The sequence below is a fragment of the Rhinoderma darwinii genome, assembly GCF_050947455.1.
Source record: "Rhinoderma darwinii isolate aRhiDar2 chromosome 3 unlocalized genomic scaffold, aRhiDar2.hap1 SUPER_3_unloc_11, whole genome shotgun sequence".
NCBI classification, from domain to species: Eukaryota; Metazoa; Chordata; class Amphibia; order Anura; family Rhinodermatidae; genus Rhinoderma; species Rhinoderma darwinii.
In genome coordinates this window covers 465,209-609,387 of record NW_027461736.1, presented here as the reverse complement: position 1 = coordinate 609,387, position 144,179 = coordinate 465,209, and the positions used below count along the sequence as shown (strand labels likewise).

Sequence of the window (144,179 nt, the reverse complement as noted above, 5' to 3'; positions counted from 1 at the left end):
ACAGCCATGTGACGCTCATCCAGACACAAGCCGCCCGCACCAAATCTGCTGCATCACCGGCCCAGTTACCAGGCTTCTCTCGGCCTCGCCTGCTCCACCTGCCTGACACTTACGTCCCTCTAACCCGCACTCACCCCGGTGGTCACTTCCCGGGTCATCCAGTCCATCTCCACAGGGTCTCCACCGGTCAGAGCCGCAGCTCCAGGACTCATCATCTTCACCGCCGCCATGATTCTCAGTTCTGCCGGGAGAGAGGGGAGGAGCCGGCGAGAAACAACGCGGGACTTCCGGAGCACCAATATGGCGGACAAAGACCCGCGCTAACAGATGACGTAAGAGAACGGCGGACAATAGGAGTGTAGAAAAAGGACCGCAAAGTGCGCAACAGTCCCACTAAAGGGTGTACAAAGATGTCCGATACGACGTCAGCGATCGTATTAGGAAATATTAGTGTAGTAACATGGCAGAAACGGAAGTAGTATTCTGTGTGTAAGGGAATGGGAGTACAATGATGGTGAAAATAACTATATTAAACATACTCAAATATGACCACTACTAATAACAGCGATTAATAATGATGATTATAATATACTATAACTACTTATCGTTAGTATTATATCTACAGTCCCAGTAATGGGTGTACAAAGATGGCCGGATACGACGTCCGTGAATGTATTAGGAAATATGAGTGTAGTAACATGGCAGCAACGGAAGTAGTTTTCTTTGTGTAAGGTAATAAGAGTACAAAGATGGCGGAATGTTCCTGGAAAATAACCATAATATAAAACATAATAAAATATTTTTACACTAGTACAGCAACTAATAATGACAGCCATTAATAATAATAATAATGATGATGATAATAATAATCATAATAATAACATAATTACAATTTGTTAGTATGATCACTACAGCAACATGTATTTAGTCTACCATCAAATAAATCAGCAAGTCTGATAATTCGGCACTACTGTAATATAGTGTAGTATTAATATTGACCACTAGATGTCAATACAACAGACTGTAGTCTAGACTGTCTCATTTTACAGCCTGCTGTGGAACTGATCGTTATGGTTTCATTACCAGTATTAGGCAGCGGGTTTATGCCCGTCGCACACGAGTGAGTGCCATTCGGGCTGTTTTTCACAGCATCCGAGTGGCACCCGATAGTTTTCACGGACCCATTCTCTTTAGCAGGTGAATGGGGTCAGTGAAAACGGACCTGACTTTCCCGATCTGTGGAAAGATAGGACATGGCCTGGGGCGGCACACACGGTCGTGTGCATTAGGCCTCATGCAAACTTCTGTTGGCCGTCATACGGCCGTTAATGACGGATCCGTGAAACACAGACCACACACGGATGGCTTCCGTGTTCAGGCCACTGTTTCACGGACTAAATCAATGAAAAGGCCGAGACTCTTCCGTCAAAACGGACAGGAGTAGGTCCTGTCCTATATTTTACGGAACGGCAACACGGTTCCGTTGAAGCAATGGCCCCATTGAAATGAAGGTGTCAGGGTGCTATCCGTTAAAAAAACGGATAGCACCCTGCCGAAAATAACTGAAGTGGGCACGAGGCCTTAGACGTAAAGGGTTATGTTTTTTGTTTTTTTTCGAGAGCTTACATACATTGTATAACCTCAGGATAGGCCATTATTGTGTGAAGAGTGGCGGTCCTACACCCAGGACCACCACTGGTCAGCAGAAGTATGAGTCCGCAGCACTTCCTTGCAGTACTGACACATACCTCCCAACTTTCATGTATTACAAAGAGGGCAATATTTGTTTGTCTTTGAAGCCACGCCCCTAATCCCATCCAATCCCCACCCATACATTCCCGATTCAGCCCCCACAGTATCATGCTCCCATAGTGCCTTCCACACAGTATAATGCCCTGTAGCTGCCACCACACAGTATAATGCCCTCTAGCTGCCACCATACAGTATAATGCCCTCTAGCTGCCCCCACACAGTATAATGCCCCATAGCTGCCACCATACAGTATAATGCCCTGTAGCTGCCACCATACATTATAATGCCCTCTAGCTGCCACCATACAGTATAATGCCCTGTAGCTGCCCCCACACAGTATAATGCCCCATAGCTGCCCCCACACAGTATAATGCCCCATAGCTGCCCCCACACAGTATAATGTCCTCTAGCTGCCTCCACACAGTATAATGCCCTGTAGCTGCCACCATACAGTATAATGTCCTCTAGCTGCCTCCACACAGTATAATGCCCTGTAGCTGCCACCATACAGTATACTGACCCATAGCTGCCCCCACACAGTATAATGCCCTCTAGCTGCCTCCACACAGTATAATGCCCTGTAGCTGCCACCATACAGTATAATGTCCTCTAGCTGCCTCCACACAGTATAATGCCCTGTAGCTGCCACCATACAGTATACTGACCCATAGCTGCCCCCACACAGTATAATGCCCTGTAGTTGCCACCGTACAGTATAATGCCCTGTAGCTGCCCCCACACAGTATAATGTCCTCTAGCTGCCCCCACACAGTATAATGCCCTCTAGCTGCCACCATACAGTATAATGCCCTGTAGTTGCCACCATACAGTATAATGTCCTCTAGCTGCCTCCACAGTATAATGCCCTGTAGCTGCCACCATACAGTATACTGACCCATAGCTGCCCCCACACAGTATAATGCCCTCTAGCTGCCCCCACACAGTATAATGCCCTGTAGTTGCCACCATACAGTATAATGCTCTGTAGCTGCCCCCACACAGTATAATGTCCTCTAGCTGCCCCCACACAGTATAATGCCCTCTAGCTGCCACCATACAGTATAATGCCCTCTAGCTGCCCCCATACAGTATAATGCCCTCTAGCTGCCACCATACAGTATAATGCCCTGTAGCTGCCACCATACATTATAATGCCCTCTAGCTGCCACCATACAGTATAATGCCCTCTAGCTGCCCCCACACAGTATAATGCCCCATAGCTGCCCCCACACAGTATAATGCCCCGTAGCTGCCCCCACACAGTATAATGTCCTCTAGCTGCCCCCACACAGTATAATGCCCTGTAGCTGCCACCATACAGTATACTGACCCATAGCTGCCCCCACACAGTATAATGCCCTGTAGTTGCCATCATACAGTATAATGCCCTGTAGCTGCCCCCACACAGTATAATGTCCTCTAGCTGCCTCCACACAGTATAATGCCCTGTAGCTGCCACCATACAGTATACTGACCCATAGCTGCCCCCACACAGTATAATGCCCTCTAGCTGCCCCCACACAGTATAATGCCCTGTAGTTGCCACCATACAGTATAATGCTCTGTAGCTGCCCCCACACAGTATAATGTCCTCTAGCTGCCCCCACACAGTATAATGCCCTCTAGCTGCCACCATACAGTATAATGCCCTCTAGCTGCCCCCATACAGTATAATGCCCTCTAGCTGCCACCATACAGTATAATGCCCTGTAGCTGCCACCATACATTATAATGCCCTCTAGCTGCCACCATACAGTATAATGCCCTCTAGCTGCCCCCACACAGTATAATGCCCCATAGCTGCCCCCACACAGTATAATGCCCCGTAGCTGCCCCCACACAGTATAATGTCCTCTAGCTGCCTCCACACAGTATAATGCCCTGTAGCTGCCACCATACAGTATACTGACCCATAGCTGCCCCCACACAGTATAATGCCCTGTAGTTGCCATCATACAGTATAATGCCCTGTAGCTGCCCCCACACAGTATAATGTCCTCTAGCTGCCCCCACACAGTATAATGCCCTCTAGCTGCCACCATACAGTATAATGCCCTGTAGTTGCCACCACACAGTATAATGCCCCATAGCTGCCTCCACACAGTATAATGCCCTGTAGCTGCCACCATACAGTATACTGACCCATAGCTGCCCCCACACAGTATAATGCCCTCTAGCTGCCCCCACACAGTATAATGCCCTGTAGTTGCCACCATACAGTATAATGCCCTGTAGCTGCCCCCACACAGTATAATGTCCTCTAGCTGCCCCCACACAGTATAATGCCCTCTAGCTGCCACCATACAGTATAATGCCCTGTAGTTGCCACCACACAGTATAATGCCCCATAGCTGCCCCCACACAGTATAATGTCCTCTAGCTGCCTCAACACAGTATACTGACCCATAGCTGCTCCCACACAGTATAATGCCCTCTAGCTGCCCCCACACAGTATAATGCCCTGTAGTTGCCACCATACAGTATAATGCCCTCTAGCTGCCCCCACACAGTATAATGTCCTCTAGCTGCCCCCACACAGTATAATGCCCTCTAGCTGCCCCCACACAGTATAATGCCCTCTAGCTGCCACCATACAGTATAATGCCCTCTAGCTGCCCCCACACAGTATAATGCCAAATAGCTGCCCCCACACAGTATAATGCGAAATAGCTGGCCCACACAGTATAATGCCCTCTAGCTGCCACCATACAGTATAATGCCCCATAGATGCACCCTTACAGTATAATCCCCACACATATTCTCCCATGCAGTATAATCACCAAATTCCCCCACACAGTATAATGCCCCATAGCTGCCTCCACACAGTATAATGCCAAATAGCTGGCCCATACAGTATAATGCCCTCTAGCTGCCACCATACAGTATAATGCCCTCTAGCTGCCACCATACAGTATAATGCCCTGTAGCTGCCACCATACAGTATAATGCCCTGTAGCTGCCACCACACAGTATAATGCCCTCTAGCTGCCACCATACAGTATAATGCCCTCTAGCTGCCACCATACATTATAATGCCCTCTAGCTGCCACCATACAGTATAATGCCCTCTAGCTGCCACCATACATTATAATGCCCTCTAGCTGCCACCGTACAGTATAATGCCCTCTAGCTGCCCCCACACAGTATAATGCCAAATAGCTGCCCCCACACAGTATAATGCGAAATAGCTGGCCCACACAGTATAATGCCCTCTAGCTGCCACCATACAGTATAATGCCCCATAGATGCACCCTTACAGTATAATGCCCACACATATTCTCCCATGCAGTATAATGAACAAATTCCCCCATACAGTATAATGCCCCCATACAGTATAATGCCCCCTTAGCTGCCCCTAGTGCCAGTGCCCTTGTAGATAGTGACACAGTGCCCATGTAGATAGTGCCCCTGTATAGTGCCTCAGTGTCCATGTAGATAGTGCCACACCCCCTTGATGAGAGCGCATCCTCTTCAGTAACGGGATGGCGGGTCTATCCTTCGGCCGGAGTTATTTTGTTCCTCGCTCATTTTTATAGGGATCCCGATTGACCCCAGCCGTCGTATGATAACTCCACCCACAGCTGGTTGACAACCAACGTGACCATCACTACAACTCCCAGCATCTGCCTAGCTAGCGGAGAAGTGAACATTTGTGGGCGGTCACCTTCTCCTGAATATTACAGAACCATTCACTTCACTGAGGAGTGACCCCCATGTACCGCCACTTCCCTATTTACAGTCGGCACTGGTAAGTTCTTGGGATCGGTGGTGGTCCCAGTGGACGGACTCGTAATGACTTCATTTATACTTCCTCCATGACCCCCTCCCCCATTATCCTAAAGTGGTTCTTACTTGATGCCTGATCTGCCCATCTAACTCCTGACATCTTGGCACCATTGTTATGCGCTCCTGCAACAGACTGGAGCCATGCCACCCATGTAACCGCCTGTAGCATCTAATCAGGATCTGACTGTAAATTTAGCTTTTGCCCAGAGTTAGCCCCCTTTACAGCACCCCAAAGTCTCACTTTACAGTCGCCATCCAGGAACCATTGCCCAGAAATATCTCCAGTTCATAATCATGACAATGCCCATCAGGAACTATACAAGCCTGGCACCATAACTGCTGGCGGAAGGACTGAGAAATTGTGGCTATAAAAATTTGGACATAAAGTGGAGATTTGGGTCCTCGGTGACACCCGCAGAGTTACTCTCTGATGAGACAACCCCTTTGAGAAAGCAGCTGATCGCCACGGGTCCCTGGCACCTCCGGCAAACAGCGGGGGAAGCCAGGCAGGAAATGTAGTCGAATGAACGACTCGAGTCCACCAAAACAGGAACCACTGTCCCGATGTCCTATTAGGGAATATGGACGCCATAGAGGGGGGTCACCAGTCAGTCATAGCCGTGCCTGATCTGGGGGAGGTAGGATTGCCATGGCTATAAGGGACTACCCCACCCAAGACAAGAGCTGATGCTGACCAGCCATGTCCACCCGCACTGGGTAATATCAAACCACTCCCCCTGACTGTCATGTGATCTCAAGAGTCATATGTCAATCATAGGAAGCAGAAGTCTCCTCCCACAACCATCTTCTGAGGAAATGATGATGACCGACATAAAATTCTTCATTTTATTAACTTACAGGCAAAGTCAAATGAAAAATACATCCGTCTAGTGATCTGATCATCGCATTGAAGACATGAGGGGATTTTACAGTTCTTCCTGGAAAAGTCCTGGAAGGAGTTGTTCGTTAGCAACCAATAGGGTTGCAGCTTTTATTCTCCAACCTCAACTACAGTCAGAACTATGTGTGAGATGTCTGCCAGACATAGTAGGGTGGCACCTATTGGGTGACATGAAGACAACGATATGAAGCGCAGTATAGATGATGTTTTTCCAGGTTTATGGGAAGCTCTGTGGCTTAGTGTTGGGTGTGGGTCTATTTTGGCACGTTTTTTTGTCTTTATTCACAGTATAAGGAACATTTCTATAAGTCTCTAAAATGTCTCAGAAAATGTCTTAGAAGGTCCAGACTACATGGATAGAAGGTCCAGACTACATGGATAGAAGGTCCAGACTACATGGATAGAAGGTCCAGACTACATGGATAGAAGGTCCAGATTACATGAATAGAAGGTCCAGACTACATGGATAGAAGGTCCAGACTACATGGAGAGAAGGTCCAGGCTACATGGATAGAAGGTCCAGACTACATGGATAGAAGGTCCAGACTACATGGATGGATAGAAGGTCCAGGCTACATGGATAGAAGGTCCAGGCTAAATGGATAGAAGGTCCAGGCTACATGGATAGAAGGTCCAGACTACATGGATGGATAGAAGGTCCAGGCTACATGGATAGAAGTTCCAGATTACATGTATAGAAGGTCCAGGCTTCATGGTGATTTCTGGGATATAGCTGGACTAGGATCATACAATGAAAGTCACATGGGATTTGGGCCACGCAAATTTTTCCCCCAATTCACTTCTATTGGAGTTTGATGGACATGTGACTGTCATGCTATATAAATATTGTAGTCATATGCACCTTTTACGTGACCCGTTGTTACCCCTACATTGAGCCTACAAGCTTTGTATGACGGAAGTCACCATGTAGCCTGGGCCGAAGGTTCTCGGCTCCATTGCGTGTAAATTTCCTAGTAGCTGTAGTATCAACGGGCTCAAACAGGATTATAGCAGGTCCTTCTAAATGCCATAAAAAGTTTTGTTAGGACCACACCAGATGTCTCTATTGCCTCAACCTCCTCTCCGTATACCTATGAGATCTGATAACTTTCTACAGTTCTCCATCTTGAAGGTGTCTGCCTTCTCTCTTAATCTCTGGTCTCCATAAATCCGGGCAAGGTTGGCCAAGTCGGACCTCTGCTGTTTCTCTTTCCAACAACCGGCTTGGACTTGTTCGGCGTATTCCTTCTCCACTGCCCTCTCCAGCTCCACCAGTGTTTGACCTCGATAACGATTCTGGAAGTTCTGGCCGACAAAATACGGGACTCCCCGGCTGCTGGTTTCCCGAGGGATCGTTAGGCCAGAAGAAGGTTTAGAATGGAGACAGTACGGTGGAGTGGTGGCAGTCATCTGAGCCACCACTGATACCACCACCAGGATCAGGACTGGTAGGACCTGGATGAAGGCAGAATAAGCTGATTTCTGTGGAACACCTTCTTCTTCCTCCTCCTGTCTTCTAGGCCGTTTTATATTATGTTTCTCCATTTCTTCACGCCATCTTGACTTTTTGGGTTCTTGACCCTTCTTCTCCCACCACTTTGGACTTGTCCGTCCAGCATCTTGCTTCCTTTCTTGTTGAGTTTTGGGTCTTCCCGACTCTCGTTTCGCTTCTTTCTGCCCCTTTGATTGACCGCCCTCTGGTTTCTGCTCTTGGCCTTGTCTCCTTCCTTCGTGAGTGGCCTCCTCTTTCCATTTCCATTCTTGACCATTACTTTGTCTCATACTCTCTCTCTGCTGCCCCCTTGGCCTGTCTTGCACATCATCCTCTGCTGACCACCTCTGCCATCTCCCGTCTTCATCTCTTCTGGTTGATCTTGGTGGCTCACGTGGACGACCATTAAAAGCATAAGCAGCTCGGGAAGAAAAGTAACCCCTGAAAAATAGATCAAAGATCTCGTCTGTTGTCAGGTCCGGGTCAGAAGGAGCTTGCTCTCGGCCTTGTGAGTCATCATATGATTTTCTCTTAGTTGGATCACTGAGAACTGCAAAAGCTTTCCCAATAACCTAAAAAAAAAAGCACAAAAGACATTGGTATAAATGGAAGCCAGAAATATAAAAACAATCAAGACCAGCGGCTAACACACTGTTATGGGGACATCTGTGGATGATACATTGTTATGGGGACATCTGTGGATGATACTGTTATGAGACATCTGTGGATGATACACTGTTATGGGGACATCTGTGGATGATACACTGTTATGGGGACATCTGTGGATGATGCACTGTTATGGGGACATCTGTGGATGATATACTGTTATGGGGACATCTGTGGATGAAACACTGTTATGGGGTCATCTGTGGATGATATACTGTTATGGGGACATCTGTGGATGAAGCACTGTTATGGGGTCATCTGTGGATGATACACTGTTATGGGAACATCTGTGGATGATACACTGTTATGGGGACATCTGTGGATGACACTGTTATGAGGACACCTGTGGATGATAGACTGTTATGGGGACATCTGTGGATGACACTGCTATGAGACATCTGTGGAGGATACACTGTTATGGGACATCTGTGGATGATACACTGTTATGGGGACACCTGTGGATGATAGACTGTTATGGGGACATCTGTGGATGACACTGTTATGAGACATCTGTGGAGGATACACTGTTATGGAGACATCTGTGGATGATACACTGTTATGGGGACATCTGTGGATGACACTGTTATGAGACATCTGTGTAGGATACACTGTTATGGGGACATCTGTGGGTGATACACTGTTATGAGGACATCTGTGGGTGATACACTGTTATGAGGACATCTGTGGATGATACACTGTTATGGGGACATCTGTGGATGATACACTGTTATGAGGACATCTGTGGTGATACACTGTTATGGGGATCTGTGGAGGATACACTGTTATGGGGACATCTGTGGTGATACACTGTTATGGAGACATCTGTGGTGATACACTGTTATGGAGACATCTGTGGATGATACACTGTTATGGGGACATCTGTGGATGACACTGCTATGGGGACATATGTGGAAGATACACTGTTATGGGGACATCTGTGGATGATTCACTCTTATGAGGGCATCTGTGGATGATACACTTATGAGGACATGTGTGGATGATACACTTATGAGGACATGTGTGGGTGATACACTTATGAGGACATGTGTGGGTGATACACTTATGAGGACATGTGTGGATGATACACTTATGAGGACATGTGTGGATGATACACTGTTATGAGGACATCTGTGGATGATACACGGTTATGAGAGCATCTTTGGATGTCACGGTTATGGGGACATATGTGGATGATACACTGGTATGGGGACATCTGTGGGTGATACACTGGTATGGGGACATCTGTGGGTGATACACTGTTATGGGGACATATGTGGAAGATACACTCTTATGAGGACATCTGTGGATGATTCACTCTTATGGGAGCATCTTCGGATGTCACTCTTATGGGGACATCTGTGGGTGATACACTGCTATGAGGACATCTGTGGATGACACTGTTATGGGGACATCTGTGGATGACACTATTATGGGGACATCTGTGGATGATACACTGTTATGGGGACATCTGCAGATGATACACTGTTATGGGGATATCTGTGGATGATGCACTGTTATGGGGATATATGTGGATGATACACTGTTATGGGGATATATGTGGATGATACACTGTTATGGGGACATCTGCAGATGATACACTGTTATGGGGATATCTGTGGATGATACACTGTTATGGGGACATCTGTGGATGATACACTGTTATGAGGAGATCTGTGGATGATACACTGTTATGGGGATATATGTGGATAATACACTGGTATGGGGACATCTGTGGATGACACTGTTATGGGGATTTCTGTGGATGATACACTGTTATGGGGATATATGTGGATGATACACTGTTATGGGGACATCTGTGGATGATACACTGTTATGGGGATATATGTGGATGATACACTGTTATGGGGATATCTGTGAATGATACACTGTTATGGGGATATATGTGGATGATACACTGTTATGGGGATTTCTGTGGATGATACACTGTTATGGGGATATATGTGGATGATACACTGGTATGGGGACATCTGTGGATGATACACTGTTATGAGGACATCTGTGGGTGATACACTGTTATGAGGACATCTGTGGGTGATACACTGTTATGGGGATATATGTGGATGATACACTGGTATGGGGACATCTGTGGATGATACACTGTTATGGGGATTTCTGTGGATGATACACTGTTATGGGGATATATGTGGATGATACACTGGTATGGGGACATCTGTGGATGATACACTGTTATGGGGATTTCTGTGGATGATACACTGTTATGGGGATATATGTGGATGATACACTGGTATGGGGACATCTGTGGATGACATTGTTATGGGGACATCTTTGGCAGATCCGGATCTATTGAGTGGTTTATTTGTTATACTGTATCTGTTTTTGGGAACGCTGGGTGTAAACTATTATGGTGTGGTTCTTATTCAACTTTTCTAGACTTCAGAAGGGCAGATCTTGTCATTATACTGCAAATGTGAACAATACATTTTCCACTACAAAGCAGATTTGTTATTCAGAGGCCCTGATAAGCTGTGAGATATCCTCGTAAATGATTTTATTCCGACCTTATTGGGTATCGCCACCCAGAAATTAGGACTAGGAGGCCGGTAATATAATAATAATAATACAACAACAATAATAATAATATAACAATAATAATAATAATACAACAAAAACAACAATAATAATAATAATAATAATAATAATACAACAAAAACAAAATAATAATATAATAATAATACAACAATAATAATATAATAATAATAGTAATATTAATAATAATAGTAATAATAATAATAATAATAATAATAAAACAACAAAAACAACAACAACAACAACAATAATAATAATAATAATAATAATATAATAAAATAATAATAATAATAATACAACAAAAACAACAACAATAATAATAATATAATAAAATAATGATAATATAATAATAATAATAATAATAATAATAATAATAATAAATGTATTTTTCCCCTCACCCACCAGGGATGCTTACATGAACCCCTTTCCTGACAAAAACTACCAGCTCTGCTTGCATTAACTCTTTCATTGCCCTAGACCACCAGGGATTCTTGCATTATCGCCTTTCCTGTCCTAGACCTCCAGCTTTGTTTGCATTACTCTTTTCACTTCCAGTAGCAGAACTATTACTATAGCAGCCATATCGGGTGGTATGGGGCTTGCGGCATAACATTTATGTGTAGGGCGTCAAGGGTTCCCTAATGCCCGGTGGCGTCACTGATATCAGGCATCCAGGGCCCTTGGTGACTGACATTCAATTGTATCTGTATCCTTAGGACACATATACAATTCAATACTATGGTGGAGCAGGGAGATAGATCCCTGCTCTGCCATTCACTCGGCTACAGGCCACGTTGGGCCTGCAGTCTATAAGACGCTGGGACAGGATCCCTGTGCAGGCTGGCGCGATTACGTCACTGGATCACGCCTAGGCAAGGGTCCTGTCTCGGCATCTCATAGGCTGCTAAGGAGGCTGTGGAGCTGCTTCGTTCATTGCAGCAATAGGGCTAGGAGAATACAATGTTTTTTTATTGGTTTGGGGGCACTATCTTCAAGAAGGGGTGGATGTCACAATCTACAAAAGGGGGCTGTGTGTGGCAGCATCTACAAGGGGGGGTGTGGCACTATCTACTATAGCAGGCTGTGTGGCGCTATCTACAAGGAGAGGCTGTGTGGCACTATCTACAAGGAGAGGTTGTGTGGCACTATCTACAAGGAGAGGTTGTGTGGTGTTATCTATAAGGGGGCTGTGTGTGGCAGTATCTACAAGGGGGGGGTGTAGCAGTATCTACAAGGGGGGTGTGTGGCACTATCTACTATAGCAGGCTGCGTGGCACTATCTACAAGGAGAGGCTGTGTGAAGACTATCTACAAAGGGGGTGTGTGGCAGTATCTACTATAGCAGGCTGTGTGGCACTATCTACAAGGAGAGGCTGTGTGGCACTATCTACAAGGGGGGTGTGTGGCAGTATCTACTATAGCAGGCTGTGTGGCACTATCTACAAGGAGAGGGTGTGTGGCACTATCTACAAGGGGTGTGTGTGGCAGTATCTACTATAGGGGGCTGTGTGTGGGGCACTATCTAAAAGGAGGGGCTGTGTGGCACTATCTACAAGAGGGGGCGGTGGGTGGCACTATCTACAAGAGGAGATGGTGTGTGCCACTATCTACAAGAGGGGGCAGTGTGGCACTATCTACAAGGGGGATGTGTGGCACTATCTACAAGGGGGATGTGTGGCACTATCTACAAGGGAGTGTGTGGACATTTTTACAAGGGGGCTGTGTGTGGCACTATCTACAAGGGTGCGGTGTGTGGCACTATCTACAAGGAGGGGCTGTGTGGCACTATCTACAAGGGGGTGTGTGGACATTTTTACAAGGAGGTTGTGTGGCACTATCTACAAGGGGGGCTGTGTGACACTATCTACAAGGGGAGCTGTGTGGCACTATCTACAAGGGGGGATGTGTGGCACTATCTACAAGGGGAGCTGTGTGGCACTATCTATAAGGGGGGATGTGTGGCACTATCTACCAATGGGGGGCAAGCCACGCTAGGCCTGCAGTATATAAGATGCTGGGACAGGATCCCTGCGCAGGCCGGCATGATTACGTTACTGGATCACGCCTACACAAAGGTCCCGTCTCTGCATCTCATAGGCTGCTGAGGAGGCTGTGGAGCAGCTATGTTCATTACGGGAACGGGGCTAGGAGAGTACAATGTTTTTTTAATTGTTTGGGGGCACTATCTTCAAGAAGGGGTGGGTGGCACAATCTGCAAAAGGGGACTGTGTGTCTGGCACTATCTACAAGGAGGGGCTGTGTGGCACTATCTACAAGGAGAGGCTGTGTGGCACTATCTACAAGGATGGTCTGTGTGGCACTATCAACAAGGGGGGTATGTGGCACTATCTACAAGGGGGCTCTGTGTGGCACTATCTACAAGAGGGGCTGTGTGGCACTATCTTCAAGGGGGGTGCTATGGGGCCCAGTCTTTCCTAGTCACGCCCCTGCCACCGGGGATACTAGCATTAATCCCTTTCCTGCCATGGACCACTAGGGATGTTGGTATTAACCCTTCCACTACCCTAGACCCCAGGGATATTAGATAGTAAAAATAATTTTTGGTGGTAAAGGTAGCAACCCGGCTGGAGCAGTTTTGAAAAATCTCCATTTCTTCCTAAATTTTAATTTACCTGGTACCTCGTTGCTGACACAGGTGGAGTTTGTCTGATGATGACAGGAGGTGACACAGAACCATGTTGTCAGACCACCATCCCCCATTCTAATTCTTAAAAAATCTTAACTTACAGCGGGGTCCAGTAATGTGCTAGGACTGGGTGACAACCAACATGGCCGTCATTACAGCTCCCCAGTTATCACCCAGCTTTCTCACATCCCTGAACCTCAAAGCTTCCTAGTGATTTAGCGAAAGCTGATTGCCATTGAGGAGTGTGGGACAGGTGGGTGACAACCCTTGTAGGAGTTTTAATGGCGGCCATATTGGTTGTCACCCAGCTTTCCCATAATCCAAAATAACTAAGAAACAGCTGGATAGGATTTTTGTATTTTCACATAACACACAGCAAACACCACCCGCTACCCTTCACATTGGCTCACCATCCCCGTTCACCTTGAAGGCCTCTGTAGCCCCCGGGGAGCTGTTCTTGTCCGGGTGGTATCTCAGCGCCAGTTTCCGGTACGCCTTCCGGATCACCTCCGTGTTGGCGTCCTTTCTAACTCCAAGGACTTGGTAGTAATCCTCTTGGTTTTCAAAGCCTTGCATCACCCTTTCCTCTTCTTCATCTTCATCATCATCATCATCATCCTCATCGTCATCATAATCTCCTTCATCGTCTTCTTCTTCTTCTTGCCACTCTGGCCTGCTGCAGTTCCCGCAACCAGCATGGTGGTTTTGGTGGGCCCAGAAGTCACGTTGCTCATAGTGACCATGCGTTTGTTCACAGGGGCCTTCTTCGGCTTCAAAATAACCTCCTCGTATGGCCTGTATGAGCCCGGCAGCCGTGCGCGTTGGGTAGAGACCTTGGGCTTGATATAGGTAATTCAGAGCATCCCCCGTTCTTCCGCACTGGAGTCGCACCCGTGCGATCTTTATGAGCATCTCGGCTCTTTGCCGCTCCATCTCAACCGGCGTTGTGTCCGAATATTACTAAAAAAGTCCAAGTATCATGCAAAAAAACTGGCAACAATTTTTGCAAACTCCGAAGAACTAACCAAAATTTTGTAAAAAATAAATGTATTTTTATCAAATTCTCTTAAGAGGTTTTTCTGTAATCTAGTAGCCCTAATAATAATAACAAATAAATAAATTCAAATCAATAAATTATACTAAAAAGAAATCTAAAATGTTTTTCCAATTCAGGTTTTTCTTTTTAAAATCTTAAATCATTAAGACAAAAATTCTCACAAGAATTTTCGCAAATTCTCAGGCTCTCCAACACGAGTCCCTGTCAATATATCTTCTCCTTCTATTCTCCAGTGTTCCGCGATGATAACTTTTTTTCAAAAAATCCTGTTCAAAATTCCTAAAAATTTCAGAAATTAAAAAAATTTAAATTCTGAAAAAAAGGTCATAAAAGGCAGAATTTTCTTTTTAGTAAATTAACTAAGGCATTTTCCTGCACATATAGAACGCGAAGGTGGCACGGTCGGCGTGAGTGAACACAGCGCTGTCTTGAAGGTAACGATCGTTTGTAGACGGAGGTGTTACGGTTTCTTCGCAGCCTGTCATCGACACCCATCAAGGGATCCAGGGTGTCAGCAGCTGCTCATGAATATGGATGCGACTCCGGCATTCCCGCTCATCGGGATGGTAGCGTCCTGTGCAGTGCGGATTCCTCTGTGTTCTCTCGGCTGGGAATTCCTGGCCAGATTGTGTAATAATACAATATTGCAGATGTCAGGATCCTGGGCGTCCAGCATCCGGAGGAGGAGATGATTATACCGCAGGGGTTATATCGCTCTCGTCACCTGCACGGTGCTGCTGTAGAAATGACAGTAATCCTACGATCCCCCTCCTGTATGGATTAATTAGCCGGAGCCCGGGAGCAAGGCATCGTATGTCGCTGGCCTCCTTTCACATCCCATCCCCCATCTGTCCTATAAAAAGCCTTGGAGAGAGGCTTCACACAGCTCACATACTACAGACAGCAGCAGCTGATCCGCAGCAACCCACGCTGCTTCCTTCCTAGTCCAGGGGATGATGGGTAATGTAGTTCTCACAGTAGCTGAGCATTATTTATTTATGTATTACACTCCACACTCCCAATTTATGGAATATTAAATAATATATAAAAATATGAATTACAGTCTATAAAGACAAGATATACGGAATGTGGCAAACTAATAATAATTATAATAATAGTAATAATAATAATAATAACTAATAATAATAATAATAATAATAATAATAATATAATAATAATAATATAATAATAATAATAACTATAATAATAATAATAATAATATAATAATAATAATAATAATAATATAATAACTATAATAATAATAATAATTATAATAATAGTAATAATAATACTAACAACTATAATAATAATAATAATACTAATAATATAATAATAATATAATAATAATAATAATAATATAATAACTATAATAATAATAATAATACTAATAATATAATAATAATAATATAATAATAATAATAATATAATAATAATAATAATAATATAACAATATAACAATTGTGATAATGATAATAATAATAATAATAATAATAATAATAGTAATAATAATAATAATAATAGTGATGATAATAATAATAAATAATAATAATAATAAATAATAATAACAATAATGATAATAATAATAGTGATAATAATAATAATAATAATAATAATAATAATGTGCCTGTCATACTGCCCATATAATACCAATAGTGTCCAGATTATAGTGCCAGTCACAGTATCCACACAATATTGCAATGAAGACCCCCATATAACAGTCCGGTCATAATAACCATATAACAGGTCATTAGAATTTTTTGAATCTTACTGAAAATCGTAGGAATTTGGGGCAATTTGATCCTAAATGCCCAAAATTGGAGAGATTTCAGTCTTTTCAGACGCATCTGTTGATGTTTAGCTCGTGACGTTAAGGGCACAGCAGGGGCTTTCATAGGACACCGGCCGCAAGCTCTTTTGGGGACAATTGTGCCTGGCACAATTGTGGCATCTTAGGAAGAAATACGTATGGGGGCATCTGAAACTGAGGCGCTTATGGAATCATCCTTGGCAGGCACACAGTTCTGAGTGCATATGTGGGTGGTCCTGTTATGGGGCACTGTAGCGATCACTGTTATGGGGGCACTGTAGCTGTCACTGTTATGGGGGCACTGTAGCTGTCACTTTTATGGGGCATTGTAGCTGTCACTTTTATGGGGCACTGTAGCTGTCATTTTTTTGGGGCACTGTAGATGTCACTGTTATGTGGCACTGTAGCTGTCACTGTTATGGGGCACTGTAGCGTCACTGTTATGGGGCACTGTAGCTGTCACTGTTATGGGGCATTGTAGCTGTCACTTTTATGGGGCACTGTAGCTGTCACTGTTATGGGGCACTGTAGCTGTCACTGTTATGGGGCACTGTAGCTGTCACTTTTATGTGGCACTGTTGCTGACACTGTTATGGGGCACTGTAGCTGTCATTTTTATGGGGCACTGTAGATGTCACTGTTATGTGGCTCTGTAGCTGTCACTTTTATGGGGCACTGTAGCTGTCACTTTTACGGGGCACTGTAGCTGTCACTGTTATGGGGCATTGTAGCTGTCACTTTTATGTGGCACTGTAGCTGTCACTGTTATGGGAGACTGTAGCTGTCACTTTTATGGGACACTAGCTGTCACTGTTATGGGACACTGTAGCTGTCACTTTTACGGGGCACTCTAGCGGTCACTGTTATGGGGCATTGTAGCTGTCACTTTTATGGGGCACTGTAGCTGTCACTGTTATGGGGCACTGTAGCTGTCACTGTTATGGGGCACTGTAGCTGTCACTTTTATGTGGCACTGTTGCTGACACTGTTATGGGGCACTGTAGCTGTCATTTTTATGGGGCACTGTAGATGTCACTGTTATGTGGCTCTGTAGCTGTCACTTTTATGGGGCACTGTAGCTGTCACTTTTACGGGGCACTGTAGCTGTCACTGTTATGGGGCACTGTAGCTGTCACTTTTATGTGGCACTGTAGCTGTCACTGTTATGGGAGACTGTAGCTGTCACTTTTATGGGACACTAGCTGTCACTGTTATGGGACACTGTAGCTGTCACTTTTACGGGGCACTGTAGCTGTCACTGTTATGGGGCATTGTAGCTGTCACTTTTATGTGGCACTGTAGCTGTCACTTTTATGTGGCACTGTAGCTGTCACTGTTATGGGGCACTGTAGCTGTCACTGTTATGGGGCACTGTAGCTGTCACTGTTATGGGGCACTGTAGCTGAAACTTTTATGGGGCACTGTAGATGTCCTGTTATGTGGCACTGTAGCTCTCACTGTTATGGGGCATTATCGCTGTCACTTTTATGTGGCACTGCAGCTGTTATGGGGCACTGTAGCTGTCACTTTTATGGGTCACTGTAGCTGTCACTTTTATGGGGCACTGTAGCTGTCACTGTTATGGGGCATTGTAGCTGTCACTTTTATGTGGCACTATAGCTGTCACTGTTATGGGGCACTGTAGCTGTCACTTTTATGTGGCACTGTAGCTGTCACTTTTATGTGGCACTGTAGCTGTCACTGTTATGGGGCACTGTAGCTGTAATGACGGGGTAGGGAGACAGACAGGTGAGCCCTAATCTACCCGCCACTCAGTCCCTGCCTACTTGCAACGACCCGTCCTAGGCGACGGGGTACAACTGAGCGACGGTCCCTACGCTCAGTAAGTGCACGACAGACAAACAGACAAGGATACACAGAAGCTAGGGAAACGGGGCAGCTGCCCACGGAGACACCGTGAGCAATGAGAGTAGTGAACGAGCCGAGTCAAACCAGGAGTGCACGAGGTACAAAACGCAGAGCAGGAGAGTGGTCAGTAAGCCAAGGTCAATAACAAGCAGAGGATCAGTAGTTCAAGCAGCAGCAGCAGCAGAGCCAGGAAACAAGCAAAGCAGAATCACAGGCAAAGGAGGAACAGGAAAGGCAGGTATAATTAGACAGAGGGTGGGAGCTAGCTCCGTCTGGCCAGGCTGTGATAGGCTCTCCCATTCCTAAGCCTGCCATCCTGAGTGGTGGAAGATGGAGTCAGTCTCACAGACATAGGAGCAAGTGCAGACTGATTACCTATGGGCGATGACTAGGAAGCTGTGTCTGGCAGATCCTTTACAGTAGCTGACACTTTTATGTGGCACTATAGCTGTCACTTTTATGTGGCACTGTTGCTTTCACTGTTATGGGGCACTGTAGCTGTCATTTTTATGGGGCACTGTAGCTGTCAATGTTATGTGGCACTGTAGCTGTCACTTTTATGGGACACTGTAGCTGTCACTGTTATGTGGCACTGTAGCTGTCACTTTTATGTGGCATTATAGCTGTCACTATTATGGGGCATTGTAGCTGTCACTGTTATGGGGCATTGTAGCTGACACTTTTATGGGGCACTGTAGCTGTCACTGTTATGTGGCATTGTAGATCTCACTGTTATGGGGCATTATCACTGTCACTTTTATGTGGCACTGTAGCTGTCACTGTTATGGGGCACTGTAGCTGTCACTGTTATGGGGCACTGTAGCTGTCACTTTTATGGGGCACTGTAGCTGTCACTGTTATGTGGCACTGTAGCTGTCACTGTTATGGGGCACTGTAGCTGTTACTGTTATGGGGAATTGTAGCTGTCACTTTTATGTGGCTCTGTAGCTGTCACTGTTATGGGGCACTGTAGCTGACACTTTTATGGGGCACTGTAGCGGTCACTGTTATGTGGCACTGTAGCTCTCACTGTAATGGAGCATTATCACTGTCACTTTTATGTGGCACTGTAGCTGTCACTGTTATGGGGCACTGTAGCTGTCACTTTTATGGGGCACTGTAGCTGTCACTTTTATGGGGCACTGTAGCTGTCACTGTTATGGGGCATTGTAGCTGTCACTTTTATGTGGCACTGTAGCTGTCACTGTTATGGGGCACTGTAGCTGTCACTGTAATGGGGCACTGTAGCTGTCACTGTTATGTGGCACTGTTGCTCTCACTGTTATGGGGCATTATCGCTGTCACTTTTATGTGGCACTGTAGCTGTCACTGTTATGGGGCACTGTAGCTGTCACTTTTATGGGGCACTGTAGCTGTCACTTTTATGGGGCACTCTAGCGGTCACTGTTATGGGGCACTGTAGCTGTCACTGTTATGGGGCACTGTAGCTGACACTTCTATGGGGAACTGTAGCTGTCACTGTTATGTGGCACTGTAGCTCTCACTGTTATGGGGCATTATCACTGTCACTTTTATGTGCCACTGTAGCTGTCACTTTTATGGGGCACTGTAGCTGTTACTGTTATGGGGCATTGTAGCTGTCACTGTTATGTGGCACTGTAGCTCTCACTGTTATGGGGCATTATCGCTGTCACTTTTATGTGGCACTGTAGCTGTCACTTTTATGGGGCACTGTAGCTGTTACTGCTATGGGGCACTGTAGCTGTCACTTTTATGGGGCATTGTAGCTGTCACTGTTATAGGGCGCTGTAGCGATCACTGTTATGGGGCGCTGTAGCGATCACTTTTATGGGGCACTGTAGCTGTCACTTTTATGGGGCACTGTAGCTGTTATTGTTATGGGGCATTGTAGCTGTCACTTTTATGTGGCACTGTAGCTGTCACTGTTATAGGGCGCTGTAGCGATCACTGTTATGGGGCGCTGTAGCGATCACTTTTATGGGGCACTGTAGCGGTCACTGTTATGGGCCACTGTAGCGGTCACTGTTACGGGGCACTGTAGCTGTCACTGTTTTGGGGCACTGTAGCCTTCACTGTTATGGGGCACTGTAGCCCTCACTGTTATGGGGCACTGTAGCGATCACGGTTATGGGGAACTTTAGCTGTCACTGTTATGGGGCACTGTAGTGGACACTGTTATGGGGCACTGTAGTGGACACTGTTATGGGGCACTGTAGCTGTCACTGTTATGGGGCACTGTAGCTGTCACTGTTATGGGGCACTGTAGCTGTCACTGTTATGGGGCACTGTAGCTGTCACTTTTATGGGCACTGTAGCTGTCACTGTTATGGGGTGCTTTGTCTGTCACAGTTATGGAAGCAATGTAACTGTTATCAGAGGCAATGTGGCTATTATTGTTATGTGAGGCACTGTAACTGTCATTATTATGGGGACACTGCAACTGTCACTGTTTTGGAAGAACTGTGACTGTCACTGGTATTGGGACACTGTGATTGTCACTGTTAAGGACACTGACTGTCATTATCCGGACACTGTGATTGTCACTGCTATGGGGACACTGTACTGTCATTGTTATCGGGACACTGTAGGTGGCACTGTGATGGGGACAATGTGACTTGCAATTTTGTGAGGACACTATGGCTGCCACTGTTATAAGGACACTGTGTGCTCCCATAGTCCTGTCAGCTACCAAAAGTGCCCCGTAATAGGCTCCCATAAAGATGTTACCTACAGACAGTACGCCATATCATTATTAGTCAGACAGTGCCCCTATAACATTGTCAGCCATAAACAGTGCCACCATATTAATGTTAGCCATTGACAGTGCCGCCAGAACATTACCAGACACAAAACCCCCATAACAATGCCAGTTGCAGGCAGTACCCACATAACATTTTTAATAAGGTGGTTAGCCTTAGAGAGCGCACCCAAAATATTACTATTTACAGTCCTCTATAACATTTATCAGCCACAGTGCCCACTTAACATTATCAACCGTGACGCCATAATGTAGTTAGCCACAAGATTAACCTCCTTAACATTGCCAGCCATAGTGCCACCATAACATTGTCAGACACACACTGCACCCCATAATATTGCCAGATACATACTAATAATATTGCCAGGCATGGTGCCTTATATCATAGCCAGCAACGTTTCCCCCATAACTTGACACCCACTAGTAATACCCCAACAGCAGACAATATAGCAGATAGTGGAGCTCTGTCCAGTCAATGCGGACTGTGACACTAAGGGGGGGGGGGGGGTCTTCTGTTGTCACCGATAATAAGCACCCACTGAGTCTTCACTTTTGGGGGTGCTTTATCCCCACACGTTCCTGTGTTGTAAATGACATCCCCGTTTCCGGGCGTTCTATTAGAATCGGAAGCATTACATTTTTGTGCCCTTATAATGGAGACTGATTGGCAGTTGCCTGAACTTCTCTGGATGATCCAGTTTCACACTGTCAGTGCTTCCTGGAACGTCCTGGCCGCCCGAGACTCCGATAATGCTGCCTGGATAAGCCCTGGTTATAAATAGCGGGTAAACAGGGCGAGCACAGAACAGGACGCGACTGCTGAATGCTGCGCTTCTGATGTGTCATGTGATCCGCGGGGCTCATGATATAGCAAACCAGACCCAGGAAACTGCATACAATATGGCTGCCGGGGGACAACAACTGTGGGGGATGGGGAGGGTTACGCTGACTCAGAGTCCCGGCTGTGCATTATACTGTAAGGTATGTATATAGTGCTGACATAGTCCACAGCGTCACTCACATCCGTCCCACTACATTGGTACATTGTAGCAAACCATCAGCTGCATGAGCAGGACTAGGTCAGGATTAGATTTTCAGCCTCTGGATGTTAACAAGAATGTTTCCATTCACATACTGCATGCAGAGATCTTGAAATGTTGAGGAACTAAATCACAAGGTCTATTAGAAGTAGCAAAGGGTTTTATTATTCAATGAGTAAGCTTTATTTATATAAATTGGACAACACGTGACTTGGATAAGTAGAGTCGAGTGCTCCATAAAACTTCCTTACCCTTTTAGGAATAAACACACCACACCAGATTGGATTTTAATGGCCACAGCAGCCGTTTATTAATACAAATTTTATGAAAATAAAATTTTATAACCAAACATTAAATAACACAGAATTCCCCAAAATTGGAATTCTTCCGAAATACTCATAACAAACCCTTAACAGGGTCAATATAAATAACATCAATAACATGACCAGGGGAAGCCCTTGAGGTTACCGCCAATTAGAAAAAATAGCCATCTGCCACCACCACTTGCTTTTACCTCCAGCCGTAACCCGGCTCGAAGGCACCGCTCACTCCTGCAGATGGCTTTGCCCATAAAGCGCTTCAAAGGGGTAACACCCTAAGAAGCCTTCCACATATTTTGGGGGACGCATACCCCTGATGCGACCCCCCCACCAGTTTTACTGACCAACCTCAAGGACTCCCCCCGCCACTGCGACATGGGCCTTGACCACCTCAAGCCCATGAGCTCCTCCACACCAACACCCCTCTTTCAATCCCGTCTGCCAGGGCCAAACACCACAAATCCATCCCCACCTCATTCAAGTGCACCCCATCCTATCTCCAGTAACACCCCACACCCGATTCCAGGTCCCTGTGCCTGACCACCACACCTCCATTTTTTGCCACAAATGCCGACACCACCCTATTGACCTTTATCCTGGCCTTATTCAGCCTCTCCACGGATCAGGCCAAACGCCAGGTCCTTCTGGGCACAATATCCGACCAAACTATAAGAAGTCTCGGGTGTAATGCCCATAAGCACAACAAATCGTGCTTAATGTCCCTCACTAAATCCCGAAAAGGGCGAACACCTAAATCGTTCCCCCCAACATGCAACACTAATATCTCAGGAACCCTATCTAGCTGTGTGTACACCTGAAATTCCTGCAACACCCTAGACCAAACCATCCCTCGAAAACCTAACCAATGCAGCACAGCATCATCCCACGGAATCCTCAGTTGGCGTCCATCCGGGCGAACGTCCGCCCTCAGTGTGCCCCAATACACAAAGGAATGCCCCAAGATCCAAACCAGACACGGGCGTGAACCTGTAAAAGAAAACACATACCACTTACCAACACCAATCACACTCCATCAAACACAGGCAGAACGTACCCAAGCCATCTTTTAACAGACTTAGGGCAGATTCAGACGAACGTTGCGTTTTTGCGCGCGCAAACAACGCGGCGTTTTGCGCGCGCAAAAACCATTTGACAGCTGCGTGTGTCATCCGTGTATGATGCGCGGCTGCGTGATTTTCGCGCAGCCGCCATCATAGAGATGAGGCTAGTCGACGCCCGTCACTGTCCAAGGTGCTGAAAGAGCTAACTGATCAGCAGTAACTCTTTCAGCACCCTCGACAGTGAATGCCGAACACAATATACAGCAACCTGTTAAAAAAAAAAAGAAAAAGTTTGTACTTACCGAGAACTTCCCTCCCGGCCGTTGCCTTGGTGACGTGTCCTTGGTGACGCGTCCTTGGTGACGCGCCTCTCTTGACATCGGGCCCCACCTCCCTGGATGACGCGGCAGTCCATGTGACCGCTGCAGCCTGTGCTTGGCCTGTGATTGGCTGGAGCTGTCACTTGGACTGAATTGTCATCCCGGGAGGTCAGACTGGAGGAAGAAGCCGGGAGTTATCGGTAAGTCAGAACTTCGTTTTTTTTTTACAGGTTCATGTATATTGGGATCGGAAGTCACTGTCCATGGTGCTGAAACAGTTTAACTCTTTCAGCACCCTGGACAGTGACTATCTCCTGACGTCGCGTACCGGAAATTTCTTTGCCGGGTTCGGCCAAAACGAGTTCGGCCGAACCCGGTGAAGTTCGGTTCGGTTGTCCGGGTTCGCTCATCTAAAAAGACACTCCGTTTGGATGTTTGGAAACAGAAAAGCACGTGGTGCTTTTCTGTTTACATTCATCCTTTTGACAGCTGGTGCGCTGTTTCAGTCGGTTGGCACGGAAGTGCTTCCGTGCGACCTGCGTGTTTTTCACGCACCCATTGACTTCAATGGGTGCGTGATGCGCGAAATACGCGGAGATATTGAACATGTCGCGTTTTTTGCGCAGCTGACAAACGCTGCGCAAAAAGCACGGACTGTCTGTACTGCCCCATAGACTTGTATTGGTCTGTGTGTGGCGCATGAAAACCACGTGGCCCGCACGGACCGAATACACGTTCGTGTGAATCCCCCCTTACAGCAATTGAGGCCGCACGTAAGAGCGGAAACGGTTAGACTCCCATCTCTCAATACGCCTAACCCCCGCCTCATCCAACCCCCAATGCGAAAAGAATGGGAAGAGTAATCCGTCGCCCGTATCCCACTTGCCAGTAGACAGCGCTTGAACACCGCACCAAACTGGAACCTAGATAAAAAAGACCCATCCTCATGTCGCAATAATGGAACCCCCGTTACCCCCACCTGTATCCCCAAGGCGGAAACGCAAAGTACCGGACACATCACCGAACCCTCAGTCGCAAACAACACTACCCGCCTCCCCCTGCCTGTCGGGTCAGTTTTAGACCTGCGCAGCACGATCCCCACCCTATCCGCAAACAGCTCCACATCATCCTGACATATGCCTCCCGCACGCGACACACTCGGCGCCACCAATTCACCCAATCTGAAAGCCCCAAAAAAAAGCTAACGAAAAAGCCAAGCGAAACAATCGAGCTTCGAAACCCGAAGTACACACCCCCTCCACCGACGTACCCAACAAACAAAGAATCCGGAACTAAACTGGCCGCCGCCTGTCAACCGACGCTCTCCCCCTTCGAATCCCTTTCAACGCTTGCACCGCTAGAAATTCTTTAGTCACATCCGAGACCCCATTCAACTTCAGGCCGAAAGCCACCGCAGATACAAACTTGTTCACTTTCGCCACTGACACACCTGATTCATACGCGTCCCCCAGCCAATACAACAGAGCCACCAATCTGTCCCGATCAGACCGGACGTCACCTAGTGCTCCCAACCAATGCTCCCATTGAGCCCAGCCAGCCCGATATGCTGCCCACGTAGAACTTGCCAAAGATCGCTCAATCAATGCTTCTGCTGCAGAGAGACCAAATCCCATAGATGATCCGGGCACACCTTGCCGATCCGATCTGCTGCCGGCGCCAGCTGACGAAAACGATCCCACTGCGAGCGAGAAAGGGCATCAGCAACACAATTGTCCACCCCCGGCACATGCACCGCCACCACCCAAGCATTCAATGACAAACAAACTAGCACTAAATGCCGCAACAGTTGAACCACCGGAGGAGACGACGGCGAGATATTATTAATAGCCAAAACCACCCCCATATTATCGCAGTGGAAACGGATCTTCTTGTCCCTGAGCCTATCCCCCCAAATGGTCACAGCGACCACGATAGGAAATAGCTCGAGCAGGGCCAAGTTTTTTGTCAGACCGTGCTCCACCCAGCTATCAGGCCACCCCCAAGCACACCACTGGCCCCCACAATAGGCCCCAAAATTACCCCGTCCCGCGGCGTCCGTAAACAAATCCAAGTCCACGGAATCAAGAGCCCCCGCCATCCAAAGAGACCGACAGTTGTATTGCCCCAAAAACCGATGCCATACTAACAAATCAGCCCGATGCTCACCGCTCAACCTCACAAAATGATGCGGGGCCACCACCCCCGCAGTTGCAGCCACCAACCGCCTACTAAAAACCCTGCCCATGGGCAATATCCGTCACGCGAAGTTCAACTTCCCCAAAACAGACTGCAAACTGCGTAACGTAACCTTCTTAAGCCGAGACAACGCCTGAACCTCCGCCCGCAGAGCCGTCAATTTGTCCTCCGGGAGCCTGCATTCCATCAACACTGAGTCAATTTCAATGCCCAAAAAACGAATAACCGCGACCGGCCCCTCCGTTTTTTCCGGAGCCAAAGGGACACCAAACTCTCGCATGACGCCCTGCAAAGCATACAAAACATTAGCGCACACCCCCGAACCACCCGGGCCAACGCACAGAAAATCATCCAGGTAATGAATGACAGATCTTACACCTGCGACTTCCCGAACTACCCACTCTAAAAAAGAACTGAAAGCCTAAAAATAGGCGCAAGACAGGGAGCAACCCATAGGCAAAAAGCGATCCACAAAAAATTCCCCTTCCCAAAAACAGCCCAACAACCGTTGACTCTTGGGATGAACCGGCAATAGCCGAAAAGCTGCCTCAATGTCTGTTTTAGCTAACAAGGCACCTTCACCTGCCTCCCGAACCAAAACTACCGCCTTATCAAACGACGCGTACACAACTGAACACAACTCCGGATCAATCCCATCGTTCACTGAAGCCCCCCGGGGAAAAGAAAGATGATGTATTAAGCGAAACTTCTTCGGCTCACGCTTAGGCACCACACCCAACGGGGAGACAACAAGATCCAGCACTGGTGGTTCCACAAAAGGTCCCGCCATGCGGCCCAAAGTTACCTCCTTACGCAGCTTATCCGACACCACCCCAGAGTGTTGATAAGCAGACCGAAGATTCCAACGAGTGACGGAACAACATAAGGGGGGGGGGGGGAGAAATCACAAAACCCACACTAAAACCATCCGCAAGCAACTGCGCCCCAGCCCTATCCGGATACCTACTTAGAAAGGGGCCATCTTTTCTAACTTCACCGGCGTCATCCCCTTGACCAGCTGTACCCCCTGTTCCACTTCCCTTTTTTCCTTTTCGCACACATTTTGACGCGCCATGCGACGACCCGCTGCAATGGGAACACACGTGTTTAAACTTGCATGTTGCCCCAAATTTACATTGGCCGTCGTTGAACTGCCAGCAAAACCCGAGCTTAGAACTAGCCCCTTGACTGGACTGGCCAACCTGCCCTGCAGACCCCCCGCTCCCTGGAAAGGATTGTCCCGTCTTAACTGGAGCCGTCACCCTTAACCACAACGCAATGTCTTTTTGATCCCATCTAATGCTGGGCCGCACCGCCTTCCTCTGCCGAAATTGCTCATCATACCGCAGCCAAGCCACCCCGCCGTACACCCGATGCGCCTCACCGATGGCATCCATATAGCAAAAAAGAGCAGAACAATGCTCCGGAACCTTCTCCCCCACGACGCTAGCCAATATCGCAAAAGCTTGCAACCAGTTCACAAACGTTTGCGGAACGAGCCGATATCGCCGCCGTTCCTCCTCCTCTTTCTTACTCTCATCCCTTTTTCCTTTATCCAAATAAAATTTTGCCAAAGGAAGAAGAGAAAATATCTCCACATACTCATCCTTCCATATATGCTCGCGCACCTCCTGTTTCAAATGCGCCCCCAACGGGCCCTCAAAACATACATAAACCTCCCCCCTTGCTCTATCATCCAACCGCACCCTGTCACCCTCCTGCGCCCCATCCGTCTGCACCGACACCGCCACAGCCCCCCCAAACTTCCTACCGGCACCCTATCTTGGGGCTGTCCGACCACCGCCGGCGTCGCCACCCCCCAAACCGCAACCGGAGCCACTCCCGCCGACCCCGGGGCCCGCGACCTGTCCAATTTGTTGACCAGCTCGCGCAAGCAACCCACTAGATCCCTGAAACAACTACCACTTACCCCGGACGACCCGCCGACATCCCTATTGCCCGACGCAACCCCCGCCATGTAAGTATTAGCAAAAGAGACAGAAGAGAAACACCGACCTGGCTGCTCAGGCGCTGTGATCCCGCCAGCCGGACGAACTTGAACACGCTGAGGCTCCTCCACCGCTCCTTCTTCAAACGCAACCCCCGTCTGCGACCGCTGCCCACATCCACAATGCGAGCACGGAGATTCTTGCACCGATTGTCCTGAAGGGCCGTCCTCCCTAGAGGCCCTGTTGCTGAAAGGGCCAGCCGCCTGCTGCCCGGTCCGCGGTATCCAGACTTCGGACTGCACGCCACGGCCCACCGGACTCACCGTCCCCCTTGGAGAAGACCCAGCAGCAGCCAGCCCCCGATTAGCGCATCACCAGGCGGGGCTGCCGACATCCCAGTTTCCTGCACTACGCCAGACGGCGGGGGGGTATTTGGGAAGCAAGGAGCCAACCCCCCCCCTTACCGCCAAGCACTGCCACGGCTGGGGATTTCTGCCAGACTGGGGCCCCCGAGGGGATGCAGCTCTCCCTGGAGACCGGCCTGCAGCGACCCTGGAGGGGCTTCCCCTGCGGCGCCGTGCCCGCGGGATTTCCTCAGGTGTTATTCTAGCTGGAGGGCGGGCACGCTGTGACCTGCGAGCAGGCTCGCATCAGACTGACCTGACTCAGGGATAATCCCTCCACTAGCCGGGGGGCTGAGCAGCAGAGGGCTGCCCAGTGCTAAATCGATCACAGCAGGGGACGACAGTGCAGAAGCCGCCCCTCCCCCCTCCCCGGACACCGCGCGATGTGAGCGCCGGGGCCCCGATGTCGGCGGCACAGCCATCCCTACTAAGCTCATCACTGCTGCTTCAAACCACCCTGCCTCCTGACCATCAGCCGCCGCCCGGAGCCGCTCCACAAGTCCCTCAAAGGAAGACATCAGAAAGGTAAGATGCAGCCGACTTCTGCTGCTGTTGCTTCCTTCGCTGTCTCCCTCGATCTGAGGAAAACAGCGGGAAGCCGCGCTACTCACTCTCCCCTCCCCTCCCAGTCACTCCCCTAACAACCACTTACCAACCACTATTAACTCCTTCCTAACACTCCCTCCTATCCCGTCATGGCGGCCTCCCCTTATTCTTTCAGGGCGGCAGTGCGGCCGCTCCTTTACGTGACCTCAGCGTCCAATCATCTGGGAGCGGCAGGGAGATCTTCAGTAGTGTCTTATAACCAGCAGGTGGCGCTATGTGTGACTGATATCAGCCGCTCCTCTTATAACACTCCAGCACTATTATATCCTCCAGAGACATTACATCATGTGACTGATATCAGCCGCTCCTCTTATAACACTCCAGCACTATTATATCCTCCAGAGACATTACATCATGTGACTGATATCAGCCGCTCCTCTTATAACACTCCAGTACTATTATATCCTCCAGAGACATTTACATCATATGTGTGACTGATATCATCCGCTCCTCTTATAACACTCCAGTACTATTATATCCTACAGAGACATTACATCATATGTGTGACTGATATCAGTCGCTCCTCTTATATCACTCCAGTACTATTATATCCTCCAGAGACATTACATCATGTGACTGATATCAGCCGCTCCTCTTATTACACTCCAGTACTATTATATCCTCCAGAGACATTACATCATATGTGTGACTGATATCAGCCGCTCGTCTTATATCACTCCAGCACTATTATATCCTCCAGAGACATTACATCATATGTGTGACTGATATCAGCCGCTTGTCTTATATCACTCCAGTACTATTATATCCTCCAGAGACATTTACATCATATGTGTGACTGATATCAGCCGCTCCTCTTATAACACTCCAGTATTATTATATCCTCCAGAGACATTACATCATATGTGTGACTGATATCAGCCGCTCCTCTTATAACACTCCAGCATTATTATATCCTCCAGACATTACATCATATGTGTGACTGATATCAGCCGCTCGTCTTATAATACTCCGGTACTATTATATCCTCCACAGACATTATATCATATATGTGACTGATATCAGCCACTCCTCTTATAACACTCCAGCACTATTATATCCTCCAGAGACATTACATCATATGTGACTGATATCAGCCGCTCCTCTTATAACACTCCAGTACTATTATATCCTCCAGAGACATTACATCATATGTGTGACTGATATCAGCCGCTCCTCTTATAACACTCCAGTACTATTATATCCTCCAGAGACATTACATCATATATGTGACTGATATCAGCCGCTCCTCTTATAACACTCCAGTACTATTATATCCTCCAGAGACATTTACATCATATGTGTGACTGATATCAGCCGCTCCTCTTATAACACTCCAGTACTATTATATCCTCCAGAGACATTACATCATATGTGTGACTGATATCAGTCGCTCCTCTTATATCACTCCAGTACTATTATATCCTCCAGAGACATTACATCATGTGACTGATATCAGCCGCTCCTCTTATTACACTCCAGTACTATTATATCCTCCAGAGACATTACATCATATATGTGACTGATATCAGCCGCTCCTTTTATAACACTCCAGTACTATTATATCCTCCAGAGACATTTACATCATATGTGTGACTGATATCAGCCGCTCCTTTTATAACACTCCAGCACTATTATATCCTCCAGAGACATTACATCATATGTGACTGATATCAGCCGCTCCTCTTATAACACTATAGCACTATTATATCCTCCAGAGACATTTACATCATATGTGTGATTGATATCAGCCGCTCGTCTTATAATACTCCAGTACTATTATATCCTCCAGAGACATTACATCATATATGTGACTGATATCAGCCGCTCCTCTTATAACGCTCCAGCACTATTATATCCTCCAGAGACATTACATCATGTGACTGATATCAGCTGCTCTTCTTATAACACTCCAGTACTATTATAACCACTGGACTGTAAGTGTAGTGACCCAATGAAAGCCAGTTTTATTACAGCACTTTATTTTGTTTTAGACTTGTGGACTCATGTGCAGATACATTGCATGTACAACATATGAGGATACACAGGGACCCAAGCTGGGAGTTCAGAAGACCCCATAGCAAGAGCACACTGTGGCTCCATACTGGAACTGGTTTACACCACTATGCCAGATAGTCTGGTGCTTGTCCACTCTCTTACTCATCTCATGTAGCAGAGAAGGAACTTGTGGTCCTGCTTCTTTGGTCCTCAGGGTTATGGGGTCCACCCCACTTTCATATTTATTGAGCACTATATCTCAACATATAAGAAATTACTGTCTGATCAAAGAGAACGGCTGTCACATGAGAGCTGCTCTTTCTGTAGTCTCAAAGATCAAGGGTTCTGCAAGGGACAACCAGCTTCTATGGCAAGCACCTTCATCATTTAACCATCTCCTGGAGTCCACATTGTAGTCCATCCCCACCTATGAGGAGCCATAAATCCCCATAAATAAGAAGGAGAAGTTCTCAACACATCACTTCAAATGTACACTATTTGGCCAAAGTATGTGGACCCTTCTTCATATTATTGAGTGCAGGTGTCTCAGTCACACCCATTTCCAACAGGGGCATAAAATCAAGCACATAGCCATGTAATCTCCATAGACAAACATTGCTAGAAGTTTGGGTCGTACTGAAGAGCTTAGGGACTTTACACGTGACACCTTTGCCACAATTCAGTTCTTGAAATGATCTGATCTAACCACACCATGAAGCTGTAGACCACGCAAGCTTACGCAAAACGTGTGGTGTATAATAATCGCCTATCCTGTGTTGTATCACTCAGTACAGAGATCCGCACTGCCTCTGGAGATAACATCAGCACCAGAACTGTGCGTCTGGACTTTCATGAAATGGGTATCCATGATCACTGCACACAAGTCTAAGATCACTGTGCACAATGCCAAGCAGGGGCTGAAGTGGTGTAAAGCACGTCGTCACTGGACTCTGGAACTTCGTGTTCTCTGAAGTGATGACTCACGACTCACTATCTGGCAGTCTGATGCAGGAATCTGGGTTTGATGGATGCCTGGATAAGGCTACCTACTTTTATGCATAGTGCCTACTGTAACGTGGTGGAGGAGGGGTCATGGTTTAGGACTATTTCTCCTAACTTTGTATTAACAGTTTAGGATTCGACCCTTTTCTGCTCCAGCATGACTGTGCCCCTCTGGATACAACGAGTACCATAAAGGTATGGGGCGGGGACTTTGGTGTGGAGTAACTCGAGTGACTGCACAAAGTCCGGAGCTCAACCCCATCCAACACCTTTGCGATAAAAACTAGACAGACCCCATCCCCCAACATCAGCGCCTGACCTCACAAATGCTCTTTAGTCTTAATGAGCTTAAATTAACACATACAGCCTCTTCTGGAAAGCCTTCTCAGAAGAGTGGAGAACGCAAAAGGAGTCTTACTCCAAATTACCACCCATGGTTTTCATCCAATAAGCTCATACAGTCAGGGGTCTACATACTGTTGGCCATATAGTGTACATCGTTCTAATGTTCTGTACATGTTCCACCATATTTCACAATAAAGTCTTCAACCTTCTTTAGAAGAGTCAGTCTATGGACCACATTTTCTCACAGGTCAACATTCAAGGTAGATCCAGCATGTGATTTGCTGTATAAAGTTCTTGAGTAAGGTTGAAGACCTTCACAATTGCATCTACGGTGGTCAAAAGGACTATTCTAGCTTCCGCATGGTCCTTCACACAGACCACCTCGTACATCTCCTGTAGAGGAGGCATAGCCAGAAAGGCCACCTCGGCCACTTGTCGGATAAACCAGCTATGATGGTGGGCCAAAGTCTTGTGGTAGGCCTCTGCACACATTTCTGAGGTCTTGTCTTGTCCAGGACTGGTGCCAACGTTATAAAGGAAAACTTCCAGCCACTTCAAGGCCCGGTGCATACGTAATAAAGTCCGACAACCGGAAGGAACCCTGTTGGGAGGAAGCTCTTTGAAGTTCACCACCTCGTTCTCCAGCTCATATCTTATCATGGAACTGACAGTTCGGTAGCTTTTCCCGTTTTCTCCGTTAAAATAGTTTTGAAGGATGTTGATTTTGGTTCTAGTTTCATGGGATATAAAGGTAAAGACTGTCCCCATAGAGTCCATAAACCTAATATATAAAAAAACATAAGGCAAATTAGTCACCATAAAGATGTTAAGAAGATATCACTTGGAATGGTCAACTTATAGACTCATAGCTCTCTTCTATATGTATCACCCTGCCGGAGGAGGAGGAGTCTCATAGCTCTTTTCTATATATATCACCCTGCAGGAGGAGGAGGAGGAGGAGACTCATAGCTCTCTTCTATATATATCACCCTGCAGGAGGAGGAGTAGACTCATAGCTCTCTTCTGTATGTATCACCCTGCAGGAGGAGGAGTATAACTACAACTGGGCGACTGTCCCTACGCTCAATATGTGCACGACAGACAAACAAGACAAGGGTACACAAAAGCAAAGGGAAGTGGGGCAGTTGCCCACGGCAATACCGTGAGCAACAGAGTATTGGACGAGGTAACAAAAGCAGAGCAGGAGAATAGTCAGTCAAGCAAGGGTCAATATGAAGCAGAGGTCAATTGTAAGAGCAGGAACAGCAGAGCCAGGAAACAGAGAGAATCACAGGCAAAGGACAAGCAGCAAGTGAAGGTATAAGTAGACCAAGGACGGGAGCTAGAACCGTCTGGCCAGGCTGTGATAGGCTCTCCCACTCCTCAGCCTACCAGCCTGAGTGGTAGCAGATCGAGTCACTCTAGCAGAGCTAGGAACAAATGCAGGCTGATTAACCACGGACATCGACACAGAAGCTTTGTCAGGCAAATCCTTTACAGTACCCCCCCTTTTATGAGGGGCGACTGGACCCTTCCTAGGTGGATCTGGCTTGTTGGGAAACCGAAGATGGAACTTCCTGAGCAATAACTCGGCGTGAACATCCCGGGCGGGTACCCAAGTCCTCTCCTCAGGCCCGTATCCTCTCCAATGGACCAGGTACTGGAGGATGCCTTGGACCATCCTGCTGTCCACAATCTTGGCCACCACAAATTTTACCCCTTCAGGGGTAAGAACAGGGACAGGAGGTTTCCTCGAGGTAGCCAAGGACCGGGAGCCGCGTTTCAGGAGGGAGGCATGGAACACGTCGTGTATTTGAAAAGACGGGGGTAACTCCAGCCGGAAGTAGACAGGGTTAAGGACCTCAATGACCTTGTATGGCCCTATATACCAGGGAGCACATTTTTTAGACGGAACTTTAAGGCGCAAATTTTTTGAAGACAGCCACACCAAATCCCCGACCACAAACAAGGGGTTAGCAGAACGTCTTTTATCTGTCTGAGTCTTTGGTATGCTCTGGGATGCCTCAAGGTTCTTCTGAACCTGGGCCCAGACTGTGCACAGTTCCGGATGAACCACATCTACCTCGGGATTGTTGGAACCACCAGGTGAAACGGAGGAGAACCGTGGATTAAATCCAAAATTACAGAAAAAGGGGGAGACCCCTGACGAGTTACTGACCCGGTTATTGAGGGAAAATTCGGCGAGGGGAATGAAGGAGACCCAATCATCTTGGCAGTCAGAGATAAAACACCTTAAATATTGTTCTAGAGACTGATTAGTCCTCTCAGTTTGGCCATTAGTTTCAGGATGGAAGGCCGAGGAGAAGGACAGATCAATCTCCAACTTTTTACAGAAGGCTCTCCAAAACAAAGAAACAAATTGTACCCCTCTGTCAGAAACAATATTGACAGGAACCCCATGGAGACGCAGGATGTGTTTGACAAACAAGGTAGCTAACGTCTTGGCATTGGGTAGTTTCTTGAGGGGCACAAAGTGGCACATCTTACTGAAGCGGTCTACTACAACCCACACCACCTTCTTGCCTTGGGATGGAGGCAGATCGGTGATAAAATCCATGGAGATATGGGTCCAAGTTCTCTGGGGAATGGGCAAAGAACATAGTAAGCCCGCTGGTCGGGACCTGGGATTCTTGGACCTAGCACAAATTTCACAAGCGGCGATGTAGGCCTTAACGTCTTTAAGCAACCCAGGCCACCAATAGGTTCTAGAAATGAGGTGCTTGTTACCCAGGATGCCTGGATGGCTAGATAGTGCAGAGTCATGATTCTGCCTGAGTACCCTTAGCTGGAATTGCAGGGGAACAAACAGTTTGTTCTCAGGAAGGTTCTCTGGAGCTGAACCTTGATCAGCCGCAATTTCGGAGACTAAGTCAGAATCAATAGAGGATACCTGGGGGCAAAACACAAGCAGGATCCTCCTCCAGAGGAGGGCTGGCCATGAAGCTAATCGACAGCGCATCAGTTTTAATATTTTTAGATCCAGCCCTATAGGTAACCACAAAGTTGAATCTAGTAAAAAACAACGCCCATCGAGCTTGTCTCGGGTTTAGCCTCCGGGCAGATTCTAGGAAAACCAGATTCTTGTGTGTCAGTAAGGACCGTTACCTGGTGCCTAGCCCCCTCCAGGAAGTGGCGCCACTCTTCAAATGCCCATTTAGTCACGGTTGCCAACATCATAGTTACTCTCAGTGGGGGAGAATTTCCTGGAGAAGTAGGCAGAGGGACGGAGATGGGTGAGGGACCTGGTACCATGGGACAAGACAGCACCCACTCCCACCTCAGAGGCGTCAACCTCCACGATGAATGGCTCCATCTGGTTAGGCCGAATCAGCACTGGGGCAGAGATAAAGCACCTATTAAGGACCTCAAAAGCCTGGACTGCCTCCGGAGGCCAGTGGAGGAGATCGGCACCTTTGCGAGTAAGGTCCGTAAGAGGCTTAGCGATGACCGAGAAGTTAGCTATAAATCTCCTGTAATAATTATCAAACCCCAGTAAGCACTGTAAAGCCTTCAGGGAGGCAGGTCGGACCCATTCAGTAACAGCCTGAACCTTGGCAGGGTCCATGCAAAATTCTTTAGGAGTGAGGATTTGACCCAAAAATGGTATCTCCTGCACCCCAAACACACATTTTTAGGAAAGAGTTTGTTTTCCCGAAAGGCCTGGAGCACCTTCCTGACATGCTCAATGTGGGAGGACCAGTCCTTGGAAAACACAAGTATATCATCAAGGTACACTACAAGAAATACCCCCAGATAGTCTCTTAAAATCTCATTTATGAAATTCTGGAAGACTGCGGGAGCATTACACAACCAAAAGGGCATGATGAGGTATTCGAAATGACCTTCGGGCGTGTTAAACGCAGTCTTCCACTCATCCCCTTCTCTGATTCGGATAAGGTTTTAAGCCCCCCGAAGATTAAACTTAGATAACCATTGGGCCCCCTGAACCTGATTGAAGAGATCAGGAATCAGAGGAAGTGGATATTAGTACCTTACAGTGACTTTATTCAAGTTTCGGTAATTGATGCACGGCCTGAGACCACCACCTTTCTTCCCTACGAAGAAGCCAGTACCTACCGGAGAAGTAGAGGGACGAATGTAACCCTTGGACAGGCTTTCCTGGATATATTCTCTCATGAATTCACGTTCGGGAAAAGAGAGAGATTAAATATCCTACCCTTAGGGAGCTTAGCTCCTGGTACCAAATCAATTGCGCAATCATATTCTCTATGAGGAGGTAACACTTCGGAAGCTTTTTTAGAAAAAACATCAGCGAAAGAGTGTTTACCTCCTCAGCGAGAGAAAGCAAATTAATAGAAAAACAGGACGTCAAGCATTCATTACCCCATTTAGTAAGATCCCCAGTATTCCAGTTAAACGTGGGATTATGCATCTGCAACCAAGGAAGGCCTAAAACCAAATTGGACGATAATCCCTGCATTACCAACACAGAACACTGCTCCAAAAGAATGGAGCCCACAATGAGTTCAAAATCAGGGGTATGCTGCGTAAAATAACCATTAGCAAGTGGAGTGGAGTCGATACCCACTACCGGGACAGGTTTAGGCAAATCAATCAATGGCATAGCTAGAGACATAGAAAATTCCACAGACATAATATTATCAGAAGACCCTGAATCCACGAAGGCACTGCCAGTGGAAGACCTACCATAAAAAGAGACCTGAAAGGGAAGCAAGATCTTATTAGGTTTCATGTATACAGGAAATACCTGTGCGCCCAAGCGACCTCCCCGATGGTCACTTAGGCGCAGAAGTTTTCCGGCTGCTTATTCTTACGTCTAGGACAGTCGTTCACTTGATGCTTGTCATCCCCACAGTAGAAGAAGAGACCTTTCTTCCTGCGGAACGCTCTACGTTTTTGGGGAGACACGGAGGCCCCGAGTTGCATTGGTTCATCCGAGTTTTCCGTGGAAGAACGAAGCAACGGAACCTCTGGGGCCATCATAGGGGAGCCAGATGAGAATGCACAAAAACGTTCAAGTCGTCGTTCCCTGAGACGTCGGACAAGACGTACCGCTAAAGCCATAACCTGATCTAGAGAGTCAGAAGAGGGATAACTAACTAACTAACTAACTAACTAACTAACTAACTAACTAACTAACTAACTAACTAACAGGTCTTTCAGAGCGTTGGACAGACCCAATCTAAACTGGCACCTCAAGGCAGGGTCATTCCACTGAGAAGCTACACATCACTTCCTAAAGTCAGAACAGTACTCCTCAACGGGTCTCTTACCCTGACGTAAGGTCACCAGCTGACTCTCGGCAAAGGCAGTCTTGTCAGTCTCATCATAGATGAGTCCTCGAGCCGAAACAAAAAGGTCAACAGAAGAGAGTTCAAGGGCGTCAGGGGCCAAGGAGAAGGCCCATTCCTGGGGGCTGTCCTGGAGCAGGGACATAATTATACCCTCTCGCTGGCTCTCAGAACCTGAGGAGTGGGGCCTTAAACGGAAATAGAGCCTATAACTTTCCTGAAAGGAGAAAAAAGTCTTCCGATCCCCTGAGAACCGGTCAGGGAACTTGAGGTGGGGTTCAAGAGGTGGGGTGGAGGACACTGCCTGGGTAGCATCACGCTGGTTGCACCTCTGAGCCAGGTCTTGGACCTGTAAGGAGAGACCCTGCATTTGCTGAGCCAGGGCCTCAAGGGGGTCCATAGTGTGTCAGGGACCAGTGTAGAAAAGTTAAATGGCCTGTGATTATGTAATGTCAGGATAGGGAGACAGACAGGTGAGCCCTAATCTACCCACCACTCAGTCCCTGCCTACTTGCAGAGCCCGTCCTAGGCGACTGCGTACAACTGGGCGACGGTCCCTACGCTCAATATGTGGACGACAGACAAACAAGACAAGGGTACACAAAAGCAAAGGGAAGTGGGGCAGTTGCCCACGGCAACACCGTGAGCAACAGAGAAGTGGACGAGCCGAGTCAAACCAGGAGTGTACGTGGTAACAAAAGCAGAGCAGAAGAATAGTCAGTCAAGCCAGGGTCAATATGAAGCAGAGGTCAATGGTAAGAGCAGGAACAGCAGAGCCAGGAAACAGAGAGAATCATAGGCAAAGGACAAGCAGCACATGAAGGTATACATAGACCGAGGGCGGGAGCTAGAACCGTCTGGCCAAGCTGCGATAGTCTCTCCCACTCCTCAGCCTACCAGCCTGAGTGGTAGCAGATCGAGTCACTCTAGCAGAGCTAGGAACAGATGCAGGCTGATTAACCACGGACGTCGACACAGAAGCTGTGTCAGGCAAATCCTTTACAATCACCCTGCAGGAGGAGGAGTAGACTCATAGCTCTCCTCTATATGTATCACCCTGTAGGAGGAGGAGTAGACTCCTAGATCTCTTCTGTATGTATCACCCTGCAGGAGGAGGAGTAGACTCATAGCTCTCTTCTATATATATCACCCTGCAGGAGGAGGAGTAGTCTCATAGCTCTCTTCTATATATATTACCCTGCAGGAGGAGGAGTAGACTCCTAGATCTCTTCTATATGTATCACCCTGCAGGAGGAGGAGGAGTAGACTCATAGCTCTCTTCTGTATGTATCACCCTGCAGGAGGAGGAGTAGACTCATAACTCTCTTCTATATGTATAACTCTGCAGGAGGAGGAGTAGACTCATAGCTCTCTTCTATATATATCACCCTGCAGGAGGAGGAGTAGTCTCATAGCTCTCTTCTATATATATCACCCTGCAGGAGGAGGAGTAGTCTCATAGCTCTATTCTATATGTATCAACCTGCAGGAGGAGGAGTAGTCTCATAGCTCTCCTATATGTATCACCCTGCAGGAGGAGGAGTAGTCTCATAGCTCTCTTGTATATATATCACCCTGCAGGAGGAGGAGTAGTCTCATAGCTCTCTTCTATATATATCACCCTGCAGGAGGAGGAGTAGACTCCTAGCTCTCTTCTATATGTATCACCCTGCAGGAGGAGGAGTAGACTCATAGCTCTCTTCTATATGTATCACCCTGCAGGAGGAGGAGTAGTCTCATAGCTCTCTTCTATATATATCACCCTGCAGGAGGAGGAGTAGACTCATAGCTCTCTTCTATATGTATCACCCTGCAGGAGGAGGAGTAGTCTCATAGCTCTCTTCTATATGGAGAAGGAAACTTACTTTATTAGCTCCCTCCATGCTTCTAAGTAATGTTCCAGTAGAATCTGTTCATCTGTAGTTACACACGTGTGAAATGACTGCAACATTTTTCCTATTTGAAAATTCCTCCCTTTGCAGTTTTTTAGTGATTTCTCAACCACCTGGTGGTAACTGGCACCTTCCTTCAAAGATTCGTCGCCCTCTGCCTGCTGGACGAGAAGATGCAAAGAATTAAGTCATACCGTGAAGAATTATTACCATTATTTTATTATCTTGTGACTTCTTGCATTTCATACAGATTAACATTATGAAAGAAGTATTTGCTTATTGTACATGATATAATAATGTAAAGCTTGTATTATACCAGCATCCTCCAAATCTCTGTATACAAGAAGATGTATAACTTATACCAGCTGTACATATATAATTATATACAGAAAATACCCAGGTTATACCAGCATGCTCCATATCACTATATACAAGAAGATGGATAATTTATACTAGCTGTACTTATATAATTATATACAGGAGATACCCAGGTTATACCAGCATGCTCCATATCACTATATACAAGAAGATGTATAACTTATACCAGCTGTACATGTATAATTATATACAGAAGATACCCAGGTTATACCAGCATGCTCCATATCACTATATACAAGAAGATGTATAACTTATACCAGCTGTACATATATAATTATATACAGAAGATACCCAGGTTATACCAGCATGCTCCATATCACTATATACAGGAAGATGTATAACTTATACCAGCTGTACATGTATAATTATATACAGAAGATACCCAGGTTATACCAGCATGCTCCATATCACTATATACAAGAAGATGTATAACTTATACCAGCTGTACATATATAATTATATACAGAAGATTCCCAGGTTATACCAGCATGCTCCATATCACTATATACAAGAAGATGTATAACTTATACCAGCTGTACATATATAATTATATACAGAAGATACCCAGATTATACCAGCATGCTCCACATCTCTATATACAAGAAGATGTATAACTTATACCAGCTGTACATATATAATTATATACAGAAGATACCCAGGTTATACCAGCATGCTCCATATCACTATATACAAGAAGATGTATAACTTATACCAGCTGTACATGTATAATTATATACAGAAGATACCCAGGTTATACCAGCATGCTCCATATCACTATATACAAGAAGATGTATAACTTATACCAGCTGTACATATATAATTATATACAGAAGATTCCCAGGTTATACCAGCATGCTCCATATCACTATATACAAGAAGATGTATAACTTATACCAGCTGTACATATATAATTATATACAGAAGATACCCAGATTATACCAGCATGCTCCACATCTCTATATACAAGAAGATGTATAACTTATACCAGCTGTACATATATAATTATATACAGGAGATACCCAGGTTATAGCAGCATGCTCCATATCACTATATATAAGAAGATGTATAACTTATACCAGCTGTACATATATAATTATATACAGGAGATTCCCAGGTTATACCAGCATGCCCCATATCACTATATACAAGAAGATGTATAACTTATACCAGCTGTACATATATAATTATATACAGAAGATACCCAGGTTATACCAGCATGCTCCATATCACTATATACAAGAAGATGTATAACTTATACTAGCTGTACTTATATAATTATATAGAGAAGATACCCAGGTTATACCAGCATGCTCCATATCACTATATACAAGAAGATGTATAACTTATACCAGCTGTACATATATAATTATATACAGAAGATACACGGGTTATACCAGCATGCTCCATATCACTATATACAAGAAGATGTATAACTTATACCAGCTGTACATATATAATTATATACAGAAGATACCCAGGTTATACCAGCATGCTCCATATCACCATATACAGGAAGATGTATAACTTATAACAGCTGTACATATATAATTATATACAGAAGATTCCCAGGTTATACCAGCATGCTCCATATCACTATATACAAGAAGATGTATAACTTATACCAGCTGTACATATATAATTATATACAGGAGATACCCAGGTTATAGCAGCATGCTCCATATCACTATATATAAGAAGATGTATAACTTATACCAGCTGTACATATATAATTATATACAGGAGATACCCAGGTTATACCAGCATGCTCCATATCACTATATACAAGAATATGTATAACTTATACCAGCTGTACATATATAATTATATACAGAAGATACCCAGGTTATACCGGCATGCTCCATATTACTATATACAAGAAGATGTGTAACTTATACCAGCTGTACATATATAATTATATACAGAAGATACCCAGGTTATACCAGCATGCTCCATATCACTATATACAGGAAGATGTATAACTTATACCAGCTGTACATATATAATTATATACAGAAGATACCCAGGTTATACCAGCATGCTCCATATCACTATATACAGGAAGATGTATAACTTATACCAGCTGTACATATATAATTATATACAGAAGATACCCAGGTTATACCAGTATGCACCATATCACTATATACAAGAAGATGTATAACTTATACCTGCTGTACATATATAATTATATAGAGAAGATACCCAGGTTATATCAACATGCTCAATATCACTATATACAGGAAGATGTATAACTTATACCAGCTGTACATATATAATTATATACAGAAGATACCCAGGTTATACCAGCATGCTCAATATCACTATATACAAGAAGATGTATAACATATACCAGCTGTACATATATAATTATATACAGAAGATGCCCAGGTTATACCAGCACGCTCCATATCACGATATACAAGAAGATGTATAACTTATACCAGCTGTACATATATAATTATATATATAGACGATACCCAGGTTATACCAGCATGCTCCATATAACTATATACAAGAAGGTGTATAACTTATACCAGCTGCACATATATAATTATATACAAAAGATTCCCAGGTTATACCAGCATGTTCCATATCACTATATACAAGAAGATGTATAACTTATATAAGCTGTACATATATAATTATATACAGAAGATACCCAGGTTATTCCAGCATGCTCCATATCACTATATACAAGAAGATGTATAACTTATACCAGCTGTACATATATAATTATATACAGAAGATAATCAGGTTATACCAGCATGCTCCATATCACTATATACAAGAAGATGTATAACTTATACCGGCTGTACATATATAATTATATACAGGAGATGCCCAGGTTATACCAGCATGCTCCATATCACTATATATAAGAAGATTTATAACTTATACCAGCTGTAAATATATAATTATATACAGAAGATTCCCAGGTTATACCAGCATGCCCCATATCACTATATACAAGAAGATGTATAACTTATACCAGCTGTACATATATAATTATATACAGAATATACCCAGGTTATACCAGCATGCTCCATATCACTATATACAAGAAGATGTATAACTTATACCAGCTGTACATATATAATTATATACAGAAGATACCCAGGTTATACCAGCATGCTCCATATCACTATATACAGGAAGATGTATAACTTATACCAGCTGTACATATATAATTATATACAGAAGATACCCAGGTTATACCAGCATGCTCCATATCACTATATACAAGAAGATGTATAACTTATACCAGCTGTACATATATAATTATATAGAGAAGATACCCAGGTTATAACAGCATGCTCCATATCACTATATACAAGAAGATGTATAACTTATACCAGCTGTACATATATAATTATACACAGAAGATACCCAGGTTATACCAGCATGCTCCATATCACTATATACAAGAAGATGTATAACTTATACCAGCTGTACATATATAATTATATAGAGAAGATACCCAGGTTATACCAGCATGCTCCATATCACTATATACAAGAAGATGTATAACTTATACCAGCTGTACATGTATAATTATACACAGAAGATACCCAGGTTATACCAGCATGCTCCATATCACTATATACAAGAAGATGTATAACTTATACCAGCTGTACATATATAATTATATACAGAAGATACCCAGGTTATACCAGCATGCTCCATATCACTATATACAGGAAGATGTATAACTTAGAACAGCTGTACATATATAATTATATACAGAAGATTCCCAGGTTATACCAGCATGCTCCATATCACTATATACAAGAAGATGTATAACTTATACCAGCTGCACATATATAATTATATACAGAAGATACCCAGGTTATACCAGCATGCTCCATATCACTATATACAAGAAGATGTATAACTTATACCAGCTGCACATATATAATTATATAGAGAAGATACCCAGGTTATACCAGAATGCTCCATATCACTATATACAAGAAGATGTATAACTTATACCAGCTGTACATATATAATTATACACAGAAGATACCCAGGTTATACCAGCATGCTACATATCACTATATACAAGAAGATGTATAACTTATACCAGCTGTACATATATAATTATATACAGAAGATACCCAGATTATACCAGCATGCTCCACATCTCTATATACAAGAAGATGTATAACTTATACCAGCTGTACATATATAATTATATACAGAAGATACCCAGGTTATACCAGCATGCTCCATATCACTATATACAAGAAGATGTATAACTTATACCAGCTGTACATGTATAATTATATACAGAAGATACCCAGGTTATACCAGCATGCTCCATATCACTATATACAAGAAGATGTATAACTTATACCAGCTGTACATATATAATTATATACAGAAGATTCCCAGGTTATACCAGCATGCTCCATATCACTATATACAAGAAGATGTATAACTTATACCAGCTGTACATATATAATTATATACAGAAGATACCCAGATTATACCAGCATGCTCCACATCTCTATATACAAGAAGATGTATAACTTATACCAGCTGTACATATATAATTATATACAGGAGATACCCAGGTTATAGCAGCATGCTCCATATCACTATATATAAGAAGATGTATAACTTATACCAGCTGTACATATATAATTATATACAGGAGATTCCCAGGTTATACCAGCATGCCCCATATCACTATATACAAGAAGATGTATAACTTATACCAGCTGTACATATATAATTATATACAGAAGATACCCAGGTTATACCAGCATGCTCCATATCACTATATACAAGAAGATGTATAACTTATACTAGCTGTACTTATATAATTATATAGAGAAGATACCCAGGTTATACCAGCATGCTCCATATCACTATATACAAGAAGATGTATAACTTATACCAGCTGTACATATATAATTATATACAGAAGATACACGGGTTATACCAGCATGCTCCATATCACTATATACAAGAAGATGTATAACTTATACCAGCTGTACATATATAATTATATACAGAAGATACCCAGGTTATACCAGCATGCTCCATATCACCATATACAGGAAGATGTATAACTTATAACAGCTGTACATATATAATTATATACAGAAGATTCCCAGGTTATACCAGCATGCTCCATATCACTATATACAAGAAGATGTATAACTTATACCAGCTGTACATATATAATTATATACAGGAGATACCCAGGTTATAGCAGCATGCTCCATATCACTATATATAAGAAGATGTATAACTTATACCAGCTGTACATATATAATTATATACAGGAGATACCCAGGTTATACCAGCATGCTCCATATCACTATATACAAGAATATGTATAACTTATACCAGCTGTACATATATAATTATATACAGAAGATACCCAGGTTATACCGGCATGCTCCATATTACTATATACAAGAAGATGTGTAACTTATACCAGCTGTACATATATAATTATATACAGAAGATACCCAGGTTATACCAGCATGCTCCATATCACTATATACAGGAAGATGTATAACTTATACCAGCTGTACATATATAATTATATACAGAAGATACCCAGGTTATACCAGCATGCTCCATATCACTATATACAGGAAGATGTATAACTTATACCAGCTGTACATATATAATTATATACAGAAGATACCCAGGTTATACCAGTATGCACCATATCACTATATACAAGAAGATGTATAACTTATACCTGCTGTACATATATAATTATATAGAGAAGATACCCAGGTTATATCAACATGCTCAATATCACTATATACAGGAAGATGTATAACTTATACCAGCTGTACATATATAATTATATACAGAAGATACCCAGGTTATACCAGCATGCTCAATATCACTATATACAAGAAGATGTATAACATATACCAGCTGTACATATATAATTATATACAGAAGATGCCCAGGTTATACCAGCACGCTCCATATCACGATATACAAGAAGATGTATAACTTATACCAGCTGTACATATATAATTATATATATAGACGATACCCAGGTTATACCAGCATGCTCCATATAACTATATACAAGAAGGTGTATAACTTATACCAGCTGCACATATATAATTATATACAAAAGATTCCCAGGTTATACCAGCATGTTCCATATCACTATATACAAGAAGATGTATAACTTATATAAGCTGTACATATATAATTATATACAGAAGATACCCAGGTTATTCCAGCATGCTCCATATCACTATATACAAGAAGATGTATAACTTATACCAGCTGTACATATATAATTATATACAGAAGATAATCAGGTTATACCAGCATGCTCCATATCACTATATACAAGAAGATGTATAACTTATACCGGCTGTACATATATAATTATATACAGGAGATGCCCAGGTTATACCAGCATGCTCCATATCACTATATATAAGAAGATTTATAACTTATACCAGCTGTAAATATATAATTATATACAGAAGATTCCCAGGTTATACCAGCATGCCCCATATCACTATATACAAGAAGATGTATAACTTATACCAGCTGTACATATATAATTATATACAGAATATACCCAGGTTATACCAGCATGCTCCATATCACTATATACAAGAAGATGTATAACTTATACCAGCTGTACATATATAATTATATACAGAAGATACCCAGGTTATACCAGCATGCTCCATATCACTATATACAGGAAGATGTATAACTTATACCAGCTGTACATATATAATTATATACAGAAGATACCCAGGTTATACCAGCATGCTCCATATCACTATATACAAGAAGATGTATAACTTATACCAGCTGTACATATATAATTATATAGAGAAGATACCCAGGTTATAACAGCATGCTCCATATCACTATATACAAGAAGATGTATAACTTATACCAGCTGTACATATATAATTATACACAGAAGATACCCAGGTTATACCAGCATGCTCCATATCACTATATACAAGAAGATGTATAACTTATACCAGCTGTACATATATAATTATATAGAGAAGATACCCAGGTTATACCAGCATGCTCCATATCACTATATACAAGAAGATGTATAACTTATACCAGCTGTACATGTATAATTATACACAGAAGATACCCAGGTTATACCAGCATGCTCCATATCACTATATACAAGAAGATGTATAACTTATACCAGCTGTACATATATAATTATATACAGAAGATACCCAGGTTATACCAGCATGCTCCATATCACTATATACAGGAAGATGTATAACTTAGAACAGCTGTACATATATAATTATATACAGAAGATTCCCAGGTTATACCAGCATGCTCCATATCACTATATACAAGAAGATGTATAACTTATACCAGCTGCACATATATAATTATATAGAGAAGATACCCAGGTTATACCAGAATGCTCCATATCACTATATACAAGAAGATGTATAACTTATACCAGCTGTACATATATAATTATACACAGAAGATACCCAGGTTATACCAGCATGCTACATATCACTATATACAAGAAGATGTATAACTTATACCAGCTGTACATACATAGTTATATACAGAAGATACCCAGGTTATACCAGCATGCTCCATATCACTATATACAAGAAGATGTATAACTTATACCAGCTGTACATATATAATTATATACAGAAGATACCCAGGTTATACCAGCATGCTCCATATCACTATATACAGGAAGATGTATAACTTAGAACAGCTGTACATATATAATTATATACAGAAGATTCCCAGGTTATACCAGCATGCTCCATATCACTATATACAAGAAGATGTATAACTTATACCAGCTGTACATATCTAATTATATACAGGAGATTCCCAGGTTATACCAGCATGCCCCATATCACTATATACAAGAAGATGTATAACTTATACCAGCTGCACATATATAATTATATACAGAATATACCCAGGTTATACCAGCATGCCCCATATCACTATATACATAAGAGGTATAACTTATACCAGCTGTACATCTATAATTATATACAGGAGATACCCAGCTTATACCAGCATGTTCCATATCACTATATACAAGAAGATGTATAACTTATACCATCTGCACATATATAATTATATACAGAAGATACCCAGGTTATACCAGCATGCTCCATATCACTATATACAAGAAGATGTATAACTTATACCAGCTGCACATATATAATTATATAGAGAAGATACCCAGGTTATACCAGAATGCTCCATATCACTATATACAAGAAGATGTATAACTTATACCAGCTGTACATGTATAATTATACACAGAAGATACCCAGGTTATACCAGCATGCTCCATATCACTATATACAAGAAGATGTATAACTTATACCAGCTGTACATATATAATTATATACAGAAGATACCCAGGTTATACCAGCATGCTCCATATCACTATATACAGGAAGATGTATAACTTATACCAGCTGTACATGTATAATTATATACAGAAGATACCCAGGTTATACCAGCATGCTCCATATCACTATATACAAGAAGATGTATAACTTATACCAGCTGTACATATATAATTATATACAGAAGATTCCCAGGTTATACCAGCATGCTCCATATCACTATATACAAGAAGATGTATAACTTATACCAGCTGTACATATATAATTATATACAGAAGATACCCAGATTATACCAGCATGCTCCACATCTCTATATACAAGAAGATGTATAACTTATACCAGCTGTACATATATAATTATATACAGAAGATACCCAGGTTATACCAGCATGCTCCATATCACTATATACAAGAAGATGTATAACTTATACCAGCTGTACATGTATAATTATATACAGAAGATACCCAGGTTATACCAGCATGCTCCATATCACTATATACAAGAAGATGTATAACTTATACCAGCTGTACATATATAATTATATACAGAAGATTCCCAGGTTATACCAGCATGCTCCATATCACTATATACAAGAAGATGTATAACTTATACCAGCTGTACATATATAATTATATACAGAAGATACCCAGATTATACCAGCATGCTCCACATCTCTATATACAAGAAGATGTATAACTTATACCAGCTGTACATATATAATTATATACAGGAGATACCCAGGTTATAGCAGCATGCTCCATATCACTATATATAAGAAGATGTATAACTTATACTAGCTGTACATATATAATTATATACAGGAGATTCCCAGGTTATACCAGCATGCCCCATATCACTATATACAAGAAGATGTATAACTTATACCAGCTGTACATATATAATTATATACAGAAGATACCCAGGTTATACCAGCATGCTCCATATCACTATATACAAGAAGATGTATAACTTATACTAGCTGTACTTATATAATTATATAGAGAAGATACCCAGGTTATACCAGCATGCTCCATATCACTATATACAAGAAGATGTATAACTTATACCAGCTGTACATATATAATTATATACAGAAGATACACGGGTTATACCAGCATGCTCCATATCACTATATACAAGAAGATGTATAACTTATACCAGCTGTACATATATAATTATATACAGAAGATACCCAGGTTATACCAGCATGCTCCATATCACCATATACAGGAAGATGTATAACTTATAACAGCTGTACATATATAATTATATACAGAAGATTCCCAGGTTATACCAGCATGCTCCATATCACTATATACAAGAAGATGTATAACTTATACCAGCTGTACATATATAATTATATACAGGAGATACCCAGGTTATAGCAGCATGCTCCATATCACTATATATAAGAAGATGTATAACTTATACCAGCTGTACATATATAATTATATACAGGAGATACCCAGGTTATACCAGCATGCTCCATATCACTATATACAAGAATATGTATAACTTATACCAGCTGTACATATATAATTATATACAGAAGATACCCAGGTTATACCGGCATGCTCCATATTACTATATACAAGAAGATGTGTAACTTATACCAGCTGTACATATATAATTATATACAGAAGATACCCAGGTTATACCAGCATGCTCCATATCACTATATACAGGAAGATGTATAACTTATACAAGCTGTACATATATAATTATATACAGAAGATACCCAGGTTATACCAGCATGCTCCATATCACTATATACAGGAAGATGTATAACTTATACCAGCTGTACATATATAATTATATACAGAAGATACCCAGGTTATACCAGTATGCACCATATCACTATATACAAGAAGATGTATAACTTATACCTGCTGTACATATATAATTATATAGAGAAGATACCCAGGTTATATCAACATGCTCAATATCACTATATACAGGAAGATGTATAACTTATACCAGCTGTACATATATAATTATATACAGAAGATACCCAGGTTATACCAGCATGCTCAATATCACTATATACAAGAAGATGTATAACATATACCAGCTGTACATATATAATTATATACAGAAGATGCCCAGGTTATACCAGCACGCTCCATATCACGATATACAAGAAGATGTATAACTTATACCAGCTGTACATATATAATTATATATATAGACGATACCCAGGTTATACCAGCATGCTCCATATAACTATATACAAGAAGATGTATAACTTATACCAGCTGCACATATATAATTATATACAGAAGATTCCCAGGTTATACCAGCATGTTCCATATCACTATATACAAGAAGATGTATAACTTATATAAGCTGTACGTATATAATTATATACAGAAGATACCCAGGTTATTCCAGCATGCTCCATATCACTATATACAAGAAGATGTATAACTTATACCAGCTGTACATATATAATTATATACAGAAGATAATCAGGTTATACCAGCATGCTCCATATCACTATATACAAGAAGATGTATAACTTATACCGGCTGTACATATATAATTATATACAGGAGATGCCCAGGTTATACCAGCATGCTCCATATCACTATATATAAGAAGATTTATAACTTATACCAGCTGTAAATATATAATTATATACAGAAGATTCCCAGGTTATACCAGCATGCCCCATATCACTATATACAAGAAGATGTATAACTTATACCAGCTGTACATATATCATTATATACAGAATATACCCAGGTTATACCAGCATGCTCCATATCACTATATACAAGAAGATGTATAACTTATACCAGCTGTACATATATAATTATATACAGAAGATACCCAGGTTATACCAGCATGCTCCATATCACTATATACAGGAAGATGTATAACTTAGAACAGCTGTACATATATAATTATATACAGAAGATTCCCAGGTTATACCAGCATGCTCCATATCACTATATACAAGAAGATGTATAACTTATACCAGCTGTACATATCTAATTATATACAGGAGATTCCCAGGTTATACCAGCATGCCCCATATCACTATATACAAGAAGATGTATAACTTATACCAGCTGCACATATATAATTATATACAGAATATACCCAGGTTATACCAGCATGCCCCATATCACTATATACATAAGAGGTATAACTTATACCAGCTGTACATCTATAATTATATACAGGAGATACCCAGCTTATACCAGCATGTTCCATATCACTATATACAAGAAGATGTATAACTTATACCATCTGCACATATATAATTATATACAGAAGATACCCAGGTTATACCAGCATGCTCCATATCACTATATACAAGAAGATGTATAACTTATACCAGCTGCACATATATAATTATATAGAGAAGATACCCAGGTTATACCAGAATGCTCCATATCACTATATACAAGAAGATGTATAACTTATACCAGCTGTACATGTATAATTATACACAGAAGATACCCAGGTTATACCAGCATGCTCCATATCACTATATACAAGAAGATGTATAACTTATACCAGCTGTACATATATAATTATATACAGAAGATACCCAGGTTATACCAGCATGCTCCATATCACTATATACAGGAAGATGTATAACTTATACCAGCTGTACATGTATAATTATATACAGAAGATACCCAGGTTATACCAGCATGCTCCATATCACTATATACAAGAAGATGTATAACTTATACCAGCTGTACATATATAATTATATACAGAAGATTCCCAGGTTATACCAGCATGCTCCATATCACTATATACAAGAAGATGTATAACTTATACCAGCTGTACATATATAATTATATACAGAAGATACCCAGATTATACCAGCATGCTCCACATCTCTATATACAAGAAGATGTATAACTTATACCAGCTGTACATATATAATTATATACAGAAGATACCCAGGTTATACCAGCATGCTCCATATCACTATATACAAGAAGATGTATAACTTATACCAGCTGTACATGTATAATTATATACAGAAGATACCCAGGTTATACCAGCATGCTCCATATCACTATATACAAGAAGATGTATAACTTATACCAGCTGTACATATATAATTATATACAGAAGATTCCCAGGTTATACCAGCATGCTCCATATCACTATATACAAGAAGATGTATAACTTATACCAGCTGTACATATATAATTATATACAGAAGATACCCAGATTATACCAGCATGCTCCACATCTCTATATACAAGAAGATGTATAACTTATACCAGCTGTACATATATAATTATATACAGGAGATACCCAGGTTATAGCAGCATGCTCCATATCACTATATATAAGAAGATGTATAACTTATACTAGCTGTACATATATAATTATATACAGGAGATTCCCAGGTTATACCAGCATGCCCCATATCACTATATACAAGAAGATGTATAACTTATACCAGCTGTACATATATAATTATATACAGAAGATACCCAGGTTATACCAGTATGCACCATATCACTATATACAAGAAGATGTATAACTTATACCTGCTGTACATATATAATTATATAGAGAAGATACCCAGGTTATATCAACATGCTCAATATCACTATATACAGGAAGATGTATAACTTATACCAGCTGTACATATATAATTATATACAGAAGATACCCAGGTTATACCAGCATGCTCAATATCACTATATACAAGAAGATGTATAACATATACCAGCTGTACATATATAATTATATACAGAAGATGCCCAGGTTATACCAGCACGCTCCATATCACGATATACAAGAAGATGTATAACTTATACCAGCTGTACATATATAATTATATATATAGACGATACCCAGGTTATACCAGCATGCTCCATATAACTATATACAAGAAGATGTATAACTTATACCAGCTGCACATATATAATTATATACAGAAGATTCCCAGGTTATACCAGCATGTTCCATATCACTATATACAAGAAGATGTATAACTTATATAAGCTGTACATATATAATTATATACAGAAGATACCCAGGTTATTCCAGCATGCTCCATATCACTATATACAAGAAGATGTATAACTTATACCAGCTGTACATATATAATTATATACAGAAGATAATCAGGTTATACCAGCATGCTCCATATCACTATATACAAGAAGATGTATAACTTATACCGGCTGTACATATATAATTATATACAGGAGATGCCCAGGTTATACCAGCATGCTCCATATCACTATATATAAGAAGATTTATAACTTATACCAGCTGTAAATATATAATTATATACAGAAGATTCCCAGGTTATACCAGCATGCCCCATATCACTATATACAAGAAGATGTATAACTTATACCAGCTGTACATATATCATTATATACAGAATATACCCAGGTTATACCAGCATGCTCCATATCACTATATACAAGAAGATGTATAACTTATACCAGCTGTACATATATAATTATATACAGAAGATACCCAGGTTATAACAGCATGCTCCATATCACTATATACAAGAAGATGTATAACTTATACCAGCTGTACATATATAATTATACACAGAAGATACCCAGGTTATACCAGCATGCTCCATATCACTATATACAAGAAGATGTATAACTTATACCAGCTGTACATATATAATTATATAGAGAAGATACCCAGGTTATACCAGCATGCTCCATATCACTATATACAAGAAGATGTATAACTTATACCAGCTGTACATGTATAATTATACACAGAAGATACCCAGGTTATACCAGCATGCTCCATATCACTATATACAAGAAGATGTATAACTTATACCAGCTGTACATATATAATTATATACAGAAGATACCCAGGTTATACCAGCATGCTCCATATCACTATATACAGGAAGATGTATAACTTAGAACAGCTGTACATATATAATTATACACAGAAGATACCCAGGTTATACCAGCATGCTACATATCACTATATACAAGAAGATGTATAACTTATACCAGCTGTACATACATAGTTATATACAGAAGATACCCAGGTTATACCAGCATGCTCCATATCACTATATACAAGAAGATGTATAACTTATACCAGCTGTACATATACAATTATATACAGAAGATACCCAGGTTATACCAGCATGCTCCATATCACTATATACAGGAAGATGTATAACTTAGAACAGCTGTACATATATAATTATATACAGAAGATTCCCAGGTTATACCAGCATGCTCCATATCACTATATACAAGAAGATGTATAACTTATACCAGCTGTACATATCTAATTATATACAGGAGATTCCCAGGTTATACCAGCATGCCCCATATCACTATATACAAGAAGATGTATAACTTATACCAGCTGCACATATATAATTATATACAGAATATACCCAGGTTATACCAGCATGCCCCATATCACTATATACATAAGAGGTATAACTTATACCAGCTGTACATCTATAATTATATACAGGAGATACCCAGCTTATACCAGCATGTTCCATATCACTATATACAAGAAGATGTATAACTTATACCATCTGCACATATATAATTATATACAGAAGATACCCAGGTTATACCAGCATGCTCCATATCACTATATACAAGAAGATGTATAACTTATACCAGCTGCACATATATAATTATATAGAGAAGATACCCAGGTTCTACCAGAATGCTCCATATCACTATATACAAGAAGATGTATAACTTATACCAGCTGTACATATATAATTATACACAGAAGATACCCAGGTTATACCAGCATGCTACATATCACTATATACAAGAAGATGTATAACTTATACCAGCTGTACATACATAGTTATATACAGAAGATACCCAGGTTATAACAGAATTTTCCATATGACTATATACAAGAAGATGTATAACTTATAATAGCTGTACATGTATAATTATACACAGAAGATACCCAGGTTATACCAGCATGCTCCATATCACTATATACAAGAAGATGTATAACTTATACCAACTGTACATATATAATTATATACAGGAGATTCCCAGGTTATACCAGCATGCCCCATATCACTATATACAAGAAGATGTATAACTTATACCAGCTGCACATATATAATTATATACAGAATATACCCAGGTTATACCAGCATGCACCATATCACTATATACATAAGAGGTATAACTTATACCAGCTGTACATCTATAATTATATACAGGAGATAGCCAGCTTATACCAGCATGTTCCATATCACTATATACAAGAAGATGTATAACTTATACCAGCTGCACATATATAATTATATACAGAAGATACCCAGGTTATACCAACATGCTCCATATCACTATATACAAGAAGATGTATAACTTATACCAGCTGCACATATATAATTATATACAGGAGATACCCAGGTTATACCAGCATGCTCCATATCACTATATACAAGAAGATGTATAACTTATACCAGCTGTACATATATAATTATATACAGAAGATACCCAGGTTATACCAGCATGCTCCATATCACTATATACAGGAAAATGTATAACTTATACCAGCTGTACATATATAATTATATAGAGAAGATACCCAGGTTATACCAGCATGCTTCATATCACTATATACAAGAAGATGTATAACTTATACCAGCTGTACATACATAGTTATATACAGAAGATACCCAGGTTATAACAGCATGCTCCATATCACTATATACATGAAGATGTATAACTTATACCAGCTGTACATATATAATTATATACAGAAGATACCCAGGTTATACCAGCATGCTCCATATCACTATATACAAGAAGATGTATAACTTATACCAGCTGTACATATATAATTATATACAGAAGATACCCAGGTTATACCAGCATGCTCCATATCACTATATACAAGAAGATGTATAGCTTATACCAGCTCTACATATATAATTATATACAGAAGATACCCAGGTTATACCAGCATGTGCCATATCATTATATACAAGAAGATGTATAACTTATACCAGCTGTACATATATAATTATATACAGAAGATACCCAGGTTATACCAGCATGCTCCATATCACTATATACAAGAATATGTATAACTTATACCAGCTGTACATATATAATTATATATAGAAGGTACCCAGGTTATACCAGCATGCTCCATACCACTATATACAAGAAGATGTATAACTTATACCAGCTGTACTTATATAATTCTATACAGAAGATACCCAGGTTATACCAGCATGCTCCATATCACTATATACAAGAAGATGTAAACTTATACCAGCTGTACATATATAATTATATGCAGAAGATACCCAGGTTATACCAGCACGCTCCATATCACTATATACAAGAAGATGTATAACTTATACCAGCTGTACATATATAATTATATACAGGAGATACCCAGGTTATACCAGCATGCTCCATATCACTATATTCAGGAAGATATATAACTTATACCAGCTGTACATATATAATTATATACAGAATATACCCAGGTTATACCAGCATTCTCCATATCACTATATACAAGAAGATGTATAACTTATACCAGCTGTACATTTATAATTACATACAGAAGATACCCCGTTTATACCAGCATGCTCCATATCACTATATACAAGAAGATGTATAACTTATACCAGCTGTACATATATAATTATATACAGAAGATACCCAGGTTATACCAGCATGCTACATATCACTATATACAGGAAGATGTATAACTTATACCAGCTGTACATATATAATTATATACAGAAGATACCCAGGTTATACCAGCATGCTCCGTATCACTATATACAAGAAGATGTATAACTTATACCAGCCATACATATATAATTATATACAGAAGATACCCAGGTTATACCAGCATGCTCCATATCACTATATACAAGAAGATGTATAACTTATACCAGCTGTACATATATAATTATATACAGAAGATACCCAGGTTATACCAGCATGCTCCATATCACTACATACAAGAAGATGTATAACTTATACCAGCTGTACATATATAATTATATAAAGAAGATACCCAGGTTATACCAGCATGCTTCATATCACTATATACAAGAAGATGTATAACTTATACCAGCTGTACATATATAATTATATAGAGAAGATACCCAGGTTATACCAGCATGCTCCATATCACTATATACAAGAAGATGTATGACTTATACCAGCTGTACATATATAATTATATAAAGAAGATACCCAGGTTATACCAGCATGCTCCGTATCACTATATACAAAATGTATAACTTATACCAGCTGCACATATATAATTATATACAGAATATACCCAGGTTATACCAGCATGCTCCATATCACTATATACAAGAAGATGTATAACTTATACCAGCTGTACATATATAATTATATACAGAAGATACCCAGGTTATACCAGCATGCTTCAAATCACTATATACAAGAAGATGTATAACTTATACCAGCTGTACATATATAATTATATAGAGAAGTTACCCAGGTTATACCAGCATGCTCCATATCACTATATACAAGAAGATGTATAACTTATACCAGCTGTACATATATAATTATACACAGAAGATATCCAGGTTATACCAGCATACCCCATATCACTATATACAAGAAGATGTATAACTTATACCAGCTGTACATGTATAATTATATACAGAAGATACCCAGGTTATACCAGCATGCTCCATAGCACTATATACAAGAAGATGTATAACTTATACCAGCTTGTACATATATAATTATATACAGAAGATACCCAGGTTATACCAGCATGCTCCATATCACTATATACAAGAAGATGTATAACTTATACCAGCTGTACATATATAATTATATACAGGAGATACCCAGGTTATACCAGCATGCTCCATATCACTATATACAAGAAGATGTATAACTTATACCTGCTGTACATATATAATTCTATACAGAAGATACCCAGGTTATACCAGCATGCTTCATATCACTATATACAAGAAGATGTATAACTTATACCAGCCATACATATATAATTATATACAGAAGATACCCAGGTTATACCAGCATGCTCCATATCACTATATACAAGAAGATGTATAACTTATACCAGCTGTACATATATAATTATATACAGAAGATACCCAGGTTATACCAGCATGCTCCATATCACTACATACAAGAAGATGTATAACTTATACCAGCTGTACATACATAATTATATAAAGAAGATACCCAGGTTATACCAGCATGCTTCATATCACTATATACAAGAAGATGTATGACTTATACCAGCTGTACATATATAATTATATAAAGAAGATACCCAGGTTATACCAGCATGCTCCGTATCACTATATACAAAATGTATAACTTATACCAGCTGCACATATATAATTATATACAGAATATACCCAGGTTATACCAGCATGCTCCATATCACTATATACAAGAAGATGTATAACTTATACCAGCTGTACATATATAATTATATACAGAAGATACCCAGGTTATACCAGCATGCTCCATATCACTATATACAAGAAGATGTATAACTTATACCAGCTGTACATGTATAATTATATACAGAAGATACCCAGGTTATACCAGCATGCTCCATAGCACTATATACAAGAAGATGTATAACTTATACCAGCTGTACATATATAATTATACATAGAAGATATCCAGGTTATACCAGCATGCCCCATATCACTATATACAAGAAGATGTATAACTTATACCAGCTGTACATGTATAATTATATACAGAAGATACCCAGGTTATACCAGCATGCTCCATAGCACTATATACAAGAAGATGTATAACTTATACCAGCTTGTACATATATAATTATATACAGGAGATACCTAGGTTATACCAGCATGCTTCATATCACTATATACAAGAAGATGTATAACATACCAGCTGTACATATATAATTATATAGAGAAGTTACCCAGGTTATACCAGCATGTGCCATATCATTATATACAAGAAGATGTATAACTTATACCAGCTGTACATATATAATTATATACAGAAGATACCCAGGTTATACCAGCATGCTCCATATCACTATATACAAGAATATGTATAACTTATACCAGCTGTACATATATAATTATATATAGAAGATACCCAGGTTATACCAGCATGCTCCATACCACTATATACAAGAAGATGTATAACTTATACCAGCTGTACTTATATAATTCTATACAGAAGATACCCAGGTTATACCAGCATGCTCCATATCACTATATACAAGAAGATGTAAACTTATACCAGCTGTACATATATAATTATATGCAGAAGATACCCAGGTTATACCAGCACGCTCCATATCACTATATACAAGAAGATGTATAACTTATACCAGCTGTACATATATAATTATATACAGAAGATACCCAGGTTATACCAGCATGCTCCGTATCACTATATACAAGAAGATGTATAACTTATACCAGCTGTACATGTATAATTATATACAGAAGATACCCAGGTTATACCAACATGCTGCATATCACTATATACAAGAAGATGTATAACCTATACCAGCTGTACATATATAATTATATACAGGAGGAACCCAGGTTATACCAGCATGCTCCATATCACTATATACACAAGAAGATGTATAACTTATACCAGCTGTACATATATAATTATATACAGAAGATACCCAGGTTATACCAGCATGCTCCATATCACTATATACAAGAAGATGTATAACTTATACCAGCTGTACATATATAATTATATACAGGAGATACCCAGGTTATACCAGCATGCTCCATATCACTATATTCAGGAAGATATATAACTTATACCAGCTGTACATATATAATTATATACAGAATATACCCAGGTTATACCAGCATTCTCCATATCACTATATACAAGAAGATGTATAACTTATACCAGCTGTACATTTATAATTACATACAGAAGATACCCCGTTTATACCAGCATGCTCCATATCACTATATACAAGAAGATGTATAACTTATACCAGCTGTACATATATAATTATATACAGAAGATACCCAGGTTATACCAGCATGCTACATATCACTATATACAGGAAGATGTATAACTTATACCAGCTGTACATATATAATTATATACAGAAGATACCCAGGTTATACCAGCATGCTCCGTATCACTATATACAAGAAGATGTATAACTTATACCAGCCATACATATATAATTATATACAGAAGATACCCAGGTTATACCAGCATGCTCCATATCACTATATACAAGAAGATGTATAACTTATACCAGCTGTACATATATAATTATATACAGAAGATACCCAGGTTATACCAGCATGCTCCATATCACTACATACAAGAAGATGTATAACTTATACCAGCTGTACATATATAATTATATAAAGAAGATACCCAGGTTATACCAGCATGCTTCATATCACTATATACAAGAAGATGTATAACTTATACCAGCTGTACATATATAATTATATAGAGAAGATACCCAGGTTATACCAGCATGCTCCATATCACTATATACAAGAAGATGTATGACTTATACCAGCTGTACATATATAATTATATAAAGAAGATACCCAGGTTATACCAGCATGCTCCGTATCACTATATACAAAATGTATAACTTATACCAGCTGCACATATATAATTATATACAGAATATACCCAGGTTATACCAGCATGCTCCATATCACTATATACAAGAAGATGTATAACTTATACCAGCTGTACATATATAATTATATACAGAAGATACCCAGGTTATACCAGCATGCTTCAAATCACTATATACAAGAAGATGTATAACTTATACCAGCTGTACATATATAATTATATAGAGAAGTTACCCAGGTTATACCAGCATGCTCCATATCACTATATACAAGAAGATGTATAACTTATACCAGCTGTACATATATAATTATACACAGAAGATATCCAGGTTATACCAGCATGCCCCATATCACTATATACAAGAAGATGTATAACTTATACCAGCTGTACATGTATAATTATATACAGAAGATACCCAGGTTATACCAGCATGCTCCATAGCACTATATACAAGAAGATGTATAACTTATACCAGCTTGTACATATATAATTATATACAGAAGATACCCAGGTTATACCAGCATGCTCCATATCACTATATACAAGAAGATGTATAACTTATACCAGCTGTACATATATAATTATATACAGGAGATACCCAGGTTATACCAGCATGCTCCATATCACTATATACAAGAAGATGTATAACTTATACCTGCTGTACATATATAATTCTATACAGAAGATACCCAGGTTATACCAGCATGCTTCATATCACTATATACAAGAAGATGTATAACTTATACCAGCCATACATATATAATTATATACAGAAGATACCCAGGTTATACCAGCATGCTCCATATCACTATATACAAGAAGATGTATAACTTATACCAGCTGTACATATATAATTATATACAGAAGATACCCAGGTTATACCAGCATGCTCCATATCACTACATACAAGAAGATGTATAACTTATACCAGCTGTACATACATAATTATATAAAGAAGATACCCAGGTTATACCAGCATGCTTCATATCACTATATACAAGAAGATGTATGACTTATACCAGCTGTACATATATAATTATATAAAGAAGATACCCAGGTTATACCAGCATGCTCCGTATCACTATATACAAAATGTATAACTTATACCAGCTGCACATATATAATTATATACAGAATATACCCAGGTTATACCAGCATGCTCCATATCACTATATACAAGAAGATGTATAACTTATACCAGCTGTACATATATAATTATATACAGAAGATACCCAGGTTATACCAGCATGCTCCATATCACTATATACAAGAAGATGTATAACTTATACCAGCTGTACATGTATAATTATATACAGAAGATACCCAGGTTATACCAGCATGCTCCATAGCACTATATACAAGAAGATGTATAACTTATACCAGCTGTACATATATAATTATACATAGAAGATATCCAGGTTATACCAGCATGCCCCATATCACTATATACAAGAAGATGTATAACTTATACCAGCTGTACATGTATAATTATATACAGAAGATACCCAGGTTATACCAGCATGCTCCATAGCACTATATACAAGAAGATGTATAACTTATACCAGCTTGTACATATATAATTATATACAGGAGATACCTAGGTTATACCAGCATGCTTCATATCACTATATACAAGAAGATGTATAACATACCAGCTGTACATATATAATTATATAGAGAAGTTACCCAGGTTATACCAGCATGCTCCATATCACTATATACAAGAAGATGTATAACTTATACCAGCTGTACATATATAATTATACACAGAAGATATCCAGGTTATACCAGCATGCCCCATATCACTATATACAAGAAGATGTATAACTTATACCAGCTTGTACATATATAATTATATACAGAAGATACCCAGGTTATACCAGCATGCTCCATATCACTATATACAAGAAGATGTATAACTTATACCAGCTGTACATATATAATTATACACAGGAGATACCCAGGTTATACCAGCATGCTCCATATCACTATATACAAGAAGATGTATAACTTATACCTGCTGTACATATATAATTCTATACAGAAGATACCCAGGTTATACCAGCATGCTTCATATCACTATATACAAGAAGATGTATAACTTATACCAGCTGTACATATATAATTATATACAGAATATACCCGGGTTGTACCAGCATGCCCCATATCACTATATACAAGAAGATGTATAACTTATACCAGCTGCACATATATAATTATATACAGAAGATATCCAGGTTATACCAGCATGCTCCATATCACTATATACAAGAAGATGTGTAACTTACACCAGCTATACATATATAATTATATACAGAAGATAACCAGGTTATACCAGCATGCTCCATATCACTATATACAAGAAGATGTATGACTTATACCAGCTGTACATATATAATTATATGCAGAAGATACCCAGGTTATACCAGCATGCTCCATATCACTATATACAAGAAGATGTATAACTTATACCAGCTGTACATATATAATTATATACAGAAGTTATCCAGGTTATACCAGCATGCTCCATATCACTATATACAAGAAGATGTATAACTTATACCAGCTGTACATATATAATTATATAGAGAAGATACCCAGCTTATACCAGCATGCTCCATATCACTATATACAAGAAGATGTATAACTTATACCAGCTGTACATATATAATTATATACAGAAGATATCCAGGTTATACCAGCATGCTCCATATCACTATATACAAGAAGATGTATAACTTATGCCAGCTGTACATATATAATTATATACAGGAGATACCCAGGTTATACTAGCATGCTCCATATCACTATATACAGGAAGATGTATAACTTATACCAGCTATACATATATAATTATATACAGAAGATACCCAGGTTATACCAGCATGCTCCATATCACTATATACAAGAAGATGTATAACTTATACCAGCTGTACATATATAATTATATACAGAAGATACCCAGGTTATACCAGCATGCTTCATATCACTATATACAGGAAGATGTATACCTTATACCAGCTGTACATATATAATTATATACAGAAGATGCCCAGGTTATACCAGCATGCTCCATATCACTATATACAAGCAGATGTATAACTTATACCAGCTGTACATATATAATTATATAAAGGAGATACCCAGGTTATACCAGCATGCTCCATATCACTATATACAAGAAGATGTATAACTTATACCAGCTATACATATATAATTATATACAGAAGATACCCAGGTTATACCAGCATGCTCCATATCACTATATACAAGAAGATGTATAACTTATACCAGCTGTACATATATAATTATATACAGAAGATACCCAGGTTATACCAGCATGCTTCATATCACTATATACAGGAAGATGTATAACTTATACCAGCTGTACATATATAATTATATACAGGAGATACCCAGGTTATACCAGCATGCTCCATATCACTATATACAGGAAGATGTATAACTTATACCAGCTGTACATATATAATTATATACAGGAGATACGCAGGTTATACCAGCATGCTCCATATCACTATATACAAGAAGATGTATAACTTATACCAGCTGTACATATATAATTATATACAGAAGATACCCAGGTTATACCAGCATGCTCCATATCACTATATACAAGAAGATGTATAACTTATACCAGCTGTACATATATAATTATATACAGGAGATACCCAGGTTATACCAGCATGCTTCATATCACTATATACAAGAAGATGTATAACTTATACCAGCTGTACCTATATAATTATATACAGAAGATACCCAGGTTATACCAGCATGCTTCATATCACTATATACAAGAAGATGTATAACTTATACCAGCTGTACATATATAATTATATACAGAAGATACCCAGGTTACACCAGCATGCTCCATATCACTATATACAGGAAGATGTATAACTTATACCAGCTGTACATATATACTAATATACAGGAGATACCCAGGTTATACCAGCATGCTCCATATCACTATATACAAGAAGATGTATAACTTATACCAGCTGTACATATATAATTATATACAGGAGATACCCAGGTTATACCAGCATGCTCCATATCACTATATACAAGAAGATGTATAACTTATACCAGCTGTACATATATAATTATATACAGAAGATACCCAGGTTATACCAGAATGCTCCATATCACTATATACATGAAGATGTATAACTTATACCAGCTGTACATATATAATTATATACAGGAGATACGCAGGTTATACCAGCATGCTCCATATCACTATATACAGGAAGATGTATAACTTATACCAGCTGTACATATATAATTATATACAGAAGATATCCAGGTTATACCAGCATGCTCCATATCACTATATACAAGAAGATGTATAACTTATACCAGCTGTACATTTATAATTATATACAGAAGATACCCAGGTTATACCAGCATGCTCCATATCACTATATACAGGAAGATGTATAACTTATACCAGCTGTACATATATAATTATATACAGAAGATATCCAGGTTATACCAGCATGCTCCATATCACTATATACAGGAAGATGTATAACTTATACCAGCTGTACATATATAATTATATACAGAAGATACCCAGGTTATACCAGCATGCTTCATATCACTATATACAGGAAGATGTATACCTTATACCAGCTGTACATATATAATTATATACAGGAGATATCCAGGTTATACCAGCATGCTCCATATCACTATATACAAGAAGATGTATAACTTATACCAGCTGTACATATATAATTATATACAGGAGATACCCAGGTTATACTAGCATGCTCCATATCACTATATACAGGAAGATGTATAACTTATACCAGCTATACATATATAATTATATACAGAAGATACCCAGGTTATACCAGCATGCTCCATATCACTATATACAAGAAGATGTATAACTTATACCAGCTGTGCATATATAATTATATACAGGAGATACCCAGGTTATACCAGCATGCTCCATATCACTATATACAAGAAGATGTATAACTTATACCAGCTGTACATATATAATTATATACAGAAGATACCCAGGTTATACCAGAATGCTCCATATCACTATATACATGAAGATGTATAACTTATACCAGCTGTACATATATAATTATATACAGGAGATACGCAGGTTATACCAGCATGCTCCATATCACTATATACAGGAAGATGTATAACTTATACCAGCTGTACATATATAATTATATACAGAAGATATCCAGGTTATACCAGCATGCTCCATATCACTATATACAAGAAGATGTATAACTTATACCAGCTGTACATTTATAATTATATACAGAAGATACCCAGGTTATACCAGCATGCTCCATATCACTATATACAGGAAGATGTATAACTTATACCAGCTGTACATATATAATTATATACAGAAGATATCCATGTTATACCAGCATGCTCCATATCACTATATACAGGAAGATGTATAACTTATACCAGCTGTACATATATAATTATATACAGAAGATACCCAGGTTATACCAGCATGCTTCATATCACTATATACAGGAAGATGTATACCTTATACCAGCTGTACATATATAATTATATACAGGAGATATCCAGGTTATACCAGCATGCTCCATATCACTATATACAAGAAGATGTATAACTTATACCAGCTGTACATATATAATTATATACAGGAGATACCCAGGTTATACTAGCATGCTCCATATCACTATATACAGGAAGATGTATAACTTATACCAGCTATACATATATAATTATATACAGAAGATACCCAGGTTATACCAGCATGCTCCATATCACTATATACAAGAAGATGTATAACTTATACCAGCTGTACATATATAATTATATACAGAAGATACCCAGGTTATACCAGCATGCTTCATGTCACTATATACAGGAAGATGTATACCTTATACCAGCTGTACATATATAATTATATACAGAAGATACCCAGGTTACACCAGCATGCTCCATATCACTATATACAGGAAGATGTATAACTTATACCAGCTGTACATATATAATTATATACAGAATATACCCAGGTTACACCAGCATGCTCCATATCACTATATACAGGAAGATGTATAACTTATACCAGCTGTACATATATAATTATATACAGAAGATACCCAGGTTACACCAGCATGCTCCATATCACTATATACAGGAAGATGTATAACTTATACCAGCTGTACATATATACTAATATACAGGAGATACCCAGGTTATACCAGCATGCTCCATATCACTATATACAAGAAGATGTATAACTTATACCAGCTGTACATATATAATTATATACAGAAGATACCCAGGTTATACCAGCATGCTCCATATCACTATATACAAGAAGATGTATAACTTATACCAGCTGTACATATATAATTATATACAGAAGATACCCAGGTTATACCAGAATGCTCCATATCACTATATACATTAAGATGTATAACTTATACCAGCTGTACATATATAATTATATACAGGAGATACGCAGGTTATACCAGCATGCTCCATATCACTATATACAGGAAGATGTATAACTTATACCAGCTGTACATATATAATTATATACAGAAGATACCCAGGTTATACCAGCGTGCTCCATATCACTATATACAAGAAGATGTATAACTTATACCAGCTGTACATATATAATTATATACAGAAGATACCCAGGTTATACCAGCATGCTCCATATCACTATATACAATAAGATGTATAACATATACCAGCTGTACATATATAATTATATACAGAAGATACCCAGGTTATACCAGCATGCTCCATATCACTATATACAAGAAGATGTATAACTTATACCAGCTGTACATATATAATTATATACAGGAGATACCCAGGTTATACCAGCATGCTCCATATCACTATATACAAGAAGATGTATAACTTATACCAGCTGTACATATATAATTATATACAGGAGATACGCAGGTTATACCAGCATGCTCCATATCACTATATACAATAAGATGTATAACATATACCAGCTGTACATATATAATTATATACAGAAGATACCCAGGTTATACCAGCATGCTCCATATCACTATATACAAGAAGATGTATAACTTATACCAGCTGTACATATATAATTATATACAGGAGATTCCCAGGTTACACCAGCATGCTCCATATCACTATATACAAGAAGATGTATAACTTATACCAGCTGTACATATATATAATTATATACAGAAGATACCCAGGTTATACCAGCATGCTCCATATCACTATATACAAGAAGATGTATAACTTATACCAGCTGTACATATATAATTATATACAGGAGATACCCAGGTTATACCAGCATGCTCCATATCACTATATACAAGAAGATGTATAACTTATACCAGCTGTACATATATAATTATATACAGAAGTTATCCAGGTTATACCAGCATGCTCCATATCACTATATACAAGAAGATGTATAACTTATACCAGCTGTACATATATAATTATATACAGGAGATACCCAGGTTATACCAGCATGCTCCATATCACTATATACAAGAAGATGTATAACTTATACCAGCTGTACATATATAATTATATACAGAAGATACCAATGTTATACCAGCATGCTCCATATCACTATATACAAGAAGTTGCACATGTTATTCCAGATGTAGTATGTATGAAGCTTTTATGTATCTGTAGGTGAGGTATACACTTACTTTCTGTTTATGGATGACATCATTCTCTACTTGTGCGCAGGGTTTTCCATCTTTTACGCACTCGTGTAGGGCAGGATCTGCTGTAAATCATGGGTAAATACTTTTAAGAAGTCTCCTCCGTATACAACATCCCATAGGTATACAATACAACTAGTCAATGCAATATACAGTATATATACACACTGTATGTCCTAAATATGTGCACCCCTCATAGTTCAAGCACACCCATTGCTATCATTGCTCTAAAGTCCAGCAGAGGGGTAGACACAGAAACAAGAGGGTCCCTGTGCAGAATTACGACCCCTATCTTTTTAACTGCTCAATTAATCAAGGGAGAACTAATCCAAGAGCTTTCTAAAAAATAAATACTTACTAATCTAAATATCTGCTAGAAATTGTAAGTCATTCAATGAAATCATTAGCGTAGACTCTTCTCTACAATCGAATGGACAGCAGGTCCCAATTATTATTATTTCCATAACCAGTTGGACCCCTGTGACGCTGTATAAGGTTGCACATATGGTATGGTTTAGTAAACAGCTATACTATTGACAAACATTTGGGTCTTGGTGAAGACCTCAGTTACTTTCCCCCGAGGCACTGTCATATTATGCCACCTTCTCGAAAATCTAGTCATATTTCTGTCCTGGTAGAGCTGCCCTGGTCACCTCTAAGTTCTGTTACTTTGGAACAACATCTCAAAAAGGAAATAATGCAATCCTCAACCAAGTTTTATACTATCTCTGGAAGCAAAATCAGCCTAGATCTGAGCTTCAAGGATGGGGTCACCATGATAGAGAAACTACCAACAAGACTGAGATCTCACCATGTATGATGCCAAGAGAGCATGCCTGAAAGAGGGGTCTACAAAAGAGTGACTACCCCTGCGTGTGGAGGACTTTCCTGCTGAACCCGGAAATGTCTTTTAATTTGGGTAGACTCCTGCAAATTCTTCGAGAGTGTAGACAAATATGAAATTTACCCTCAATAAAAAAGTTGTCGGAAAGGACGTTGGCCGACCTTTGAGTCCTGGTTCACCCAAGGACATTGTATGCAGTAATGATGACTGGCCAGCTATTTTATAGTTTGACTCGTGCCCTATGGTTACCTGACCTTACTCAAAGAATATCTATCGACGCTTCTTTAGTGGTGCGAGAAATTAAAGCTTTTTATCTACAGGTCTCTGGAGCATGGGTGGCATGGGTTGGTAATGGGCAATGAAGGAGTAACCTATAATAACACATGCAGTAGACTAGGGGACTGCAACCTGTGCTTCTCCACTTGATGGGAGATGACATTTCCCAAAATGTCCAGACAGTTGGACGGACACAACTTGTAGACCGCTGCAATAAGGGATAAATATAGATGGATAGATGAGACGGTTCGCCCCTAATCATTTGATAAAATAATGGTAGAGTGTATGGCTCCTGGAGCCAACATCCCATGCTTGGATCTGGTCAATGAGACTTGTATGATGAGACTACAATCTATCAGAAGCCATGGCCTCCTAAACAGAGATTGATCCCATATTTGTCTTATCAGAAGTTGACTACTTACGAAGCTTTGTGGAGCTCAGGTATATAAAAAGGAAAATCACCATCAATGGGATGAGCAAGCGAAGGATTTTGCGGCAGTCCATGTTTACGAGGGCTACACACGCCATGTTATGTCCGGAGCTGTGGACTGTCCATGCTGGAATAGTCAGAGTGTCCTGATACTGCTGCCGTCATGTCACAATCATGTTTCACAATCCTACTGATAAGAGAAGAACCTTTACCCCCCAGCAGTTCATGCAAGAACAAGAATAAAGTGATAGATCAGCTAAAAGACACCATGACGTAGAAACAATCAGTCTTCAAAGGAACCTATGGCACTTGTCATTTCCTAAGTAGTGCGGAGTCCAGGAACAATGAAAAGCGGATATCTGGGGAGAAAGGGCAATGATATGCTGACACTTGGGGTACAGAATAATGACACTGACACTTGGGGTACAGTAAAATGACACTGACACTTGGGTTACAGGATAATGACACTGACAGTTGGGGTACAGGATAATGATACAATGACACTTGGGGTACAGGATAATGACACTGACACTTGGGGTAAAGGACAATGATACAATAACACTTGGGGTACAAGATAATGATACACTGACACTTGGCGTACAGGATAATGACACTGAGACTTGGGGTGCAGGATAATGATACACTGACACTTGAGATACAGGAAAATGAAACTGACTCTTGGGGTGCAGGATATTGGCACTGACACTTGGGGTACAGGATAATAACACTGACACTTGGGGTACAGGATAATGATACACTGACACTTGGGCTACAGGATAATGATACAGTGACACTTGGGGTACAGGCTAATAATACACTGATACTTGGAGTACGGGATAATTACACACTGACACTTGGCGTACAGGATAATGACACTGACACTTGGGGTGCAGGATAATGATACACTGACACTTGAGATACAGGAAAATGAAACTGACTCTTGGGGTGCAGGATATTGGCACTGACACTTGGGGTACAGGATAATAACACTGACACTTGGGGTACAGGATAATGATACACTGACACTTGGGCTACAGGATAATGATACACTGACACTTGGGGTACAGGCTAATAATACACTGATACTTGGAGTACGGGATAATTACACACTGACACTTGGCGTACAGGATAATGATACACGGACACTTGGGGAACAGGACAATGGTACACTGACACTTGGGGGTACAGGATAATGACAAACTGACACTTGGGGTACAGAATAATAACACTGACACTTGGAGTACAGGATAATGATACACTGACACTTGGGGGACAGGATAATGATATACTGACACTTGGGGTACAGGACAATGACACTGACACTTGGGGTACAGGATAATGACACACTGACACTTGGGGTACAGGATAATTATACACTGACACTTGGGGTACAGGACAATGACACTGACACTTGGGGTAAAGGATAATGACACACTGGCACTTGGGGTACAGGACAAAGACACTGACACTTGGGGTACAGGATAATGATACACTGACACTTGGGGTACAGTATAATAACACTGACACTTGGGGTACAGGATAATGATACGCTGACACTTGGGGTACAGGATAATGATACGCTGACACTTGGGGTACAGGATAATGACACTGACACTTGGGGTACTGGACAATGACACTGACACTTGGGGTACAGGATAATGACACACTGACACTTGGGGTACAGGATTATGATACACTGACACTTGGGGTACAGGACAATGACACTTGGGGTACAGGACAATGACACTGATACTTGGGGTACAGGATTATGATACACTGACACTTGGGGTACAGGACAATGACACTGACACTTGGGGTACAGCATACCTCTCAACTTTTGAATTCGGAAAAGAGGGACATTTTAAGCCACACCCCTAACCACGCCCAATATCCGGCATAAACACATCACATCATGGCCAGATCCTTCGGCAAATAATGCGCGCACATTGTCACTGCGGATCTCTGGACTGTCTGGATATCACAGATATTATGGATCCGGTTATATCGTCTTTATGTTACTTTTCCTATCTTGGGTATAACATTTGCTCATCACGGCGGCAGCAGCTGCAGGACAAACCAAAAGGCTGAGAACAATGAAAGTCAAGAGGGAGACCCTGTGGTGCATGACTTTTCAATTGACAGGTAGCAGAGTTACATGATGGGGACTTTTTCCAGTTGTGTACCTCTGCTAACGGTCAACGGAAAAATCATCCACCAGAGCCCCCCTGTACATAGCGCCAGACACAGTCCCCCTGTAGATCGCTCCAGATACAACCCCCCTGTACATAGAGCCAGATACAGCCCCCCTGTAGATAGCTCCACACACAGCCCACCTGTAGATAGTGCCAGATCCAGCCCCCCTGTATATCTCTCCATATACAGCCCCCCTGTATATAGCTCCACACAGCCCCCTGTAGATCGCTCCACACAGCCCCCCTGTAGATAGCTCCTCACACATCCCCCTGTAGATAGCTCCTCACACATCCCCCTGTAGATAGCTCCTCACACAGCCCCCCTGTAGATAGCTCCACACACAGCCCCCCTGTAGATAGCTCCACACACAGACCCCTGTAGATAGCGTCAGATACAGCCCCTTGTAGATAGCGTCAGACACAGCCCCCTGTAGATAGCTCCACACACAGCCCCCCTGTAGATAGCTCCACACACAGACCCCTGTAGATAGCGTCAGATACAGCCCCTTGTAGATAGCGTCAGACACAGCCCCCTGTAGATAGCTCCACACACAGCCCCCCTGTAGATAGCTCCACACACAGCCCCCTGTAGATAGCTCCACACACAGTCCCTCTGTAGATAGCTCCACACACAGACCCCTGTAGATAGCTCCACACACAGACCCCTGTAGATAGCTCCTCACACAGCCCCCCTGTAGATAGCTCCACACACAGCCCCCCTGTAGATAGCTCCACACACAGTCCCTCTGTAGATTGCGCCACACACAGCCCCAATGTAGATAGCTCCAGACACAGACCCCTGTAGATAGCTCCTCACACAGCCCCCCTGTAGATAGCTCCACACACAGCCCCCCTGTAGATAGCTCCACACACAGCCCCCCTGTAGATAGCTCCACACACAGTCCCTCTGTAGATAGCGCCACACACAGCCCCCCTGTAGATAGCTCCACACACAGTCCCTCTGTAGATAGTGCCACACACAGCCCCCCTGTAGATAGCTCCACACACAGCCCCCCTGTAGATAGCTCCACACACAGCCCCCCTGTAGATAGCTCCACACACAGTCCCTCTGTAGATAGCGCCACACACAGCCCCTCTGTAGATAGCTCCACACACAGCCCCCTGTAGATAGCTCCACACACAGTTCCCCTGTAGGTAGCGCAACACAACCCGCTTATATTTTGTGCCGCCAGAGCGGTAGAGGTAGCCGGCCTTACTGCTGCCACTCTCCGCTCTGCTTTGACGTCACTCACCGTCAGAAGAAGGCAGGAGTCTTGCGGCGGTGTTCTCACTAGTGTCGATGCCGGCCCTGGAGTGGACCAGTCCAGTCACCTGACCGGTGAGGTCAGATGACAGGTCAGGTGACTGGACTGGTCCACTCCCGTAACGGCATCGATCCCAGTGAGAACACCGCCGCAAGACTCCTGCCTTCTGATCGCTGCTGCAGTCGTCTGGCATGCAGGGCGCCTGTCAGCAGCGATCAGCTGTTTTGATACAGCTGCAGCGCCCAGCGGGACATTTTGCAGACCGCCCGGGACGGCGGGACAGCGGTGAGAAACCGTGACTGTCCCGCCGGATCCGGGACGGTTGGGAGGTATGGGTACAGGATAGTGATACACTGACACTTGGGGTACAGGATAATGATACACTGATACTTGGGGTACAGCAGATATCACTATATAATAATATTGACTCTTGTGTGCTGGATGGTGACCGGTCTGTGCTGGTTGCAGATATCTGGATGAGCAGAGCTGGTGATGTTGGGACAGTATTGTGGGCGGGAGGAATGCTGAGTGCTGCGAGAACAGAGTCCAGGGTTCAGGTCGGTGATGTGATCTCTGCTGGAGTTTAACCCTGTAAACCTATAGTCTACTTGGAAGCGATGAGAGATGTCCTTCGCTGCTGTATACAGTGATCCTCCCGCCCTCTAGTGCTCTTCCCTTTAGTGCTCCTCCCACCCTCCAGTGTTCCTCCCTTTAGTGCTCCTCTTTCCAGTGCTCCTCCCTTTAGTGCTACTCCCACCCTCCAGTGCTCCTCCCTTTAGTGCTCCTCTTTCCGGTGCTCCTCCCTTTAGGCCTCATGCACACGACCGTGCCCGTAATTACGACCCGTAATTACAGGCACGGCCGGCCACGGGCAGCAGGCCGTTTTTACGGGCCGTGCTCCCATTATAAAGTATAGTAGCACGGCCCGTAAAATAAAAAAATTGGACATGTTCTATATTTTTCAACGGCACGGGCACCTTCCCGTAAGCAAACAGGAAGGTACCCGTAGGCAATAGAAGTGTATGGGCCAGTAATTACGGGCCGTAATTACAGGCGTTTTTACGTTCGTGTGCATGGGGCCTTAGTGCTTGTCTGTCCAGTGCTCCTCCCTCCAGCACTCCTCCCACCCTCCAGCGCTCCTCCTTCCCTCCAGCGCTCCTCCCACCCTCCTGCGCTCCTCCTACCCTCCAGCGCTCCTCCCAACCTCCAGCGCTCCTCCCACCCTCCAGCGCTCCTCCCTCCAGCGCTCCTCCCTCCAGCGCTCCTCCCTTCATCCTCCCTCCTCTGCTCCTCCCTCCCTCCAGTGCTCCTCCCTCCAGTGCTCCTCCCACCCTCCAGCGCTCCTCCCTCCAGTGCTCCTCCCTTCATCCTCCCTCCTCTGCTCCTCCTTCCCTCCAGTGCTCCTCCCTCCAGTGCTCCTCCCACCCTCCAGTGCTCCTCCCTCTTATCCTGTTTTCTCTCCATTTTTTGGGTGCTATGAGGACCTTTCAGTCCAGACTTTCACATGCCTACAGATCAGTCCGCTCTCTATGTTAATAATTTAATAATCCGCCACAAGACAAATATCTCCAGCACAGTTCTAGTTATGTGGGTGAATAAGAAAAATAAATGTTTACCTGTAAAAACCCGCAACCAAAATTCACATTAGCAAACCGCGGCATATCGCCGTTAAATCCGCGCATGTTTTTTAATCACACGGTCAAAAACGATTCATGCGAAACTACAACCCCCATCATGTCCTGGTAGTTGTTGGCTGCTGTAGTGCATAGGATGGAGCAGTTTCCCAGCACTGGATGTGTGGCAGTGATCAGTATGTTACCAGCTGCAGCTGTGTTGTATTATGCAGCCAATGAGTGGAGGGTGGCAGCTTTATATACCCTGCTGGACAGCCTCCCGGGGTCACTTATGGGCTGGTGCCGGCTATGGGTGGTGCTGGGTGAGGTGAGTCATGGCAGAGCCCGCTATGTGTGTGACTTCTCGTGGACTGACTTATGGCAGTCAGTCTGCCTGTTTGTGGTGTATTGTTCTCTGTTTTCAGCTGCTGGATCCGCAGAACATTCTGGATCACATTAGAACCCTACACTGTGGGGTCTGGATCTAGCGGCTGCAGTACCGATCCTAAAATCCCACCGTGAAGGCAGTCTGACCTCCACAGGTGCTGACTTATATAGTGTAAAAAAAGGGTTTCTTCAAAGTATTGATGAGATCTGCAACGTTCTAGAATTATTTTGTTTCAAGATCTCTGCTTGCTGATGGTGAATATTAACATTCTTATTTTATACCTGGAGCTTGAAAACCCATCCTGACCTAAATTCTCACGGCTGAGGGTTTGTTACAATGTCATCCAGTCTAGGCAATCCTAGGTAAGTAGCCTGGTCTAGACTAATAAAATGTAACAAACCCTCAGCTCTGTGCTATAAGTGTAAAGGCCCTTTTACATGGGCCAATTATCGGGCAAAACGCTCGTTCATCGATGTATCATTGTAAAAAAGTTAAATATTGTCGTTGACGGCAGCACAACTTGGTGTGTAAACCGGGAGACTCGCTGCCGGCCTGGTGATCAGAGTAACGAGCGCTCTTCTCCATACGTAGCTACGTGTGACCGGAGCGAACGAGTGCTGATCAATGAGCTGTCTCGTTGATCGGCGCTCGTTTACATGGCCCAGGACAGTCCGTGTAGCAGGACCTTCAGTCCACACAGAGCGGCGCAATTTTGCAGATAAAGGGCCGTTTTTCCCGCAACAACGCGCAACCATTTACCAGCTCTTTGACAGCTGCGCTGAATATTATGCCGGCGCAGTTGTTAGCTGCATGGCGTCCAGGTCAGTGTCGCTCCATGTGGCCTTAACCCCAATCTTAGCCTTAGGGCATCATTTTTGAACAAACCATTTTTGTTAAAATGCTCATATGCCTAAGACCCTACATGAGTAGTTTCGGCCGACCATAGGTAAAGTCTTTCTAAACTGACCGAACAATCATTAGAGATAATTGCACAAGCGATGATCGGCCGTTTTGGTTAACTCTTCTCGAGTGTCTGGCCGACTTAGAAAAAAAAGGGCTGAAAAAAAGCTGTTCATTCCATTTCTTGCAACTTTGACCCCACCAGAAATCGCCTGTTATTTGCAGGGCTATCAGGCAGCAAGTGTTAAGTTCCTATGCAGCGCCTCCGCTGGGGAAATAAAGTATTACATGTTTTTTACAATCAGTGAGCTGTTTGTGTAGTGAATGGGAATGCTGAGATCTCCTAAAGCCAATAACCCCATTAAGCTTTTAGATGTAAACAAGGCTTTCATTCACTGCCAGCAAGTAGAGATCTTGAAGGTGTGGATTTAACATTAAGTATATTTAAAATCTGTACTACAAGTTAGTGATTATAGGAGTTGTACAGCGTTAGAAAATCATGGCTGCTTTATTCTAGAAATAGCGCCACACCTGTCTGGTATTGCAGCCTAACTCCATTGATCTGAATAGGGCTGAGCTGCAATACCATGCACAACCTGTGAACAGGTGTGGCATTTTTTTGAAAAAAGACGAAAAAAAAACCGAAGCTTCATCTACATAGAAACAGAGAACCCCTCTAAACAGGCTTTACCCAAAATATATATACAGTATATATATTTTTATTTTTATTTTTTTAAAGGTAATTTTATGAAGACCTGATAACAAACAGCGGTACAAAGGCAGAAAAGCCTGAATAATACAGAGACAATACGGTAGTACCAATGGATAAGGTCCGCTGTCAAATCAAACCTACAAATATTAGTTTGAGGCATCAATGTTCATAGAAAGTAAAAAAAACAAACAAAACCTTAAGTCTTTCCTTATCCGCAAAAAAATATACAAGAGCCTGGTGGGTGCCCATCAAGGGAGAAGTGCAGTAGAGGGGTGGGGGACACCAAGACGGCAGCAGATTCCAGGTCCAGATAGCCTGGACAATATCCAGTTAAGGCCGGACTCACACGAGCGTGTTTGGACCTTAATATCCAGTCAGTATCTCGGCCGCTTTTCCCGGACCGCACACACTGCAGGTGTATAGTCAGGGGCGTAACTAGGAAAGACTGGGCCCCACAGCCACTAGATGCCACACACAGCCTGCCTTGTAGATAGAGCCCCCCCCTTAGTATATATAGTGATAAACCGCAATCCCCCTGTATATTGCAACACATTCCCCCCCCCCCCCAAAAAAAAAACAAAAGCAATATTGTACTTGCCTTGCCCCTACACATCCTCCGGGAGGAACGCTTGCACAGACCAATGTGATGCAGTGACGTCATCACGCCGGCCTGTACAAGGAGTCTTCCCAGCACCTTATAGGCTGCTGGCCTAATGTGGCCTGCAGCCAATAGTATTCATTTGTATCTGTGTCCTGAAGATGCACATACAAGTTAATGTGGCTGTCGCTAACACCAGGGCCCCCTCCGGTGCTAGTGACGCTACCAGGCATGAGGGGTTCTGTGCCACCCGGCCCATAAGTGGTGCGGGCCGCCTCGAGCCCTGTAGCTATCGAGCCCTCGAGTCACTATAGTGTCATGTGGGATCTGACAGCCACAGTAGGTGGTTTCATCCACCAGCTTTAGGAGACCAATTCTAGGGTCAAGGATATGAGGCAATTTAAGTACTTCAGCCTGGAAATCAGACACTCCCAGAACATGTGTAGGACTGAGCCCTCAGCTCCCCGTCATCGCGGACAGACAGGAGTAGGTATACGTCCCATTCTAAATTTGGAAGGTGTGTAGTAAATTTGGTGGAATAAGTCCGTCCCTTGTAGATATTAAAGGACCGGTTAGAGCGGATGGCATTTCCTTATGATCGTCCACAGATACAGTGGGAAGAGTCTGAGACCATCGGTCCAACGCTTTGTCAAGTTTATTGGCAGATACATTAAGCAACTGCTGATACAGTGTGGACAATGGTTTAGCCAAAGTCTCCTGTCACCCAATCCTCCACCATGGAGGTACGTAGTCTGGCGTTATATCCTGCAAATTGTGACCAAAGAGCGTGTCGAAGCTGGAAATGGCGGAACCTGTGAGTCTGGAACTGGTGTTTGGATCTAAACTGTGTGAAAGCGGCAATCTTACCCTCCCCCCACCACGTCCTCCAAGGTCAATATCCCAAGGGTCGCCCACTCGCTAGGGTTAGGGAATCTTCTGAGCTGCGGTAGAAGCGGGTTACACCATAGTGGCGTCCGAGGTAACCAGGACGCCTCCTCCAACATAAATAGCAGCAGTGGTTTCTGTCAAGTCTTCAAAGTAGCCCGCAATAGGACTGTAAGGGCTCGTCCACACGCTGCGGAACTGCTGCGTATTTTCCGTCCGGAATTGCGGACGGAAAATACGCAGCAGAATACAGTAGCAGCAAAGTGGATTTATCAAGTCTCATCCACAAGCTGTGTAAAAATTCAGAGCAGAAATTGACCTGCGGTGCGTGTTCTTTTGTATCGCAGCATGTCCATTCCTGCAGCGGATAGTGGACTGAATTGCTGCGTCTTTCACAGGATATGTCGCCATCTCCCAACATTGTGAATAGCGCAGCAAAATGCGCACCATTTTCTGCTGTAAAAACCGCAGAAAATGGTCAGTTTTTGCAACTTTCAACGGAATTGCGGCAGAAATCTTCTGCGACAATTCTGTTGTGTGGACTGGCCCTAATGCGTAAATATTGCGCATTTTCCGCAGCAGGATTAGTTGCGGAAAATTCGCAGCAAATACAGTGGCAACAAAGTGGATGAGATCAAACAAATCTCCTCCACACGCTGCGTAAATACGGAGTGGAAAAAATGCTCAAATTGACCTGCGGTGCGTCATTTTATTCCGCAGCATGTCCGTTGTATTTGCATAAACTCTGGTTATTTGTTGTGGGTTTTCCCCATTGAATTCAATGGGGAGGTAAAAACTGCAACAAATAGCAGCAGTTGCGTTCTTTGCGGCGGGTTCGCAGCGAAACACCACAAAAAAAAGCAACTCAGAAAAAAAAAAAAATCTTATACTTACCCAGGAGTCTGTGTTCCTCCCTCCTGGGATGATGGTTCATCCCATGTGACCGCCGCTGCAGCCAATCACAGCGGTCTCCTGGGATGAAATGTCAGCCCAGGAGGCCAGCCGGCTAATGCTGCAATTTTCCGCAGTGGACATTCCAGGTGAAAAACGACACGGCTGTCAGGTGTGGTTTTTTTAGCCGGAAGTCCCTGCGACGCACAGGGTGGATATGCTGCATGATTCTAAGCAGCATATCCGCCCCGTGTGAATTCAGTCTGAGGGTATCTTCCCACACAAAATAAAAAAACTTCTGAAAATACGAAGCTGCTTTCAAGGGAAAATGGCTCCTGATTTCCAGATGTTTTTTTATTCAGAGTCGCGTTTTTAACGGCCGTTTTTGGAGCTGTTTTTCTAGTCTATGAAAAAACGTGCGTGTCGAAGTGACGTGCACTTTTTCGCGGCTGTTTTTTGCACGTGGCTGTTTTGAAATTTAGTTCTGCCCGTAGAGGAGTGATATTATCTGGTATAAAGCTACAAATCTTGCCCTCATTACTACACATAAATAGGTCATTTTATCCGCTCACTGTAATGGGGTTTAACCAAAATATCTCTACAGTAGTTTAAAGTCCTCTCTAAATTCAGTCCCCAATATCCATCTCCCTCTGCTCCACACTCGCATGTTCTGGTAGCCGAGATGAGACCTTGTTTAGTGGGGTCATCACATGATTATGTTGCTTTAGCTGTGCCTGCCTGACATTGGGAATACTGTGGTTAGTCAGTTGCTCATCATGTTGCTGCATATTATCAACGTTTTGCCTCAGAACTCTTATGAAGGTGTTAAGTGCCCCGTAACATGACTGTGCGTTGCATCAGAAGACCCCCCGACCTAAATGATGGTAAATGTGGGTAATAAAGCTTTGTGAATCCTTGAGTATTGACCAGATTACTGGTTGATCCACATCTAATAATGGACATAACCTGGCTGTTAAATAGAACCTGTCACCTGTCCAAAAAAACTGCAGTTGACATCTCCGTTAGATTGCAGGCGTCTCACAAATTCGGATGCTTTTTTATTTTTTTCCTCTAGCTCCCACCGTTCCTGAGATATCTGACATTAGTTTTTAGTGCCCGATATGCAAATAAGGCCTTTGACTGTCAAGTGGGCGGGTAATGCCTGTCACTTGATAAGGGGTAACCGCCCATTTGACAGTCAAGGGCTTAATTTGCATATCAGACACCAGAACTAATGGCCCCAATATCTCCAGAACGGTGGGGGCTAGAAGAAAAAAATCAAAGGCATCAGAATCTGTGAGGTGCCTGCAAACTAACTGAGATGTTAACTGCAGTTTTTTGGGCAGGTGACAGGTCCTCTTCAAAAGGGTTGTCTGAAGATGACTTGTGATTAGTGTGGGTCTCACCTGCCAGACTCCCCACCCCACTGATCATGACACTTTCAGTTCATTAGTAGGTAACGTATACTTTGCTTATGTTTTTTGGTCATCCGCCTTGAGTTGACTTGTCGGCAGAAGCTGATGCGGTTGTGTTGTGGGCTCATTGGTCTATCGTCTTCGCTATACATGATGGCTAATTGAAATGAACGTCTTTACATCATGAGTCACACTTGTTCTTTTTGTAATTCAGATTTCGACACTGCCCTGCAGAATGTGATTGAATTGCTCATCTGGTGCCACGTTCTGTATCTACATGGGCAACTGTAAGCACTGCGGTCCACTGACAACATGGAGGAGATCATGGCGACTAGGATTGTTTAATACCGGGACCAGACGAAGACTGATACGTGTGTCTTACTTGGCAGACTTGTGTATTTTCCATCAATCTTGCTATAAAACTAAAAACTATACCAGGTTGGCGACCTTCTACATTCAGTAGATTTGTCTACTGCTCCCCATTGAACGTCTTCTAGTGTCTTGAATCCAGATACCGTCAGGTGAAGAATTGTTGCGTAATTTGCTTTTTTGAGCAAGATGACCTTCATAGAAGCCGCCAAGGACACTGGAAAGATAACGGGAGCTTAGGGAGTTTAATCTGTGGCTTACAAGACCTATAGACTCTACTACACGTGTCGTCATCCACCTTAAAGGGACAGTCATTATTTTTTTTTATTTTTTTATTAATTTGTGTTTTTTATTTAATAAAATTATATTAACTTTATCTAATCTTGCACACACAATTTTTTTTTATTTTTTTTAACACTTTCTTACTGTACTGGGGGCAGCCATGTTTTATTTCATCACAAGACTATAAACTGTATGCTGGTATGCTGGATCTACTGCACAACGTCCTGGACGGTCTCACTACCTGCGGACATTTGTTGTTGTGTTCTTGTCTCAATCGTGTGATACTTTTAGTATTTATTTTTTTCCTGCGTTAAATAAAGTTATAAATAAACTGCGGTCTAACTTTTTTTTTTTTTTTTTTAATGGTCTTGATGTGGATGTCTGACTAGTTGATAAGGGTTTATTCACATGTCCTGGTTAAGTTGGATGATGGATGGATAGACTCATCTATGTGTGGCAAACTGTCAGTGAGACACGTAGCGATAAAGCCCTAGAGAAGCGGTGTGACTGACCAATGCCCAACACTAGTGAAAGTCCCATAAAGTGGTTTTAAGAGATTCTGAAAAATTCCCTTATTGTGGCCAAAATATGAAAATAAGTTAAAAACAACTTTTCTGTGACTACTAAAATTATTCCCCACCAGCCCCATAATGTTCAGGTGATACATGGAGACATGCCAACCCCCCAGGAAAAAAAAGAGGTAAAGGTTTTTTACGGGGGCAAATTTGGTGATTGACCGAGAGCTTTTGCCTCACTGCCAAAGTTTTTGTTTAAAAGCGTTGTATGTGACTAGAAAAACATGACTACTCTTCCAGTAACAGCGCCGCACCTGTCCATGGGTTGTAACTGGTATTGCAGATTAATTCCTTTGAAGTAAATGGATCTGAGCTACACCCCACACAACTTGTGGACAGGTGTGGTGAGGGTTTTGGAAGAAATTAGACCGGTTTTTCTAATCCTGGACAACCCCGTTAATATCGCCCAAAGTGTGTACCTGTATTTCTCCATCCGATATAGCTGCCAGGACCTGTCAGGATTGTGAGGTTTTTCTGTTAGGGGAGGATAAACCTTGGGTCTGGCAGAAGAAGGTTCTGTCGACCAACTCAGGTTTTCTTTACCCATACAAGCCAGGGATAGTTTTGACAAATTTTAGAAGAAAAAAAATTCTTTTCGGTGGATTTTTTTTTTTTTTTTACCCCAATACATATTTCGAATTCTAGGAAATATCAGCTGTGGAATTGGTGACAAAAACAAAAAAGGATCCCATCTAAGGAACACAATACAGAGTTCCCCTCTCCCCCCCCCCCCACACACCCACCCTACTAACTGCAAAATCTGTAATATATAACTAGCCTCTAGTGGCCGCCACTAACAAGATTTTCTTAGCGCATGTAGGATCTGTGATTGACGCATCGATAGAATGACAGCTGAAGTTCAATTTATATCTAGATGCTGAGCAGGTAGTCGTCTTCGTTGCAAAGCATCTGTGCACTGTTAAGAGCGGTGTCGTCACTGAACGCTCCCTTATGTTCCTCTACTTTAGTTTGAATACCGCTGATTTCTTTTAGACATTCACCGCTCCATGAACCATATTTGCCCCAGGAGTTTCCATCTCCTTCCTGGATGGTCCCATCGGAGAATTTAAACTTGATGTTGTTGGCGCCTGTGTCATCCGGCAGGAATCTTTTTCCGACTTTCAGGCTGAAGGTGAACAGAAATGATCCCTGGTTACATTTGTATTCCGGACCAATTTTACCGTAGCTGTGAAGAAAATATTTTGACGTTATATTGTTACATGTAGCATTGATGATAGAAAAGCCATTTCGGGAGGCAACCATTGACTCCTGGAGCACCCGTACACAACGGTTGCAGATGTAGTGTCCTATTACTGATGATAATTTTCAATGGATTGTAATCGTGGTCATAATCAGATCTCTACCCACACAAGGTGGCAACCAGCCTATCAGTATGTTTTTGGAGTCTGAGGCATAAAGATGTTGTTCCTGGTTTCTTTCGAGCCTGGAACCGAACACCATCAGTCTGAGAGGTCCAGACAGCACTAGAGCCTGCAGTGCCAAGTGCCCCCCCCCAACCCTTCCACCACTCTAATTTTATGGGGGTGCAAAGGCTGTATATGTACCTGAGCCCTGGTCTCGGAGAGCTACAATTTTAAGTGGTCCTACAAGCTCGGACAGCTTTGGACTGGGGTACCTTGGGCCCAACAGAGGAGATGATTTTGAAGGTCTACCATCCATCTCTATAGAACATGACTATTTTTTATTTCGTTGTGGTGCTTGTTATCGTTGTACACACAGGACATTTCATCAATAAGTTTTAATAGGTAATTTGTGAATCAACTCATGAGAAATAAACCCTAGTGGCAAAGGATTGGCTCCAAAGTCCCTTCCAAATGGGGTTGTCTTCTGCTGGACCTTTAAGGCCTATTATTGTGTTCGAGTCTGGGCTCACCGGAGGATCCTTTTGTTCTCTGGTGGGCCAGGCCGACCCAGATCTCAGACATTTATGGAAAATCCACAAGATATGCCAAAATTGTCTGATATGAGTGGGTTCCAACTCTGTGACTTTTATCTATGTGGAGAATGGAGATACCCTGGGGAAGAGGAGAATGAATGGAGAGGTATGCGGCTCTGTCCATTCAACTGCAACAGGAGTCATGGAAATAACTAAAATAGGCGTTCACCTCTCCTCATTCTCTGTCACCTAACCAGGCACGCTAGGGGTAGTTGGGGACTTCTGTTAACCACATAGTGCAGGTCTCACTACTGCAACCTATCAGACATGTATAGCATGGTGGCTCTATGGTTAGCACTGAAGACCTATTCTCGAATCTGACCAAGGACAAGTCTGCATGGATTTTGTATGTTCTCGCGGGGATGGCGTGGGTTTATTCTAGTTTCTTCCCATATTTAAAAACATACAGATAGTGGCGTTACATTGTAAGCCCCTCAAGGGACAGTGAGTGATTGCGCTATATAAGCAACAGAAATGGATAGTAAAAAAATAAATACCTTCTGTGGATATGCCATAAATATCTGTGATATTTAAGGACCATGACCGGCATTATTATTGGACAGATCCGGAGACCCCCAAATCTAGGGCTGGTGGGCAGGGGACAAAGTTTATTAAGGTTTCAACAAGTAAAAGAAGACCACGAGGAGAAGTCCATGGCGGTACTTACTCTCCTTCACTGGAGTGTATGAACTTGGCAACTTTATCAGATGATAATTTGGTGCAAAGAAAATAAATGCCATTGATCCCGGTGTTATCAAGCGATAATGTGTCTTTTTCTACCTAAGAAGACAAACAAAATTTCATAAGAAAAATTTTAACAAATCTGAAGATCTCACAATGTAATTAACTTTGATTTTGCCATGAGTTTTATACTTCAGTCACATCCAGAGCTGCGGTTACAATTTTGCTCATTGTTACTTTGATGCACTAAACTCTGCTGCACAGAAATTGGGTTTTATTTTTTGCACCGCTACCTAAATCAACAGAGCGTGATTTGTACGGATAGAGAGCCAGAAGGATCAGTACGAGATAAGTAATACAATATGTTTACAAAGTGACTGCACTAGCAGAATAGTGAGTGCAGCTCTGGAGTATAACACAGGATCAGTACAGGATAAGTAATGTAATGTATGTACACAATGACTCCACCAGCAGAATAGTGAGTGCAGCTCTGGAGTATAATACAAGATGTAACTCTGGATCAGTACAGGATAAGTAATGTAATGTATGTACACAGTGACTCCGCCAGCAGAATAGCGAGTGCAGCTCTGGAGTATAATACAGGATGTAACTCAGCATCAGTACAGGATAAGTAATGTAATGTATGTACACAGTGACTCCACCAGCAGAATAGTGAGTGCAGCTCTGGAGTATAATACAAGATGTAACTCTGGATCAGTACAGGATAAGTAATGTAATGTATGTACACAGTGACTCCGCCAGCAGAATAGCGAGTGCAGCTCTGGAGTATAATACAGGATGTAACTCTGGATTAGTACAGGATAAGTAATGTAATGTATGTACACAGTGACTCCACCAGCAGAATAGTCAGTGCAGCTCTGGAGTGGGTGGAGTAGGACGTGTGGAGAGAGCTGCAGGCCTTGGATCCAGGGACTTTCCTTATCCTATCTGCCCAGGCCTCATACCATCTGCCTGTGCTTGGAAAGTACCCTGAGGGGGGTTCCATCCTAGGATGGAGCCTCAGACCTCTACCTCCCGGAGCATGCCAGCGGGGGGGTAGAGGGTCATCCCAGCTGGCTGGGAATATGCAAACGGTCGCGGGGGTGAGGAGATCATCTCGGGGCAAGGCTATCCTGGCTCCCCCCGTAGCTGGAACCCTGGATAAGGGTATGGAGACGCGGTCCGGCATGGTGATATGGTGATAGAGGTGTTGTCGTCTGGAGAAGGACCAGCACTGTCCGGACATTTGGATGACGGTCGTGTGGAGGAATGGGGACAGCTGAGGACCGGAGAGACGGTGGAGAACTTCAGCTCCCGTATGGCTATGCGGTTGGAGGAGTATCGGGACCTCAGGAAGTCGCTGCAACGGCTCCGTGCGGACGTGGCGGTTGCCAGAGGAAGGGCTGCAAAGGCCTCAGGAGGTAAGAGGTCCCGATACCGTTTTAATGTGAAATCCTTGTTGGAGGAAATAAAAGAAGTGGAAAAAAGACGTGATGAGATTGTGGCAGGCGGAGGGGTGTTTGGAGAAAAATTAAAAAACGAAGAGAGGTTTGCCGAGATGGCAGCACCTATAAAAATAGAATGTATGGAGGAAGACACAGCAAAGGAAAATGTGGGGGAGACAATGGAGCATGAAAATGTAAAGTCCAGAGAAGGCACAGATTCTGAGGCACCCAGGGGCAGTGAGGAGGAGGAGGGTGGACTCACAGCTGGGAATAATCAGGAGTGTTTTGAAACTGACAGTGAGCGGCCTCCAGGATTACTCACTCAGATCCGTAATGTGGAGTCGCCGGTATCCTTCCAGGGATTTTGTTTTGGTGCGGAGTTACCCGCAGAGGAGGAAAAGGAAAAGAAAAAAAAATGTAAGAAGAAAAAAAAGGAAAAGGAAAAAAAATCTGCTAAAGGTTCATTTAAAATGGTGTATAAAGCAAGATCCTTCCTGTGCTCTGAGCCAGATGAAAGTCAGGATCAGGGCGCAGGTCCCACAAGACCCCCAACTCCAACCTCTGCAGTGGGGCTGGAGTGAGAATGCGGGGAGAGTGTTACGGGTCCGGCATTAGAACACGTGGTGGTCAAAATGGCGCCGGACTCCAACCCCTGCAAAGGGGGCGGTACTGGTGGCCTGGTGATGCCAGGGGGTGTGTCCCCGTGTCCGGTGAATGGCGAACCCGGGAAACTGGTCTTTGATGCGAGTCAGGGGTCGGGAGAACGGGTAAACATGAAACCGGATGTGGTGTCTGAAAGCCGGAAGTCTGTCGGTGTCGCAGTAAAGCCGTCAGACGTTCCGGACAAGGGCGGTCACAGAGGGGGCTCCGGCTCTGTTGGCCACTCCTCTGTGGGAGGGGGGAGTGGTCCGGCGCCGGAGGCGGCTCCAGTGACGTCAGTGGCTCTTTCGTCCGCATCGCTGAAAAGCGGTATAGGCGAGAAGGGAGCTGCTGGCGTCGGGGGCGACGGTGGCCCCTTACCCAAAAATGTTCAGCGCATAGAACAGATGGAGGTTAATGAGGCGGAGGGCACAGCGGGGAAACCGCTTATAACATCTGATGGCGTCCCTGCAAAGGTGCCTGATGATGCGGAGACTGAAGCAGTGTCTACCCACACAAAATGTACATAAAAAATACATAACATAGGACCAGGCCTGGCCAGAAGGATGACTGCAGGGGGACCTGGTGGGTTAAATAAAAAAGTTGCGGCTGTGGATGTGGGAACTGCTGGGGGTATGCAGGTGTCTGTAAATAAAGTTGCTGGAGTGTCTGCTGGTAATGGGGTGTTGAGTGCTGTGTCTGTAGGTGGTGAGGTGGTGGGTGGTGGGTCAATGGGGTATCAACCAGGGGCAATGGGCCTGGCGCTCCTCTTGCTGTGACATCCGGCAGGTCTTATGCTGGTGTGGCAGCGGGGGGACAGCGGGCCCACCCATCTTCATCCTCAAGGTCCGGGGACGGTAACTTGCAACAACGTCTCTTGGACGCTTTAAGAGAGGGAAAGCAAACCCTAACTATAGGGGGAGTGCAGAAGGACCTGTCTTTCTGGATAGACAGATATGGTCTAAATGCCTTCCGAGAGCAACGAGGAGATCAGTGGTCGCTCCCAACAGCCGGGCAGGCTGTAGCCAGGAGGAATGTGGTCCGTCTCCGGTGGCGTGGCAATGATGCGTGCCCTCCCAGAAAGAGGGTGGTGGAGCTGCTGCTGGGGATGGGCTTCAAGGCAAGTGACATCTTTGCCTTGATACATCCTCATGGCTCGGTTGAGTTTGACATCAGCTTTGTTCACCTAGGGGGCCTTGAGGTCTTCTGGGGGAACTGCGAGCTCATGAAGGACGAGCCTTGCTGGCGAGACTTTGCTGCACAAGCAATTTCTCTCCAAAGTGGTCCCAAGAGAGTGACCGTTCTTACCCGTAACGAGTCACTCTCTTGCATTGATATCATGACCTGGTTGGGAAGGTACGGAGAGGTAGTAGAGATGCCACGGAAGAACATGGATGAGTTTGGCATCTGGTCAGGGGCCTGGACGTTCATGGTTAAATTAAAGCGTCTGGGACAGACGGTGTCCCACATACCATCGTCTGCTTTCCTGGGAAGAGATCGGATCCTTGTCTTCTACCAGGGGCAGCCGAAGTTGTGTCACCGGTGTGGCGACCCCTCACATTTGAGTGCAGGCTGCAAGGTGCAGAAGTGTGCTCATTGTTGGGGGATTGGTCATCTAGCCGCATCGTGTGACCGTATTCGCTGCAACCTGTGTGGTGACTTAGGTCACCCGTTCAGTCGGTGTCCTCGCTCTGTTGTCAATGCTTGTTCCAAACCTGCAGAGGATGAGAGGAGGGAGGCCTCCGTGGGTGAGGGTGCGGGCAGGGACGATGGGGCACAGGGGCAAGGGAAGAATGCAAAGAAGGGTCCCCCTTCTCGCCAGAGAAGGGCGGAGAAGCGAAGGAAGGAGAGGATTCGGAGGGCGCTCCAGGAAACTGGAACGACCTCTGATTCGGATCTGGATGCCCCCACTGAAGCTGATGCCCCTGGGGAGGCCGAATTGAACGAGGAGATGAGGAGGATCCAAAGGGAGCAGAGGGCTGAGGAATCTCAGTCCTCCCACTATGAAAGTGTGGGAGAGGAAGAGAGGACTCAGCCTACAGCAAAAGGGACACAGGGCAAAACCCAAGGGCCAAATACATCTGGCCCCGTCCTGGCCCAGGAAGGTCAATCCTGTACCCCCCTTGTGCGCTCTACTGATCGATACCATGCTCTCGTGGACGTTCCAGCCTCTCATACTAAGAGGGAGGGAATGGTAGGGCACCCTAGAGTCATTGCGCCTCCCCTGCTGCAGGGGCCGATGCCCCCAGAGGGGGAGGTTGACCCGGAACTTGGGGATGAAGATGGGAATAGGGTGGTGAGTATGGAATCCTCAGTTTGCAAGAAGCGAGGCAAAGAAGGTGTGTCCTCATCAGATAGAGGGGGGGGGGGTGGGAAGAAGAAAGCCGTCTAACTCAAACATCCATGATGGTGGCACCCACTCCGTTGATGCTGGCATCAATTAATGTTGCCAGCATTAAGTCAGATAGGGCGAGATTTGCAGCCTTTGATTTTCTTGGCCGAGTTGAAGCCGACATTTTGTTTTTGCAGGAGACCAGGCTGTCACTTTTGGCAGACGTCGTTAAATCTAGGAGGGAGTGGCGACGCGGGCCCTCCTACTGGTCTCTTGCGGCTGAGCCCTATAGCGGAGTGGCGGTCCTTTTCACCGCACCGGTAACATGCCAACGGATGATTGAGTTAGAAATGGGGAGGTGCTTGATCTTAGATGTCCTCATGAGGGGACAGGAATTAAGATTAATCAATATATACGGACCCCAGAGCAAATGGGACCGTAAAAGTCTCTTCATGAGGATTAAGCCTTTCCTTTTTTCAGGTCGACAAGTTATCTTTGGAGGGGACTTCAATACTGTCGTGAGGCCCCGAGATAGAGGAGGTTCCGGAGATAAAAAATTGACCTATGATAGTGTAGCATTAAAAAATATAGTTAGCGATGCTCGCCTGGTGGATATCCACATCAGGCATACCCCAGGCCACTCGGGTTTCACCTATCGTAGAGGTAGTTGTAGGTCTAGGATAGACAGATTTTTTTTGAAGGAGGATGCCATCTCTTCACCAGTTTATGTTGTTGAGGTGGAGTTCTCCGATCACTGTATGATTATTTTCTCTTTGAACATTGCAGAGTCCCTCCAGATGGGAAGAGGTATATGGAGGCTGAATTCTACTCTCTTGGAAGAAGCGGAGATAAGACAGGCCTTTGAGGATTTTCTTCAGAGCCAGGTACCTTTGTTTGATCTCAGTGGTACTAAGTCTGAGTGGTGGGAGTTGTTTAAAGGCCGGGTGGCAGGATTTTTCCGCAGGCTCTCGAGCCTCAGGTCCATGAGTAGGTACCGCCTATATCAGGAACTGAGGAGGAAACTCGAACATCTGGTCTCAACCGGGGGTAGTGGGGAGGAGATCTCCGCGGTGAAAGCTTTGCTCAGGAGGTGTCAGTATGATAGGCACGCATCTTTAGTTCTTGAGAGAGATTTCGGGAGGTACCACTCGCCCGACCCCTACAGGAACTGTAAGATGTCAGTGAGTCGTAAGGTTGTGACAGGACTGATTGATAGTACAGGATCTCTGAAGAGATCCAAATCAGGGATCTTGGAGGTCGTCAGATCCTTCTACTCGCACCTCTTGGGGAAGCAAGATCCAAACCGAGACGAGATGTCGGCTTTCCTGGCTGAAACCATCCCTGAGCCAGGGGTAGACCCCTCTCTCGGTGTTTTGATAGACTCGATCAAGGAAGAGGAAGTGGGATTGGCGATTGACGGGCTTGCCCTCAAAAAATCGCCAGGGCCGGATGGCTTAACATCCGAGTTTTATAAGACTTTTAAAGGAACCCTAGTTCCCCTGTTGACTGAGGTGTTTAATGAGTGCCTTTCCTCGGGTACTTTGCCAATGTCAATGAGGAGGTCAGCCTTGATCGTTTTATCGAAGGGTAAAGACTCGACCCGTATTGAGAATTGGCCATAGCGCTGCTCAATACGGACAAAAAGGTTCTCGCAAAGGTGCTGTTTAATCGGCTGGTGAAGTTTGCATCCCGGCTCCTTTCGCCTGTCCAGCATTGCTCTGTTCCAGGCCGCAGCACATTTAGTGCTGTCCTCAGTGTCAGAGAGGCAGTGGAGCAGGGAAATTCTGGTCGGTGGGAGGGGTACATCCTGTCCTTGGACCAGGCCAAGGCTTTTGACCGGGTGGACCACAAGTACCTCTGGTCGGTCCTTTTGAGGTACGGCCTACCGGGGGGGTTTGTCAATTGGCTACAGACCTTATACACTGGGGCTGAGACTTTTGCGCTGGTGAACGGTTGGGTTGGAACCCCCTTTGAGGTTGGGTCTGGTGTCCGCCAGGGTTGTCCCTTGAGCCCTTCGCTATTGATCCTTTTCTTAAAAGGATCGATCGTGGGCCATTGGCGGGAGTCGGGGCCGGCCTGGACGGGCTGGAAGCCACTCAGAGGGTGGTTGCGTACGCAGACGATGTCTCCATTTTTGTCTCCTCGAGAGGGGAGGCGGAGGCAGAGTGGGTGATGTCGGAAGTGGAGCGTTACTCATTGGCATCTGGGTCCAAGATCAACCGGGATAAGTGCAAAAGTCTCTGGCTGGGAGGAGGAGATCCTGGTTTTGATCTCCCGGACACCCTTCCAGAGCCTCAGGGGTCTGCTAAGATCTTAGGAGTCGAATTTGGCCCGGGTGATTACCCCAAGAAGAACTGGGAGGATAGGCTGAATCTAGTTGCCCAGAAGGTCGACCAATGGAAGGGTTGGTCCTTAACCCTGAGGGAAAGGGTTCACTTGGCCAAGGCCTACCTGGTGCCCATGTTGCTTTACCTGGGCAGTGTGTGCATCTTGCCAGAACCTTTCTGGACTCGGGTCTATAGCCTGTTCTTCCAGCTGTTATGGGGGAAAAGGCTCAACCTAATCAAGAGGGAGGTTACTTACCTACCAAGGACACTAGGCGGGTTAGGTATGGTTAACCCGGTGGTGTTCCTAGTGAACACCTTTGTTAAGATCAACCTGGCAAACCTCTGGCAAGAGAGGGCTCCTTGGTGGATATCCTCCTGCAGGGGGTGGTTTCGGCCTTTCTTCCAGGAATGAGAGAGAGGAGGGCAAGTGAAAGACCTGCGTACACCTCACGGACATCTCCCGGCTTATGCCACCCTGGCGCTGAAGATTGTTCGCCGGTGGGGTCTGGAGGTGTGGCAGATCAGGACCATGTCGAGAAAATTTCTTGACAGGAGGGTCCTGATGACCCACTTCCAGAAGCCCCTGGCGCTCAAAGACTAAGTAGTGACCTCGGGGTGGGATTAAAACTTTTAAATTCAGCGAGGATTCCCCAGAAGTTTTGGGATCTGGCTTGGCGTTGCTTCCATGGGAGACTGTATGTGAGGGGCAATCTAAAGTGCAGAAGCTCTGATAATCGGGATTGCCCCCGGGAGGAGTGCGGCGGAGTGCTGGAAAGCATGGAGCATTTCCTGCTTCATTGCCCTTTCAATACAGAGGTATACAAAAGTGTGGGAGCCTCCATTGGTTGGCCAGGCCTAACCAGCCTCTCCTATGCTGGGTGGGCCTATGGAGTGCTCGGAGACCTTGGTGGTAGGGACCATTGCACCTTGTTTCTAGTCAGTATAGTGGTTAGGCACTTTATGTGGAATGCACGATGTTTAGTTTCTACCCAGAAGAAAATCCTCCTAGTCGATGAGGTTGTTAGCAATATCATGGGTGACCTGGTGAAGGTGCATTCTTTGGAGGTCGGCAGATTGGGAGCATCCAAAGCCTCTCGTCTTTGGAGGGGCTTTTCCTTTTGGGTGCCTTAATGTGTCTGCCTTCATGAGGGAGGGGGGGTCGTCACCGGTGCTCAACTGGAGGTGGGGGTCTGCGTTCCGCTGAGGCACCAATAAAAAATATAGTGATAGGGCTCGGAATAAGGGAAAGGTGAGGGTCAGCATAGGGTCAGCTTTCAATAGGGTCAAGAAAAGGGCTAGTAATAGGGTAAGGAGATAGGGCAAGCGATAGGGAGGGTGCAGCGGTGGACGTGGTACCTTGGCCTCTGGGGAGGTGCTGGGGGGGGGGCTTTCCCTTCTCTCTATCTGGTGATGGGCTAGGTAAGCACAGGAAGATTTTTGTTTTGTTTAGGATTGAAATGGCAGGAAAAAGGTTTACAAGCGACCGAGCTTGGTGCTTTCGGGTACAGTGTATTTTGTATATGGTTTGGTATTTGGACAAGTTGGTGATGTGTATTGTATTATATTGTAAAAGTGTTGTTAGAATAGGGATAGACTTAAGGGGGTTAATAGATAGGTTGGGAGGGGGTCCGGGGGGGGGGTGTGCCTGACCCAGCCCCGGACTATGCGGACATGGGAAGACATGGGGCGGGGGACTGGGCTGGGGTGTTGGGTGTGGTGGTGGGGGCCAGCATCTGGACTATGCGGACGTGAGAGGACATGAGGCGAGATGCTGGCTGGGGTGGTGGTGTTTAGGTAAGAAGGGTAAGGTTAGGGAAAGTCAGGATGTGTATAGTGTGATTTAAAAAAAAAAGTGTGGATTAGTATTATTATATTTTGGATTGTTTTTGGTTATTATTATTTTATTTGCTATTATTATGTTGTTTGATTATTATCATTATTATGTTGTTTCTTTAGGCCCTTGGGTGACGCGGGTCGGGGGATTTTCTGTTAGTACTTTGGATTACGTTTATATGATGTTTATATATATTCTAGTTATTGTTTAGTTTCGGATGAAGTGTAGATGTAAGTATATAAGAGTGGGGTGTATGTGGCCGGGTCTGGTATAGTTTTCTCTTCCCATATACAGAGATGTATATAAGATAATTTGTTTATAAGAATTTGGTTGTGACTTTTTGGTTATATGGAATTAGTTATGTATTTGTTTTTCAGTTTATGTTTTGTACTTTTCTATAAAATAAAGAGATACAGGATGTAACTCAGGATCAGTACAGGATAAGTAATGTAATGTATGTACACAGTGACTCCACCAGCAGAATAGTGAGTGCAGCTCTGGAGTATAATACAGGTACAGGATGTAACTCGGGATCAGTAAATGTAATGTATGTACAAGGTGACTCAACCAGTAGAATAGTGAGTGCAGCTCTGAAGTATAGTACAGGATGTAACTCAAGATCGAAAATTAAGATTGAAAAATGTAATGTAGACTTAAATCTATTACTCATTTTAAGCTTGAAGCCAATTGCTCTAGTCCCTTTAGGGCACAGGTCAGTGGACCCCCAGCAGGGGTGTAACTAGGAAAGACTGGGCCCCATAGCAAACTTTTGACTGGGGCCCCCCTCCGCTGGGTATCGCACAACCCCCCACTTGTAGATAGTGCCTCCCTATAGATTCCACCACACAGCCCACCACACAGCGCCCCCCTATAGATAGCACCATACACAGCCCCCTGTAGATAGCGCCATACACAGCCCCCTGTAGATAACGTCTTACAGACCCAAATCCCCCCTGTAGATAACGCCATACAGCCACCCCCTGTAGATAACGCCATACAGCCCCCCTGTAGATAACACCATACAGACACCCATGTAGATAACGCCATACAGACCCCCTGTAGATAACGCCATACAGACACCCCCCTGTAGATAACGCCATACAGAGTCCCCCCTGTAGATAACGCCATACAGAACCTCCGATAGATAACGCCATACAGACCCCCCTGTAGATAACGGCATACAGATCCCCCCTGTAGATAACGCCATACAGACCCCCCTGTAGATAATTCCATACACAGCCCCTCTGTAGATAACGTCTTACAGACCCAAATCCCCCTGTAGATAACGCCATACAGCCCCCCTGTAGATAACGTCTTACAACCCCAAATCCCCCCTGTAGATAATGCCATACAAACCCCCCTGTAGATAATGCCATACAGACACCCCCCTGTAGATAATACCATACAGACACCCCCTGTAGATAACACCATACAGCCCCCCTGTAGATAACGCCATACAGCCCCCTGTAGATAACGCCATACAGACCCCCCCTGTAGATAACATTATACAGACCCCCCCTGTAGATAACGCCATACAGACCCCCCCTGTAGATAACATTATACAGACCCCCCCTGTAGATAACGCCATATAGACCTCCCCTGTAGATAACGCCATACAGCCCCCCTGTAGATAACGCCATACAGCCTCCCCCTGTAGATAACGCCATACAGATCCCCCCTCTGTAGATAACGCCATACAGACACCCCCTGTAGATAACGCCATACAGAGACCCCCCTGTAGATAACGCCATACAGAACCTCCTGTAGATAACGCCATACAGACCCCCCTGTAGATAATGCCATACACAGCCCCCTGTAGATAACGTCTTACAGACCCAAATCCCCCCTGTAGATAACGCCATACAGACCCCCCTGTAGATAATGCCATACAGATCCCCCTGTAGATAACGCCATACAGAACCACCCCTGTAGATAACGCCATACAGAATCACCCCTGTAGATAATGCCATACACAGCCCCCCTGTAGATAACGTCTTACAGACCCAAATCCCCCCTGTAGATAACGCCATACAGCCCCCCTGTAGATAACGTCTTACAGCCCCAAATCCACCCTGTAGATATTGCCATACAGACCCCCCTATAGATAACGCCATACAGACACCCCCCTGTAGATAATACCATACAGACACCCCCCTGTAGATAACGCCATACAGCCCCCTGTAGATAACGCCATACAGAACCCCTGTAGATAACGCCATACAGACACCCCCCTGTAGATAACGCCATACAGACCCCCCCTGTAGATAACGCCATACAGAACCCCTGTAGATAACGCCATACAGACACCCCCCTGTAGATAACGCCATACAGCCCCCTGTAGATAACGCCATACAGAACCCCTGTAGATAACGCCATACAGACACCCCCCTGTAGATAACGCCATACAGACCTCCCCTGTAGATAACGCCATACAGACACCCCCTGTAGATAACGCCATACAGACCCCCCCTGTAGATAACGCCATACAGATCCCCCCTCTGTAGATAACGCCATACAGACGCCCCCCTGTAGATAACGCCATACAGACCCCCTTGTAGATAACGCCATACAGACCCCCCTGTAGATAACGCCATATAGCCCGCCCCCCCAAAAAAAAAAACGGCCTATAGTTTGTCCTACAAAAGACACACATCCCCTATCTACAGGATACGGGATACATGTGTCATCACTGGCAGCGATAAGGAGAACGGGGGACCGAAAGTCCCCCCAAGTTCTCCATGACAAACCTCGGACTTCCGGCGTCTGCGCAGTTCAATAAAAATGAAAGGAGCGTTGGTCACGCATGCGCACAAGCGCGACCGGTGCGCAAGTCTACGGAGCTGCCGATAGACCCCGGAAGTCCGAGGTTTGTCATGGAGAACTTCGAGGGACATTCGGTCCCCCATTCTCCTTATTGCTGGGCGTCCCAGCGATCAGACGTGTATCCCCTCTCCTGTGGATAGGGGATGCATGTCTTTTGTAGGAACAACCCCTTCAGTGGCGTCGTGCTGTAGCAGCCATAGCCGCTGCTAGCGGAGCCTCCGGCCACGGGGGGGGGCGGTGCCGGCGGGTGGCACGGGCCCCCTCATGCTGAGGGCCCCGCAGCAGCCGCTACGGCTGCTATAGCGGTAGTTACGCCACTGACCCCCAGGTACCCTTTTGACCTCCGTTTAGAACAGAAATGTACACGTCTTCTGCCATAGACACCTGGATAGAAAGAAAAAGCAGAATGAGGGTCAGCATCTCGTCTCTTCAGTAATGGACACAATATAGAGAAGTCGATGTTGGAGGCTGAGACTCTCCATATATATAGTCTATATTATCAACCAAGATCTTAGCCTTAACCAAGATGTTGCAAAATTCTTCCTCAATGAAAGAAGATCTGTTGAAAAGATGCTCAACCTGTTCTTATCCATCTGCCAAATTCTTAACTAGAATATCATTTTCACAGTCAATGGCGATATATGAAAAAAATTTACATTTATTGCCAATGACCTTTATAAGGTTACTTCATGGACAAAAATGTAGACCTCTCCCAAAATATCCAGTAAATAGTTATTGAGGTCTAGTATCCTATGGTGATAAAAGTTGGGTTCCGTAGTACTGCAGGGCGCCCGGGTGGTACATAAAGCCCCTCATATCATGGCTATCTGATAACAGCCTTAAGACTTTGTAGGATAATAAAAAATTTTTTTAGTAAAAATGTGAAAAAGGGTCACGTTTTTGTTACATTTTTCTTTTTTAAGATGTTAAAAGTCTATTAATTAAAAAATAAATTATAGATAAAAAAGAACAATAAATACAGAATTTAAATAAAATAAAAATGTATTAACATATTCTGGTCTTAAGGTGAAGAAAAAAAGATAAAAACAAAAATACAATATTTAAAAAAAAAAAGACCAAAAATATATTTAAAAAATATTGGAAATATTAAATCTAAAAGATGACAATGACAGGTGGATGACTAATGAGCAGCTTTAAAATGTAAACAATTGTGGATCATTATTGAATATAACAAGAGTTGGGTCAAAATCATAACGAGACCTCTACACGGGCACTCTTCGACTGTGACCAGATTACTGAAGATGGATATTTATGGACAGTGGACCTTTAAAACAAACTTAATGGCTAAGTCCATCTTTACAACAATTTATTTTAATTCTCCAATCCAAATAAAAGAAAACAAGAAGCAACAATATTCTTAAAAACCTCCTATTGATTTGTGTATACAGCTCCTATGTGGTCCTATCTTTTGGTACTTGTAGTCCTTCTTTGGTTCTAACCCCATACCCCTCCTTTGACTATGTACTCTTTTCGTCCTCTGGCTTATCACATCGCGACCGCTCTCCCGGTGACTACCATTGGCTCTGTTCCTGGCTACGCTTCAATTTCCCTCAGCACATCTGCCGTTAATCGGTGACTATTTTTGGCCTTTCTACCTGGGAATTTGACCAGTAAAATCCATACCTCAATGCAGGGTGTAGAATGGGGAGATTTCCTAGACCTCGAATCTTAAATTAGCCAGTGCTATTACGGCTCAAGGGATGCGCTTCTTTGGTGAGAAAAGTAACACCTGTGTTTCCATGGCTACAGACTACAAACAAACCCTGTGTAGTCTGATCCTGCAGTTACACTCCCTTCTTTCTGTTCCCTACTTAAAGCTATGTTATTATTAATCAGAGGTTTACACAACATTTCCTACCATGTACAACTGGTCTGGCTTAATCAAGGCCATCAAATGTTTTGTGGTGTGCCTGTATGCATCCCCGACAAGGTCTGGGCATGCTCCTGATGAGACTGGGGATAGTGTCCAGGAGGATCTACTCTTAGACCTGGATCAGGCCATCAGTGAGCTCCTGGATAGTCTGTGGAGCTATTTGGAGTCGTCAGATGCACTAATTCATAATGTCCAGTGTCACGGTGCGGGGTGTGGACCCACTGAGCCGTACCGCATATCGGATAGGCAGCTGGCCAACCTGGTACAATACAATGTCTATAGTCCAAAAAGGGTACCTTGGGCAATGTAGACAGTAGCGGTGATTCAGGCTTAAGATAAGGCTCCGGCTGCAGACAGACACCCGGTGGGTGTAACACAGCAGATGCAGTGGAAGACACAGCTCGACTTCAACTCAAGATGGCACAGAGGCACGGTAGCACGGGATACAGGCAGAAGTAAACTAGTAACACTAGGAACTGGAAAACACTGGGAGACCATTTGCAAGACAAACTTTAGGTATACAACAACGCTCAGGCAAAGATCCAGAGGGCAGAGCCCTTTTTATAGTCCAGCCCTTTAAGGCCGTGCACGTGCAGGCGTGCATGCCCTGCGGGAAACAGTCTCAGAAACAGGAAGTGAGTGCCGGCGTCTCCCTTGAGGAAGATGCCGCCGAGAACTCACATGTCCATGGCCACGTCCGTCAGAGGGTAAGTCAGAACGACGGGCAGCGGCAATAGACGTTACATCCAGGAGGTTAACTGACCCACCACCAAACTGGTAATGCTGGATAATGTTGCAGGCAGCCTAACGTTCACCACGCTGTCTCAAGACTCTTTCACATCTGTCACAAGTGCTCAGTGTGAACCTGCTCTCATCTGTGAAAAGAAGGGGGTGCCAATGCTGGACTACCTGTGCAACCTGGTTAGGCTTGAGATACCGCCTCATGCAAGCTGTAGTGATAAGGAAACGAGCAAAACACAAAACTAAAGAAGAATCAGTCAGAAAGGATAAAGAGAAAGGAATTGTCTGTGGTCATCACCTGCATGTGTTGGTATTACGGCGGCTATGTATTGTGGTTTTACGTGTGCTACGTATAGCATTGTTATGTAGCCACATATGGCAGTGCTACGTGGGCTCTGTATGCTGGTATTACCTGGGCTGTGAATGACTACATTACGTAGGTTCTGCATGGCGGTATTATGCGGGCTGTGTGTGCGCGGTGAAATTACATTGGTTGCGTATGGCTGCATTCCATTAACTCTGTACAGTATTATTATATGGACTGTGTATGGTGGCATTATGTGGGCTGAGTATGGTGGCAGTATGTGGGCTGGATATGGAGGTATTACATAAACTATGTACAGTTGTGTCATGTTGCTACGTGCAGCAGTACTATATGGGTTCTGTACGGTGGTATTACCAAGGTTACCATTATGTGGGCTGTGTGTGGTGGCATTATGCGGGCTGTGTACGGTGGCATTATGTAAGCTGTGTATGGTGGCATTATGCGGGCTGTGTATGATGGCATTATGTGGAATGTGTATGGTGGCATTATGTGGGCTGTGTATGGTGGCATTACGTAAGCTGTGTATGGTGGCATTATGTAAGCTGTGTATGGTGGCAATATGTGGGCTGTGTATGGTTGCATTATGTGGGCTGTGTATGGTGGCATTATGTTGGCTGTGTATGGTGGCATTATGTAAGCTGTGTATGGTGGCATTATGTAAGCTGTGTATGGTGGCATTATGTAAGCTGTGTATGGTGGAATTATGTGGGCTGTGTATGGTGGCATTATGTAAGCTGTGTATGGTGGCATTGTGTAAGCTATGTATGGTGGCAATATGTGGGTTGTTTATGGTGGCATTATGTGGGCTGTGTATGGTGGCATTATGTAAGCTATGTATGGTGGCATTATGTAAGCTATGTATGGTGGCAATATGTGGGCTGTTTATGGTGGCATTATGTGGGCTGTGTATGGTGGCATTATGTAAGCTGTGTATGGTGGCATTATGTGGGCTGTGTATGGTGGCATTATGTGGACTGTGTATGGTGGCATTATGTAAGCTGTGTATGGTGGCATTATACGGGCTGTGTATGGTGGCATTATGTGGGCTGTGTATGGTGGCATTATGTAAGCTATGTATTGTGGCATTATGTAAGCTGTGTATGGTGGCATTATGTGGGCTGTGTATGGTGGCATTATGTGGGCTGTGTATGGTGGCATTATGTGGGCTGTGAATGGTGGCATTATGTAAGCTGTGTATGGTTGCATTATGTGGGCTGTGTATGGTGGCATTATGTGGGCTGTGTATGGTGGCATTATGTGGGCTGTGAATGGTGGCATTATGTAAGCTGTGTATGGTTGCATTATGTGGGCTGTGTATGGTGGCATTATGTAAGCTGTGTATGGTGGCATTATGTGGACTGTGTATGGTGGCATTATGTAAGCTGTGTATGGTGGCATTATGTGGACTGTGTATGGTGGCATTATGTAAGCTGTGTATGGTGGCATTATGTGGACTGTGTATGGTGGCATTATGTAAGCTGTGTATGGTGGCATTATGTGGACTGTGTACGGTGGCATTATGTGGGCTGTGTATGGTGGCATTATGTGGGCTGTGAATGGTGGCATAATGTACGCTGTGTATGGTGGCAATATGTGGGCTGTGTATGGTGGCATTATGTGGGCTGTGTATGGTTGCATTATGTGGGCTGTGTATGGTGGCATTATGTGGACTGTGTATGGTGGCATTATGTAAGCTGTGTATGGTGGCATTATGTAAGCTGTGTATGGTTGCATTATGTGGGCTGTGTATGGTGGCATTATGTAAGCTGTGTATGGTGGCATTATGTGGACTGTATTGTGGCATTATGTAAGCTGTGTATGGTGGCATTATGTGGACTGTGTACGGTGGCATTATGTAAGCTGTGTATGGTGGCATTTTGCGGGCTGTGTATGATGGCATTATGTGGAATGTGTATGGTGGCATTATGTGGAATGTGTATGGTGGCATTATGTGGACTGCGTATGGTGGAATTATGTGGGCTGTGTATGGTGGCATTATGTAAGCTGTGTATGGTGGCATTATGTGGGCTGTGTATGGTAGCATTATGTAAGCTGTGTATGGTGGCATTAAATAAGCTATGTATGGTGGCAATATGTGGGTTGTTTATGGTGGCATTATGTGGACTGTGTATGGTGGCATTATGTAAGCTATGTATGGTGGCATTATGTAAGCTGTGTATGGTGGCATTATGTGGGCTGTGTATGGTGGCATTATGTGGACTGTGTATGGTGGCATTATGTAAGCTGTGTATGGTGGCATTATACGGGCTGTGTATGGTGGCATTATGTGGGCCTTGTATGGTGGCATTATGGAAGCTATGTATGGTGGCATTATGTAACCTGTGTATGGTGGCAATATGTGGGCTGTGTATGGTGGCATTATGTGGGCTGTGTATGGTGGCATTATGTGGGCTGTGTATGGTGGCATTATGTGGGCTGTGAATGGTGGCATTATGTAAGCTGTGTATGGTTGCATTATGTGGGCTGTGTATGGTGCCATTATGTAAGCTGTGTATGGTGGCATTATGTGGACTGTGTATGGTGGCATTATGTAAGCTGTGTATGGTGGCATTATGTGGACTGTGTAAGGTGGCATTATGTAAGTTGTGTACGGTGGCATTATGTGGACTGTGTACGGTGGCATTATGTAAGCTGTGTATGGTGGCATTATGCGGGCTGTGTATGATGGAATTATGTGGAATGTGTATGGTGGCATTATGCGGGCTGTGCATGGTGGCATTATGTGGACTGTGTATGTTGGAATTATGTGGGCTGTGTATGGTGGCATTATGTAAGCTGTGTATGGTGGCATTATGTTGGCTGTGTATGGTGGCATGATGTAAGCTGTGTATGGTGGCTTTATGTGGGCTGTGTATGGTGGCATTATGTAAGCTATGTATGGAGGCAATATGTGGGTTGTTTATGGTGGCATTATGTGGGCTGTGTATGGTGGCATTATGTAAGCTGTGTATGGTGGCATTATGCAAGCTATATATGGTGGCAATATGTGGGCTGTTTATGGTGGCATTATGTGGGCTGTGTATGGTGGCATTAAATAAGCTATGTATGGTGGTAATATGTGGGTTGTTTATGGTGGCATTATGTGGGCTGTGTATGGTGGCATTATGTAAGCTATGTATGGTGGCATTATGTAAGCTGTGTATGGTGGCATTATGTGGGCTGTGTATGGTGGCATTATGTAAGCTATGTATGGTGGCATTATGTAACCTGTGTATGGTGGCAATATGTGGGCTGTGTATGGTGGCATTATGTGGGCTGTGTATGGTGGCATTATGTGGACTGTGTATGGTGGCATTATGTAAGCTGTGTATGGTGGCATTATGTGGACTGTGTAAGGTGGCATTATGTAAGCTGTGTATGGTGGCATTATGTGGACTGTGTACGGTGGCATTATGTAAGCTTTGTATGGTGGCATTATGCGGGCTGTGTATGATGGCATTATGTGGAATGTGTATGGTGGCATTATGCGGGCTGTGCATGGTGGCATTATGTGGACTGTGTATGGTGGAATTATGTGGGCTGTGTATGGTGGCATTATGTAAGCTGTGTATGGTGGCATTATGTGGGCTGTGTATGGTGGCATGATGTAAGCTGTGTATGGTGGCATTATGTGGGCTGTGTATGGTGGCATTATGTAAGCTATGTATGGAGGCAATATGTGGGTTGTTTATGGTGGCATTATGTGGGCTGTGTATGGTGGCATTATGTAAGCTGTGTATGGTGGCATTATGTAAGCTATATATGGTGGCAATATGTGGGCTGTTTATGGTGGCATTATGTAAGCTGTGTATGGTGGCATTATGTGGGCTGTGTATGGTGGCATTATGTGGACTGTGTAAGGTGGCATTATGTAAGCTGTGTATGGTGGCATTATGTGGACTGTGTACGGTGGCATTATGTAAGCTGTGTATGGTGGCATTATGCGGGCTGTGTATGATGGCATTATGTGGAATGTGTATGGTGGCATTATGTGGGCTGTGCATGGTGGCATTATGTGGACTGTGTATGGTGGAATTATGTGGGCTGTGTATGGTGGCATTATGTAAGCTGTGTATGGTGGCATTATGTGGGCTGTGTATGGTGGCATGATGTAAGCTGTGTATGGTGGCATTATGTGGGCTGTGTATGGTGGCATTATGTAAGCTATGTATGGTGGCAATATGTGGGTTGTTTATGGTGGCATTATGTGGGCTGTGTATGGTGGCATTATGTAAGCTGTGTATGGTGGCATTATGTAAGCTATGTATGGTGGCAATATGTGGGCTGTTTATGGTGGCATTATGTGGGCTGTGTATGGTGGCATTATGTAAGCTATGTATGGAGGCAATATGTGGGTTGTTTATGGTGGCATTATGTGGGCTGTGTATGGTGGCATTATGTAAGCTGTGTATGGTGGCATTATGTAAGCTATGTATGGTGGCAATATGTGGGCTGTTTATGGTGGCATTATGTGGGCTGTGTATGATGGCATTATGTAAGCTGTGTATGGTGGCATTATGTGGGCTGTGTATGGTGGCATTATGTGGACTGTGTATGGTGGCATTATGTAAGCTGTGTATGGTGGCATTATACGCGCTGTGTATGGTGGAATTATGTGGGCTGTGTATGGTGGCATTATGTAAGCTGTGTATTGTGGCATTATGTAAGCTGTGTATGGTGGCAATATGTGGGCTGTGTATGGTGGCATTATGTGGGCTGTGTATGGTGGCATTATATGGGCTGTGAATGTTGCCATTATGTAAGCTGTGCATGGTTGCATTATGTGGGCTGTGTATGGTGGCATTATGTAAGCTGTGTATGGTGGCATTATGTGGACTGTGTATGGTGGCATTATGTAAGCTGTGTATGGTGGCATGATGTAAGCTGTGTATGGTGGCATTAGGTAAGCTGTGTATGGTTGCATTATGTGGGCTGTGTATGGTGGCATTATGTAAGCTGTGTATGGTGGCATTATGTAAGCTGTGTATGGTGGCATTATGTGGGCTGTGTATGGTGGCATTATGTAAGCTGTGTATGGTGGCATTATGTAAGCTGTGTATGGTGGCATTATGTAAGCTGTGTATGGTGGCATAATGTGGACTGTGTACGATGGCATTATGTAAGCTGTGTATGGTAGCATTATGCGGGCTGTGTATGATGGCATTATGTGGACTGTGTATGGTGGCATTATGTGGGCTGTGTATGGTGGCATTATGTAAGCTGTGTATGGTGGCATTATGTGGGCTGTGTATGGTGGCATTATGTAAGCTGTGTATGGTGGCATTATGTAAGCTATGTATGGTGGCAATATGTGGGTTGTTTATGGTGGCATTATGTGGGCTGTGTATGGTGGCATTATGTAAGCTGTGTATGGTGGCATTATGTAAGCTATGTATGGTAGCAATATGTGGGCTGTTTATGGTGGCATTATGTGGGCTGTGTATGGTGGCATTATGTAAGCTGTGTATGGTGGCATTATGTAAGCTGTGTATGGTTGCATTATGTGGGCTGTGTATGGTGGCATTATGTAAGCTGTGTATGGTGGCATTATGTGGACTGTGTATGGTGGCATTATGTAAGCTGTGTATGGTGGCATTATGCGGGCTGTGTATGATGGCATTATGTGGAATGTGTATGATGGCATTATGTGGAATGTGTATGGTGGCATTATGTGGGCTGTGTATGGTGGCATTACGTAAGCTGTGTATGGTGGCATTATGTAAGCTGTGTATGGTGGCAATATGTGGGCTGTGTATGGTTGCATTATGTGGGCTGTGTATGGTGGCATTATGTTGGCTGTGTATGGTGGCATTATGTAGGCTGTGTATGGTGGCATTATGTAAGCTGTGTATGGTGGAATTATGTGGGCTGTGTATGGTGGCATTATGTAAGCTGTGTATGGTGGCATTATGTGGGCTGTGTATGGTGGCATTATGTGGACTGTGTATGGTGGCATTATGTAAGCTGTGTATGGTGGCATTATACGGGCTGTGTATGGTGGCATTATGTGGGCTGTGTATGGTGGCATTATGTAAGCTATGTATTGTGGCATTATGTAAGCTGTGTATGGTGGCATTATGTGGGCTGTGTATGGTGGCATTATGTGGGCTGTGTATGGTGGCATTATGTGGGCTGTGAATGGTGGCATTATGTAAGCTGTGTATGGTTGCATTATGTGGGCTGTGTATGGTGGCATTATGTGGGCTGTGTATGGTGGCATTATGTGGGCTGTGAATGGTGGCATTATGTAAGCTGTGTATGGTTGCATTATGTGGGCTGTGTATGGTGGCATTATGTAAGCTGTGTATGGTGGCATTATGTGGACTGTGTATGGTGGCATTATGTAAGCTGTGTATGGTGGCATTATGTGGACTGTGTATGGTGGCATTATGTAAGCTGTGTATGGTGGCATTATGTGGACTGTGTATGGTGGCATTATGTAAGCTGTGTATGGTGGCATTATGTGGACTGTGTACGGTGGCATTATGTGGGCTGTGTATGGTGGCATTATGTGGGCTCTGAATGGTGGCATAATGTACGCTGTGTATGGTGGCAATATGTGGGCTGTGTATGGTGGCATTATGTGGGCTGTGTATGGTTGCATTATGTGGGCTGTGTATGGTGGCATTATGTGGACTGTGTATGGTGGCATTATGTAAGCTGTGTATGGTGGCATTATGTAAGCTGTGTATGGTGGCATTATGTAAGCTGTGTATGGTTGCATTATGTGGGCTGTGTATGGTGGCATTATGTAAGCTGTGTATGGTGGCATTATGTGGACTGTATTGTGGCATTATGTAAGCTGTGTATGGTGGCATTATGTGGACTGTGTACGGTGGCATTATGTAAGCTGTGTATGGTGGCATTTTGCGGGCTGTGTATGATGGCATTATGTGGAATGTGTATGGTGGCATTATGCGGGCTGTGCATGGTGGCATTATGTGGACTGCTTATGGTGGAATTATGTGGGCTGTGTATGGTGGCATTATGTAAGCTGGGTATGGTGGCATTATGTGGGCTGTGTATGGTAGCATTATGTAAGCTGTGTATGGTGGCATTAAATAAGCTATGTATGGTGGCAATATGTGGGTTGTTTATGGTGGCATTATGTGGACTGTGTATGGTGGCATTATGTAAGCTATGTATGGTGGCATTATGTAAGCTGTGTATGGTGGCATTATGTGGGCTGTGTATGGTGGCATTATGTGGACTGTGTATGGTGGCATTATGTAAGCTGTGTATGGTGGCATTATACGGGCTGTGTATGGTGGCATTATGTGGGCTTTGTATGGTGGCATTATGGAAGCTATGTATGGTGGCATTATGTAACCTGTGTATGGTGGCAATATGTGGGCTGTGTATGGTGGCATTATGTGGGCTGTGTATGGTGGCATTATGTGGGCTGTGTATGGTGGCATTATGTGGGCTGTGAATGGTGGCATTATGTAAGCTGTGTATGGTTGCATTATGTGGGCTGTGTATGGTGCCATTATGTAAGCTGTGTATGGTGGCATTATGTGGACTGTGTATGGTGGCATTATGTAAGCTGTGTATGGTGGCATTATGTGGACTGTGTAAGGTGGCATTATGTAAGCTGTGTACGGTGGCATTATGTGGACTGTGTACGGTGGCATTATGTAAGCTGTGTATGGTGGCATTATGCGGGCTGTGTATGATGGCATTATGTGGAATGTGTATGGTGGCATTATGCGGGCTGTGCATGGTGGCATTATGTGGACTGTGTATGGTGGAATTATGTGGGCTGTGTATGGTGGCATTATGTAAGCTGTGTATGGTGGCATTATGTTGGCTGTGTATGGTGGCATGATGTAAGCTGTGTATGGTGGCTTTATGTGGGCTGTGTATGGTGGCATTATGTAAGCTATGTATGGAGGCAATATGTGGGTTGTTTATGGTGGCATTATGTGGGCTGTGTATGGTGGCATTATGTAAGCTGTGTATGGTGGCATTATGCAAGCTATATATGGTGGCAATATGTGGGCTGTTTATGGTGGCATTATGTGGGCTGTGTATGGTGGCATTAAATAAGCTATGTATGGTGGTAATATGTGGGTTGTTTATGGTGGCATTATGTGGGCTGTGTATGGTGGCATTATGTAAGCTATGTATGGTGGCATTATGTAAGCTGTGTATGGTGGCATTATGTGGGCTGTGTATGGTGGCATTATGTAAGCTATGTATGGTGGCATTATGTAACCTGTGTATGGTGGCAATATGTGGGCTGTGTATGGTGGCATTATGTGGGCTGTGTATGGTGGCATTATGTGGACTGTGTATGGTGGCATTATGTAAGCTGTGTATGGTGGCATTATGTGGACTGTGTAAGGTGGCATTATGTAAGCTGTGTATGGTGGCATTATGTGGACTGTGTACGGTGGCATTATGTAAGCTTTGTATGGTGGCATTATGCGGGCTGTGTATGATGGCATTATGTGGAATGTGTATGGTGGCATTATGCGGGCTGTGCATGGTGGCATTATGTGGACTGTGTATGGTGGAATTATGTGGGCTGTGTATGGTGGCATTATGTAAGCTGTGTATGGTGGCATTATGTGGGCTGTGTATGGTGGCATGATGTAAGCTGTGTATGGTGGCATTATGTGGGCTGTGTATGGTGGCATTATGTAAGCTATGTATGGAGGCAATATGTGGGTTGTTTATGGTGGCATTATGTGGGCTGTGTATGGTGGCATTATGTAAGCTGTGTATGGTGGCATTATGTAAGCTGTGTATGGTGGCATTATGTAAGCTATATATGGTGGCAATATGTGGGCTGTTTATGGTGGCATTATGTAAGCTGTGTATGGTGGCATTATGTGGGCTGTGTATGGTGGCATTATGTGGACTGTGTAAGGTGGCATTATGTAAGCTGTGTATGGTGGCATTATGTGGACTGTGTACGGTGGCATTATGTAAGCTGTGTATGGTGGCATTATGCGGGCTGTGTATGATGGCATTATGTGGAATGTGTATGGTGGCATTATGTGGGCTGTGCATGGTGGCATTATGTGGACTGTGTATGGTGGAATTATGTGGGCTGTGTATGGTGGCATTATGTAAACTGTGTATGGTGGCATTATGTGGGCTGTGTATGGTGGCATGATGTAAGCTGTGTATGGTGGCATTATGTGGGCTGTGTATGGTGGCATTATGTAAGCTATGTATGGTGGCAATATGTGGGTTGTTTATGGTGGCATTATGTGGGCTGTTTATGGTGGCATTATGTGGGCTGTGTATGGTGGCATTATGTAAGCTATGTATGGAGGCAATATGTGGGTTGTTTATGGTGGCATTATGTGGGCTGTGTATGGTGGCATTATGTAAGCTGTGTATGGTGGCATTATGTAAGCTATGTATGGTGGCAATATGTGGGCTGTTTATGGTGGCATTATGTGGGCTGTGTATGATGGCATTATGTAAGCTGTGTATGGTGGCATTATGTGGGCTGTGTATGGTGGCATTATGTGGACTGTGTATGGTGGCATTATGTAAGCTGTGTATGGTGGCATTATACGGGCTGTGTATGGTGGCATTATGTGGGCTGTGTATGGTGGCATTATGTAAGCTGTGTATTGTGGCATTATGTAAGCTGTGTATGGTGGCAATATGTGGGCTGTGTATGGTGGCATTATGTGGGCTGTGTATGGTGGCATTATATGGGCTGTGAATGTTGCCATTATGTAAGCTGTGCATGGTTGCATTATGTGGGCTGTGTATGGTGGCATTATGTAAGCTGTGTATGGTGGCATCATGTGGACTGTGTATGGTGGCATTATGTAAGCTGTGTATGGTGGCATGATGTAAGCTGTGTATGGTGGCATTAGGTAAGCTGTGTATGGTTGCATTATGTGGGCTGTGTATGGTGGCATTATGTAAGCTGTGTATGGTGGCATTATGTAAGCTGTGTATGGTGGCATTATGTGGGCTGTGTATGGTGGCATTATGTAAGCTGTGTATGGTGGCATTATGTAAGCTGTGTATGGTGGCATTATGTAAGCTGTGTATGGTGGCATAATGTGGACTGTGTACGGTGGCATTATGTAAGCTGTGTATGGTAGCATTATGCGGGCTGTGTATGATGGCATTATGTGGACTGTGTATGGTGGCATTATGTGGGCTGTGTATGGTGGCATTATGTAAGCTGTGTATGGTGGCATTATGTGGGCTGTGTATGGTGGCATTATGTAAGCTGTGTATGGTGGCATTATGTAAGCTATGTATGGTGGCAATATGTGGGTTGTTTATGGTGGCATTATGTGGGCTGTGTATCGTGGCATTATGTAAGCTGTGTATGGTGGCATTATGTAAGCTATGTATGGTAGCAATATGTGGGCTGTTTATGGTGGCATTATGTGGGCTGTGTATGGTGGCATTATGTAAGCTGTGTATGGTGGCATTATGTGGGCTGTGTATGGTGGCATTATGTGGACTGTGAATGGTGGCATTATGTAAGCTGTGTATGGTGGCATTATACGGGCTGTGTATGGTGGCATTATGTGGGCTGTGTATGGTGGCATTATGTAAGCTGTGTATTGTGGCATTATGTAAGCTGTGTATGGTGGCAATATGTGGGCTGTGTATGGTGGCATTATGTGGGCTGTGTATGGTGGCATTATGTAAGCTGTGAATGATGGCATTATGTAAGCTGTGTATGGTTGCATTATGTGGGCTGTGTATGGTGGCATTATGTAAGCTGTGTATGGTGGCATTTTGTAAGCTGTTTATGGTGGCATTATGTGGGCTGTGTATGGTGGCATTATGTAAGCTGTGTATGCTGGCATTATGTGGGCTGTGTATGGTGGCATTATGTGGACTGTGTATGGTGGCATTATGTAAGCTGTGTATGTTGGCATTATGCGGGCTGTGTATGGTGGCATTATGTGGGCTGTGTATGGTGGCATTATGTAAGCTGTGTATGGTGGCATTATGTAAGCTGTGTATGGTGGCAATATGTGGGCTGTGTATGGTTGCATTATGTGGGCTGTGTATGGTGGCATTATGTTGGCTGTGTATGGTGGCATTATGTAAGCTGTGTATGGTGGCATTATGTAAGCTGTGTATGGTGGCATTATGTAAGCTGTGTATGGTGGCATTATGTGGGCTGTGTATGGTGGCATTATGTAAGCTGTGTATGGTGGCATTGTGTAAGCTATGTATGGTGGCAATATGCGGGTTGTTTATGGTGGCATTATGTGGGCTGTGTATGGTGGCATTATGTAAGCTATGTATGGTGGCATTATGTAAGCTATGTATGGTGGCAATATGTGGGCTGTTTATGGTGGCATTATGTGGGCTGTGTATGGTGGCATTATGTAAGCTGTGTATGGTGGCATTATGTGGGCTGTGTATGGTGGCATTATGTGGACTGTGTATGGTGGCATTATGTAAGCTGTGTATGGTGGCATTATACGGGCTGTGTATGGTGTCATTATGTGGGCTGTGTATGGTGGCATTATGTAAGCTATGTATTGTGGCATTATGTAAGCTGTGTATGGTGGCAATATGTGGGCTGTGTATGGTGGCATTATGTGGGCTGTGTATGGTGGCATTATGTGGGCTGTGAATGGTGGCATTATGTAAGCTGTGTATGGTTGCATTATGTGGGCTGTGTATGGTGGCATTATGTAAGCTGTGTATGGTGGCATTATGTGGACTGTGTATGGTGGCATTATGTAAGCTGTGTATGGTGGCATTATGTGGACTGTGTATGGTGGCATTATGTAAGCTGTGTATGGTGGCATTATGTGGACTGTGTATGGTGGCATTATGTAAGCTGTGTATGGTGGCATTATGTGGACTGTGTACGGTGGCATTATGTGGGCTGTGTATGGTGGCATTATGTGGGCTGTGAATGGTGGCATAATGTACGCTGTGTATGGTGGCAATATGTGGGCTGTGTATGGTGGCATTATGTGGGCTGTGTATGGTTGCATTATGTGGGCTGTGTATGGTGCCATTATGTAAGCTGTGTATGGTGGCATTATGTAAGCTGTGTATGGTTGCATTATGTGGGCTGTGTATGGTGGCATTATGTAAGCTGTGTATGGTGGCATTATGTGGACTGTATTGTGGCAGGCATTATGTAAGCTGTGTATGGTGGCATTATGTGGACTGTGTACGGTGGCATTATGTAAGCTGTGTATGGTGGCATTATGCGGGCTGTGTATGATGGCATTATGTGGAATGTGTATGGTGGCATTATGCGGGCTGTGCATGGTGGCATTATGTGGACTGCGTATGGTGGAATTATGTGGGCTGTGTATGGTGGCATTATGTAAGCTGTGTATGGTGGCATTATGTGGGCTGTGTATGGTAGAATTATGTAAGCTGTGTATGGTGGCATTAAATAAGCTATGTATGGTGGCAATATGTGGGTTGTTTATGGTGGCATTATGTGGGCTGTGTATGGTGGCATTATGTAAGCTATGTATGGTGGCATTATGTAAGCTGTGTATGGTGGCATTATGTGGGCTGTGTATGGTGGCATTATGTGGACTGTGTATGGTGGCATTATGTAAGCTGTGTATGGTGGCATTATACGGGCTGTGTATGGTGGCATTATGTGGGCTTTGTATGGTGGCATTATGTAAGCTATGTATGGTGGCATTATGTAACCTGTTTATGGTGGCAATATGTGGGCTGTGTATGGTGGCATTATGTGGGCTGTGTATGGTGGCATTATGTGGGCTGTGTATGGTGGCATTATGTGGGTTGTGAATGGTGGCATTATGTAAGCTGTGTATGGTTGCATTATGTGGGCTGTGTATGGTGCCATTATGTAAGCTGTGTATGGTGGCATTATGTGGACTGTGTATGGTGGCATTATGTAAGCTGTGTATGGTGGCATTATGTGGACTGTGTAAGGTGGCATTATGTAAGCTGTGTACGGTGGCATTATGTGGACTGTGTACGGTGGCATTATGTAAGCTGTGTATGGTGGCATTATGCGGGCTGTGTATGATGGCATTATGTGGAATGTGTATGGTGGCATTATGCGGGCTGTGCATGGTGGCATTATGTGGACTGTGTATGGTGGAATTATGTGGGCTGTGTATGGTGGCATTATGTAAGCTGTGTATGGTGGCATTATACGGGCTGTGTATGGTGGCATTATGTGGGCTGTGTATGGTGGCATTATGTAAGCTGTGTATTGTGGCATTATGTAAGCTGTGTATGGTGGCAATATGTGGGCTGTGTATGGTGGCATTATGTGGGCTGTGTATGGTGGCATTATGTAAGCTGTGTATGGTGGCATTATGTGGACTGTGTATGGTGGCATTTTGTAAGCTGTGTATGGTGGCATTATGTGGACTGTGTATGGTGGCATTATGTAAGCTGTGTATGGTGGCATTATGTGGACTGTGTACGATGGCATTATGTAAGCTGTGTATGGTGGCATTATGTAAGCTATGTATGGTGGCAATATGTGGGTTGTTTATGGTGGCATTATGTGGGCTGTGTATGGTGGCATTATGTAAGCTGTGTATGGTGGCATTATGTAAGCTATGTATGGTGGCAATATGTGGGCTGTTTATGGTGGCATTATGTGGGCTGTGTATGGTGGCATTATGTAAGCTATGTATGGAGGCAATATGTGGGTTGTTTATGGTGGCATTATGTGGGCTGTGTATGGTGGCATTATGTAAGCTGTGTATGGTGGCATTATGTAAGCTATGTATGGTGGCAATATGTGGGCTGTTTATGGTGGCATTATGTGGGCTGTGTATGATGGCATTATGTAAGCTGTGTATGGTGGCATTATGTGGGCTGTGTATGGTGGCATTATGTGGACTGTGTATGGTGGCATTATGTAAGCTGTGTATGGTGGCATTATACGGGCTGTGTATGGTGGCATTATGTGGGCTGTGTATGGTGGCATTATGTAAGCTGTGTATTGTGGCATTATGTAAGCTGTGTATGGTGGCAATATGTGGGCTGTGTATGGTGGCATTATGTGGGCTGTGTATGGTGGCATTATATGGGCTGTGAATGTTGCCATTATGTAAGCTGTGCATGGTTGCATTATGTGGGCTGTGTATGGTGGCATTATGTAAGCTGTGTATGGTGGCATTATGTGGACTGTGTATGGTGGCATTATGTAAGCTGTGTATGGTGGCATGATGTAAGCTGTGTATGGTGGCATTAGGTAAGCTGTGTATGGTTGCATTATGTGGGCTGTGTATGGTGGCATTATGTAAGCTGTGTATGGTGGCATTATGTAAGCTGTGTACGGTGGCATTATGTGGGCTGTGTATGGTGGCATTATGTAAGCTGTGTATGGTGGCATTATGTAAGCTGTGTATGGTGGCATTATGTAAGCTGTGTATGGTGGCATAATTTGGACTGTGTACGGTGGCATTATGTAAGCTGTGTATGGTAGCATTATGCGGGCTGTGTATGATGGCATTATGTGGACTGTGTATGGTGGCATTATGTGGGCTGTGTATGGTGGCATTATGTAAGCTGTGTATGGTGGCATTATGTGGGCTGTGTATGGTGGCATTATGTAAGCTGTGTATGGTGGCATTATGTAAGCTATGTATGGTGGCAATATGTGGGTTGTTTATGGTGGCATTATGTGGGCTGTGTATGGTGGCATTATGTAAGCTGTGTATGGTGGCATTATGTAAGCTATGTATGGTAGCAATATGTGGGCTGTTTATGGTGGCATTATGTGGGCTGTGTATGGTGGCATTATGTAAGCTGTGTATGGTGGCATTATGTGGGCTGTGTATGGTGGCATTATGTGGACTGTGAATGGTGGCATTATGTAAGCTGTGTATGGTGGCATTATACGGGCTGTGTATGGTGGCATTATGTGGGCTGTGTATGGTGGCATTATGTAAGCTGTGTATTGTGGCATTATGTAAGCTGTGTATGGTGGCAATATGTGGGCTTTGTATGGTGGCATTATGTGGGCTGTGTATGGTGGCATTATGTAAGCTGTGAATGATGGCATTATGTAAGCTGTGTATGGTTGCATTATGTGGGCTGTGTATGGTGGCATTATGTAAGCTGTGTATGGTGGCATTTTGTAAGCTGTTTATGGTGGCATTATGTGGGCTGTGTATGGTGGCATTATGTAAGCTGTGTATGCTGGCATTATGTGGGCTGTGTATGGTGGCATTATGTGGACTGTGTATGGTGGCATTATGTAAGCTGTGTATGTTGGCATTATGCGGGCTATGTATGGTGGCATTATGTGGGCTGTGTATGGTGGCATTATGTAAGCTGTGTATGGTGGCATTATGTAAGCTGTGTATGGTGGCAATATGTGGGCTGTGTATGGTTGCATTATGTGGGCTGTGTATGGTGGCATTATGTTGGCTGTGTATGGTGGCATTATGTAAGCTGTGTATGGTGGCATTATGTAAGCTGTGTATGGTGGCATTATGTAAGCTGTGTATGGTGGCATTATGTGGGCTGTGTATGGTGGCATTATGTAAGCTGTGTATGGTGGCATTGTGTAAGCTATGTATGGTGGCAATATGCGGGTTGTTTATGGTGGCATTATGTGGGCTGTGTATGGTGGCATTATGTAAGCTATGTATGGTGGCATTATGTAAGCTATGTATGGTGGCAATATGTGGGCTGTTTATGGTGGCATTATGTGGGCTGTGTATGGTGGCATTATGTAAGCTGTGTATGGTGGCATTATGTGGGCTGTGTATGGTGGCATTATGTGGACTGTGTATGGTGGCATTATGTAAGCTGTGTATGGTGGCATTATACGGGCTGTGTATGGTGTCATTATGTGGGCTGTGTATGGTGGCATTATGTAAGCTATGTATTGTGGCATTATGTAAGCTGTGTATGGTGGCAATATGTGGGCTGTGTATGGTGGCATTATGTGGGCTGTGTATGGTGGCATTATGTGGGCTGTGAATGGTGGCATTATGTAAGCTGTGTATGGTTGCATTATGTAAGCTGTGTATGGTGGCATTATGTGGACTGTGTATGGTGGCATTATGTAAGCTGTGTATGGTGGCATTATGTGGACTGTGTATGGTGGCATTATGTAAGCTGTGTATGGTGGCATTATGTGGACTGTGTATGGTGGCATTATGTAAGCTGTGTATGGTGGCATTATGTGGACTGTGTACGGTGGCATTATGTGGGCTGTGTATGGTGGCATTATGTGGGCTGTGAATGGTGGCATAATGTACGCTGTGTATGGTGGCAATATGTGGGCTGTGTATGGTGGCATTATGTGGGCTGTGTATGGTTGCATTATGTGGGCTGTGTATGGTGGCATTATGTAAGCTGTGTATGGTGGCATTATGTAAGCTGTGTATGGTTGCATTATGTGGGCTGTGTATGGTGGCATTATGTAAGCTGTGTATGGTGGCATTATGTGGACTGTATTGTGGCAGGCATTATGTAAGCTGTGTATGGTGGCATTATGCGGGCTGTGTATGATGGCATTATGTGGAATGTGTATGGTGGCATTATGCGGGCTGTGCATGGTGGCATTATGTGGACTGCGTATGGTGGAATTATGTGGGCTGTGTATGGTGGCATTATGTAAGCTGTGTATGGTGGCATTATGTGGGCTGTGTATGGTAGCATTATGTAAGCTGTGTATGGTGGCATTAAATAAGCTATGTATGGTGGCAATATGTGGGTTGTTTATGGTGGCATTATGTGGGCTGTGTATGGTGGCATTATGTAAGCTATGTATGGTGGCATTATGTAAGCTGTGTATGGTGGCATTATGTGGGCTGTGTATGGTGGCATTATGTGGACTGTGTATGGTGGCATTATGTAAGCTGTGTATGGTGGCATTATACGGGCTGTGTATGGTGGCATTATGTGGGCTTTGTATGGTGGCATTATGTAAGCTATGTATGGTGGCATTATGTAACCTGTTTATGGTGGCAATATGTGGGCTGTGTATGGTGGCATTATGTGGGCTGTGTATGGTGGCATTATGTGGGCTGTGTATGGTGGCATTATGTGGGCTGTGAATGGTGGCATTATGTAAGCTGTGTATGGTTGCATTATGTGGGCTGTGTATGGTGCCATTATGTAAGCTGTGTATGGTGGCATTATGTGGACTGTGTATGGTGGCATTATGTAAGCTGTGTATGGTGGCATTATGTGGACTGTGTAAGGTGGCATTATGTAAGCTGTGTACGGTGGCATTATGTGGACTGTGTACGGTGGCATTATGTAAGCTGTGTATGGTGGCATTATGCGGGCTGTGTATGATGGCATTATGTGGAATGTGTATGGTGGCATTATGCGGGCTGTGCATGGTGGCATTATGTGGACTGTGTATGGTGGAATTATGTGGGCTGTGTATGGTGGCATTATGTAAGCTGTGTATGGTGGCATTATACGGGCTGTGTATGGTGGCATTATGTGGGCTGTGTATGGTGGCATTATGTAAGCTGTGTATTGTGGCATTATGTAAGCTGTGTATGGTGGCAATATGTGGGCTGTGTATGGTGGCATTATGTGGGCTGTGTATGGTGGCATTATGTAAGCTGTGTATGGTGGCATTATGTGGACTGTGTATGGTGGCATTTTGTAAGCTGTGTATGGTGGCATTATGTGGACTGTGTATGGTGGCATTATGTAAGCTGTGTATGGTGGCATTATGTGGACTGTGTACGATGGCATTATGTAAGCTGTGTATGTTGGCATTATGCGCGCTGTGTATGATGGCATTATGTGGAATTTGTATGCTGGCATTATGCGGGCTGTGCATGGTGGCATTATGTGGACTGTGTATGGTGAAATTATGTGGGCTGTGTATGGTGGCATTATGTAAGCTCTGTATGGTGGCATTATGTGGGCTGTGTATGGTGGCATTATGTAAGCTGTGTATGGTGGCATTATGTGGAATGTGTATGGTGGCATTATGCGGGCTGTGCATGGTGGCATTATGTGGACTGTGTATGGTGGAATTATGTGGGCTGTGTATGGTGGCATTATGTAAGCTATGTATGGTGGCAATATGTGGGTTGTTTATGGTGGCATTATGTGGGCTGTGTATGGTGGCATTATGTAAGCTGTGTATGGTGGCATTATGTAAGCTATGTATGGTGGCATTATGTAAGCTGTGTATGGTGGCATTATGTGGACTGTGTATGGTGGCATTATGTAAGCTGTGTATGGTGGCATCATACGGGCTGTGTATGGTGGCATTATGTAAGCTGTGTATTGTGGCATTATGTGGGCTGTGTATGGTGGCATTATGTGGGCTGTGTATGGTGGCATTATGTGGGCTGTGAATGGTGGCATTATGTAAGCTGTGTATGGTTGCATTATGTGGGCTGTGTATGGTGGCATTATGTAAGCTGTGTATGGTGGCATTATGTGGACTGTGTATGGTGGCATTATGTAAGCTGTGTATGGTTGCATTATGTGGGCTGTGTATGGTGGCATTATGTAAGCTGTGTATGGTGGCATTATACGGGCTGTGTATGGTGGCATTATGTAAGCTGTGTATGGTGGCATTATGTAAGCTGTGTATGGTGGCAATATGTGGGCTGTGTATGGTGGCATTATGTGGGCTGTGTATGGTGACATTATGTAAGCTGTGTATGGCGGCATTATGTAAGCTATGTATGGTGGCAATATGTGGGCTGTTTATGGTGGCATTATGTGGGCTGTGTATGGTGGCATTATGTAAGCTGTGTATGGTGGCATTATGTGGGCTGTGTATGGTGGCATTTTGTGGACTGTGTATGGTGGCATTATGTAAGCTGTGTATGGTGGCATTATACGGGCTGTGTATGGTGGCATTATGTGGGCTGTGTATGGTGGCATTATGTAAGCTGTGTATGGTGGCATTATGTAAGCTGTGTATGGTGGCAATATGTGGGCTGTGTATGGTGGCATTATGTGGGCTGTGTATGGTGGCATTATGTAAGCTGTGTATGGTGGCATTATACGGGCTGTGTATGGTGGCATTATGTGGGCTGTGTATGGTGGCATTATGTAAGCTGTGTATGGTGACATTATGTAAGCTGTGTATGGTGGCAATATGTGGGCTGTGTATGGTGGCATTATGTAAGCTGTGTATGGTGGCATTATGTGGGCTGTGTATGTTTGCATTATGTGGGCTGTGTATGGTGGCATTATGTGGACTGTGTATGGTGGCATTATGTAAGCTGTGTATGGTGGCATTATGTAAGCTGTGTATGGTGGCATTATGTAAGCTGTGTATGGTGGCATTATGTAAGCTGTGTATGGTGGCATTATGTAAGCTATGTATGGTATTATTATGTAAGCTGTGTATGGTGGCATTATGTAAGCTATGTATGGTATTATTATGTAAGCTATGTATGGTATTATTATGTAAGCTATGTATGGTATTATTATGTAAGCTATGTATGGTATTATTATGTAAGCTATGTATGGTATTATTATGTAAGCTATGTATGGCGGCATTATGTAAGCTATGTATGGTATTATTATGTAAGCTATGTATGGCGGCATTATGTAAGCTATGTATGGTATTATTATGTAAGCTATGTATGGTATTATGTAAGCTGTGTATGGTGGCATTATGTAAGCTATGTATGGTATTATTATGTAAGCTATGTATGGTATTATTATGTAAGCTATGTATGGTATTATTATGTAAGCTATGTATGGTATTATTATGTAAGCTATGTATGGTATTATTATGTAAGCTATGTAAGGTATTATTATGTAAGCTATGTATGGTATTATTATGTAAGCTATGTAAGGTATTATTATGTAAGCTATGTATGGTATTATTATGTAAGCTATGTAAGGTATTATTATGTAAGCTATGTATGGTATTATTATGTAAGCTATGTATGGTATTATTATGTAAGCTGTGTATGGTGGCATTATGTTTTATACATTATAGTATAGACAAATTGTACGCAATATAAATAAGAGGAACTGCAGCATCAACTTTCCAAAAGATGTGTTGGTTTTTATTCACCAAGGAAAAAAACTTGCGACGTTTCAACCCGTGTTGGGTCTTTATCAGGCATAATAACAATGAATCCGTGCTTTATAAAGCACATGGCTTGTGACATCGCTTCCTTTACAATTATTCTCTAAATAACATGTGTAAAACATTAAACAGTGCATGACAAGACCGATAAATATCCCCCACAACATCACCATGCTGCATAGTATCAATATATATAAGGATCGGCAAGAGAAATACATGTATATCAGCTTATTATCCCTCCTAATGCCTACGGCGCCCACAACTCTTTATAGCGCATGCTCAGCTTTCCTTGCTACCAACTTCCGGCATTTCCAATCCCCATGGCAGCAGATCACACTATTCAGTGCGGACTGCGCACGCACGCTTCTAACCCCATGTGTGCATGCTTTCCCTAGCGTAGCGGGGACACATAACATTACATGGTGAGAGAACGGTTGCCAAAGGTGAAGAGTGACGCTAACCCGTCTCTAAAGAAGCGCGGATCACACCACTACTGCACACATGGTAGAATTAAGCCGCAGTCCCTAGGAATTCTGCGCGCCTCAACAGAATCACATTTTTTAATACCGTCAATGACTAATTATTGCAGATGAAAAAGCCGTCTAGAGAGAACTACAAAAGAGCAATTATACAATATATTTCTCATAGGCTCTATGGCCTTAATCTATACATACATAGAGTGGTGGACGCCGTAGGCACTAGAAGGGTTAATAAGCGGATATACAGGTTTTTATAGGCCCTTATATATTTTCATACAATGGAGCATGGTGATATTGTGGCGGATATTTATCGGTCTTGTCATGCGCTGTTTAATGTTTTACACATGTTATTTATATAAAAATTGTAAAGGAAGTGATGTCAGCAGCCATGTGCTTTATGGGCTCTGTACGGAGGTATGAATGACGGGGTGGGCGGATTATGGCTGAAATTATGAACCCTAATACATCTCTATTACAGATCAATATTTTTCGACTCCATTGACATCTAAGAATCCAGGTCCATAATTTTGCTATTTTGCCGGTGGTGAATCTCCACGTGAGATTTTGCTGAATGCTACACCGTAAATAAGGAAAATGTCACAACATATTATTTCCATTAATACAATATCAGAATTTGTTATCTTTCTCCAGTGATGACGGTTTAGTATTGTTCCCTGTTCTGTAATCCAGGACTCATTGTGCCAATCTGGCTGGTGTGCTGGCTACCTGCGTACATCACATGAATGAACAGATCTGTTCTGCTGCTCACTACTCAGTCATCATTACCTTCCATAAAAACACAAGAGCCTGTTGTTTATAGTCATTGAGCTACTATTAGATAGAAACCAGTACAAGTCATTGGGAAAATCATAGTCGATCCCGGAGGATTATAAAGGATCAATCCTTAATAAATCAAAATAAACTTAAAGGGGTTGTCTCATCAAGGACCCCATCCAGTTTACAGTTCATTTTGTCTGGGGAAGTTGCAGGCGAGATGTAGTATTACAAGGTGGCCATTCAGATGTGTCCGCTAGTCCCTATGATGCCCTAGTTTTATAATGGGTTCTGTCAGGTTTCTGTTTTTTTATATGGTATAATAACACAGAAGACTACACTATTCTGCACTTCCGAAATTATCTGACAGAATTAAAGAGTGAGCGTTTCGGTTTCAATGGCGCAAAATATTTATGATGTAACCGGGATGGAAGACTAATAGATACTAACTGAGTCGTGGCTAGGTTTTTCTTCACCCAGGGCAAAGATTCAGTTCACTGCCGTAGCCTTGGATTTAACTACCCTGGCCATGGCTTGATTGTGCCCCTCAACACCCAGAGCACATGCCCCACCAGACCCTCCCTAGTCACGACCCTGCTTAACCGATCTCTTTGATTTCTATGGGATTCTTCAAGATGATGTTTTTTCTTTACTGTGTCAAAAAGAAAGAAACCTGATGCAACGGAGCCTAACTGAAGCCAACTGACGGCACAAAATTCCACTGAAATCAATGGGAACGTTAAGGGAATTGGTTCTTGTAGAGCAAAATCTCAATCTGAATCTAACTTAAAATTCGGACCATTAAACCTTGGGGCTGGTAAGAATCGATGGACTACGAGGAAAATAAATGACGAAACTGTGGATATAATAGGACAGGACCTTACTAATTGGAAAAGACAATTTACACTTGATTAAAAAGGAAAAGAATCATCAGCAAGTAGGTGGATGGAGACAATTACTGGAACGTGAAGACGTCTGTAATGATAGGGGGTAGGGAAACAGACAAGTGAGCCCTAATCTACCCACCACTCTGTCCCTGCCTACTTGCAACGACCAGCCCTAGGCGACGGGGTACAACTGGGCGGCGGTCCCTACGCTCAGTAAGTGCACGAGACAAACAGACAAGGGTACACAAAGCTAAGGGAAATGGGGCAGTTGCCCAGGGCAACACCGTGAGCAACAAGAGTGGTGAACGAGCCGAGTCAAACCAGGAGTGAACGAGGTGCCAAACGCAGAGCAGGAGAGTAGTCAGTAAGCCAGGGTCAGTATGGAGCAGGATCAAATAGTTAGAAGCTGTAGCTGGGCCAGGAAACCACACGAGAAGAATCACAAGCAAAGGAGGAACAGGAAAGGCAGGTATAAATAGACAGAGGACGGGAGCTAGCTCCGTCTGGCCAGGCTGCGATAGGCTGCGATAGGCTCTCCCGCTCCTAAGCCTGCCATCCTAAGTGGTGGAAGATGGAGTCCGTCTCAGAGACATAGACTCAGGTGCAGACTGATTACCTATAGGCGTATACACAGAAGTTGTGCCTGGCAGATCCTTTACAGTACCCCCCCTTTTATGAGGGGCCACCGGACCCATTCTAAGTGGACCTGGTTTATACCCCAGCGTGAACATCCCGGGCGGGTACCCAAGTCCTCTCCTCAGGCCCGTATCCTCTCCAATGGACCAGGTACTGGAGGGAGCCTTGGACCATCTTGCTGTCCACCATCCTTCTTCCCTACGAAGAAGAAGCCAGCACCTACCAGAGAAGTAGAGGGGTGAATGTAACCCTTGGCCAGGCATTCCTGGATATACTCTCTCATGGCTTCACGTTCGGGACAAGAAAGATTAAATATCCTACCCTTAGGGAGCTTAGCTCCTGGTACCAATTTGATAGCGCAATCGTATTCTCTATGAGGAGGTAACACTTCGGAGGCCTCCTTAGATAAAACATCAGCGAAGTCCTGAACAAACTCAGGTAGCGTGTTCACCTCCTCAGGGGGAGGAATAGAATTAACAGAAAAACATGGCGTAAAGCATTCATTACCCCATTTGGTAAGCTCCCCAGTATTCCAGTCAAACGTGGGATTATGCAACTGCAACCAGGGAAGGCCTAAAACCAATTCGGACGATAATCCCTGCATCAACAGTACACAGCACTGCTCCAAATGCATGGAGCCAACAAGGAGTTCAAAAACAGGGGTATGCTGTGTAAAATAACCATTAGCTAGAGGAGTGGAGTCGATACCCACTACAGGGACAGGTTTAGGCAAATCAATCAAAGGCATAGCTAGAGACATAGCAAATTCCACAGACATGATATTAGCAGAAGACCCTGAATCCACGAAGGCACTGCCGGTAGCAGACCTACCACCAAAAGAGACCTGAAAGGGAAGCAAGATTTTATTACGTTTCACATTTACGGGAAATACCTGTGCGCCCAAGTGACCTCCCCGATGATCACTTAGGCGCGGAAGTTTTCCGGCTGCTTATTCTTGCGCCTAGGACAGGTGTTCACTTGATGCTTGTCATCCCCACAATAGAAGCAGAGACCATTCTTCCTGCGGAACTCTCTACGTTGTCGGGGGGACACGGAGGCCCCGAGTTGCATAGGAACCTCCGAGTTTCCGTGGAAGAGTGAAGCAACGGGACCTCGGGAGGCATCATGGGGGAGTCAGAGGGGAAAACACAAAAGCGTTCAAGTTGTCGTTCCCTGAGACATCGGTCAAGTCGTACCGCTAAAGCCATAACCTGGTCAAGGGAGTAAGAAGAGGGATAGCTAACTAGCAGGTCTTTCAGGGCGTTCGACAGACCCAACCTAAACTTAAGGCAGGGTCATTCCACCGGGAAGCTACGCACCACTTCCTAAAGTCAGCACAATACTCCTCAACAGGTCTCTTACCCTGACGTAAGGTCACCAGCTGACTCTCGGCAAAGGCAGTCCTGTCAGTCTCGTCATAAATGAGTCCGAGAGCAGAAAAGAAACGATCAACGGAGGAAAGTTCAGTATGTGACCCCTCTCAACCAGTCGGCCCATTGGGCCAGAGGGACACATTGATTAACATTGAGCTCAGTGCTTGCAGTAGAAACCAACATCTAATAGAGGCCCTAGTTTAAAGAAGACCTGTCCCATGAATGTCCATTTCAGCTTGATGCCAGACACAGTACAAAACTCCTCCTCCCAAAAACAGGAAAGCTTTAAGCTCCTCCCAGTTTAACCCTTAACCATTTTATAGATATCTTTTAAGTCGGTTTCCTTGCCTTCTGATTGAGTTTTCTCAATGACGTTGTAAAGGATCTGCCAGGCACAACTTCTGTGTATACGCCCATAGGTAATCAGTCTGCACCTGAGTCTATGTCTCTGAGACTGACTCCACCTTCCACCACTCAGGAGCGGGAGAGCCTATCGCAGCCTGGCCAGATGGAGCTAGCTCCCGCCCTCTGTCTATTTATACCTGCCTTTCCTGTTCCTCCTTTGCTTGTGATTCTTCTCGTGTGGTTTCCTGGCCCAGCTACAGCTTCTAACTATTTGATCCTGCTCCATACTGACCCTGGCTTACTGACTACTCTCCTGCTCTGCGTTTGGCACCTCGTTCACTCCTGGTTTGACTCGGCTCGTTCACCACTCTTGTTGCTCACGGTGTTGCCGTGGGCAACTGCCCCATTTCCCTTAGCTTTGTGTACCCTTGTCTGTTTGTCTCGTGCACTAACTGAGCGTAGGGACCGTAGCCCAGTTGTACACCGTCGCCTAGGACGGGCCATTGCAATTAGGCAGGGACTGAGTGGTGGGTAGATTAGGGCTCACCTGTCTGTCTCCCTACCCCGTCATTATACTTGAGTTGGGATCTGAGGCAAAATCTAAACTTGTTGTTGAATGGACCACTGCACTCAATGTTCTCGTGTAATAATGGCTTAAAGTTTCCTCAGGTCATTCTCATGCACAGCTCTTAATTCTACCCCCTATCATAGTTGAATTAAATCTAGAGGATGGAAGAGATGTGCTTGGGTTGGCAACTGAGGCAGAATCTAAACTTGTTGACTGAAACATTTCAGTCAATGTTCTTGATGTGAGAATGGAATAAAGTTCCCTCAGGTCATTCTCACACCTCTCATACAGACCCCAGGCTATTCTCACACCAATTTCAGGATGAACATTCTCATTGTGATTTGCTAAATCACAACTAATAGAAATGGATTTCTACAGATAATTGGTTAAAACGTGATACATTTTCACAGTGGCATTAAATTAAAGTATTATCATGTCCTTTGTCTATTATCCACGTGCTTCATTTCCCCTGGGGACAGGATTAAGGTTTTGTGTTTTGTTAAAAGATGTTGGAGAGCAACAGTGTTGACATCGTAATTATGAAGAATTATTACATTATTAACCATGAGAAAACGTTATGCCACGAAATCCAAGACTCCTTGGGTACTACTTAGTACTGACGTTGAAAAAGCATTCAACAGATTTTATTGGGACTTTATGGCTTTAACATTACAAAAAGTTGGCTTTCCCCCGACAGATCCTAACCCGTTCACATGTTTTTTTTGTGCTGCATCAAAAAGCAGCTAAACTTCTACAAAGTCATGACTAAGCGGCAGGTCCGGCTCCAGGTTTATCCGGGCCCTTTGGCGACACAGACTTAGTGGACCCCTTTGCGGGGGAACTCACTGTGGCAGTAAAATGCCAAAAATCGTCACTATGTGCCCCCATATAGATGTTAGGCCCCCAGTTTGTACCCCCATAAATTTAGTGCCCTCTGTAGATAGTGACACACAGCCCCCCTCCCAGGTAGTGCCACACAGCCCCCTCCTCCCAGGTAGTGCCACAGAGCTTCTGACGTCACTGTCTATATATGGACAGTGTTGTCAGGGGCAACCCCAGATCAATAGTCCCGGGCAGAGCACTACTAGCACTCTGCCTGGGAGGGGCGTAGCTAAAGGCTCATGGGCCCTGGTGCAGGAATTCAGCTTAGGCCCCTACCCCCCAACCACCAGACCCCTGCGCCCACCTATGCCCTGCTGCCTTGCCCGACAGACCCCATGAATGCCCCCACACAGTATAATGCTCCCCATAGCTGCCCCCACACATTATAATGCTCACCATAGCTGGCCCCACACAGTATAATGCCCCCCATAGCTACCTCCACACAGTATAATGCCCCCCATAGCTGCCCACCACACAGTATAATTCTCCCCATAGCTGCACCCTACACAGCATAATACTCCCCATAGCTGCCCCCCACACAGTATAATGCTCCCCATAGCTGCCCCCACACAGTATAATGCCCCCATAGCTGCCCCCACACAGTATAATGCCTCCATAGCTGCCCCCCACACAGTATAATGCCCCCATAGCTGCCCCCACACAGTATAATGCTCCCCATAGCTGCCCCCACACAGTATAATACCCCCATAGCTGCCCCCACAGTATAATGCTCCCCATAGCTGCCCCCACACAGTATAATGCCCCCCATAGCTTCCTCCACACAGTATAATGCCCCCCATAGCTGACCACCACAGTATAATGCTCCCCATAGCTGCCCCCCACACAGTATAATGCTCCCCATAACTGCACCCTACACAGTATAATGCTGCCCCCCACACAGTATAATGCCTCCATAGCTGCCCCCACACAGTATAAAGCTCCCCATAGCTGCCCCCACACAGTATAATGCCCCCATAGCTGCCCCCCACAGTATAATGCTCCCCATAGCTGCTCCCACACAGTATAATGCCCCCATAGCTGCCCCCCACAGTATAATGCTCCCAATAGCTGCCCCACACAGTATAATGCTCCCCATAGCTGCCCCCACACAGTATAATGCCCCGATAGCTGACCCCCACACAGTATAATGCCCTCCACAGCTGCTCCCACAGTATAAATCCACCACACCGTATAATGCCCACATAGCTGCCCCCCCACAGTATAATGCCCCCATAACTGCCCCACACAGTATAATGCCCTCCATAGCTGCCCTATACTGTATAATGCCCCCCATCGTTTCACCATTCAGTATAATTCCCCTATAGCTGCACCATACAGTATAATGCCCCCCATAGCTGTCACATAACGTATAATGCCCCCCATAGCTGCCTCATAACGTATAATGCCCCATAGCTGCATCATACAGTATAATGCCCCCCATAGCTGCACCATACAGTATAATGCCCCCCATAGCTGCACCATACAGTATAATGCCCCCATAGCTGTCCCATACAGTATAATGCCCCCATACAGTATAATGCCCTCCATAGCTGCCACATACAGTATGATGCCCCCCACAGCTTTCCCATACAGTATAATGCCCCCATACTGTATAATGTCCCCTCAGCAGCTACAATAGGACTCCCTCCCATACCTAGTATAATGCCCCCATATGTACCTAATAGAAAAATAATAACATAATTGCTTACCTACCCCCGTTCCCACGACGTGTGGAGGATCCTTCTCCTCTACACTGTGCTGTGAGTGACTCGTGCCTGTGCCGAGCTGCTCATGGCACAGTAAATGCTGGAGCGAGGCTGCGGACGCAGGCTCAGTTGGAGGCAGGACCAGCGCGGTCAGGCTGGGACACTGCTCTGGTCCTGGCATCGCTGTCCATATTTACTGTCCATATATAGTCAGCGATGTCAGGGGCTTTCCCAAAGAAGGATTCCTGGAGCAGAACCGCCAGCACTCTCCCTGGGACTCCTCCCCTTCTTATATCACTGACCATATATGGACTGTGATGCCTTAACAATGGCAGCGTCAGCACCCGGCAGGCCTACTGGGCCCCCCCACAACCCTTAGCCCTACTTAGGTCCTCTTAAACCTTCCTAATCTGGATTGTTCCCTTTCCAAACACAATTTACCCACACTCTTAACTATGGTGGCTATGTTACTTATTCTGATCCACTGGCTTTACAAATACCCCCCAGACTATCCATATGTGGATCAATTGAAGCAAACTTTTTGGTTGGAAGAACTCTCAAGTTAGGATTTTATGTCACATGAAGAGTTCCCTGAGCTCTGGTCTCTGTTGACCACCTGGGTATCGGCCACGTCTCCTTGAACCTTTTCTGATCTGATTACTTGGCATTAGCACTGTATTGTGCTCTCTTCAAATATATAAATTATCTGTACTTGACGTCTTTCCGGGTGTACCCTTTTATGTTACCACTCATATTTTTATTGTTTACATTTTATAATTGTTATTTATATCTCTGACTTTTATTCTTTTTTATATACTATCAATGAGATTTTGCTATTTCCATTGTAAACACTGTAGAATTCACAACCGTGCTGTTTCTTATTGACATGTCTTCTTTTTGCACTTCATGCCTTTTTCAAAATAAAGATTTGATTAAAAAAAAAATAGAATTATGAAATCAATGACATTTATCAGGCTCCTAAATTAAATTAAAGAAATACATTATCTTGTACTTGTGCAGATAATACAGAGGTGACATTAAAATTTTTGATCTACATGATACCCACTGTAGCGTCCATGGCCGTGGGCCGTCGGGTTTACTCACCTTCCGACACCCGCATCCATGGATCCGTGAGCGCTGGTCCCCATCTCCTTCCTAAGTGACGCCAGCGCTCACTTCCCCTCCGTTCTGCTGTGTCCCGTAGGGTGCGCGTGCACGCTCGTGCCGGGCTCAAAGGGCCAGCGCGCGCAAAGGATTGTCATCATCATCAACTGCCATGATTTCCTGGTCTATAAGAAGGCCCCAGGCCTTCTAATCCTTGCCTAAGCATTGTTCGTTTATCCCAGTCTGTCTTGCAAATGGTCCCTTAGTGTTTCCTTTTCCAGTTGTTACCCGTACCCTGTTTCCTGTTCCTGTGTCCCGTACTGTTCTTGTTCCTGTGCATACCAGTGTTGGAGTCGTGCCTACTGCACCTGCTGTCGTTTGCCACGTCCAGTGTCTTCTGCCACATCGGATATTGCCCGCCACATCTGGCGCTACCTGCTGCACCGGCCTCCCTCCGTGCTGAAGCCACAGCCACCGTCTGGACTAGTTCAGGTACCCAAGCGTTACTATTGACTTTCATATAGACTGTGACCTGGTCAGCTGCCTCTCCGCTATGGTGGAGCGGCCTAGTGGGTCCACATACCCTGTGACCGTGACACCCACCTGCCCGGACATCGTGGTAGTAGGGTTGAGGCTAAGAACGGCCATGAGCTTGCCTAAGATGCTGTGCCTTGCCTATTCTTGGAAATGCACAGTCTGTATCTCCTTGTGATGGTCAAGGGTAAAGAAAAGATAAAATGTCCTTGAACCCTAATTGGCATCCGTTTGCCCAGTCCAGTAAAGAAATGTATATGTACATTTTTTAAACTTTTGTATTTTGTTATGTTTTTTATTACTTTCTTAATATATAAGAAGTGCAAGAAACACCAAAGAAAAAGCACTACAAACATTTAAATAGGGCAATTCTGTGCCCAACCATCCCAAAATCAAATACTGTAGGGGGGATGAGGTGAAGACAAACAGTAAAAAGTGGAAAAACAGGGAGGGAGGGAGGGGGTGGGAGAAAAATAAACTGCAACATTAAAAAGAGCATCATAACAGTAATCACTATCAAAGAACCAAAGAACCTGTCAGGGTGTCTAGAAAAGAAAACAAGAGAGCCCCTCTGAGAGGCCCATTTCAGGAGGGGGTGTCCTGCAGTTGTGACCATATAGCCTCATATTGAGGAACTTTGTCTTTTAGGGTCACTACATAAACCCAAATATGTCTAAATGTTTTAAATTGCTTTCCTCAAGGGAGGGATTGTAACGTCCAACTTACAGCAATAGTCCTCCAGGCAGTGGAGAGAAAATAAGTAAGCAAGTAAGTATGCTGTTTTTTCGAGAAATTTGAAATTGGGGTGTTGGGTAATGCCGACCAAGGAGACAAGCTGACATGGAACTTCAGTTTAGCCTAAATATAAATTTCCACGCCTTTCCAACAAGTCTGAGCCACTGAATAAGTCTACCAAATGTGACACAATGATCTCGCTTCCCCGCAGTCTCAGAAGTTTAGATTAGATTGAAAGGGAAACAATTTTGCCAATTGTATGGGACTATGATACCATCAAGTTAAGAGTTTGTAGGAAATTTCCTTAACATTTTATAAGCAGGAACAAGTCATTTCATCAGGGATCGGGCCAATTTCCTTTTTCCACACCTCCACATAGGAGGGGAACCAGTAGAGCTCAGAGCTCAGGTTCCTAAATTGGAAGTGGAGTTGAGAAATCATCTCTATAATTTTCAGTTAATTTCTGAATTTTTCAGAAAGATTTAATTTCCTATTTCAAGTGAGATGGAAAATGTCAGTATGGTGGTGATCGAGCCATCATTAAAAAATAGCGGCCGTTTGACCTTAGGGGAAATCCAGATTATTGAAAAGTTTATATTTATATTAAATTTATATTGGGTAGTCCCAGGCCTCCAGACAGGGGGAATCGATATACAGTCTGTCTTCAAACCCGGGGTGTGCAGCCGCCTAAAATAAATTCACTGGGGTTGGGTCAATTCTGACTTCTTTCCTATTTTCTTTTTTACCCAGTTTAACGCCAAACAAAACATTCGTTCTCCATCCCCTGATTTTGTGGGTACAGTAGCAGTCGCCACAAGATTATTATGATGGATATACCTGTCAAAGGTCATAAAGGGGTTAATGCCTCAATTCTAATTTAATTTGAGATTTTATTCATCACATCTAAATTGTGTGTAACATTAGAAACTTAGACCAAAAAAAAACTGAGTCTGAGACCAAAAGTAATAGTCCCGTCAACACTTCTTGGTTATACTTACTATTTTTCCCATTTGAAATACCATTCTTTTTTAAAAATAGAGCACAAATTTCGAGAAACCTTTTATTAGTAAAGCAGCTTCAAAGTGTAAAAAATAAAGCAGAGTACTGTACTGCTGGAAATATCCATTGCTTCTTCAGTTTTGTCCAGCAGGTGGGACTGTATAACTGTGAGATGTTGATTTCTTGATGACAGAGATAGAAGAGACTAAGAGGTGCCTGTAGTTTGGGTGTCTGGTCAATGTTAAATATAAATTGGGGAATTCAGAGTTAAAATAGGGTACCTCATGTGGGACCACCAATAATTAACTACAAAGAGCGTTTCTTATTCTAGAGGACCCAGCATGTCTATGTATTACAAGGAGAGCCCACTGATTTCAATGAGCACCATGTAATGCCTTATTTCACCTGTGGTGGTGCTGCAGGATAATTGGACACTTGCCAGGTTCTTATGCAGATTACAACTGATTGCTGGGGGTACTTGAAGTGGGACAGCCTATGATCAACTATTTGTTAGGAACCCTTCTAACTAAACTTGATTGTCCACCCCTTTATTGTGGTGTGGACTCGAAGAAACCAGTACAATATACTTCTTACTCTTTTATCCAAACAGTAATATAAACTTTGTTACATTTTGTGTCACCGGGGTGAAAGTCTTAGACTGGCTCTGAGTATGCATTTTTATTTGAATTGGGTATAGAAATAGGTAGCTGCCAGACACACCTGATGCCGCTTATCTCCGGGAGAACCAAAGGATCGGAGATGTTACAATCCAACTTATCAAATTCTTCTTTCCCAAGGTGGCAGAAATGTCAGAAACCCTAGATCAGACAAAAGAGAAATTAGATTTTTGGTGTATGCTGCTGAAATAGCTGGGGACCACCTGACAACAATGTCAAGTCTATGTTTATCTTGAGGGGATTTGTGGTTAATTAAAAAAAAAAGGAAAAAATTAGCATAGAATTCAAGTGATGCTGTAGGAAAAACAAAGGAGTGAAAACGGATGAGCAACAGATACTAAATGTCTTTCTTGGAGTGGGAGCAGCTTTACACTGACAGCTGTTCCACATCGAAAAATGTGTGGAATGTTAATATAGGGAAGGACAAAACTGGTGACCATGTTTTGTCCCCGGAAGAATTCAGTATTTCTGGTGAAACATGCATCTGAACAAATCTAATATTAGTTTTGAGCCCAAATCCCCAGTTAGTTTTTTTTACTTTCCCTTGTTTATGAAGCCTAGATCTCTAATCTCCGCCGTGCTCTTCACATCGCTCCGAGCTTGGGGCATTGCACAATCTGTGAGAACTCTGCTGTTTTATTTTTTAAAGCAGGAGAGTTCTGTAAATGTATCTTGCAGCAGCCAAAATAGAGTAGTCAAGAAACTTCAGAACACATGGGCATTTAGCCCGGGGCAAACCAGACGCCCTCTGTTTTTCAAGCTTTATGGTTACCAGTGACTATGGAGCAATATCACAGTTTCTATCAGTGCCCAAAGTCTTTGTGTAGCGTACATCCCTTACTCAATAGCAAAGCTCTTCACTGACTAGAAACGTCATAATTCCAGCCCATAGTAAATAATAAAGAAAATGGGCTACGAAGCCTTAGAGACTGAGAATATCCTCCACAACACATCATAACCATCTTTAAAGGGGTTGTCTGGGCACGGACAGCTGATGACCTATCAACAGGATAGGTCATCAGTATATGATCGGTGGGGGTCCCACACCCGGACCCCGCACCGATCAGCTGCTCCTCCTGCCACCAAAGCAGTTGGCTCTGGTCACAGAATATGGGGCGAGTTGCAGTACTACAGTATTCACGTGAATAGGAGCAGAGTTGCAGTTCTGCAGCATGGCCGCTATGCACTAGTCGGAGCCACCTGCTTCCGGCTCTGAACACTGCAAACCCTTCATAATATCCAGGTGCCCGGGGGTGTCGGACCCCCACAGATCATATACTGATGAGCTATCCTGTGGATTGGTCATCAGTTGTCCGTGCCCGGACAACCCCTTTAACAAGGAGATTATACACCACTGAGGATCCTTTTCGGCGAATATTCTCTCTCTGACCAGATTAATATTTTAAATAATTTTAATGATAACTCTAACTAAATGATAAATAAAATAAAAGTGATATTTTAAACCTATACTTCTAAAAGTAACATACACCACTTTTCTACTCGTTTCCCCTTTCTTCAAGTTCATGACCATATTCTGCCTCCTGCCCCTTACACATTTGGCAGTCAAGTGTCTCCACCAAGGGCCAAATGCATGAAACTGGATGGCATGACTGACAGCCTGCTGTGACTACTGTGTAAGGGGAAGGACTCTGCTATGACTAATGTGGGTGAATTCTGCTGTGCCTAATGGGGAAGTAAAAGTAGAGGTCTTTTGTGACTAGACTAATGTGGTGGGGCTGTTGTCACTACTAGTGATGTGGGGGGCTTCTTTAATCACTGGGGTTTGACTACTGATGAAGTTATGGTAGGCCTGCTTTTACTGCTGGGAAAGTAGTAGGGACTGTCATGACTATTAGGAAATTTATGGGGATAGGCTCTGGTGACTGGGGAATTGGAGAGAATAGTCAGGAACACAATTGTTACTACTAGAGTGTATGCAGGGTGCACTGCTAAGAGTACTATTAAGGGGAACTCTATTCAAACTACAAGGGGGTCGGTTTCTCGACCCAGTCCTGCAGTGTAACATTGCTGGTTCTCTATGTTTGCAACTCAGGAGAAATAAGAAGGGCATAATCCATCAGTCTCCTCCAGTAATATGGCAACTTGCAAGACTGATTATTGCTTTTCAAGGATCTGTAGGCAACGAGGAAGGGTTCATATAATGACTTTACCAACTAGGAGCTAATAAGTGTAAACTGATAGTTAGCAGAGCTTGTTAATTTTTTTTTTAGGTATTGCTAACAAACTGTTATGCCACTGGTGGTGCTCATGACCGCAACCCCAAAAATCACATGAGTGAAGCTTGCATCAACACTAAAAGAAAAAAAAAAAGGTAAAAAAGTAACTCACCAGTGGATGTATGGAACCGAGTACCCGAGGCAGTAGAAGATGGGGACGATAGCAGATGAATAGCATGCAAGCATATAACAGACAAATAGTGGACAAGAGATTACAACACTCCCTGACCCTATGTGAATGCTATCCCACAACAGGGTAAGGCAATAGCTTGGCAGTAGACCAAACGCATAGGAAAGGCAAACAAACCAGAGAAACTGCTGCTCCCAGGATATACATAAAACCACTATACAATAACTAGATCTCTCGGAGGACCAACAGGTTCCATGGTACAAGCAAACACTTAAACAAGAACAAAGTCACCAACTAGAATCTGAATAGAGTTAGCACATTACAGAAACAGTATAACCAGCACCTGAGTAAACCAGACCTGAAGTATATATCGGCCCAAGAAAGGTACTCCACCCTAATCAACCAAGCAAAGATAATGGTGACCAAATAAGTATTTGTAGTAGCTTAGAGAACAAAAAATAACTAGTAAGTTTACAAATCAGCAAAAAGTCCATTGAATACCACATCACTCACCATCACCAGCACCCAACATCAATCATCACCCATCACCACCCATCACTACTCACTATCACCAACCATCACTCACCACCATCCACTAACACCTACCACCATCACCCTCCAAAATACATTATCAACCACCAATACCCACCATCACCCACTGCCACCTGTCCTACCCATGAATAGGATTTACAAAATATAATGATATACTGAAAAAAAAACTGATGCCCAAATACAATGATTTCATGTTTGGATAACAGAATTTTCTGTTGGCATGACGCATAAATTTGACATCAGTGAGACTGACGTCATCCTTCCAAAATCCTTGATATCCCTTCACTCTGGTTTGAATTCCGCGTATTCCATTCTCACATTCATAGCTCCACGGTCCATAACTTCCCCAGGACTGACCATTTCCCTCCATGACAGAGTCATCCTCGCACGTGAACTTGATGTTGTTGGCAGCTGTGTTATCCCATGCATTTTTATATTCAACTCTCAGACTGAACTTTTTGAGATATCCTGAGTCTGAGTCACACCAGAAAACGGGTCCCCAAGTGCCAAATCTATAGAGGAAGAAAGATCATCATGACTTAAAATTAGATTTTACAACTGTTCCTAAATGTATACTCTGGATAAACTATTTTAAGCATCTAATCACCTGATATGGATATCGCTTAAGTGGGTGCATAGGTAGCAGATATACATGGGACCTGGTGCCTAAGGTAACCCAAAGGCCCCTTTGACACAAAAAAGGACTCCAGTATTATAAATGGTACACAGTTGGTGGGGGTCTGATACAAATTTTAAATGGGGCTCAAGAGCTTAAAGGGGTTGTCCACCTTCTGCCAACTGATGACCTATCCACCGGAGTATATTATCGGTGTGGGTCCGACACCCTGACTCGCACCGATAAGCCGCTACGGTGGCCTGCAGGCACTGGATGTTATGGCACATAATGCTATGTACGGAGCCCAGAAGCAGTTGGCTCCAAACATAGCATAGCGGCCGTGCTGCAGAACTTCAGGTTCGCTCCTATTCATTTCAATAGGAGCAGAGCTGCGGCACTGCAGCTCGGCTGCTATTCCGCGGCCGAAGCTAAGTGCACGGAGGCACCGGACCAGCTTGTCTGTGCGGGGTTCGGGTGTCGGAACTCCACAGATCATGTACTGATGACCTATCTGGTGGATAGCTCATCAGTTGTCAGAAGGTGGAAAACACCTTTAAAGTTACACCTAAAGCTGGATATTTAGAATTCATGGACACCTGGGGTCCTCCAGAGCCATAACTGCTCCCATCAAAAACTTTCTGCTTTGGCTAATAGAGGGACAATTGAGTTACCCCCCCCTTTTGATTACCTCCATATACAATAACAGGAAGGGGCTAATAGAAGGGGCAGTCTAAAGCAGTCTAAAGCAGTCAGCCCTTTAACTAATCTTCTTATCAGAAGATACATTACAATGGACTGGAGACAGTGGCGTAACTACCGCTGTAGCAGCCATAGCGGCTGCTACGGGGCCCGCGGCATGAGGGGGTCCGTGCTGCCACCATAACTGCCCCCCAATGCCCGGTGGCGACGCTAGCAGACGCTATGGCTGCTAGAGGGGTAGCAGCGCCACATTCAATAGTATCTGCATCTTTAGGACGCAGATACTATTGAACACTATGGCAGAGCAGGGTGGGACTGCGTTAGGGGGGGGGGATTGAGGAATTGCCCAGGACCGCATCCTCTTAAGGCTAGCGACAGCCATAATCACTTGTATCTGCATCCTCAGGACGCAGATACAAATTAATACTATAGGCTGCAGGCCACATTGGGCCTGCAGCCTATTAAGGCTTGGAAGAATCCCTGCGCAGGTCGCCGTGATGATGTCACTGCATCACGCTGGTCTGCGCAAGCGTGCCTCCCGGAGGCTGTGCAGCACTCCGTCCGTCTCGCGGGAACGAGGCAAGGTAAGTACAATATATTTTTATTTTTTTTGGGGCGGCTGTGTGACAATATAGAGGGGGGGATTGCTCTGTATTACTATATACAAGGGGGGTATTGCTGTGTAGCACTATATACAAGAAGGAGCTTTGTGGCACTATACAAAAGGGGGAGCTGTGTGGCACTATATTAAGGTGGGGGCTGTGTGGAACTATACTAATGGGGGCTGTGTGGCACTATACTAAGCGGGGCTGTATGGCACTATTTACAAGGGGAGGAGGGCTTTGTGTGGCACTGTCTACCAGGGGGCTGTGTGTGGCACTATCTACAGGGGCTGTGTGTGTGGTGCCATATACCAGAGGACTGTGTGTGGCACTATCTACAGTGGACTGTATGGCACTATTTACAAGGGGAGGTGGGCTGTGTATGTTGCTATCTGCAGGGGTCTCTGTGTGGAGCAATCTACAGGGGACTGTGGGGCACTATATACACGGGGGGCTGTGTGACACTATTTACAAGGGAGGGGGCTGTGTGGCACTATATACAAGAGAGGGAGGCTGTGTGGCACTATTTACATGGGGGGCTGTATGGCACTATATACAAGGGGGGCTGTCTGGCACTATATACAAGGGGGTGCTATGTGGCACTATCTACTAAGGGAGGGCTGTGTGGCACTATCTATTAGGGGCTGTGTGGCACTATATACAAGGGAGGAGGACTGTGGCACTACCTACAGGGGGGCTGTGTGTGGCGCTATCTATAGGGGGCATTATTACTGTGGGGGCACAATGGGGGCACAGTTACTGATGGAGCACTTTTCTTGTGTCGAGCAGGGATAATTATTAGCATCTGGGGCACTGTGGATTATGAGGTTGTTTAGAGGATGGGGTATAAGTGGAGAGGGTGATGGAAAAGTAAGCAGCCAACATGTCTGTGTGTCAAATTCTGCAGAGACAAGTCATGGCTGGAATAAGTCATCACAGTGGTCTGGGCCGGATGGAAATCAAAGGGAAAGTGAATGACTAATCAGAGAAAACATCACTTGTGAGTCACTAGATATAAATGTGCTGTAATCACTGATATTGTCTGCAGAGCTCCTGTGTATAACTGGCATCTACCACTATATGGTCAATACATGGTGGTAATATTGTTCTTTGTATAGTAGTTTTTATCCAGTTACAATATGGGGTATTATTTTGTCACTATGTGGTTATGGTGTGGAGGTATTATTCAGTAACAGTATGGGGCTATTACTCAGTCACTATGTGGTTAGGGTGTGGACATATTATTCAGTAACAGCATGGGGGTATTATTCAGTCACAATGTGGTTACGGTTTGGCGGTATTATTCAGTAACAATATGGAGGGTATTATTCAGTAACAGTATGGGGGTATTATTCAGTAACAATATGGAGGGTATTATTCAGTAACAGTATGGAGGGTATTATTCAGTAACAGTATGGGGGTGCTATTCAGTCACTATGTGGTAATAGTGTGGCGGTATTATTCAGTAAAAGTATAGGGGTATTATTCAGTCACTATGTGGTTATGGTGTGTCTGTATTATTCAGTAACAGTATGGGGCTATTATTCAGTCTATGTGGTTATGATGTGGTGGTATTATTCAGGAACAGTATGGGGGTACTATTCAGTCTATGCGGTTATGGTGTGGAGGTACTATTCAGTAACAGTATTGGGTATTATTCTGTCACTATGTGGTTATGGTGTGGCAGTATTATTCAGTAACAGTATAGGAGTATTATTCAGTCACTCTTTGCTATGGTGTAGAGGTATTATTCAGTAACAGTATGGGGGTATTATTCAGTCACTATCTGGTTGTGGTGTGGAGGTATTATTCAGTAACAGTATGGGGGTATTATTCAGTCACTATGTGGTAATGGTGTGGCGGTATTATTCAGTAACAGTATGGGGGTATTATTCATTCACTCTGTGGTTGTGGTGTGGAGGTATTATTCAGTAACATTATGGGTGTATTATTCAGTCTATGTGGTTATGATGTGGTGGTTATATTTAGTAACAGTATGGGGGTATTATTCTGTCACTATGTGCTTATGGTGTGGCGGTATTATTCAGTAACAGTATGGGGGTATTATTTAGTCACTATCTGGTTGTGGTGTGGTTGGTATTATTCAGTAACATTATGGGTGTATTATTCAGTCTATGTGGTTATGGTGTGGCGGTATTATTCAGTAACATTATGGGTGTATTATTCAGTCTATGTGGTTATGGTGTGGTGGTATTATTCAGTAACATTATGGGTGTATTATTCAGTCACTATGTGTTTATGGTGTGGCGGTATTATTCAGTAACAGTATGGGGGTATTATTCTGTCTCTATATGGTTATGGTGTGGCGGTATTATTCAGTAAAAGTATGGGGGTATTATTCAGTCACTATGTGGGTATGGTTTGACTGTATAATTTAGTAACACTATGGGGTTATTTAGTCAATATGTGGTTGTGGTGTGGAGGTATTATTCAGTAACATTATGGGTGTATTATTCAGTCACTATGTGGTTATGGTGTGGCGGTATTATTCAGTAACAGTATGGGGGTATTATTCAGTCACTATGTGGTTATGGTGTGGTAGTATTATTCAGTAACAGTATGGAGGTATTAGTCAGTCACTATGTGGTTTTGGTGTGGGAGTATTATTCAGTAACAGTATGGAGGTATTAGTCAGTCACTATGTGGTTATGGTGTGGCGGTATTATTCAGTAACAGTATGGGGTATTATTAAGTCACTATGTGGTTATGGTGTGGTGGTATTATTCAGTAACAATATGAGGGTATTATTCAGTCACTATGTGGTTATGGTGTGTATGTATTATTTAGTAAAAGTATGGGTGTATTATTCAGTCACTATGTGGTTATGGTGTGGTGGTATTATTCAGTAACAGTATGGTGTATTATTCAGTCACTATGTGGTTATGGTATGGCGGTATTATTCAGTAACAGTATGGTGGTATTATTCAGTCACTATGCGGTTATGGTGTCGCGGTATTATTCAGTAACAGTATGGTGGTAATATTCAGTCACTATGTGGTTATGGTGTGGCGGTATTATTCAGTAACAGTACGGGGGTATTATTCAGTCACTATGTGGTTTTGGTGTGGAGGTATTATTCAGTAACAGTATGGGGGGTATTATTCAGTCAGTATGTAATTATGATGTGGTGGTATTATTCAGTAACAGTATGGAGGTATTATTCAGTCACTATGTGGTTATGGTGTGGCGGTATTATTCAGTAACAGTATGGAGGTATTAGTCAGTCACTATGTGGTTATGGTGTGGTGGTATTATTCAGTAACAGTATGGTGGTATTATTCAGTCACTATGTGGTTATGGTGTGGTGGTATTATTCAGTAACAGTATGGTGGTATTATTCAGTCACTATGTGGTTATGGTGTGGCAGTATTATTCAGTAACAGTATGGGGGGTATTATTCAGTCACTGTGGTTATGGTGTGGTGGTATTATTCAGTATCAGTATGGGGGTATTATTCAGTCACTATGTGGCTATGGTGTGGAGGTATTATTCAGTCACTATGTGGTTATGGTGTGGAGGTATTATTCAGTAACAGTATGGAGATATTATTCAGTAACAGTATGGGGGTATTATTCAGTAACAGTATGGTGGTATTATTCAGTCACTATGTGGTTATGGTATGGAGGTATTATTCAGTAACAGTATGGGGGTATTATTCAGTAACAGTATGGGGGTATTATTCAGTCACTATGTGGTTATGGTATGGAGGTATTATTCAGTAACTGTATGGGGGTATTATTCAGTCACTATGTGGTTATGGTGTGGCGGTATTATTCAGTAACAGTATGGGTGTATTATTCAGTCACTATGTGGTTATGGTGTGGCGGTATTATTCAGTAACAGTATGGGTGTATTATTCAGTCACTATGTGGTTATGGTGTGGCAGTATTATGGGGTATTATTCAGCTTCTATGTGGTTATAGTGTGGCAGTATGATTCAGTAACAGTATGGAGGTATTATTCAGTCTCTTCGTGGTTATGGTGTGACGGTATTATTCATTAACAGTACATTGGTATTATTCATTCACTATGTGTTCATGGTGTGGCAGTATTATGCAGTCACTATGAGGTGGTAATATGTGGTCATGATGTGGTGGTATTATTCAGTAACATTACGGTGATATTATTCAGTCACTATGTGGTTGTAATATGTGGTTATGGTGTGGTGGTATTATTCAGTAACAGTATGGTGGTATTATTCAGTCACTATGAGGAGGTAATATGTGGTCATGGTGTTGCAGTATTATTTGGACATTTTCTAGTACTTTTATTATTAATATTGGTCTTGGTATTCTGGGTTTTCTTCAGTAACGGTATGATGGTAATATGTATGGTAATAGTATTTGCTTCTTGGGTAGTGCATAGTGTGTCACATTATATACATTGACATGTACTGTGAACTCACGTGTGGGATGGGGGCCCAGACCTTACAAACAGTCAGTCTCCTGTGCTATTATCTCAATATGGTTCCTCGCTCTACTGTTTTTATAGTCCCAATTCATTTATATAAGGTAAGAATGAGGACAGCGAGACTTCCATATTTTGAGTTTATTGGGTCGCACTATAAAAGTGGATGGAGGTTGTAAAATACATGACTAACTGATAAATGTCCCGGTACTTACTCTCCAATGGTGGAGCGAATGATCTTCTCCACCTTCCAGAAAGAAAGCTTTGTGCAATATAGAGCAATTCCATTCAGAGCCGTTTAAAATGAATATAAAGCACATGATATATCAACTCCACTATTATTCACAACTTTATTATTACATCTGTCCTAGTCCCTGTCTGTATCAGTACTAGTCCCTGTCTATACATCCATCCTACTTACTGTCTATGTATCCATATTAGTCCCTGTCTTTACATCTGTCCTAGTCCCTCTCTTAACATCTGTCCTAGTCCCTGTCTGTACATATGTTCTAGTCCCTGTCTATACATCTGTCCTAGTCCCTGTCTAACATCCATACTACTCACTGCCTATGCATCCATATTATTCCCTGTCTATACATCTGTCCTAGTCCCTGTCTATACATTGATCATATTTCCTGTCTATTCATCTGTCATCGTCCCTGTCTATACATCTGTCATAGTACCTGACTATACATACATCCTAGTCTCTGTGTATACATCCGTCATAGTCCCTGTCTATACATCCATAATAGTCCCTGTCTTTGCTTCCGTTATATTCCCTGTCTATACATACATCCTAGTCTCTGTGTATACATCCGTCATAATCCCTGTCTATGCTTCCGTTATAGTCCCTTTCTATACATACATCCTAATCTCTGTGTATACATCCGTCCTAGTCCCTGTCTGTACACATGTCCTAGTCCCTGTTTATACATCTGTCCTAGTCCCTGTCTATACATCGGTTTTAGTCCCTGTCTATACATCTGTCCTAGTCCCTGTCTAACATCCATCCTACTCACTGTCTATGCATCCATATTAGTCCCTGTCTATACATCTGTCCTAGTCCCTGTCTATACATCCGTCCTAGTCCCTGTCTATACATCCATCATAGCCCCTGTCTATGCATCCGTCATTGTCTCTGTTTATGCATCTGTCCTAGTCCCTGTCTATACATCTGTCCTAGTCCCTGTCTAACATCCATCCTACTCACTGTCTATGCATCCATATTAGTCCCTGTCTATACATCTGTCCTAGTCCCTGTCTATACATCCGTCCTAGTACCTGTCTATACATCCATCATAGCCCCTGTCTATGCATCCGTCATTGTCTCTGTTTATACATCCGTCATAGTCTCTGTTTATACATCCGTTATAGTCCCTGTCTATAAATCTGTACTAGTCCCTGTCTATACATCTGCACTAGTCCCTGTCTATACATCTATCATACTCCCTGCCTATACATACATCCTTGTCTCTGTATATACCTATGTCCTATTCCTTGTCACCATGTCTGCCCCATTCCCTTTGTGCCTTTTATTTTATAGTCCTCATTTTATTTTGATCCTATTCTTTTTTTTTTCTATCGTCTCTTATCTCTCTGCCTATTAACGCCCAAAACATAAAATATGAGTGTTCAGTTCTAGTAAGTAATCCCACTACTTACTACTACATCTACGTCATATTCTTCCATACATTACTCACTTTAAGCTGGAAGCCACGTGTTTCCGTTCCTTCATCACAAACCTCCATGGAGCCCCAGTCACCCCATGTTTCTCCATTTGGAACGGTTACTTTGGTCTGAGCTGCTACTAAGTTCTGCAGAATTACAAAGAGTAGAATGACGGGCAACATCTTGTCTTCTGTATGAAGGTCTCACCATGTATGGATGGAAGCTGGTGGTAGATGGTCATGGCTGGTTACGAACCCTTATATATATATATATGGAATAAGGAACTTGGCTCATCGCCAGATGATATCTGATTTCCTGGTTTAAGATTGTTACAATAAACAAACAAAAGATTTTTATTCATTAAGAACATTTCTGTATTCTACATTTATGGTTGGTCTTGCTATGGATTCAATACAGAACATCTAGTCTTTTATTATGGTCTAGATAGTCAATGTTATTTGTGTTCTCTATGTAGATAAATAGTCATGTGAGAATCGATCATCCAATTTACTAGCCCATAGATTTCATTAGGTGACTTGATATGTCTGGTTTTGATTTGAGATTCACTAAACATGACAGATTCATTCACCCAATGTATTCAAAGATTACACTTAAAAAGGGGTTGTCCAGGCACAGAAAAACTGATGAACTATCCACCAGATTGGTCATTAGTATATGATCAGTGGGGGTCCAACACCCAGACCCCGCACCGATCAGCTGCTTCGGCTGCCTCCGGGCACCGGATATCCAAGCCGGAAGCGGCTGGGCTGCAGAACTGCTGCTCCACTCCTACTCAGGCAAATAGGAACAGAGTTGCAGTTCTGCAGCAAGGTCGCGCTATGCAGTGTACGAAGCCTTCTGCTTCCGGCTCCGAATACTGCATACCCTGCATAACATCCGGCACCCGGAGGCAACCGGAGCAAGTGATCAGTGCGGGTTGGAACCCCACTGATCATATACTGATGACCTATACTATGGATAGATCATGAGTTGTCCATGCCTGGACAACACCTATAAGGGGCCTCATCATGGATGCTGATGGTGGTGGACACTTAGATTATCACTCTGCACCTAACCAAAGCTTAACTAGGCTCAACTAAAGCCTTTTTCACTTATCTGCAACCAATACTTATTGAAGGTGCACTGATTTTTCAGTAGTAGACTTGCGTTCGAGGACCGCCAAAGGGGGTGTACAAAAATTACTTCTTACCGCAGGATAAATGCATTGCCCAGTTAAAGGCCCCAGAACATAACAGACCATGGTGGATATGAGCCAATTAGCAAGCAGGAAAAGAAGGAGCAAGTTTACTAAATTGCTCCGAGTCTTCGAACCCTACTTTTCATTCTTTGTCGTCTAAGGATTTCACTAAATGGTAATCTGCACTGGAAGAAGCGGTGGACAGGCCTTCAGTTAAAGTGCCAAATTCAGAGGAATATCGAAGAAGAAGAATGAACTTATCTGAAGCTTCCAAGAGGAGGTCAACCAAGACAAATGGTAAAAAATACCTCCCGTCTCTGATCCTGCCACAAGCTTCTACTTTAGACCTTACCATTGCCAGGATCTCTTTTTCTAAAGAAATCTTTCCTATGGGCTCTACAGCAGGCTCTGCCGCCATTCGACAGATTAAAAAAAAATTCTATTTGCTCGGATTTATGGTGCCATGAATTTCTACATGCCACATGTGCGCTCAGGCTCGCGTTGTGATTTCAGGAAATGAAAATGTTTCCAGCTGTTGCTTTTCTCCAGTTTTGGTCCCAAAAATGGTCTCCTTGGGTGGACAATGTTATGGCATTGTGGTTGTAAAAGAAGACGTACAAGGGTCCATATAGATCCCACAAAAGACAGTTTGGCTTGCTGATGGTAATGAGACATCCAGACATTTCCATTAAAGCAATTCTGGATACATCACACATACAATATTGGACTGTTCCTTACTCCTATGCCCATAAACATCACTTAAGCTACAAGATCAGGTCTTTGCTAATTTTTATTGGCTTTGACCAGATGTAGGGACTCTATGCTTAGGACTGCTACCTCTGCATACCCTATAGCTACACCAATTATTTGGAAAAATAGGAGTCACTCGCAAGCTGCTATAGTACGATATGAGGGATAGAGGCCTATAGGTGCTGAATTTGCATGAATATTTCA

At 43.3% G+C, this 144,179-nt stretch overlaps 3 protein-coding genes and 1 pseudogene across 4 annotated transcripts in view; all 4 read right to left on the bottom strand.

Moving 5' to 3' along the window:
• The window catches only part of PSMB6 (proteasome 20S subunit beta 6), a 4,130-nt gene extending 3,843 nt beyond the window's left edge, over positions 1 to 287 (bottom strand). The window contains exon 1 of the mRNA XM_075847305.1: positions 135 to 287. Coding sequence (XP_075703420.1) covers positions 135 to 230 — 96 coding nt within the window. The 5' untranslated portion in view covers positions 231 to 287. The remainder of the gene's footprint in view (positions 1 to 134) is intronic.
• Positions 288 to 6,370: 6,083 nt separating this feature from the next.
• LOC142682192 (dnaJ homolog subfamily C member 18-like) lies at positions 6,371 to 15,802 on the bottom strand. Its single transcript, XM_075847317.1, has 2 exons — positions 14,236 to 15,802; positions 6,371 to 8,503 (listed from the first exon to the last, which is right to left on the bottom strand). The coding sequence occupies exons 1-2, from the start codon at positions 14,743 to 14,745 to the stop codon at positions 7,511 to 7,513; spliced, it is 1,503 nt and encodes a 500-aa protein (XP_075703432.1). The 5' UTR covers positions 14,746 to 15,802; the 3' UTR covers positions 6,371 to 7,510.
• Positions 15,803 to 31,143: 15,341 nt separating this feature from the next.
• Positions 31,144 to 70,519, bottom strand: LOC142682183 (ceramide-1-phosphate transfer protein-like). Of its 2 annotated transcripts, none has more exons than XM_075847306.1 (4): positions 70,343 to 70,519; positions 68,786 to 68,865; positions 39,683 to 39,870; positions 31,144 to 33,304 (listed from the first exon to the last, which is right to left on the bottom strand). In XM_075847306.1, the coding sequence occupies exons 1-4, from the start codon at positions 70,446 to 70,448 to the stop codon at positions 32,779 to 32,781; spliced, it is 900 nt and encodes a 299-aa protein (XP_075703421.1). In that variant the 5' UTR covers positions 70,449 to 70,519; the 3' UTR covers positions 31,144 to 32,778. The 2 variants fall into 2 exon arrangements, with proteins under 2 accessions (XP_075703421.1, XP_075703422.1); XM_075847307.1 differs by having other exon boundaries at positions 68,786 to 68,862.
• A 12,786-nt stretch (positions 70,520 to 83,305) lies between these two features.
• LOC142682180 (uncharacterized) lies at positions 83,306 to 142,268 on the bottom strand (annotated as a pseudogene).
• Between the last annotated feature and the right edge of the window lie 1,911 nt (positions 142,269 to 144,179).

Coding starts and splice junctions, on each gene's coding strand:
- LOC142682192 (XM_075847317.1), bottom strand. CDS start 14,745: ATGGAGCGGCAAAGAGCCGAGATGCTCATAAAGATCGCACGGGTGCGA. Junction 8,504..14,235: donor GGGCTACAGAGGCCTTCAAG/GTGAACGGGGAT, acceptor TTTTTTTTTTAG/GTTATTGGGAAAGCTTTTGC.
- LOC142682183 (XM_075847306.1), bottom strand. CDS start 70,448: ATGGCGTGTGTAGCCCTCGTAAACATGGACTGCCGCAAAATCCTTCGC. Junction 39,871..68,785: donor ATGTCATCCATAAACAGAAA/GTAAGTGTATAC, acceptor CTTCTCGTCCAG/CAGGCAGAGGGCGACGAATC. Junction 33,305..39,682: donor GCATGGAGGGAGCTAATAAA/GTAAGTTTCCTT, acceptor TTTATATATTAG/GTTTATGGACTCTATGGGGA.